The sequence below is a fragment of the Aquarana catesbeiana genome, linkage group LG04 (assembly GCF_042186555.1).
Source record: "Aquarana catesbeiana isolate 2022-GZ linkage group LG04, ASM4218655v1, whole genome shotgun sequence".
NCBI classification, from domain to species: Eukaryota; Metazoa; Chordata; class Amphibia; order Anura; family Ranidae; genus Aquarana; species Aquarana catesbeiana.
This window is the reverse complement of record NC_133327.1, coordinates 224,072,196-224,216,374: the sequence shown is the minus strand read 5'-3', so window position 1 is coordinate 224,216,374 and position 144,179 is coordinate 224,072,196.

Genomic DNA, 144,179 nt, shown 5'->3' with positions numbered 1-144,179 from the left:
GGTAGCACTCCCACTGACTGTGTTACAGAGACACAGGGAGTAACTATCTCAACCATAGGAGTCTGGTGTTTCACCATTTATGCAAATAACCCCAATAGTGCTAGGGTGGAACTTTGCAGGATTAACAAAAATCACCTTTAAGTAATATCACAACACTACCAGAGCCTAGCAGAGCAGTGACTGGCTTTCTATCAAATGAAATTACACACATTTGTTTTTCCATGCATCCCTGAGATGATTCAGTGTAGGTCAGACACAGTGTAGGGTATCAGATATGATTTATGCATATGGGAAGAGTAACACTATTAGAGCCATTTTACACACAGCTTTTGCCTCAATGCAACTCAGAGTCTGTATTTTAAAAATTACTGTTTACAAATGGTCCTACCCCAATTTTACAAAGCTAGAGCCATTTTGAAATTTGGTGAAGACTTAGCAGCTGTATTTGCAAGCAAAGATGATTCTAACAAGAAGTAAGAAGTAAGTCTTTTGCAATTCACAAATACCGGTATCTGCTTTTGTTTTAATTTACCTTTGTGTGTGTGTTTTGTAAATTACTATATGTGTTAAAAAAGCTTGGTTATCTAAGTTTTAAAGCCTGATTGTAACTATCAAAGAGCCTCAGGACAAATTGTACAAGGCACTATACTGTCAATTCAATGGATAAGCAAGAATTAACAAATGTCCACTAACATTTTAAGGCTTTTTGTTGGTGTTTAATTTTTTTTATTCTGCAAGCCACTTTACTGCTACTGTCTTTTTTCATTGATACTCTTTTTTTGTCTTGCAACAAAATATCTGGTGCATTTTACCAACTATTTTTACAAAATGGTGAGGGTTCTTGATGACACATATGTAGTTTACTCTTATGCCGCGTACACACGGTCGGACTTTTCGTCTACAAAAGTCCGACAGCCTGTCCGACAGACTTCCGGCGGACTTCCGGCGGACTTTCGGCGGACTTGCAGCAGACTTTCTAACGAACGGACTTGCCTACACACGACCACACAAAAGTCCGACGGATTCGTACGTGATGACGTACACCGGACTAAAATAAGGAAGTTCATAGCCAGTAGCCAATAGCTGCCCTAGCATGGGTTTTTGTCCGTCGGACTAGCACACAGACGAGCGGATTTCGGGGTCCGTCGTAGTTACGACGTAAAGATTTGAAGCATGTTTCAAATCTAAAGTCCGTCGGATTTGAGGCTGAAAAAGTCTGCTGAAAGTCCGGAGAAGCCCACACACGATCGGATTACCAGCCAGCTTTAGTCCGTCGGCGTCCGTTGGACTTTTGTAGATGAAAAGTCCGACCGTGTGTACGCGGCTTTAGCATTCACTGATTTAAACTCACTTTCAGTATTACACTTTTCTATGGTCTGAGCTGTATGTATGTATTTACTTTAGCGCCAATAAATGATCCTGCAGTCCTGGAAAATAGCGCCCAATTAAGGCCAACTAAAACATGCCTGTCAGATCACATATGCGAGAATAGTGGAAGTCAATGGGGCTCGAACCTGCAAAATCCAAAGTTCTCACTGAAAGCTTATATGCAAGTTCTTTGCCATAAAATGTGTATGGGGACCCGGGCCCTGCCCCAAGGGACATGTATCATTCAGAAAAAATGTTTTTAAAACAGCCGTTTTTCAGGAGCAGTGATTTTAATAATGCTTAACGTGAAACAATAAAAATTCAAAATTCCTTTAAATATCGTGCCTTGGGGGTGTCCTTAGTATGCCTGTAAAGTAGTGCATCTTTCCTGTGTTTATTACTGTACCGCAGAAAAATTGCATTTCTAAAGGAAAAAATGTAATTTAAAATTACTTGCGGCTGTAATGTATTGCCGGTTCCCGGCATTATAGAGTACAAATCAAAGAAAAAAATGGCATAGGTTCCCCCCACAAATCCATAACAGGTCCTTCGAATCTAGTATGGGTATTAAGGGGAACTCCATGCCAAATTTTTTTTTTTAAATGGCGTAGGGGTCCCCCCCAGAATCCATACCAGACCCTTATCTGAGCATGCAACCTGGCAGGTCAGAAAAGGGGGGGAACGAGCGAGCACCCCCTCCCCCCTTCTGAACCATACCAGGCCACATGCCCTCACATGCCCTCCAGCTTCCTCTTCCCCTGCTTCTTCCCCTATCTTCCTCCGGTCTTCTCCATCTTCCTCTGGCTTCTTCTTCCCCCGCTTCGTCCTCCGGTCTTTCTCCTCTGCCGCTCCCGCCGCCGCTTTCACTGAACATTCAAAATACGAACCTCCTCCGTTGCTTCGATGGGGCGTATGATGTCACTCAGAGACCCGCCCCTTGTGACTTCACCACCCAGGGCATGATGGGTCAGTGATGTCACAAGCAGGTGGGGTCTCCTGCTGACGTCATCCGGCAGCCACGACCCATAGTTATATATGAAATGTGCGCTATGGAAGTGGACAGATCGGCTGGCCGCAGCGTCGGAGGAGGTCCGTTGTTTGTTCAGCAGGTCGGTGGCGGGAGTGGCAGCAGAGAAAGACCGGAGGATGAAGCGGGGAAGAAGAAGCCAGAGGAAGAGGCAGAGGAAGATGAAGGAAGAAGTGGGGGAAGAAGAAGCTGGAGGATGAAGGAGAAAACCAAAGGAAGACCAGAGAAAGATGAAGGAAGAAGCGGGGGGAAGAAGGAGACATTTTTAATAAAGGAGTTGTCAAAAACCAGCTATTGTCTTTTGCCACATTTCACTGTTTTTTTAGGTGAATGAGTAGGGGTACAATGTACCTGATACGGGGGGTCGGGATCTGGGGGCCCCCTTGTTAAAGGGGACTTCCGGATTCCGATAATCCCCCCACCCGCAGACCCCCACAACCACCCAGCAAGGGTTGTGGTGATGAGGCCCTTTTCCTCATCAACATGGGGACCCCAAAGCACCCTTCCCATGTTGAGGGCATGTGGGCCTGGTATGGTTCAGGAGGGGGGCTGCTCGCTCATGCCCCCCTTTCCTGACCTGCCAGGTTGCTTGCTTGGATAAGGGTCTGGTATGGATTTTGGGGGGACCTCATGCCATTGTTTAAAAAAAATTGGCGCAGAGTTACCCTTAAAATCCATACCAGACCTGAAAGGCCTGGTATGGATTGGGGGGGACCCATGTCAATTTTTTATTTTAGGCGTGGTATGCTTGGTATGCACTGGGGGGGGACCCTACGCCATTTTTTTCTTGATTTTTAAATAGCTGGATTTTTGGAATTCCACACCATAATATTATTGAATAATTACAGACCATTGCATGCGTTTGAAGATTTAAAAAAGAATAAACCAAACTGATGTTCGCTAATTATGCTGCTGAGTACAATGTACATTTTCAGGAGGTGATACTATTGGTGGGATTCAAACCCACGGCTTGAACCTTTGAAAGTACTGGGGCATACCACTACGCTATGGAGCTGAACAGTCATGCATAGAAAATACTATTACTAATGTTTGATTCTTTTCATTCTATACAATAATGTTTTGCATTTGAGGCATTAATATTATCGTACCAACCATGTTCATGTTCCATTGGCTATTGGGTAGGGATGAGCCAAACACCCCTGGTTCGGTTCGCACCAGAAGAACTTGAACAGTGAAGAGGCAAATAATTGGTGCTAACATCGTTATAGTCTATGGGACACGAACATGAAAAATCAAAAATGCTAATTTTAAAGGCTTATATACAAGTTTTAGCCATAAAAAGTGTATGGGGACCTGGGTCCTGCCCCAGGGGACATGTATCAATGCAAAAAGTTTTAAAAATGAACGTTTTTTCAGGAGCAGTGATTTTAATAATGCTTAAAGTGAAACAATAAAAATGAAATATTCCTTTAAATACCGTGCCTGGGGGGGTGTCCTGAGTAGGGATGAGCCGAACACCCCCCCCCCCCCGGTTTGGTTCGCACCAGAATCTGCGAACGGACCAAAACTTTGCACGAACGTTGGAACCCCATTGAAGTCTATGGGACTCGAACGTTCAAAATCAAAAGTGCTAATTTTAAAGACTAATTTGCATGGTATTGTCCTAAAAAGGGTTTGGGGACCCGGGTCCTGCCCCAGGGGACATGCAAAAAAAGTTTTAAAAACGGCCGTTTTTTCAGGCGCAGTGATTTTAATGATGCTTAAGTGAAAAGAAAAAGTGAAATATTCCTATCCTTATCATACCTGGGGGGTGTCTATAGTATGCCTGTAAAGTGGCGCGTGTTTCCCGTGCTTAGAACAGTCCCTGCACAAAATGACATTTTTAAAGGAATAAAAGTCATTTAAAACTGCTTGCGGCTTTAATGTAATGTCGGGTCCCGACAATATGGATGAAAATCAGTGAGACAAATGGCATGGGTACCCCCCACCCCCCAGTCCATTACCAGGCCCTTTGGGTCTTGTATAGATATTAAGGGGAACCCCAGACCCAAATTAAAAAAAGGAAAGGTGTGGGGCCCCCAGGCCCTATATACTCTGAACAGCAGTATACAGGTGGTGCAAACAAGACAGGGACTGTAGGTTTGTTGTTAAGTAGAATATGTTTGTAATTTTGAACTAGTACATTTTTAAAGTGTAGCTCCAGCCAAAAAATCTATTTTTAAGCTTTTTGGAAAACATAGGGAAGAGTTATCACCCCTGTGACATTTGTTTTGCTGTCTGTGCTCCTCTTCAGAAGATTTCACCTCACTTTCTGTCACAATGACAAATGTTTTTTGAAAATTTGGGGTTTTTAGTAAAACAAGGATTGGTGATAAAGCATCAGTGGAAAGGAAAAACGTTTTTCCCATATTAACTCTTACAGGACAGAATTTCCCTGCCTAGGGGTAGATTTCATCTCACTTCCTGTTGTCTCCTTCCGTTTGCAAGTAGGAGTCGTTTGTAAGTTGGATGTTTGAAAGTAGGGGCCTGCCCTATATACTCTGCAGAAATTGTGGCCTTAGGTGTTGGTGTTGCCACAACACTGTAAGCCCTCACAGTGCCCTGCTGTGAAATATTAGATCAAGAATTGTAATTACATGCCCCTGTTGAACAGGGGCAGAAAAAGGGCCTTTGGTGATGGTGGTGGTGCTGGTGCCACAACACTGTAAGTCCTCACAGATACTCTTGGTGGGCGCTGGAACGGGCCCTGCTGTGAAATATTAGATCAAGAATTGTAATTACATGCACCTGTTGAACAGGGGAAGAAAAATTGGGCCTTTGGTGGTGGTGGTGGTGGTGGTGGTGCTGGTGCCACAACACTGTAAGACCACACAGTTACTCTTGGTGGGCGCTGGAACGGGCCCTGCTGTGAAATATTAGATCAAGAATTGTAATTACATGCACCTGTTGAACAGGGACAGAACAATTGGGCCTTTGGTGGTGGTGGTGGTGCCACAACACTGTAAGTCCTCACAGTTACTCTTGGTGGGAGCTGGAACGGGCCCTGCTGTGAAATATTAGATCAAGATTTGTAATTACATGCACCTGTTGAACAGGGGCAGAAAAATTGGTCCTTTGGTGGTGGTGGTGGTGGTTTTGCTGGTGCCACAACACTGTAAGTCCTCACAGTTACTCTTGGTGGGTGCTGGAACGGGCCCTGCTGTGAAATATTAGATCAAGAATTGTAATTACATGTCACTGTTGAACAGGGACAGAAAAATTGGGTCTTAGGCACTGGTGCCACAACACTGCAACCTCTCACAGATACTCTAGTTGGAGCGCAGGAACGAGCCCTGCTGCAAAGAATTGCATCAAAAATTGTAATTATACACCCCTGTTAAACAAGGGCTGAAAAATTGGGTGACGGCACCCAGAAGCAAAAATATTCTTACAAGCTATCAGCATGATCATTGAGGAGGAAGAAGATAGTCACTCAGCATAACAGGATAGTCACTCAGCATCAGCATAGGCAGTCTTGAAGGGATCTGACATTTCTTTTCATTTATTTGGTTACATCAGCATCAGGTGCTTGGTATCTGGTGGTGATCCAAGACTGATTCATTTTTATAAAGGTCAGTCGATCGATCGAGTCGGGGGACAGGCTGTCATGGATGTACTGCGCATGGCTCTGCAACTGGCTGCAGGCGCATGGGTCCATTGAGATCTGTTCCAGTCCATAGGCATTCAGCAGTGAATAGATGTGCGCCAGTGCGCATGCGCGTGCGCACATCGCGGACGCGCGCACAGTAACACAGCTTTGGCGCCCAGTGATCCTTAAAAGGGGCCTTTTCAGAATGCATCCTTGCTGTCTGATCTGCAGCTCATCCTGTACCTGATCCTGAACCTGCACCTGCTCCAGTGTTACCTGGCTTCTCCTGACCTTGCTGCTGTCTCCAGTCCTGACCCCTTGGCTTGCCTTTGACCTGCTCTGTGTTCCTGTTTGTTTGATCTCCTGTTGCCGAACCTGCCTGGACTTTGACCATTCTCTGCCTGCTGCTTCTGTCTGATTGATCCGCTGCTGTGACCTGGCTTGTCTGACCCTGCTCCTGCCTGCAGCCCTGCATCTGTGTGCATCTGCCTACAAGTCCTGCATCTGTGTGCATCTGCCTACAAGTCCTGCATCTGTGTGCATCTGCCTACAAGTCCTGCATCCGTGTGCATCTGCCTACAAGTCCTGTATCCGTGTGCATCTGCCTACAAGTCCTGCATCTGTGTGCACCTGCCTGCTACTTCTCAGCGTTCCTGCATCCGCAGCAATCAAGCCTGTTCCTGTCTCTGCCAAGCAGACTCCATCTTCAGTCAAGCGAAACCTGCAGGCTCTCCTACTCCGCTGTGCTCCGAGGGTCACTGTTTCCACTCCAGTGATCCCGGAACCAGAGCCGTATGAGAAGTTTCCCTCTGCACGTCAGGCTCACCTTCAAGGTACGTGACACAGGCGCACCCTGTAATCGGTTACAAAGCCTCCAGCAGCACTGAATGTGCGTTCCAAAAGAACGCTGGATGCAGGACAGGCCAGTAGCTCAATTACATACTGTGCAAGCTCTGGCCAGTGATCCATCCTCAAGACCCAGTAACCCAGAGGATTTTCGGTTGGAAAAGTTGTCCAAGTCAAATCTTGCCCCTAGGTATTCCTGCACCATGTAAAACAGACGCTGGCGATGGTTGCTGGAACCGATCATACCTTGGGGCTGCGGAAAATTGTCTGAACGCATCGGTCAGACGGCCACTTTCTCCATCACTCCTTCTTTGACTGACCGAAGCCGCAGCAACACGTTGTCCAGGAACAGGTGTTTGTAACATCCCAGTCTCTGGGAACGCGTTGCACAGACCTTTCTGCAAGGCCTCCCGAAGATGTTTCATCCTCTGCTCCCTCTGCAACAGCAAGATAAGGTCTGCAACCTTACTCTTGAAACGTGGATCAAGGAGGGTTGCCAGCCAGTATTGATCCCTCTCCTTGATACCACGAATATGAGGATCCTTCCGCAGGCTTTGCAGGATCAGGGAGGCCATGCAGCGTAGGTTTGCTGAGGCATTCGGTCCGGAGTTCTCTGGGTCACTAAGGATGACATGATCCTCAGCCACCTCCTCCCAGCCATGTACAAGTCCATGGGTTTCTTGGGACTGTAAATTATCCCTTAAAGACTGCTGCTGATGCTGAGTGCCAGGCTCCACCTCCATGCTGACACAATCCTCCTCCTCCTCCTCGTCCTCTTCCTGTGTGATCAGCGGGCACGCAGGAACACTGTCTGGATAAAGGGGGCCTTGAGAGCTAAGGAAGTCCTCCTCTTCCTGCCTCTGCTCTGCCTCAAGTGCCCTGTCCACTCAGCATGTGTTCCAACAGGTGGACAAGGGGGACAGTGTCACTGATGCATGCACTGTCACTGCTCACCATCCTCGTGGCCTCCTCAAATAGTGACAGGACAGTGCATGCATCCCTGATCATGGCCCACTGGCGCGGGGAAAAAAAACAAGCTCCCCTGACCCTGTCCTGGTGCCATAGTCACACAGGTACTCATTGATGGCCCTCTGCTGCGTGTGCAGCCGCTACAGCATGGCCAAAGTTGAGTTCAACCTGGTGGGCATGTCATAAATTAGGAGGTTCTTGGGCAGGTTAAATTCCTTTTGGAGGTCAGTCAGTCAAGCACTGGCATTATATGACCTGCGGAAATGCACACAGACTTTCCTGGCCTGCCTCAGGACATCCTGTAAGCCCGGGTACCTGCCCAAGAACCGCTGTACCACCAAGTTAAGGACATGAGCCAAACAGGACACATGGGTCAGTTGTCCCTGTCGGAGGGCGGAGAGGAGGTTGGTGCCATTGTCGCAAACCACCATTCCTGCCTTAAGTTGGCGTGGCGTCAACCACCTCTGAACCTACCCCTGCAGAGCTGACAGAATCTCTGCCCCAGTGTGGCTCCTGTCCCCCAAGCACACCAGCTCAAGCACCGCATGGCATCTTTCGGCCTGTGTACTTGCGTAGCCCCTTGAACGCCTACGGAGCACCGCTGGTTCCGAGGACAAAGCACAGGAAGAGGCCATGGAGGAAGAAGAAAAGGAGGGGGTGGAGGAGAGAGGTGTGTCAGAATCACCAGTAGTGGCATTTTGGAGGCGTGGTGGTGGAACAACCTCCAACACTACTGCACCTTGTCCTGAATCATTCCCAGCTGCCAGCAGAGTCACCCAATGCGCTGTGAAATTTAGGTAACGTCCCTGTCCATGCCTGCTGGACCATGAGTCAGCGGTAATATGCACCTTACCACTGACCGCCCTGTCCAGCAAGGCCAAGACATTGCCTTCCACATGCCGGTAGAATTTTCATTTCATTCCATTCCATGCTCCACAATCCGGTTTGTTGTCAGTTGCAATTGCTGCACACTGATTCTAGTTTCTGTCATAGCAATTGCCTTCCACATGCCGGTAGAATTTTCATTTTCATCTCATTCCATTCCATGCTCCACAATCCGGTTTGTTGTCAGTTGCAATTGCTGCACACTGATTTGAGTTTCTGTCATAGCAAATCATTTAATTTATTACATTTGCATACTCTTCACCCTGATTCAAATCCAGATGCATCTGCGACACACCGATTCGTGCCAGCTTGTTCTAGTCATTTCATCTCATTCCATTCCATGCTCCACAGTCCAGTTCATTGTCACTCGCAATTGCGGCACACCAATTTGTGCCTCTGTCATGGCAAATCATTTCATTTATTACATTTCGCATACCCTTTACCCTGATTCGAATCCAATCGCATCTGCAACACACCGATTCGTGTCGGCTCGTTCTAGTCATTCCATCTCATACAGTTCCATGCGCCACAGTCTGGTTCATTGTCAGTCGCAACTGCGGCACACCGATTCATGCTTCTGTCGTGGCAATCATTCCATTTGTCTCATATACCCGTCACTCCGATTCGAACCCAGTCGCATCTGTGACACATAGATTTGTGTCGACTCGTTCTAGTCATTCCATCGCATGCATTCCATGCTCCACAGTCCAGTTCATTATCAGTCGCAAATTGCGGCACACCGATTAATGCCTCTGTCATGGCAAATCATTTAATTCAGTACATTTCGCATACCCTTCACTCGGATTCCAACCAATCTCATCTGCGACGCATTGATTTGTGTCAGTTCATTCTAGTCATTCCATCTCATTCCATTCCATGCTCCACAGTCCGGTTCATTATCAGTTGCAAAATTGTGGCACACAGATTCATACCGCTGTCATGGCAAACATTTCATTTATTACATTTTACATACCCTTCACTCCGATTCGATTTCAGTCGCGTTGACTTGTGTTAGCCGTTGTTATTTCCTGTTCCTCAGACAGGTTCGCTGTCAGTAGCTCGACACACCGATTCATGCCTCTGTCATGGCAATCATTTTGGTCATTTCATTTCATATACCCCACACGCCGATCCAAGTCCAGTAGCTTTAGCAGCACTCCGATTCATGTCAGCTTCATTTCGCTCATTTCATTTCGCTCTCATTTTATTTCACCCTCATTTCACCCCATATTCCACAGTTCGGTTCACTGTCAAGACACAGTTATGGCACCCCGATTCGTGTCACCGTCACTTCAATCATTCAGTGGTCTTATTTCATATATTGTCTGTCATGTTCTCCTTAGGTTCGGCAGTCACTTCATGTCAGGTCATTCATGCATTTTTTGTTTCTTTTATCCCGTCATACACTCTACTGTTGTTCGATGTCGGTCGCTTCAGCGACTCAATGGTTCACTTTTAAATTCAGATCACTGTATGATTTGTCACGTAATTGACAGACACCCATTAGTATGGCTCACCTTACGGTCCAGTTCGAATCCAGTCACAACAAGTCACATTGGTCCACATAGCTTCAAACCCACTGTTCTCAAAGCTGTCTACCTTCAAATTCCATTCATGGTTTCAAATTCGTTAGTTTAACCATCGTTTGCCTCCTGATAAAGTTTCCCTTGCAGTCGCTATAAACGCATCTCAAAGTCGCACAACCCAGCCACTCATTCACCTCCTAATGGCATGTAATTAAGCCACTCACCGTTGTCCGTCTGTCATTTCTTCTCTAGGTCAGTCGAGTTCAGGCAGTTCCATCCTGCACCAGGTTGGACGTTATTCCCCCAGGTTCCGGTCGACTGAGCTTTCGACCTCAAAAACCAGGACTTTGCAACTAGGGCACAAGTCAGCCAGAGCCATGTCACAGGCTGGCAGCGAAGACCTCATATCTGCCCCTCTGTCACCCTCACCGGTTTCAGAGAGCGGCAGCGTGCAGTCCCTCAGGGGATGGACCATTCCCAAGTTACTCCTCAGCCTCTTCTTCCCACAACCAGCGACAGATGGGCCCAGCATCCAGCAGGCGTCTCTTCAGTCCGTGTCCTCGGCCATTTCTCAGCTTCACAAAAAATTTGTTTGGTGTACGAATTCCTTAATCCCTTCAGAGGAATTCTCCCTGAAATATGCTTCAGTCGACATGGCAATCCAGGCCATTATCAAAAGAGGCACAAGCACCTGGATCTCTAAAGCCAACATATCAGACACATTTAAGCTTCTACCCATCCAACCGTCCCTCTGGTGCTGGCATGGCATTAAATGGAAAGAGTCATATTACTTTGCCACTAAACTGACCTTTGACTCTAAAGCAGCCCGTGGCTCTTTGACACCTTTGCACAGTCTCTCAATTGGATCTTGTCGCACCAAGCCAGGTGCCAGATGGTCATTTATTATCTGGATGACTTCCTGCTAATCGAACAGCCCAACGTGCCCGATAGACCCAGATAGGTTAAGAGTGGTGTTTGGGTATCTCAATGTGCCCATATCAGAAAACAAAGTGGAAGGCCCAGCACACTCTATCACCTGCCTCGGGGTCAACCTTGACACTCACTCCATGCAGGCCAGCCTGCCCCCCGACAAACCGACCCGTATCAGGTCTGGGGCCATACCTGGACTGGACAAATGGTGGCCTCCCCCACGACAACCAGGCCACGGCCAATATCATTAACAAGGGCAGGTCCAAGTTTCTCCCTGTTATGTCGTTCCTACGTAGGCTGGTACAATTATACCTGCAGTATCAGTTCCATGTGCACTACACATACATTCCGGGCAAGTGCAACGTTGCAACAGACGCACTGTCCCATTTTAACTTCGTTTCATCTTTCCAGCAGAAACCTGGAGCCGACCCAACGTCATCTCTTATCCCACCTTGGTCTCAGCTGACATTGGATTAAAGCAGCACAGCGTGACACAGCTCATCAACCAATCCTTATCCCGTGACAAACTCAAGGCCTACAGCTTGAAACGCCTTCTGCAAGTTTCTGGCATCCTGCCCCGCAACAACATTAACAGACACTAAGCACATACTAGCTTTCATTTCATTTTGCTACACTCAATTGACTCTATCACACAACACCATCAGACTATACTTAGCCGGCATCCAACACTGCCTGGCCTTACAGGATCTTGCAAAGCCATCCTCCTTCGCAACCCATGTGATCCGAGCCATTTCCATGCGGCATTCAGAAGGAAGCAGAGGCATTCAGAAGCAGCAGCCCATAGCCAATTCCAAACGCTTGCCCATCACGAGTACCATCTTAAGAGATATGTCGTCCATCCTCTCTCGTTCCCCATTTGGCTTTCTTCCCAGCTTGGTCATTCAAGCGGCCATCTACCTGACCTACTACGGTTTCTGTGGCCTAAGCGAGTTTACCAGTAATAGCCCTGCCGGCCAGGTACTGTGTAGACGTCACCTAGCTCGCTTCCAAGATCCTTTCATTCTCCACCTCGCTGTATCCAAAACCCAGCAATCTGGCCCCAGGGTCGACATCCATCTTTTCAAGACAAACAACAGTAAATAACACTAAACCAATAAAGAGCTTTCAAACCTACCTGAATGTTTTTGCCCTTTTTTGGTATACCGACCAGCAGACCAGGGCACACTTCAGGTCCATTTCATGATGTAAGTCTTGTGGCGCGTTCAAGTGGTTCACATCCATCCCAGTTGAAGGGCTTCGACCATAAAACGGAAAGTCCGTATCGTGGCCTAAATTTAAGGGAGGAGTCTGGGGGGTATTTAAGCAGCTCACTCATCTGTGGTCTTTGTCGGTTCTGGTGCATGATACCCTCCCTCCCATTCCCCTTTTTAGGGCATTTCTCAAATTAATTTCTCTCCTCAAACATCTATTACTTATCTTGGGTATGCCCCCTTTTTTGGTATACTGACCAGCAGACCAGGGCACACTTCAGGTCCATTTCATGATGTAAGTCTGGTGGCACGTTCATGTGGTTCACATCCATCCCAGTTGAAGGGCTTCGACCATAATTACTGGATATCAAAACGATTTCTTCTTTCTATACCTCTCACTCTTTCTGTATCTCTCTCTCCATGCACTTCTCTATATCTCTCCCTGTCTGTACCTCTTTCCTCCTTTTCTCTCTATTTATCACCCCCATCCATCTTTTCAAGACAAACAACAGTAAATAACACTAAACCAATAAAGAGCTTTCAACCCTACCTGAATGTTTTTGCCCCCTTTTTTGGTATACCGACCAGCAGACCAGGGCACACTTCAGGTCCATTTCATGATGTTATTCTTGTGGCACGTTAATGTGGTTCACATCCATCCTGGTTGAAGGGCTTCGACCATAAATAAGAAGGTCAGTATGGTAGCCTGAATTTATGGGAGGAGTCTGGGGGGTATTTAAGCAGCTCACTCATCTGTGGTCTTTGTCAGTTCTGGTGCACGATACCCTCCCTCCCATTCCCCTTTTCAGGGCATTTCTCAAATTAATTTCTCTCCTCAAACATCTATTACTTATCTTGGGTATGCCCCCTTTTTATGGTATACCGACCAGCAGACCAGGGCACACTTCAGGTCCATTTCATGATGTGAGTCTTGTGGCACGTTCATGTGGTTCACATCCATCCCAGTTGAAGGGCTTCGACCATAATTACTGGATATCAAAACGATTTCTTCTTTCTATACTTCTCACTCTTTCTGTATCTCTCTCTCCATGCACTTCTCTATATCTCTCCCTGTCTGTACCTCTTTCCTCCTTTTCTCTCTATTTCTCACCCCGCCCCCCCCCCAATACACACCTGTGGGTGGCACAGTGGTATAGTGGATAGCACTTTCGCCTAGCAGTAAGAAGGGTCTCTGGTTCTGGTTCGCATCCCAACCATGACACTACCTTCTTGGAATTTGCATGTTCTCCCTGTGCCTGCGTGGGTTTCCTCCGGGTACTCCGGTTTCCTCCCACACTCCAAAGACATGCTGGTAGGTTAATTGGATCCTGTCTAAATTGTCCATAGTATGTATGAATGTGAGTTAGGGACCTTAGATTGTAAGCTCCTTGAGGGTAGGGACTGATGTGAATGTACAATGTATATGTAAAGCGCTGCGAAAATTTACAGCGCTATATAAGTACCTGAAATAAATAAATAAAATATATCTATATTTATAGAAACATGTGTTTTAATGAAAAACATACAAATCCCATGCATTTAAGTGTATACATATGTGAAATATCATCTAAACATAAATTGTGCAGCATTATGTGTGAGACTACCCAAAACAATTCCCTTTTTAACTCTTCAATTAGTCTGTGGAAAATAAATAACACCCACACAATATATACAGTAAACAATTTCCCAATAATCCTCCAAAAGTAAGTTGTGGAAAAAAAAAAAAGAAAATTAAAATCTAGTGTAATGCTGCTATATCCAGCAAAAAATCCCTCTCCAACACACCGCTTCCCACAACAATAGGGATATGCCCTCACCCCTCCACGTTATCAGCGTTACTAAACACTGAATTAAAATTTTCTCTTTTTTCACTAATCGCTTTTGGAGGATTATTGGGAAATTGTTTGCTGTATATGTTGTGTGTTATTTTTTTCCACATACTAATTGAAAAGGGAATTGTTTTGGGTAGTCTACCCCATAACGCTGCACAATTTATGTTTAGATGATATTTCATATATGTATACACTTAAACGCATGGGATTTGTATGTTTTTTAATAAAATGCATGTTGCTATAAAGGTTTTCTTTCTTTCTTTTTTTTTTTTTTCAGAATTAGGTAGTCTCTCTATCGCTCTTTCTCCCTACTTCTCTATGGCTGGGTTCACACTGATGCGCTGTACGACATTGCATGTGATTCGCACTGCACTGCAGTGCAAATCACATGCAATGTCTGTGTGATGCACATTCAGCCATACAGATTGTATGGCTGAATTAGCATCGCATTCGGACCAAAGTCGTGCAGGACCCTTTTTCTGGTCCGCACCAGAATCGGATCGCGTGGGTGTTCACACCCATGTGTTCCGATTCCTGTCCGAATCCACATGTGAACCAATCTGGGGGTGTCAAAAACTTTGTATTGACACTCCTAGCGGCTTCCATAGGGCAGTGTGAACTGCCTGCGAGTCGGGTGCAATGTGGGAACCCGCAGTGGGTTTGTAGGGCTTCCCTCAGCACACCAAGCCTCAATCCCCCTTTACATATACATATATATGTTTTTTTTCTCTCTCCTCTCTTTCTTCTCCCTTCCTTCTTTCCTTTCTCACCCCCTCTCCTCTCTCTCTCTACTCATTCACATTGTAAAATTACTCTGTAATTACTTTGTAGATAAGCAAGTTAGCAAACACACAAGCCTGGTCCTTTGGTCCTTTGGATGCTAAGGGGGGGCATCACGGAGAGGTGTAGTAGAGGAGAGAAACACACTGCTTTTAGCTGTTTGTGCAGGAGCTCTGCTAGTTCTGGTGAGGAGGGGGCGCCACAGACAAGTGCAGAGTGCGCAGGGAAAGAGAAAGTGAAGAGAGCAGCAAGGCATCATGGGACTCAGGAAGTCACACAGAGCACAATCTTATACGTACAGTGTGAGGAGGTATGTTTAAATGTAATTTAAATGCAGCTTTTCAAATACCTGCAACCGGAAGCAGCAGATTTACAGAGGCTAAAGGTAAGGAAAGGAGCTGCTTTTTTTTAATCTGCACAGTGCTTTTTGTTATTATGGGCCTCCTAACTGGAACATAGGACGTTTTTTAACGGGGAACTAACCCTTTAATTGCTTCTGTGGACAGGCGTCTTTTATACAGGTAACAAACTGAGATTAGGAGCACTCCATTTAAGAGAGTGCTCCTAATCTCAGTTCGTTCTCCGTATAGAAATCACCAGGGAGCCAAAAATCTTGCTGATTGATAGGGGATCAAATACTTATTTCACGCATTAAAATGCAAATCAATTTAGAACTTTTTTTAAATGCATTTTTCTGGATATTTTTGTTGCTATTCCATCTCTCACTGTTAAAATAAAGCTACCATTGAAATTATAGGTAAGAGAAAAGTGTAACAGAGCTCTCTGCAGGGACAACCCAATCCATACACCAGGTCCACTCACAGGTGCCTAGGCTCGATGTATCCCATCACACTCCAACATAACAAATAGTAAGAAGACTCAGAAAAACTGTAATCCTTGAAGTGTCGTTTATTGGTACATCAGGGTGACAGTAAAACAATAGCGCTGACGCATTTGGGCAATAGCCTTAGTCGTAGCTAGCTTGAAACAGATATGGCACGATATATATATACTCACATACACCTATACAGGTTCCACCTTTGCACAATTAGTATGTCAGGTTAGTAACACAGAAAATTTGCATATTTAATTGATACCACCAATCATTCAATGGTGACTACACCTGTTTTTGCCAAAGAGAAAAAGGGGGAGAAAGTGAGGAATATATGAAAAAAAATGTTGAGCCAAATGAAAAGCATGTAAAAAATTCTGCATACGGTGTTAAGACCTTATTCTTCCAGAAAAATGGAAGAAAGAAAAAATATATACAATTTGTTAAGTCAAAATACTTGGTAGTGGTAACACAATGCAAGATCAAAATACTGTAAGTGACAGAACCACTATAAAAAGATTATGTCAAAGATAAATGGTTAACTAGAAATAGCAGGAGGGAAAGATAAAAAGCAAAAAACAAACACAGAAGGAACTTACTGAGAGAAGGGGACAAGTCCTAAAACAAGTGAACAATGAAACTGGAGATGGAATAAGATGGTATCATTTGAGGAATAAATCCACATCTCATCTGTGATTCATGCCTGTAGGGATGCGTGTGCCCAACAGGAAAATCTACTTGACTTCTTGTTCTAGTAGCCTTCGGTGCATGTCTCCTCCACGTACTTTTGATAGCCTCTATTACTTTGTCGTTTTGAAATGTTAAAACATTCTTGCTGAAATCTTTCTGGGGTGGAGCAATTGCGCTTGGCTCTAATGAACTCACCCACTGGGATGGAACGAATAGTGTGAGGTGGATGACAGCTGGAGGCCAGAAATAAGGAATTTCCAGCAGTGGCTTTGCGGAAAATTCTAATATCTATAAGGCCAGTGCAGCAATCACCCCTGGGTGTGATATCTAGAAAGTCAATCCTGGTCTTATTACTCACATAAGAGAATTCAAGATTAAGGCTGTTTTTGTTGAGGAATGAAACAAAAGAAATTAGGGTAGAATTTGTATGATCCCATAGCATGTTGTCTATGTAACGCCAATACCAATGGCTATGGGGTGCATAAATATTGAGATATGAAAATCGAAAACATTCTTCCCACCATCCCATGTACAAATTTGCTAGTGATGGAGAAAATGTGCTCCCATGGAGGCTCCACAGCATTGTACATAGAAGGAATCATGGAAGAAAAAGTAATTTTATTGTAGTAAAAAAGTGACAGCCATAATGATGAATTCTTTGAGCTGAGGGTCATAGAAACTATATTTGGACAAGTGGAATTGTAAGGCATCTAGAGCAAGATGGTGTGGTATGCAGGAATAAAGAGACTTAACGTCTAAAGTAACCCACATAAAGTGCTCTGTCCATTATACTTCGTTCACATGTTTTAGGATTAATGCTGTGTCTTTTATGTAGCCTGGGAGTCTTGTCACTAGAGGTAGTAGGTACTGGTCTACTAATTCACCTAATCTCTCTGAGAGTGAACCAATACCTGCTACTATTGGGCAACCTTTAACAGGTCTCTCAGGTTTGTGTATCTTGGGAAGGTGGTGGAACACAGGGACAACTGGATGTTCCACTAGTAAGTGCTACACAACCTTTTTTGTGAGCGCTCCCATTTCCACTCCTGTGTCTAAGAGATGTTTGAGTTTGTTCTTGAAAACTAGAGTGAGATCAGATCTAAGGGTGTGGTACATGGAGGAATCATTAAATTGCCGTAAGGCTTCAGTTATGTAGTCACAATCATTGAGTACCACTATAGCACCCCCTTGTCGGCCTCTCGAATTACAATATCTTTACAATTTTTGAGATCTACAAGAGCCTGTCTTTCAGACGTGCTATCAGTTTTTTCAGGGCTATCAGGGTAAAAGAGTTTATTACCAATATAGGTAGCATCATTTGATAAACCATACATGCTCCCAGAAGATTCAGACTGCAAGCTCTCCAATATAGATTTAGCCTTAAGATTTTGAAAATCAAAGTTAGCCGGAGATTCAGCGCAGTCATGAACCTCAAAGAGGACAGGCACAGGTGTATCTATGGTAGTGGAAAAGTGTTTTTTTTAGCAAAATATTGCGAACAAACCTTTTGACATCTAAAATAGTAGAAAAGACATCAAAGTGGATAGTGGGGGCAAAAGAAAGTGCTTTGGAAAGCAGAGAAACTTCAGGGGGTAAGTGGGCTGTCTGATAAGTTTACAACATTAATAACATTGCAAGGTGTTTCATTATCTACCTGTCCTTGTATTATTTGTCCTGTGCTTTCCGTGGATAGCTTGTCCTGCTTGTTTTTGGAGCCACGGGTCCCCCTCCTTGTTTTCCTTTTCTGTCTCTGGGATCCTGGGTCACAGAGGAGTTTTTTGATAGAGCAGTGCTGGAATCCTCTTTAGAAAAATCAGAGGAAACGGAGGTGCGTGATGAGATCAAAGAGCCAACACCAGCCACGTCTGATAATTCTGATAATGAATCAGAGTGATCCGGTGAGCTGGAGCTCATGTGTCTGTGAGTGCTACGTCTGCCTCTCCGTCTGTTTTTCAGAATGGTATGTGGTCTCTTGGCTTTGTTGCATGTGTAAACCGCCCCCTGCTCATAATCTTGTAAATCACAGAGATATTTGTGTCTCTTAGTGTCCATGATTTCAGTTTCCAATTTGTCTGTGTGGGCTCTCAAAAACAAGCAGAACAAGCTATCCGAGGCTAAATCTATATTGGAGAGCTTGCAGTCTGAATCTTCTTGGGGCATGTACAGTATATCAAATGATGCTACCTATACTGGTAATAAACTCTTTTACCCTGTACACTCAAGAGGGAATGCAGTAGATATTTTTCAACAGGTTGTGGAAAAGGAACTCCTATTTTTGAAAGAAAAAACTGATAGTACTACATCTCAAATGTCTAATAATATCAGTACATCTGAAAGACAGGCTCTTGTAGATCTCAAAAATCATAAAACTATTGTAATTCAAGAGGCAGACAAGGGGGGGCGCTATAGTGGTACTCAATGATAGTGACTACATAACCGAAGCCATACGGCAACTTAATGATTCCTCAACGCACCGCACCCTTAGACCCGATCCCGCGATAGTTTTCAAAAACAAACTCAAACATCTCTTAGACACAGGAGTTGAAATGGGAGTGCTCACGAAAAAGGTGGCGGAGCACTTAGTAGTGGAACATCCAGTTGTGCCTGTGTTCCACCACCCACCCAAGATACAGAAACCTGAGAGACCTTTTAAAGGTCACCCAATAGTAGCAAGTATTATTTCTCTCTCAGAGAGATTAGGTGAATGGGTAAACCAGTACCTACAACCTCTAGTGACAAGACTCCCGGACTACATAAAAGACACAGCATCAATCCTAAAACAAAGTACAATGGACAGAGCGCTTTATGTGGGTTACTTTGTACATCAAGTCTCCTTATTCCTGCATACCACACCATCTTGCTCTAGACGCGTTACAATTTCACTTGTCCAAATATAGTTTCTATGATCCTCAGCTCAAAGAATTCATCATTATGGCTGTCACTTTTTTAGTACAACATAATTACTTTTTTCTTCCATGATTACTTCTATGTACAATGCTGTGGAACCACCATGGGAGCAAAATTTTCTCCCTCACTAGCAAATTTGTACATGGGATGGTGGGAAGAATGTTTTCTTTTTTCCCCTGATAGCCCCTTATTCCATCTCCAGTTTCATTGTTCACTTGTTTTAGGACTTGTCCCCTTCTCTCAGTAAGTTCCTTCTATGTTTGTTTTTTTTGGTTTTTATCTTTCCCTCCTGCTATTTCTGGTTAACCATTTAACTTTGACATATAAAAGAGGAAAACACTTATATGAGAAAAGAAAAATGCTGCACACCCCGAGTGATATCGAAAAGGGAATGTCCCTCACATGGGGTTTTCTAGGCAGCCAATAATGTAAAAAATATGTACTACATGAAATTAAAATTTCTAGGTTTTTATTAATGACATTAATGACACTGACAGTTAAAAATGTGAGCTGTGGTACAGGAGATGCATATGCAACACAAATGAGGCTAAACACAGTAGTGCACAACAATAAAAACAGGAATGTTGATGGTGCACGAAACTGACGCGTTTCAACTCCACTGGGTCTTCTTCAGAGGATTTGAGGAAAATGTTTTCATATATTGGAATTCATAGATATACATATAGAGATAATAGCAAACATCATAGTGTATAGTAGGGATGGGCTTTATGTTCGGGTTGAACATGAGTTCGACTCGAACATTGGCTGTTCGCCCGTTCGCCGAACAGCGAACAATTTAGGGTGTTTGCGGCAAATTTGAAAAGCCGCGGAACACCCTTTAAAAGTCTATGGGAGAAAGCAAAAGTGCAAATTTTAAAGGCAAATATGCATGGTATTGTCATAAAAAGTGTTTGGGGACCTGGGTCCTGCCCCAGAGGACATGTATCAATGCAAAAAAAAAGTTTTAAAAATGGCTGTTTTTTCGGGAGCAGTGATTTTAATAATGCTTAAAGTGAAACAATAAAAGTGTAATATTATTATTATTATGTAATAGTATGCCTGTAAAGGGACCCATGTTTCCCATGTTTAGAACAGTTTGACAGACAGCAAAATGGCATTTCTAAAGGGAAAAAAAGTAATTTAAAAGTGCTAGAGCTAGTGCCAGCTATAATGAATTGTTGGGAAAAAAAGTCATTTAAAAGTGCTAGAGCTAGTGCCGGCTATAATGAATTGTTGGTCCGGCAATACACATAAAGTTCATTGATAAAAACGGCATGGAATTTCCCCACAGGGGAACCCCGAACCAAAATTTAAAAAAAAAATGCGTGGTGTCCCCCTAAATTCCATACCAGGCCCTTCAGGTCTGGTATGGGTATTAAGGGGAACCCTGAGCCAAAATTTAAAATAAAATGGTGTGGGGTCCCCCCAAAAATCCATACCAAACCCTTATCCGAGCACGCAACCTGGCAGGCCACAGGAAAAGAGGGGGGGATGAGAGAGTGCGCCCCCCCTCCTGAACCGTACCAGGCCACATGCCGTCAACATTAGGAGGATGCTTTGGGGTAGCCCCCCAAAGCACCTTGTCCCCATGTTGATGGGGAGAAGGGCCTCATCCCCACAACCCTTTCCCGGTGGTTGTGGGGGTCTACGGGAAGGGGGCTTATCGGAATCTGGAAGCCCCTTTTAACAAGGGGACCCCAGATCCTGGCCCCCCTGTGTGAATTGGTAATGGAGTACAAATGTACCCCTACCATTTCAAAAAAAAGTTGTCAAAAAGGTTAAAAAACACAAGAGACGGTTTTTGACAAGTCCTTTATTAATTTCATCTTCTTTCCATTTCTTCTTCCATCTTCTTTCTTCTGATCTTCCTTCGGTGTTCTTCTTCTTCCTTCGGTGTTCTTCTTCCTTTATCTTTTTCTTCTCCATTTTCTTCTTCTCCATCTTCTTCTTCCTCCGCTCTTCTCGTCCCGCATCTTCCTCCGGCTTCTTCTTCTTCTGGGGGTCCCCTTGTTAAAGGGGGCTTCCAGATTCCGATAAGCTCCCCGCCCGCAGACCCCCACAACCACCGGGCAAGGGTTGTGGGGATGAGGCCCTTCTCTCCATCAACATGGGGACAAGGTGCTTTGGGGGCTACCCCAAAGCACCCTCCCAATGTTGAGGGTATGTGGCCTGGTACGGTTCAGGAGGGGGGGCGCTCTCTCATCCCCCCCTTTTCCTGTGGCCTGCCAAGTTGCGTGCTTGGATAAGGGTCTGGTATGGATTTTGAGGGGGACCCCCAGGCCATTTTTTTTTCAAATTTTGGAGCGGGGTTCCCCTTAATATCCATACCAGACCTGAAGGGCCTGGTATTGAATTTAGGGGGACCCCCATGCATTTTTTTTTTAATTTTGGTTTGGGGTTCCCCTGTGGGGAAATTCCATGCCATTTTTATCAATGAACTTTTATGTGCATTGCCGGACCGACAATTCATTATAGCCGCACTAGCTCTAGCACTTTTAAATTACTTTTTTTCCCCGACAATTCATTATAGCTGGCACTAGCTCTAGCACTTTTAAATGGCTTTTTTCCCTTTAGAAATGTCATTTTGCTGTCAGACTGTTCTAAACATGGGAAACATGCGCCCCTTTACAGGCATATTATAGAAACCCCCCCAGGTATGAAATTTGAAGGAATATTACACTTTTATTGTTTCACTTTAAACATTATTAAAATCACTGCTTCCAAAAAAACGGCCATTTTTAAAACTTCTTTTTGCATTGATACATGTCCCCTGGGGCAGGACCCGGGTCTCCAAACACTTTTTAAGACAATACCATGCATATAAGCCTTTAAAATTGGCACTTTTGATTGTTCATGTTTGTCTCCCATAGACGGTGTCCGCGTGTTCGAACAAATTGTTTGCCTGTTTACATGTTCTGGTGCGAACCGAACGGAGGGGTGTTCGGCTCATCCCTAGTGTATAGTTATCAATCACATTGTGTTGTACAGTATCTCCTGATCCTAGGGTTCTCTAGAACCCCTTAATTTGATCCCACCGGGAATCCCCTGTCGACCAGCATATCAGAGGGGGAGCCCAAGTTGCTCATGCGTGGCTTACGAGGAGTCGCACTAATGGAAAGTTCCCAGATGCCAGAGCAGGGCGCGGAGGCGGAGAAACAGCACCTGCGATTAAAGTGTCGAGGAACAATGCTATAAGTGCATTATAGTTAACACACACAAACAATTTCATAAATTTAATACAAGAGTATCAAATAAATACATAAAATTAGTGGACAGCTGGATATTGTTACAGGGCAAACTGCATATTGTAAGGATCAAATAGAATTGAATGTAAAAAATGAATTTATAATGATAAATAGATATGGAAAGTACCAAAAGTAGAATTGAGAATGCCTATGTGAAAGAAGTGGAAAGACATGAGTAAAAAGTGGGTGAAATTGAGAACATAATTATAAGAGTTGCAATGGATCGGATGATGGGGAGGAGGGGAGAGAAAGGAAAGACGGAAGAGAATGAAAACCTCCTGAAAGCAAGATGAACAGTTGGAGGGAAAAAGGAGTGGGCAGTGTCACTTATTTTGATCTTGCATTGTGTTACCACTACCAAGTATTTTGATATAAGCATTTGTATATATTTTTGCTTTCTTCCATTTTTCTGAAAGAATAAGGTCTTAACATCTTATGCAGCATTTTTTACACACTTTTCTCTTGGCTCAACATTTTTATATATATATATATATATATATATATATATATATATATATATATATATATATATATATATATTCTTCCTTTTCTCCCTCTTTTTCTCTTGGGCAAAAACAGGTGTAGGTACCATCCACTTGAATGATTGGTGGTATAAATTAAATATGCAAATTTTCTGTGGTACTAACCTGACATGCTAATTGTGCAAAGATGGAGCCTGTGTAGGTGTATGTGATTATATCCAGTTACCAACCGGCCCATAGCCAAATGACAGCTACAGGGCGGTTGGATAACTCTGGGAGCACCACTACTGTGACCTGATCCCCTGGGGCGCGCACACGGGAACATCCGTGACCGCCGGGTCCAGAGGTCTCGGTGCATCACGGATCACAGTAAACGGCCACTGATCGCGGCCATTTACCATGTGATTGCTCCGTCAAATGACAAATCACATGTCATGACGCCAGTTCCTCCCTCCCCTCTCTGTACCGATCGGGGAGGGGGAGGGATCGGATGGCAGCAGCGCTGTGGGCTGGATGTGTAGTGCCCACAGCGCTGCTCAGTGACATGTGCAGTCACAGCCATGGATCCATCCATCCATGCTTAGCCATCCCTCCATGCTCAGCATTACCCTGCACTACTCTGCAATTCCCTGTGCAATACTCTGCAATTCCCTGTGCAATACCCCGCAATACTCCGCAATACTCTGCAATACCCTGCAATACCCTGCAATACCCCGCAATACTCTGCAATACTCTGCAATACCCTGCAATACCCCGCAATACTCTGCAATACCCTGCAATACTCTGCAATACCCTGCAATACTCTGCAATACTCTGCAATACCCCGCAATACCCCGCAATACTCTGCAATACTCTGCAATACCCCTCAATACTCTGCAATACCCTGCAATACTCTGCAATACCCCGCAATACCCTGCAATACTCTGCAATACTCTGCAATACCCCGCAATACCCTGCAATACTCTGCAATACTCTGCAATACCCTGCAATACTCTGCAATACCTCACAATACTCTGCAATACCCCGCAATACTCCGCAATACCCAGCAATAGTCTGCAATACCCTGCAATGCCCTGCAATACCCTGCAATACTCCACAATACCCTGCAATACTCCGCAATACCTCGCAATACCCCGCAATACTCTGCAATACCCCACAATACCCAACCATACTCTGCAATACCCAGCCATACTCTGCCATACCCAGCCATACTCTGCAATACTCGGTGATACCCAGCCATACTCTGCAATACTCGGTGATACCCAGCCATACTTTGCCTACTCAGCCATGCTCAGCCATGCTCAGCCATACTCTGCCATGCTCAGCTGTACTCGGCCTATGTATGTGGCCAGGCTGGAAGTCTCACACATGTGATATCGTGGCCGTTTACCATGTGATCGCTCCGTCAAATGACAAATCACATGTCATGACGCTGGTTCCTCCCTCCCCTCTCTGTACCGATCGGTACAGAGGGGGAAGGATCGGATGGCAGCAGCGCTGTGGGCTAGATGTGTAGTGAGTGCTCACAGTGCTGCTCAGTGACATGTGCAGTCACAGCCATGGATCCATCCATCCATGCTCAGCCATCCCTCCATGCTCAGCATTACCCTGCACTACTCTGCAATTCCCTGTGCAATACTCTACAATTCCCTGTGCAATACTCTGCAATTCCCTGTGCAATACCCCGCAATACTCTGCAATACTCTGCAATACCCTGCAATACTCTGCAATACCCCGCAATACCCCGCAATAATCTGCAATACCCTGCAATACCCAGCAATACCCCGCAATACTCTGCAATACCCTGCAATACTCTGCAATACCCCGCAATACCCCGCAATACTCTGCAATACTCCGCAATACCCTGCAATACCCCACAATACTCTGCAATACTCTGCAATACCCTTCAATACTCTGCAATACTCTGCAATACCCCGCAATACCCTGCAATACCCCGCAATACTCTGAAATACTCTGCAATACCCCGCAATACTCTGCAATACCCTGCAATACTCTGCAATACCAAGCAAAACCCTACAATACCCTGCAATACTCTGCAATACTCCGCAATACCCCGCAATACCCTGCAATACTCTGCAATACTCTGCAATACCCTGCAATACTCTGCAATACCACACAATACTCTGCAATACCCCGCAATACTCTGCAATACCTTGCAATACTCTGCAATACCCCGCAATACCCAGCAATAGTCTGCAATACCCTGCAATGCCCTGCAATACCCTGCAATACTCCGCAATACCCTGCAATACTCCGCAATACCTCGCAATACCCCGCAATACTCTGCAATACCCCGCAATACCCAGCCATACTCTGCCATACCCAGCCATACTCTGCAATACTCAGTGATACCCAGCCATACTTTGCCATACTCATCCATGCTCAGCCATGCTCAGCCATACTCTGCGATGCTCAGCCGTACTCGGCCTCTGTATGTGGCCAGGCTGTGGAAGTCTCACACATGTGATATCGCCGTACTCAGGAGGAGTAGGAGAATCTATTTTGGGGTGTCATTTTTGGTATGTACATGCTACGTGTTAGAAATATTGTATATATGGACAACTTTGTGTTAAAAAAAAAGTGTTTTAACCACTTCCCGTCCGCCGGTCGTCATACGACGTCCTTGACTTTGTGCGGGGATATCTGAATGATGCCCGCAGCTACAGGCATCATTCAGATATCAGCTTTTTCAGCCAGCGATTCCCTACACCATAAGAATGATCATAGTGGCTGTTCCACTGCTTGATCGTTCTTACGGGAGGCAAGAGGGGACGTCCCCCCTCCCGCCGCCCTCAGGTGCTTCTACCGACTCACCGCTACGATCGAAGCAAGAATTTTTTTTTTTTTTCATTTCAGGCTTCCCAGCCTAGAGGTGAGATGTGGGGTCTTATTGACCCCATATCTCACTGTAAAGAGGACCTGTCATGCCACATTCCTGTTACAAGGATATTTACATTCCTTGTAATAGGAATAAAAGTGATCAAAAAATTTATTTTTTTGACAAAAGCATCAAACTAATATAATTAAAGTAAAATGAACAATAAAAAAAAAAAAAAAAATTTCCCCCCGTGTCCCTGTGTGCTCGTATGCAGAAGCGAATGCATACGTAAGTCCCGCCCAAATATGAAAATGGTGTTCAAACCACACATGTGAGGTATCGCTGCGATCGGTAGAGCAAGAGCAATAATTTTAGCCCTAGACCTCCTCTGTAACTAAAAACATGTAACCAGTAAAAAATTTTAAAGCGTCGCCTATGGGGATTCTTTTTTTTTTTTTTTTCAGATAATTTTTATTGGTAAACAATAAATGTTATAGTAACATATCATATAAAGTACATCTTATACAGCTGGTTCAGTCATAAGTACAGTTAACAGGACATTTTTCACAAATAAAGCCTGTATCGTATGCGTATTTTTAATGTAATACATGTAAGTGGGACATCATGCAATACAAGAGCAAATCAGAACCAGTAACTATAAACAGTAATGAATGAGGCTGTGAATGACAATTCGGGTCATGAGGCTGTGAGGTTTGTGTGTATCATGCAGGTGGATCAAAGAAAAAATGCCAGTGCTCTACCATTGCACCCCTAATGGGAACATGCTGTGCAAGGGAGATGGCAATGAAATTATCACGTGTAGTGGCAACTTTGATGATCCATGTTGGAATGTATCAGTGTACCTCGTGCCTCAGTAGAAAGGGTAGGAGGAGCCAAGTCTCCTGTCCTTCAATGGGCAGTGAGACGTATGGTAAGTAGTTAGTATGTTTTCTGGAGAGGAAATTGATACTTGATATCTTGAAAGAGGTCTATTCGCCCCTAATAATTAAATTTAAGACAATGGTTGTACAATATTTTTAGATTCGTACTCTGATGGAGGTACTGCTAGGACCGAGGAATGGTCGTGTCGATTCACTTTACTAATGCAGCAATGAAAACAAAATTGACATGGCAGCTACAGTGGACATTGGAGTCTGAACTTTAAAGTATTCCTAAATAAAGATTCTCGATTTTCCTTTACTGTAAGGTAAGATTACGAGTTGTGAAGGAGCTCCTGATACCTTGGAGAATCCCTGAAGTGTATCCAACAAGCCCAAATCTTCCCGTATTTAGAGGGGTTGTCATTGGCTTGATGAATTAGGTTTTCCAATTCAGATATTCTTTCAATACATTTGAACCACATTGCTATAGTAGGAGGATCAGTGTTTCTCCAAAGTACAGGAACGCATTGTTTAGCAGTGTTTACTAGATGGAGTGTGAGGGATTTCTTGATGAGTGGTGTAGTAGGTATTGGGACGGCGTGAAAGATAAGGTGTATGTTGTGATATATGTAATTAGCTTGTGCACTTTGTCCCAGAATGGTTTAGTTCGTGGGCAATTCCACTATATATGGAGCAAGGAGCCTATGTCAGTATTGCATCTCCAGCATAGAGGTGAAACAGATGAGTGGTACCAATGGATAATATCCGGTGTTCTGTGCCATCTCGAGTATAGTTTGTAAGAGTTTTCCTGTGCAGATACATTTGTGGATCCTTTATGTATGTATTCATATATATTTTCCCATTCTTCAGTAGTGATGTGTATCCCAAGTTCCGTTTCCCATTTTTGGTTGGTTGCATTGGTTTTGGGGTCGTACTGGCTGAATAGTAATGAGTAAACTTCTGAGATAAGATGTCGTTGTGGAAGAGTGCTAGTGCAGAGTGATTCAAAGGGCATCTGGTCTCTAAACCACTGCAATGTAGGTTTGGCTTTGTTCAGGAAGTGCCTAATTTGGAGAAATTTAAAGAATGGTATGTGGTAATCCGGGAAATGTGAGAGTAACGCAGTAAATGGAAGGAGGGTCCCATTTTGGAAAAATTGTGAGGCTCTAAGAGGATGTAGTATCTGGGTATGGGATTGGTTGTGAAATGGCACTCCAGGCGCAAAGTCAGGATTGTCAACTAAGGGGGTCAGCGGTCCTGGGGACGGGTACCATTGAAGAGTTTGGGATATGTTCTTAAAAGCGGTGAGTGTGGGTCCCGTCAGTGGGTGCGAGGCATATTCCTTAGGTGTAGCTGTCGTATCAATCCACGGCAGATGGGCAATGGGAACTGGTGCAATTGAATCTTCAAGGTCTACCCAATCTTTAGTGGATTTATGAATGTGCCAATCAATTATTCTTGTAAGGTGGCAAGCCGAATAATATTTATGAATGTCGGGAAGACTTAAACCTCCTTTCACTTTGGGGGTAGTCATTTTCTCCCAGCTCAATCTAGGGGATTTTGCGGCCCATATGAAGTTCCGGCATATTTTCTTGTATGTGGTGAAGAATGATGTGTGTGTAATTTAATAGGAACAGTTTGCAAAAGATACAATATACGGGGTAGAACATTCATCTTTATGATGGCAGTTCTTCCAAACCAGCAGAATTGGCCTGACGTTCATTTGAGGAGGTCTTTTGTATATTAGCGAGTATAGGTAGGTCGTTTCTATCATATAGTTCATCTAGATGAGTCGGTAATTGTATCCCCAAATAAGTAAGGGCCTGGGATTCCCATTTGAATGGGAAGTTCGTCTTACATTGCGTCACCAACCTCTGTGGGAGGGAAACATTGAGGGCCTTGGATTTTGTGAAATTAATTTTAAAGTTGGATAGGGTGTTGAAGGCGGCAAATTCTTTTAGCAGATTGGGCATGGTAATCAGGGGATCTGAGAGGAATAGTAAGATGTCGTCAGCATATGCTGCAATCTTGTATTGTTTGGTGTTGATATCTATTCCTTTTATATCGGGATTTGCCCTAATTTTACTTAGAAGGGGTTCTAAAGTGAGTATAAAAATAAGGGGCGATAATGGGCATCCCTGACGAGTGCCATTCGAAACGGAGAAGGCGTCCGACAGGCGACCATTGACTCTTTTTCTGGCCGTGGGTGAGGAGTACAGTGCTAGTATCATTTGTAGGAAATGTGTGGGAAATCCCATTGCCTGTAACGTTGCTGACATATAGTCCCATGCCACCCTGTCGAACGCCTTCTCCGCATCGAGCGACAAGAGAAAACCATGTTTTTTGGGGATGGTGGATGATGAAAGATGATGATGTATGTGGAGGGCTTTTATGGTGTTATCCCTAGCTTCTCTGCCAGGGACGAAACCGACTTGGTCAAGGGAGATAAGTTTAGGGAGGATGGGGAGTATTCGGTTAGCGAGAATTTTAGCGTATAGTTTTAAATCAACATTTAGGAGGGATATGGGCCTATAGTTGATCACTAGTGTATCGTCTTTGCCGGGTTTCGGTATTAGGGTGATATGAGCCTCTAGTAGGTCTTTATTGCCGTGGGGAGAGGAGGATAACGAGTTGAATGCTTTGGTAAACTGGGGGGCAAGTATATCCTGAAAAGTCTTATAGTAACCGACGTTTAGTCCATCCGGACCAGGGCTTTTTCTTGTTTTGAGTTGTTTCAATGCTGCCGTGGTTTCTTCAATATTAATGGGGCAATCAAGGGTCTTGAAATCTTCAGTAGAGATAGGTGGTACACCATATTGTGATAGGAAGGTAGATATTGCTTCCTGTCTGCTGCGAGTGTGATTAGTAATTTCTGTAGGGGGTAAATTGTAAAGTTTGGAAAAATAATTCACAAATTGGGTGGCGATGTCATCCGGGGATGTAAAAGATTTCCCGGAGGAGTTCTTAATTGCATGGATGGTAAATTCTGCTTTCTTATGTTGTAATGCTTTAGCTAATAACTTTCCAGATTTATTGCAGAATTCGTAGTATAATTTGTGATTTAAAATGTATTTGCGTCGTAGTGCTTTGTTCTTTTTGTCTCTGAGAGCTTCCCTAGCCTGTAAGAGCTCCTCGAGGGCTTTAGTGGCGAGGGACAATTTATGTGCCCTTTCTAATGCATGGATTTTAGATGAGAGAGCAGTGATATGGGCTCGTCTTTGTTTATTTCGGAACGCGGCTATGGAAATGAAATCCTCTCTCACCACACATTTATGTGCGGCCCATATGGTGGGAGGTCTGGGTTCATCTGTAGAATTATCTTGGAAGTAGTGGGTGAGTCGGGTGGAGATTTGTTTTGTGATTTCTGGATCTGTCAACAATGAGTTGTCTAATCGCCATATCGAGTGTGAGTGTGGAGACAATGTAAAGGTCAGTGTTATTGAAATGGGATTATGATCAGAGAGTATCATAGGGTCTATGGTCGCTTGCTTGAGGAGGGGTAAGTCATTTTGGGAAATGAAAAAATGGTCGATACTGGAATACTTGTCATGGGGGAGATGAGTAAAACGTAAAATCCCTATCGTTTGGGTGTAATGTGTGCCATGTGTCATGTAGGGTCAAGTCCTGTAACTGTTTCTTGATTGCTCTAAGCGCTCTGTAAGGTAGTGAGGTCGCACCCGTGGATGAGTCCTGCTGCGGGTTTAGTGCTACATTGAAGTCTCCACCCACCACAAGAACCCCAGAATAAAATTCGGTGAGTAAGTGTAGTGTGTCCCGAAAGAACGTGACTTGTTGTTTATTAGGAGCGTAGATATTTGCCAAGGTAATGGATTTGTTGTGTAACGTTCCTTTGAGAAATAAGTATCTGCCATTAGGGTCTTGTTTGTTTTCCAAAATTTGTAAGGGACAGTTTTTTGAAATGAATATAGCAACCCCCTTTGTTTTTGATGTGTCATTGGACGCATGGTACACAGTGGGGTAATGATAATTACCAAGTTTGGGCATACTGTCAGTGCGAAAGTGAGTTTCTTTGATGAATGCGATTTGCGTTTTGTTTTTTTGTAATGCATATAGGAGTTGGGACCTTTTTTCCGGGGTGTTCAATCCGCTAATATTTATTGAGCCTAGTTTTATCTGTAAATCTGCCTGTGGCCTACGAGAGCCATATGCCCCATGTTTATAGGGATCCGTAGCTGCCATGTTAGTGGGGAGTTGTGAGTGTCCTATTTAGGAGCGGATCAAGCAATACGGAGATTCCTACGAAAGGAATACAGTACCGATAGTGTGACTATTCAGCAAGGGAAAAGAAAGGAAAGGAGGGCGAGGAAGGAGGAAAGGAAAAGGGGAGTATTTAACTAACTTAATCTACAACGAGATAGGTCAGGCCTGTACAGTGCTTAATCCGTGGAATGCAGTCCAGAACCAAATCTGGATCTCCTCACTGCACTGTGTGGGGGTTGGGAAGTATCGAACGTAGGAGATAGTTTGTGATATATGTAGAGGAGATATATCCCGCCGTTGCGATCCATATAATCGCATGAGTGGAGGGTGTCATATGAAATGATTTAAATATGATTATATATAGGTATCAGCCTGAGTTATACTTGCAACCTCCTAGATAAATCAAGCAAATGAGGCAGTAGTGGGGGTAGAAAAGGTAGCGAGTCCCTTGGATGAGGGAAATAAGTGAAACCTCAGGTATCAGGTGTCGAAACCTTAGTATCAGTATTGGAAGCAGTGGAATGATATAACAATATACAGATTGGTGGTTGGTGTCAAACTTAGCCTCATGGGTTATATTATATATATTCAGCAGGTCGAACAGTGTCTCGTGAAACCTCCCCCTTAAGGGGAACAATGCAAATAGGGAGCCCGAAAGCATTTCGAGTCAGACAACAAAAACTTGGTTATATGCACCTACGGATGACCATATATTCCATATTGTAACCATGTCCCCCTATTAATTATTTTCTGTTGGGTTTTTTTTTTTTTTTTTCTTTTTTATTCGTCCCCCTGACCCTCCCCCCCATCTCCGCTCAACATTTAGTCTGTCAACTGCACCCCACCTCTTTAAGAAGTGTATGGACATTAACAATTGCATATGTAGAAATCTCTAGAGACCTTATAAATGTATCTTGGTTGATGGGAAGTGTGGTACTCTGCATGGGCCGAGTAGGATGGATGTGTCTGAAATTACAGCCAACCTCTTGGTACGAGTGTGATAAGATGTACTCCACCTGCCGTCATTATTGTGTGCATTTTCCATTCAGATTCTACTAAATCTCAAAATACCTATATGATTATGGCATGGCAGAATCTCAATCCTATGTTCAACTGTCACAATTGTCCTTCCTTTGATAGCTTGACTAAATAATGTGCGGACATATTGGAGGCTAGAGTCCTATGGTGAGAGGATATACATAGGAGCATCAGCGAGATGGAGGGTGGTTACTGTCTAAGGAGGGGGGGGGTGAACGTAAGACTGCTCAGAGTTGATTGCGTGCTACTCTCATGGCTAAAAGCAAGTCACAGTACGGGTCAAGTGATTTACGGAAATTTCACGCCATCTCTAAATAGGCAGTAGTGTTGTTTGTTACTCCCTGTGCCCATATATAAGCATTCTAATCATAACCCTGGTAGAACTATAACACATAACCATATTATGAACGTTAAAACATAGATCAATGAACATTACCTAAGCCAGTAAACGAAAGGGAAAAAACAAGGACGCCTATATTCGGATAGGTATTACTGGGGTTTGTAGCTTTCAGTTATATACTGATCCTTTGCAGTGCTGGCGAATTATGTGTGGATCCATTGTCGGTGGCTGGGATGATCAGTCTGTTCGGGGGGACCCAGTTTCTTTTCAGGGAAAAGTCTCATCCGTTGTCCAAAGAATATACACTGACCATCAGATATCCTTAATCGCTGAGTGTTGAATAGGAGACAGAACTAATACGGGGTAGTCGCATCCTGAAGGTAGCTAATGTGAGATCTATCTGCTGACCGGGAAATAAGTCAGTAACTGATAAAAACAGAGACCATTTCGTTTCTATGCACTAAGAGGAAATGTAGAGGCTGTGGAATAACAATGAAGCCTAACGTGGTAACTGGAGTTCTTGAACACTTGAAAAAGGCGACAAACCTCAGTAGTCCCTGCGGGCTCTCCGAGATCTCGGTGAGATCATGTGGCCATGACCGCGCTGGATACCTTGAGACGAGGCATGTGTCCGGTTGCCTGATAGGGACCTTCTCCGGCGGTGCTGTGATTCTTGTGCCTCCATCGGTTCTTCCTGGGGTGAATGTTTCCCGCTAGTGTAATGGCGGAATTCAGCATACCATGTCAAGAACATCCACTAGGGGTATGCCCAGACTGTCACAGAAATAAGGTAAGTCCTCCGGCACTTTTAGAAGGGCTGTGCGGCCTAAATGGGTAGCCGCTAAGCAGAACGGGAACTTCCATCTATATAAAATCCCATGAGCGCGTAAAACATCTAGTAGAGGTTTCAAATCCCTGCGATGCTGCAGGGTGATGCTAGATAGATCTTGGAAGATCTGAAGATGTACGCCATTGTATTGCAGTGGATGTTTGCTCCTCGCCTGCCTCAGGATATCTTCCTTCAGCTTGTAGTCCACTATACAGCAGATAATGTCTCTTGGCGGATCCGTTTCTCTGCCTTTGGGACGTAACGCCCTATGGATACTTTCCATTTCAATTTTGGTCTGGGGCGGTCTGTCAAGCAGGCCATTAAACATTTAAGTCTCACAGGAGAGGTTAGGTTCTCAGAATCAATGGCTTCCGGCATGCCTCGTATTCTGAGGTTGTGACGGCGACCGCGGTTATCGAGGTCTTCAATGCGGCGCTGAGCTTCTCTTAGTTGCATGGTATGAGTATCGTTTTTCCTTGTAGCTTTTCTGAGGACAATGTCATGTTTAGCAGTAGTTTTTTCAACTTCTAAAACCCTGTCAGTTAAGGCATGAATGTCTACTCTGAGCTCAGCAATGGCAACTGACAGAGTGTCTTTAATGTAATTTGCAATAGCCCTCAGATCATGTATGTTGAGACCGGGAGGTTGGGGGTTATTTGTCAGTCCCGATGACAGGGGTTGTGACCCATGAGGTGTAATCAATTGTCCCGGTATATGCAATCCTGTATCCTGTGAGGAGCTGTGACGGGACGACGCCATATTGCTCCTCTGTAGGGATGAGCTTCGAGTTCGAGTCGAACTCATGTTCGACTCGAACATTGGCTGTTCGCAAGTTCACCGAACAGCGAACAATTTGGGGTGTTCGCGGCAAATTCGAATGCCACGGAACACCCTTTAAAAGTCTATGGGAGAAATCAAAAGTGCTAATTTTAAAGGCTAATATGCAAGTTATTGTCATAAAAAGTGTTTGGGGACCTGGGTCCTGCCCCAGGGGACATGGATCAATGCAAAAAAAAGTTTTAAAAACGGCCGTTTTTTCAGGAGCAGTGATTTTAATAATGCTTAAAGTCAATCAATAAAAGTGTAATATCCCTTTAAATTTCGTACCTGGGGGGTGTCTATAGTGTGCCTGTAAAGGGGCGCATGTTTCCTGTGTTTAGAACAGTCTGACAGCAAAATGACATTTTGAAGGAAAAAACTCATTTAAAACTACCCCCGGCTATTAATGCATTGCCGACAATACACATAGAAGTTCATTGATAAAAACGGCATGGGAATTCCCCAAAGGGGAACCCCGAACCAAAATTAAAAAAAAAAAATGACGTGGGAGTCCCCCTAAATTCCATACCAGGCCCTTCAGGTCTGGTATGGATATTAAGGGGAACCCCGGCCAAAATTTAAAAAAAAAAATGACGTGGGGTTCCCCCTAAATTCCATACCAGACCCTTCAGGTCTGGTATGGATTTTAAGGGGAACCCCGCGCCAAAAAAAAAAAAAAAAACGGCGTGGGGTCCCCCCAAAAATCCATACCAGACCCTTATCCGAGCACGCAACCTGGCAGGCCGCAGGAAAAGAGGGGGGGACGAGAGTGCGGCCCCCCCTCCCTCCTGAACCGTACCAGGCCACATGCCCTCAACATTGGGAGGGTGCTTTGGGGTAGCCCCCCAAAACACCTTGTCCCCATGTTGATGAGGACAAGGGCCTCATCCCCACAACCCTGGCCGGTGGTTGTGGGGGTCTGCGGGCGGAGGGCTTATCGGAATCTGGAAGCCCCCTTTAACAAGGTGACCCCCAGATCCCGGCCCCCTCCCTGTGTGAAATGGTAAGGGGGTACATAAGTACCCCTACCATTTCACGAAGAAAGTGTCAAAAATGTTAAAAATGACAAGAGACAGTTTTTGACAATTCCTTTATTTAAATGCTTCTTCTTTCTTCTATCTTCCTTCATCTTCTGGTTCTTCTGGTTCTTCTGGCTCTTCTGGTTCTTCTGGTTCTTCCTCCGGCGTTCTCGTCCAGCATCTCCTCCGCGGCGTCTTCTATCTTCTTCTGCTCGGGCCGCTCCGCACCCATGGCATGGGGGGGAGGCTCCCGCTCTTCTCTTCTTCTTTTCTTCTCTTCTTCTCTTCTTCTTTTCTTCTTTTCTTCTCCGGGCCGCTCCACAATCCATGCTGGCATGGAGGGAGGCTCCCGCTGTGTGACGGCGCTCCTCGTCTGACAGTTCTTAAATAACGGGGGGCGGGGCCACCCGGTGACCCCGCCCCCCTCTGACGCACGGTGACTTGACGGGACTTCCCTGTGATGTCACGGGGAATGCCACAGGGAAGTCCCGTCAAGTCACCGTGCGTCAGAGGGGGGCGGGGTCACCGGGTGGCCCCGCCCCCCGTTATTTAAGAACTGTCAGACGAGGAGCGCCGTCACACAGCGGGAGCCTCCCTCCATGCAAGCATGGATTGCGGAGCGGCCCGGAGAAGAAAATGAAGAAGAGAAGAAGAGAAGAAAAGAAGAAGAGAAGAGCGAGAGCCTCCCCCCCATGCCATGGGTGCGGAGCGGCCCGAGGAGAAGAAGACAGAAGACGCCGCGGAGGAGATGCTGGACGAGAACGCCGGAGGAAGAACCAGAAGAGCCAGAAGAACCAGAAGAACCAGAAGATGAAGGAAGATAGAAGAAAGAAGAAGCATTTAAATAAAGGAATTGTCAAAAACTGTCTCTTGTCATTTTTAACATTTTTGACACTTTCTTCGTGAAATGGTAGGGGTACTTATGTACCCCCTTACCATTTCACACAGGGGGGGGCCAGGATCTGGGGGTCACCTTGTTAAAGGGGGCTTCCAGATTCCGATAAGCCCCCCGCCCGCAGACCCCCACAACCACCGGCCAGGGTTGTGGGGATGAGGCCCTTGTCCTCATCAACATGGGGAAAAGGTGTTTTGGGGGGCTACCCCAAAGCACCCTCCCAATGTTGAGGGCATGTGGCCTGGTACGGTTCAGGAGGGAGGGGGGCCGCACTCTCGTCCCCCCTCTTTTCCTGCGGCCTGCCAGGTTGCGTGCTCGGATAAGGGTCTGGTATGGATTTTTGGGGGGACCCCACGCCGTTTTTTTTTTTTTTTTGGCGCGGGGTTCCCCTTAAAATCCATACCAGACCTGAAGGGTCTGGTATGGAATTTAGGGGGAACCCCACGTCATTTTTTTTTTTAAATTTTGGTTCGGGGTTCCCCTTTGGGGAATTCCCATGCCGTTTTTATCAATGAACTTCTATGTGTATTGTCGGCAATGCAATAGCCGCGAGTAGTTTTAAATGAGTTTTTTCCTTCAAAATGTCATTTTGCTGTCAGACTGTTCTAAACACAGGAAACATGCGCCCCTTTACAGGCATACTATAGACACCCCCCAGGTACGAAATTTAAAGGGATATTACACTTTTATTGTTTGACTTTAAGCATTATTAAAATCACTGCTCCTGAAAAAACGGCCGTTTTTACAAACTTTTTTTTGCATTGATCCATGTCCCCTGGGGCAGGACCCAGGTCCCCAAACACTTTTTATGACAATAACTTTCATATAAGCCTTTAAAATTAGCACTTTTGATTATTCATGTTCGTGTCCCATAGACTTTAACGGTGTTCGCATGTTCGAACGAACTTTTTTCCTGTTCGCATGTTCTGGTGCGAACCGAACAGGGGGGTGTTCGGCTCATCCCTACTCCTCTGTGTCCTGAACATTTCAGGGATATTTTGGCTTGGGTTCCCAGGATTTTCGCGTGGCGCGCGGGACCGTGAGGCCGATGTGTGATGGGAAGCCGTTCCCATTGTGTCACGTAGAAAAAAGTGATAGTTACCTCCGGTAATATAGATAAAATGGAATGCAACGGCGGGAGTTGTTCTTTCAGGCAGCCATCTCCTAGCTCGTCCAGGTCACGCCCTCTATGGGGATTCTTTAAGTAGCGAAGTTTGGCGCCATTCCAAGAGCGCATGCAATTTTGAAGGGTGACATGTTAGGTATCTATTTACTCGGCATAACTTTATCTTTCACATTATGCAAAAACATTGGGCTAACTTTACTGTTTTGGTTTTTTTTTAAAGCGCAAAACTGTTTTTTTTCCAAAAAAAAAGTTTGAAAAATTGCTGCGCAAATACTGTGTGAGATAAAAAGTTGCAATGACCGCCGTTGTATTCTCTAGGGTCTTTGCTAAAAAAACATATATAATGTTTTGGGGTTCTATGTAATTTTCTAGCAAATAAATGATGATTTTTACATGTAGGAGAGAAATGTCAGAATTGGCCTGGGCACTCCAGAACGCCTGAAGGTGCTCCGTGCATGTTGGGCCCCTGTATGTGGCCAAGCTGTGTAAAAGTCTCACACATGTGGTATCGCCGTATTCGGGAGTAATAGCAGAATGTGTTTTGGGGTGTAATTTGTGGTATGCATATGCTGTGTGTGAGAAATAACCTGCTAATATTACAATTTTGTGAAAAAAAAAAGAAAAAAAAATCTTGATTTTGCAAAGAATTGTGGGAAAAAATGACAACTTCAAAAAACTCATCATGCATCTTTCTAAATACCTTGGAATGTCTTCTTTCCAAAAAGGGGTAATTTGGGGGGTATTTGTACTTTTCTGGCAAGTTAGGGTCTCAAGAAATTAGATAGGCCGTCAGTACTTCAGGTGTGATCAATTTTCAGATATTGGTCCCATAGCTTTTGGACTCTATAACTTTCACAAAGACCAAATAATATCCAACCCGATTTGGGTTATTTTTACCAAAGATATGTAGCGGTATAAATTTTGGCCAAAATATATGAAGAAAAATTACTAATTTGCAAAATTTTATAACAGAAGCTAAGAAAAATGCATTTTTTTACAGAATTTTCGGTCTTTTTTCTTTTATAGCACAAAAAATAAAGAACCCAGTGGTGATTAAATACCACCAAAAGAAAGCTCTATTTGTGTGAAAAAAAGGACAAAAATTTCATATAGGTACAGTGTTGCATGACTGAGTAATTGTCATTCAAAATGTGAGAGCACCGAAAGCTGAAAATTGGTCTGGTTATTAAGGGGGTTTAAGTGTCCAGTGGTCAAGTGGATATATATATCCTGCCATAATTGTTTCAAACTAGCTCCGACTAAGGCTATTGCCAAAAAGCATCAGAGCTATGGTTTTACTGTCACTCTGATGTACCAATAAACGACACTTCAAGGATTACAGTTTTGCCGGCTCTTCTTACTATTTATTAAAATTATAGACTCATCATTTCTTTATCAGTGGGCAAACGTACAAAATCAGCAGGGGATCAAATACTTTTTTCCCTCACTGTATATACTTTGTATTTAAGGGTTTATTTCCTCCAAATATATACTATATAGATATATCTCTATATATCTCTATATATAGATAGATAGATAGATTGTAAATTCCATAGCTGCTGACTACATCTACCTGCTGACAAGCGGGACAGGGAAGCACATCAGCTCAGTCATCAAACAATATTGGCAGGTAAAAATGGATAGGACAATAGGAGAGGAGGAGCTCTGAAGACCATTAGGTGGGAATGAGGGATTACTGTTTAAAAGACTGCTGAGGAAGACAGGATTCGCCATGCTAATCATTAACAAGCAGTATAGCACTGTCTAGCTGTTAAAAAAACACTGCTGCAGCAACATAATGATAGACTGTTATATGCTAGTTTTTCCTCGGTAATAAGTATATCTTTATGTGGGTAAAATATCTAACAATGAATATCACAGCCTCCGGATTTTAATGCTATTCAAAGAAGATCTTTTGGTAGACCTTAAACCTGCATGAAGACTGTATTTCTGAAATAGAAGCATTCACCAGAGAGGACAAAGCACAATTCCACAAGTAAAACTAGTAGCTGGCCACAGGAAGCATTTGGAAACTGTCATTTCTGCCAGCGGGGTAATTACTGACTTAGAGGGTGCACAGACTTATACAAATGCTACATTTTACCTTTTCTCAATTCAGAAAATAAATAAGAAATATGAATTTGCATTTACAAAAATCTGTTTTCTGCACATGTGGTGCTGCAGTCTTTTTAAAAAGCAAAATAATAAAATGTATAACTTTACCAGGGGTGTCCAAACATTTGAACACAGAATAATGTGTTAGGGTGTGCCAATAAGTATGTGTACGTGCGTGAATAAGCACATGTTTATTTTACAGAACAAACCCATCTACCTACGCTCAAACCTGTCTCTGAACTTGTATATATTCATTTTTACTTCCTTATTTATTGTTTATTTTTGAGCCAGTTATGGGGAAAAACTACAGAACATGGGGCCCCATAGCAAAATTTTGACGAGGTCTTTGGTGCCCTCCTTTTTGCTATTTATCTTCACATAAAGTATGTCCAAATCAAGAACATGTAGCAGGATTGCTGCCAGCATAGTCATTACACTACAAGGGAGCACTACTGTGGACAGAACGGGAAGAGAGGGGCATTAGTGCAGAGAATTAACTTTTAACATTCATTTTTCCACTCTTTATTCACAGGTGATTTTTCAGCATCTCAGACCTCAGAGCCTCAATGTAATTTCTAAGATCTTCATAGGTGTGCACACAGGGTGTGTCAGGTGTGCATGGGCATGCCCTAATCAACCTGTGTGGCACCGATTCCCCCTGTGTAGACCCCTGATTTTTCACTCCCTAACAGGGCTCTTAAAAAAAATTGTAAAAAAAATAATTTAAAAAATACAATTGTAAAAAATAAAATAATAAAAATAAAAACTACTGACAACGTCCACTGTCCTACTGACACCAATCGCTGCCCTAATGACACCATCCACTGCTCTACTCACACCGTCAGTATACTGCATATACACATGCACACCCACATATGTGTTTGAGCTTTGGGGTACACACCCTAATGCAATAGGCTGTGCACACCTGTGAAGCCCTCCCAGTCCTTCTAATGACACAGCATGCAAGTGTTGAAGGAGGTAGTCTAGTAATCAGTAAAAACGAATAAAGCAAGAGTTGTAAAAGCAATATTTTATTATTTTATATTCTAACATAATTAATAGTACTCCTGCACACTATGCAAACTTACCTAAACGTTTTTGGGGTTTTTTTGCTTCTTTTAACTACAAACAGCTATCGTGTGAGTTTATAACTGAAGCAACAGTATGGGATTTTTACCACCTGAGACTGTGTTAGGCATACAGCGTTCATTTTAGTGCTGATGCTGACTGGGATGACCAGAAGCTCTGATGTCAATAAATCTACACTACAGTACTTATGCCCTGTACACACGGTCGGACATTGATCGGACATTCCGCCAACAAAATCCATGGATTTTTTCTGACGGATGTTGGTTCAAACTTGTCTTGCATACACACGGTCACACAAAGTTGTCGGAAAATCTGATCATTCTGAACGCGGTGACGTATAAAACACGTACGTCGGGACTATAAACGGGGCAGTAGCCAATAGATTTCATCTCTTAATTTATTGTGAGCATGTGTGGCACTTTGTGCGTCGGATTTGTGTACACATGATCAGAATTTCCGACAAGGGATTTTGTTGTCGGAAAATTTTATAGCAAGCTCCCAAACTTTGTGTGTCAGAAATTCCAATGGAAAATGTGTGATGGAGCCCACACACAGTCGGAATTTCCGACAACAAGGTCCTATCACACATTTTCCGTTGGAAAATCCGACCGTGTATACAGGGCATAAGACAGTTAAACAAATGTTCCTTACTGCACAACCTACAAAGGGGATGTGACAAAGGTTCTGAAGTCTCTAAGTCTGACATCAGCTCTCCTTGATTGGAAATGTCACAGGAGGTATAAGTTCAGTATCAACAGCATACTTCTTCAACCCTTGATATTACAGGCCTGGATTTTTGTTGGGTGGGATAAATAGCTCAATCTCAGTTTTTGCTGACTACACAAAAAAAAGCAGAGCAATAACTTTACTTTAGGATATAGAAATTTTACAGTCTGCCTAAGATACAAGTCAGATTTCAGGCATCCCCTGCAACAAAAATTTCATTTTTAGAGAGATACTTTCAATAGGAACACGTCTAAACGGATGCAGGCCCAGCAAATTTCCTCATTAGTACTCTAAAGCTGCACAGATGACAGATAATTATGAAACCACTCCCATTAGACCCATTTAGAACAGAGGCACAGAGGAACAAACAGGGATTTCTTCAGAATAACAAAAGGTAGGAATCTTCATCAAAGGTTGTTATAATCCTTGCAATGTACATAGAGCACCCGGGGGGGGAATGTTTTTTTCTCAACAAAAGTAGAGTTACGCTTTAAGCGAAGAGAATAAAGGTCTAAGTGCTGAAAGGTATATTTGGGGGAGTGAAGATTTGTGCTGGGAGGGGAGATTTCAGCACTGGGGGAGGTTTGAACTGGAAGGAGGGGGTAATTTTTGCCTTTTTTATTGGAGTATTGGAGAGAATTTTGGCTTGCGGAGGGAATTTGTGCTGGGAGGGGTGAGCTTGCAGATTAGTGCTGGATTTACTTGGGGTGGGAGGGTATATTTTTTGCTAAGAGGGAAAGGAGAGGGAGAGTATTACTTGCAGGGGACTTTTGAACTTCCCTGAGCCCTGCACTCTGTACGTACCTCTGACTCCTGAATTCTCTGTGTTATGTGCTCCTGATTCCTGAATTCTGTGCATTACATACTCCTGACCCCTGCACTCTGTGCATGACATGTCCCTGAACTTTGCACTCTGCGCATGACATGCCCCCAATCCCCAAACTGTTTGTATTATGCAATCCTGACTGCTGCACTCTGCACATTACACACCTCTTGCCCCTGCAATTTGTGCTTTATGCACTCCTGACCCCATGCACAATGTGCACTAAATGCTCCTGACCCAGGCACACTGTGCATTATGCACTCCTGACACCTGCACTCTGTGTGCTATACACTCCTGACCCCTACACATGGTGCATTAGGCACTCATGACCCCTGCACTCTGTCCATTACATACTCCTGACCGCTGCACACTGTGCTTTATGTACATCTGATCCCTAAATGATGTGCCTTACACACTCCTAACCCTTGTATTCTGAGTATTGCAGACTTCTGAACTATATACACTATATTGTACAGCAAGTAGTTATGGGTTTTATTTGACCATACCCCTTTAAGCCCCATTCCACTATTACCACAATTTGGCCATTGTTTGCAGTGACACTATGGGCACCCTATTTTTGCTCTTCTTGTGGTGGTCAAAGGTGACCCAAGTCTTTTTAAATCCTAGTAATTCTGCCTGGTGGTTTCCTTTTAATTTAGTGTAAATGGAGCTGCAAAATCTCTCCCTCTCTGATGTCTCTCTCTCTCTCTCTCTCTCTCCCCCTCTCCCTCTCTCTCCCTCTTTCTCTCTATCTAATCTAGTTTTAATTATCCGACTAATTTATTAGCTGGGCAGAAATTAGTGAAAATGATAACCAGTGCCAAATAAGTTATTGGGAAAAAAATGTAATTGTTTGAAAGTGCGTGTGTGGGTTTTTTTTTGTGTTTTTTTTTTTTTGCAGTTTTCTTTTACAGCATTGTCACTGAAGCTAGAATAGAGTTCCATATTGTGCCCTGATAGATGTCATTACAAATGATAGAAAACATTTGAAATCTCATGCACATGTCACAATGTGTGAGAGTTTATGAAGGTTCTTTACTGACACCGTTCATTGAGCAGACAACAGAATCAATCTGATATCAGAAAAGTGTGCACTTTACACTGATAGTATTATTTCCCATGATGTACTGGAGTCAGGAAACAGAAAACATTTGCCAGACAATTTCCGTTAAGGATGACTTGTTTAATTTTAGTGGCAGAGGTGTAAGTGAACATAATTTTCGTACACAAGTAACTTGAACTATGGTACCCAGACATACATTACTTTATTTTTATGGTTTATAATAGTGACAGGAGCAAGGAAAACATTTTCTCATGTGTCTTTCAATTCCACCAGAGTGTTAGGTAAGAGGGAAAACAGATGTATTTTGAAGATAGTAAAGAAAACTGTCCAAAGGCCTGAAGTACAAGTAGTAGCATTTGTCTTGATATTACCCTGTTGCAATCCCCTGTACAAAAACACTCAGGCTACAGAGGGAGGGGACAATCAGATTCTACTGAAGTGCACATGTGCAAAATGAACAGAGGGATGACCTTATTAGTGTGGCTCTGCGTCTTCATTGCCCAATCAGAAAGTTGTTTCTTTGATTTAACCCACTGTTCTTGACCAAGCTACTGCTGCTGCAATGATATCAAGGGTAGGGGATTTGCTACCTGAATCTCAAGATTGGCTAGGCAAAATTGCAAATCCATTGCCAAGTAAACCATTACCCATATAGTTATTTTAATTGTATATTCAAATGCTTATTTTGCTTTAAGAGCCCCATTGTAACCCTTTCTAAATAAAAAAAATCACGTTATTGTCTTTATTTTTAATTAAAACTACTGAAAAGATCACAGCATTTTACCTAACCTGCTGAAAACTGAAACACATAGGACACCTGTACAGTGTTAATTTTGGCAGCAAATTTTGATTCAGTTTTAGTTTTAGTCTTAGGTCTAAAATGGCATTTTAGTCCCATTTTAGTCTTCTACAATTGTTTTAGTTTTAGTCATATTTAGTCGACTAAATCTCCAGGACATTTTACTCGACTAAAATGTCCTACATTTTAGTCAACTAAAATATCCAGTACATTTTAGTCGACTAAAATAATTTTAGTCAACTAAAACTCATTTTAGTCACCTAAAATCTAATGGGTTATACTGCTGAAGTGAAAAATCTAATATGTTATTATTTATGGTATTGAGGTATGAACATTCACTACAGACCAGTATTAATTTTGACATCAAATTTCTATGTAGTTTCAGTCTTAGTCTTTTGACTAAAATGGCATTTTAGTTTTAGTTGTATATTAGTCATCTCAATTGTTTTAGTTTTAGTCGTATTTTAGTCGACTAAAATGGTATTAAGTTAGTCGACTAAAATTTTTTAGTCGGTTTTAGTCGACAAAATTAACACTGCACCTGCAACTATTTATACTCGTTCAGAGTTTGAACAATCAGGTTGGAAAGGCCATTTGTATTTATACCTACTTCCTTTAAATTGGAATTACAGTCATGTTTTTAAATAAATACATTAAATAAATGAATGCCTGGGTCCTCATTGCAAAGTTTTGAAATTACTTACGATATAATATGTTCATGGAGGCAAGAAGTGAATAGGATTTCTCATGTAAAGTCCCCTTACCAATAAACACTTTTTTGAGTTAATAGAAGGGGTATTACCTCATTCATTTATTTGTGTGCTGTCTATCAGTTATTTCAATTCCTCATCCTCCCTGTGGTGTAATTGGCACAAGTAACAAGAGGAATTTGGGGAGCAGCATAAAAAAGCAGAGAAATTCTAAACCTGAGTAATACTACCAATACTAAAACAGTTACATTGTGACCTAAACATGGCCTAAACATGAACACTTCTGATTTCTCCACTAGGAGTGATTATACCCTGCATTTACATCTGTCAAACACATTATGGTACAGCACGTCAGCAGAGATCCCCTCTGATAAAATGGAAATCATACTGAATTTTCTGAGATTTCGAGGTACCGTCTGTTCTCGTCTTTTTATATAACTTTTTCTTCATATATGGTCTGACTGAAATGTTTATTAAATCATGATACAATTAGATTGCACGTATGTACGATACATATGAGGACACTGGCTGCTACCACAGGATGTGGTTACACATGGCCAGTAGAACATTTTTGCCACTGATTAGTATACTGTGGCAGTGTTGGGAGAATGTATGAACATTTGAACTGGTGTTTTTTAAAGCAGATTTAAAGTTAAATGGTAACTGCAGGTTTGTGGGGAAAAAAAATAGCAAATAAAAAAATAATTATATAGCATATACAATTGCGACACTGCCTTACAGGGTCTCAAAGCAGCTGCTGATATACACTATGCTTTATTACTCAGTTGGTCAAAATACCATATGTATATTGTATCCTCAATCAAGTCTGTATACTTGCTTCCTTTGCATAAGCCCTGATGAAGGGGGTAAGTCTTGACTCCTGAAACACACTGGCCTTGTTGTATAGTCTTTCACCTAATTTTACAATGGAATGAATGTGTACCAGGTCTAATAATTAGTGGTGGAATACTACAATCTAAGACCCATTTATTTACATTGCAAACCAAGGAAACTGTGTAAATCCTTCGGTATATAGAAGCTGCCAGCCTGGAATCCATACAGCCTGTATAAACACCAGCATAATACTATTGGATAATAATATTTGGGCGGCACAGTGGTGTAGTGGGTAGCACTCTCGCCTAGCAGTAAGAAGGGTCGCTGGTTCGAATCCCAACCACGACACTACCTGCCTGGAGTTTGCATGTTCTCCTTGTGCCTGCGTGGGTTTCCTCCGGGTACTCTGGTTTCCTCCCACACGCCAAAGACATGCTGGTAGGTTAATTGGATCCTGTCTAAATTGTCCCTAGTATGTATGAATGTGAGTTAGGGACCTTAGATTGTAAGCTCCTTGAGGGTAGGGACTGATGTGAATGTACAATATATGTAAAGCACTGCATAAATTGACAGCGCCATATAAGTACCTGAAATAAATAAATACGACGGCAGTGAATGTTTCATTGTAATCTTCTCCAAATTACTGGAAGTATTCCTTGGCGGCTAATATGGCCTTATATTTGTAGATATTTCCTTCAGAATCAAGCTTCACTTTAAAATTGCACTTGCTTTCTATAGTTTTGCGGTTAGAGTTGAGTTCTGTGAGTATTCAGGTTTTGTCTACCTTAAGTGATTTCATTTCTTCTTCCACTGCCTTATTCCATTTATTGGCTTCACTATTTGGTCATTTTTTTATGTCTATGGATGTTGGTTCACGTATGGTATGTATCTTAGCACCATATGATTGCTCGCAGGGTGGTATTCCCATTGTTGCTTCTGTGGATCTTCTAATTTCAGGCTGTTCAGCAGGATCTAGTAGGGAACTTAACTTATTTATTAAGAGCTCCACTTCTTGCTCTGACTCCTTTGTGGCCTCATTTTGGCCAGATTCTCTTGCTAGTTCAGTGGGCAGATTCACCTCACAGTTTTCAGAGATCATTGTTTTTGATGATGAGCTCTCGTCTAAATAAACACTGTTGCTTATTGACATGTAGTCAGTCCTTGGGTAGATGATTCTATACCAGTTACTTTGTTGTAGCCCAACAAAATTCCCTTTCTGCCTGTGTTCTCCAACTTCTCTTCTTGCTTGGGATATAAGCATATGATTTACATCCAAACACTTTAATGTGCCCTATGCTCGGCTTTGATCAATGCCACATTTCAAATGATTTGCTTTTAATGGCTTTTGATGGTAATATATTCTGAAGGTATGTTTCAGTCATGATTGCTTCTCTCCAGTACTTGTTAGGTAGGTTGGCTTCTAACAGCATGCACCTGGCCATTTCTATAAGACGGTAATTTTTTCTTCCAGCTACACCGTTTTGTTCAGGAATGTATGGTGTGGCTGTCTGGTGCCCTATACCTTAAAGCTTCAAGTATGTTTCCATTTCAATTGCCATTCCTAAAATTCAGCATTAAGCATTTAATAAACACCCCTAATATCATTCTCATTATGGGCACCTAGGTGGACACGTTCAGGCTAATAACATACATGAGTGCAGTATTATTATGCCTGATTGCTTACTCTGTTTTATTTATTTATTTATTTTTTTTGTTATTTGTTTAATGTAAGTTCTTCCTTCCTGTTTGATTTTTCTGATTGTGCATATACGTGGATGTACCTATTTGTTGCTCTGGTATGTACAAAATTTACAAGCTTTGATACACTAGTGCTGTCACAATTCCCTTGGTATATGCTATTTGTTGGACAGTACTTCGCCTCTGTATTGGTTTGACAAGTGTAATTATTATGTGCATTGTTTTCAATAAACTAAGTTTAAAAAAAGTATATACTTCTCAAAGAAAACAAGATATCTAATGTAGCCAACAGGCTTTATAACTGAAACATATCCAATAAAGGTATTTTCTGTAATTATGAGATGACAGGGGATCAAAATATTGTCCAGTCCCATCAAAATTGCAACCACCATTTAATTCAGTGTACAGGTTATCCAGATTGTCTATGTATTATGGAGTTGTGTAAATTCCTATAAACTATGGTTGTTTTTGTGGCTACCCCAGCTATAATGCTTACAGTCTGGCTGATTTACTAAAGGACTTGAGAGTGTTTACACAAAAAAGAGTGAAGATTTACTTCAATCTTCAAATCATATGAAGAGCAAATTCCTGCTTATTTGCAATCAGATAATTGAAATGAATCTTTTTTCTTTTTTGTGAACATTCTCTTTAGCAAATCGACCTCAGTATCTCTCACCTGTAGTTATAAAAATTTTTTAACACTACATCCCATTAGTGTGCTATCTATGGCTCGGCCTGGATGTAGTAAAGTTTTATTTAATACATGTGTATAACCAGAGAAACTTACGGCACATGTCACTGTCTGGGATAAAATCCAATAATAATAAGATCTCCTTTTTTCAGCTAATTTTAGATGTGCAAATAACTGGGATTTTAAAAAAATGACAACACTGCTTATGGTGAAAGTGAAATACAGAACTGAGAACTAGAATAAACTGCAGATATGATTATGCAGGAAATGTCATTGCAATATAATTGTTCTAATTATAATTCCTAGTAGCTAGGCAGGGTGAGTTACTACAAACCAAATCACATCAATTTCAATTGCACTACTTTAGGTCATATGGTAAGAAGAGTACAGTAAAAGCTAGCTACTTGCCCGTGTCACTACCAGGGCTTTTTTTCAGGGGGAACGTGGGGGAACGCAGTTCCGGCACCCCCAGCACTAAATTTATGTAATGGCAAGGGGTGCTGGGGATGTGCTGGAGGGTCTATTGATGATCGCTGCTGGGGGATCTAAAGTCTATAGCGACTACACTGGTGGGGTTCTATTTTTGCGTGGGGGTCTATTGTTGCTGGTGGAGGATCTATTGTTGCTGGGAGGGGGTTTTATATTCCTGGGGGTAAGTTGTTGCTGAGAGGAATCTACTGTTGAGAGAGATGTCTATTGTTGCTGGCTGCTGGAGGGTCTATTAATGCTGGGGTGAATTTTAGTTGTGGGGGGCTGGGTTGTGTGAGGGAACTATTGTTGCTGGGGTATCTATTGTTGCTGGCTGCAGGGAATCTATTTTGCTGCTAACAAATTCTATACAAATCATTTAGCGCCACAAAATGATACTTGGTTCTGTATTCTCTACAAGGGGTGGTACTGGGAGGTGGGTAGGGAGGGTGGAACCAAGGGACGGTGCTCGGAGGTGGGTAGGGGGCGGAGACAAGGGGTGACCTAGAAGGGGAGGGTTCCTGCACTTATTCTCTGAGAAAAAAAGCCCTGGTCACTACTATGTGTTATGACAGAATAACATAATGGGCTCAGACTTTTTATCTTGTTGCACTACATATCTCAGCATTTTTTGCAAGTAAAAGAGAACTTTAGCAATAGAAGCACATCACGGACTAAAGAGTCAAGTCTCTTGCTGACTGCAGTCCTAATGCAGAAATTATTTTGATTATTTATCCAATTGTTTGGGCTTATTTTTGGCAAAGTAAAAGGAGACACTAAAACTGGCATAGAACAAATTTTTCATCACATATGGTGAAAGACTCCCAAATACTGAATTTTATTATACTGTCATATTCTGTATACAGAAGATGAGCACCAACCAATGACTCAATGGGACATCAATCTAATGAGCTGAAAATAGAGATGAACAAAGTCATGCACAAGGACCAAGATCTGCTTAAGATCTGATCAATTCATAGCAGATGTTGGTGAATATTGGATGATCTAATGCATTTTAAATTATAAAAATATATTTTTTTAATGAATCTTTTATTTCCATAAGAGTTTTATTAACAATGAACTAGTTTTATATGAGTAAAGGATCTAAAGCAGGTCATACAAGTATTAGCCAAGTCCCTCATCCCTCTTTCTGAGTACCAGATGTACATAGGAGCCATATGCTTTTTATAGCCTTCTCCTCTTATTATTATAGCCTGAAGCTGATGGAAATATAGAATAGTATCAGCAAAATAGTGCATGTGGTATTTTTCTCATGTAGCTATGTGCATCCAAAATCTAGTTATAAAGTCTGGCTTGTTCCCCTCCACGGCAAATCTGACAACAGCTTGGAAGGGGAGGGATTCATTGAACTGTAGCTTATCTTGGCTCAGAGCACCTTTCCGAGACAAACTGAGCAAGAGGAATACAGAGAGGAAAAGGGGCTGACACACCACTCTCTCCCTCTATATTCCTCTTGTACTTTGCATGCTCCTTATACTTTGTGATATTGGGTGCAGAACAATATATAAAACTGTTACATACAGTATTTCACAAAAGTATTTCACCCCTCACATTTTTGTAAATATTTTATTATATGTTTTCATGTGACAACACTAAGGAAATTACACTTTGCTACAATGTAAAGTAGTACGTTTACAGTTTGTATAACAGTGTAAATTTGCTTTCCCCTCAAAATAACTCAACACACAGCAATTAATGTACGCTGGCAACAAAAGTGAGTACACCCCTAAGTGAAAATGTCCAAATTGGGCCCAAAGTGTCAATATTTTGTGTGACCACCATTGTTTACCAGTGCTGCCTTACCCCTCTTGGGCATGGAGTTCACCAGAGCTTCACAGGTTGCCACTGGAGTCCTCTTCCACTCCTCCATAACGACATCACAGAGCTGGTGGATGTTAGAGACCTTGCGCTCCTCCACCTTCTGTTTGAGGATGCCCCACAGATGCTCAATATTGTTTAGGTCTGGGGACATGTTTGGCCAGTCCATCCCCTTTACCCTCAGTTTCTTTAGCAAGGCAGTGGTCATCTTGGAGGTGTGTTTGGGGTCATTATTATGTTGGTATACTGCCCTGCGGCCCTGTCTCCGAATGGAGGGGATCATGCTCGGCTTCAATATGTCACAGTACATGTTGGCATTCATGGTTCCCACAATGAACTGTAGCTCCCCAGTGCCGGAAGCACTCATGCAGCCCCAGACCATGACACTCCTACCACCATGCTTGACTGTAGGCAAGACATACTTGTCTTTGTACTCCTCACCTGGTTGCCGCCACACACGCTTGACACCATCTGAACCAAATACGTTTATCTGGGTCTCATCAGACCCCAGGACATGGTTCCAGTAATCCATGTCCTTAGTCTGCTTGTCTGCTGGGCTTTCTTGTTACATAGTTACATAGTTAGTCAGGTTGAAAAAAGACTATCAAGTTCAACCAAAAAAATAAAAAATACAATCCTATATACACAAACCTACACCCACAATTGATCCAGAGGAAGGCAAAGACCCCAGCAAAGCATGCTCCAATTTGCTATAGCAAGGAAAAAATTCCTTCCTGATCCCCCGAGAAGCAATCGGATTTTCTGTGGATCAACTTTACCTATAAATGTTAGTACCCAGTTATCTTCTGTACATTAAGGAAAGAATACAGGCCTTTTTAAAGCAATCGACTGAGCTTGCCAGAACTACCTCTGGAGGGAGACTATTGCACATTTTCACAGCTCTAATGCCCTGTACACACGACCGGTTTTGCTGTTGGAATAAACTCTGAAGGTTTTTCCAACGGAATTCCACTCAAGCTGTCTTGCATACATACGGTCGCACCAAATTCGGACCGTCAAGAACGTGGTGACGTACAACACGTACGACGGGACAACACGTACGACGTCTCGTACTTGCTTCAGAGCATGTGTCATTTTTGGTAGTTGGAACAGCATACAGACGAGCGGTTTTCCTGATAGGAATTTGTTCCATCGGAAAAATATAGAACATGTTCTCTATCTAAGTCTGTCTGAATTTTGAACATAAAAAGTCCGATGGGGCATACACACGGTCGGAATATATAATGAAAAGCTCCCATCGGACTTTGTCTGTCGGAAATTCCAACCGTGTGTACAGGGCATTACTGTGAAGTAACCTTTCTGTATTTGGAGATGAAATCTTTTTTCCTCTAGACGTAAAGAGTGCCCCCTAGTCCTCTGTGATGACCTTAAAGTGAATAACTCAACACCAAGTTCACGATATGGACCATTTATGTCTTTGTACATGTTGATCATATCCCCCCTTAATCTCCTCTTCTCAAGAGGGAATTGATACAGTTCCTCTAATCTTTCCTCATAGCTGAGCTCCTCCATGGCTCTTATCAGTTTGGTTGCCCTTCTCAGCAGCACTTTCTCCAGTTCCCCGATATCCTTTTTGAGAACTGGTGCCCAAAACTGAACTACATATTCCAGATGAGGTCTTACTAATGATTTGTACAGGGGTAAAATGATATCTCTCTCTCTCTGGAGTCCCTATCTCTCTTAATACATGAAAGGACTTTGCTCCAAACTGCAGCTTGGCATTGCATGCTATTATTGAGCTTATGATCTACCAAAACCCCCAGATCCTTCTCCACTATTGATTCCCCCAGTTGTACTCCCCCTAGTATGTATGATGCATGCATATTCTTAGCCCCAAGTGCATAACTTAGTTGCCCAATTAGAAAGTGCATTGAAGTTGGCTTGTAAATTGGAGACATCCTGTAAGGACGCTATTCCACTGCATAGCTTAGTGTCATCTGCAAAGACAGAAATGTTACTTTTAATTCCAGACCCAACATCATTTATAAAGTTATTAAAAAGTAAGGGTCCCAGCACTGAACCTTGGGTTACACCACTGATAACCTTAGACCATTCAGAGTTCGAGTCTTTACCCACCACTCTCTGAATTCTGTCTTTTAGCCAGTTTTCTATCCATTTACAAATTGATCTTTCCAAGCCTGTAGACTTTACCTTACACATGAGACGTGTGTGGAGAACTGTGTCTAACACTTTTGCAAAGTCCAGGTATACCATGTCCACAGCCACCCCTCTGTCCAAGGTTTTACTTACCTCCTCATAAACAGAAGACTTCTGTCTTTCATAAATACATGCTGTCTGTTGCTTAAAATATTTTTTTCCAAAAGAACTCGTCTATGTGGTCTTTTATTAAACTCTCCAGTATCCAGTATGATTCTTGTGCATCATCTTTAGAAGAGGCTTTAGAAGAGGGTATGGTCTGAGCACTGACAGGCTGACCCCCCACCCCTTCAAACTCAACCAGAATCCCAGAGGACTTGGGGGGTGGGGACAGTACTGCAAGGTAATGGCACAGTGGACTATATAGTCAAAAACAAAGGTGGTGAGTGTAACAGGGGTTATAGAGCTGCTGCATCCCTTGACAAATTGGAAACAAACAAAGGTATCTCCCATGGGATTTTGTTGCAGCAATTATATACAACCCAAAAGGTTTTATAAAAATACAAAAGTTTATTTAAACGATAAGATAAAATTGTCCTGGTCTATACAGTCCATTGCCCAATCTGTTTTGCAATAAAAATAAAAATTATACAAAAACAAGAATGACATATGCTGAGTCTATTTTGTAACCACCAATTATTACCCAGCGCGTTTTGACTAAGAAGTCTTCATCAGGAAATAATATGGTGAGAACAGACATAAATGACCAGGTATAAGACCAAAAAAAGCTATGATGCATCTCAAGAGTCCCGGCATGGAGGTCAACTCATAGGCCCACAGAAGACCAAGAGTAGTCAGGTGGGGCAATTGCAAAAAGTCCACCACTCTTATATCTAGTCAAAGGGTAACAGTAACTATCAGCACAAATACAGGTGGATATGAATAAGAAAAATCACAGTTCATCAGTCATAGTCCATGATAAGGTCAGGGATTCGGGGGTTAAAAGTATCCAGATAAGGGGATTAGAAGAATTAAAAAATAATAATAATGGAAGGGCATCAGCGGCTGCTATCCTCAGAAAGATGATTCTGTATAGAGGAAGATAAAGAGGAGAAAGCGCCAGGAAGCACCACCTGAGTGTAGTATTAAAAGCTGCTTTAATGGCAAGGTAACAGAGATTCACTTACAAGAGGTAAAAACATAGAAGGCCCATCTGTACAAATGTGTGAAGTCCGTCTGGAGGTCCCTGGATCCGGGTCTGGTCACTGTGTGTGGCTGTGTGTTAATTCCAGTCGCTCTGCATGTCCTGTGGCCACCAGGGGGAGCCAAAACCAGCGTCAGACACTCATGGATGACATCACAGGTCACAGGAGTACATCCAGGGGAACGTCCACAGAGAGGGAGAGAAGAAGACTAGCAGGCTACATGCTCGGAGCTACGGCTCCTTCTATTGGCCTGGGGTGGGAGTGCCCGGATGATGCTATTTATATGGTAGTGCCGTGGGACAACAGGTCCCAGAGCGGCCATACATATGGAATAATAGTGAATGGGGGACAAATATAAGGCTATTGACAAATGGCAGCAGGGCTGGGACAAGGGGTGGGCAGGAGGGACGGCTGCCATGGGTACTGTGGTATCATGTGAGGTAAGGGGGCACCACAGGGATGCTGGGGGGAGGGGATTTGTGTTGAGAAGGGGAGTTTGGGGGGGGGCATCAGGGGTAAGAATTGTTCTAGTAGGGTAAATTTGGGAGGTGTGCTAGGAGTGGTGATTTGGGGGGGATTTGTGTTGGGAAGAAAAGGGGTGGGAGAAGAAGGAGGATTCTGGGGGTTTGTGCTGTAAAAGTAATATGGTAGAGGGGCAATATTTTTTTTGGGAGGGGTGGGGGTGGCAGGCTTGCCCTGGGCTTTGGATGAACTTGTCCCACCACTGACTGGCAGAAATGGTTGAAACAAATAAAATCATAAAAACAAATAGCCAGACATAACATAAAGTGTAATGGAATAAAAAAAATGAAAATAAAAATAAAATTAGAAATAAAAATGTCTTACTCTTATATCTAGTGATTGGTAAGAGCTCATATATAAGGAATATGCTATTCCAAGATGGATGAGTATATAAGATTGAATATATTATATTTTTTAGAAATAAATGGATTCCATGAGGTCCTTCAAAGAGGAGATCATCCAAGTGTGGGCCCCTGACCCGGACTATATATGACATGTATACCACTCCACAATGTTCCCTGGGCTGTATATGACTTACTGATAACTGCTACACTCAGTATTCCAAGCTGTAAATAACAAGCTCATGACCCTGGGCTGTATGTGTAATGGTGCTGGCCACTGTCTAAAAGCCTCTGTAAATAAAAGGAATGCAGTCAAGGAGTATATTCATAGACAATATCCTGTATATAGCCATAGAATACTATGTGGTGGCCATGGAGGCCAGAAGTCATAAAGAGACATGGGAAATTGGGAGAGTGCACCATAGGTAAAGTGTGAGTGGCCTGGATATTCAAGGTAGGGGAAAGTGAGATGATGCCTTCCGATTTCAAAATTTAGCATATATACAGAGTTTCAGTGATAACCCAATGACAACTGCCTCACTCTCTGTGTAAGTGTAAAGCTGCAAGACTCACTGTGAATTAGATAGATAGAAAGAAAAAATACACTATATTACCAAAAGTATTGGGACGCTTGCCTTTACACACACATGAACTTTACTGGCATCCCAGTCTTAGTCAAGACTATTGAGTTGGCCCACCCTTTGCAACTTGAACAGCTTCAACTCTTCTGGCAAGGCTTTCCACAAGGTTTAGGAGTGTGTCTATGGGAATGTTTGTCCATTCTTCCAGAAGCACATTTGTGAGGTCAGGCACTGATGTGGATGAGAAGACCTGGCTAGCAGTCTCCTCTGTAATTCATCCCAAAGGTGTTCTATCAGGTTGAGCTCAGGACTCCGTGCATGCCAGTCAAGTTCCCTCACCCCAAATTCACTCATCCATGTCTTTATGGACCTTGCTTGTGCACTGATATGCAGTCATGTTGGAAAAGGAAGGGGCCATCCCCAAATTGTTCTCACAAAATTGGGAGCATGAAATTGTCCAAAATGTGTATGCTGACACCTTAGTTCCCCTTCACTGGAACTAAGGGGCCAAGCCCAACCCCTTAAAAACAACACCACACCATAATCCCCCCTCCTCCAAATGATTCAGACCAGTGCACAAAGCAAGGTCCATAAAGACATGGATGAGCGAGTTTGGGGTGGGGAAACGTGACTGGCCTGCACAGAGTCCTGATCTCAACCTGATAGAACACCTTTGGGATGAATTAGAGTGGATACTGCAAGCCAGACCTTCTTGTCCAACATCAGTGCCTGACCTTACAAATGCGCTTCTGTGGAATGGGCAAACATTCCCATAGACACGCTCCTAACCCTTGTGGAGTAGTAACTATGGAGTAGCTGTTATAGCTGTAAAGGGTAGACCAACTCAATATTGAACCCTACAGACTAAGACTGGGATGCCATTAAAGTTCATGTGCGTGTAAAGCAGGCATCCCAATACTTTTGGTAATATAGCGTACATATATAAAAAGCAAAGTAAGGAAGGTACTAGATAAAAAAATCTAACTAAAAGTGAAAAAGAAAACTGGGAATGATTTCAGTTTTATACAAAACAAATTAAAGTTGTTGTAAACCCTGTTACACCACTTGTGCCTACAGGTAAGCCTATAATAAGGCTTACCTGTAGGTACTAAAAATACCTCCTAAACCTGCACGGTTTAGGAAATACTTACCATATACGCTTGCTCCAACATCATCGGCGCATGCGTACTGAAGAAACGACTAGCTCATGCCGTTTTATCAGCAGCGTGCCGTGACCGGTGACCCACATGCATGCGCGGAAGTGACGTCATCACAGCTCCAGCCAGTCACAGTGCCGGAGCCGGCAAACCTGGAAATAATTCCGGGAGACATGTCGCCGGTCACAGCAGTATGTATACGATGCATACTTGCTCATTCTGCCTTTATCTTACAGGGTTTGTTTTGTTTTTTGGGTTTTTTTTCAGGTTTATAACCACTTTAAGATGGGCTTTAGTAGTGGACATAAAAAATAGAAACAGAACCAGAGGCTGTTTTATATATCATGTAGCCTTCTTAGCTTGATGATGTTTTGTAGGATCTACATCAAGCATGTCATTTATTATATGAATGAGTCTGAGCATGAAAATACTGGGTTAAATGTGCACATAGATGCATATGTGCTAATTACCCCAAATGTGGTTTCTTCCAGCTGTATAGATAAGCCCTACTGTGTTATACACAGTATGTTGATTATGCATTCTTAGTAATATCCTAAACCTATTACACTGTGAGCCAAGTATTAGAAAAACGCTTGCCTCTCTTATGGAGCAAGTGCAATATGTTTCTTAATGTTCTATTTTGTCATAGTTGGTAGTTTGGTTTTGACAATTTATATGAGAAATCCGACATTACTCCAGGTAGGCCTGTAAAATATGACCACAGTGACAAATTGACACTCTTGGAACGCTGGGATAGGCGGAGATGACAAAGTGACAGAATAACCTTTGAAAGGTTTGCAGCATGTGGAGAGAGGCGTGCTGGGATTAAGTCCTTCTCTACCACACAGGTCAGCAGTGCCACATGACCTCCTCAAACAGAACTGGGAGAAGCAAAAAAAAAAAATTATTCCTGCCTAAAAATAATGGAATGTCTAGTCTGTACCAATGTTTAAACAGACAGGTGATGTTAATCTGCTGAAATTACAGTCTCTTATTAATAATACATGTTTTAATGAAAAGAATTGTAAAATATATCCTTCTCCTGAACCCTACAAGCTGCTGGTAGAGTGAGTAATGAGGAGAAGATGGACCAGATTCTAAATTTGCATTTCATGGCCTAGTTTCATCAAAGGTTGATTCATTTTTAACTCGTACCTATGTGTCATAAAAAACAGAATATTTTATTGCTGGCCTTATTGCTCACATAATGCACATTGCTAAGAACGCATTGTGGCGAATCTATAGGGAATATATAACATATTTTACTCGACTTTTCATGACTAGAAAAAGGCCATTTTTACATGCACTAGCAAAAGTGTGCCAATTCTGGATATGATAGGCGAGAAGGAGAGCAGAGACAAACAACTATCCATAAATAGTGAAGGAGAGCAGAAAAAGGCAGCTACCTGTAAGCATAGACAGTCAAAGAGAGAAAGGACATGGGATCTGAGAGTAAATAAAAGGAGACCAGAGACATGAGGTCTGAATGTAAACCAGGGCTGGTGCAAGGATTTTTGACAACCTAGGCGAAACCCCATTTTGCTGCCACCCCCCCCTGGCTCCACCCCTGACTCTACTCCCTTTGCCCTGCCCATGTATACCCCACCTTTTTAATGAAGCACCCATCAAATGCAGCCTCACCAGCGCCCATCAAATGCAGCCTCACCAGCGCCCATCAAATGCAGCCTCACCAGTAGGGATGAGCCGAACACCCCCCCGGTTTGGTTTGCACCAGAACTTGCGAACAGACCATAACTTCGCACGAACGTTAGAACCCCATTGAAGTCTATGGGACTCGAACGTTCGAAATCAAAAGTGCTCATTTTAAAGGCTAATTTGCATGGTATTGTCCTAAAAAGGGTTTGGGGACCCGGGTCCTGCTCCAGGGGACATGTATTAATGCAAAAAAAAGTTTTTAAAACGGCTGTTTTTTTGGGAGCAGTGATTTTAATAACGCTTAAAGTCAAACAATAAAAGTGTAATATTCCTTTAAATTTCGTACCTGGGGGGTGTTTATAGTATGCCTGTAAAGGGGCGCATGTTTCCCGTGTTTAGAACAGTCTGACAGCAAAATAAAATTTCAAAGGAACAAAAGTCATTTAAAACTACTCGCGGCTATTAATGAATTGCCGGTCCGACAATACACATAAAAGTTCACTGATAAAAACTGCATGGGATTTCCCTACAGGGGAACCCCGAACCAATATTAAAAAAAAAACTGGCGTGGGGGTCCCCCTAAATTCCATACCAGGCCCTTCAGGTCTGGTATGGATATTAAGGGGAACCCAGCCAAAATTTTTTTAAAAATTGGCGTGGGGTCCCCCCAAAAATCCATACCAGACCCTTATCCAAGCACGCAACCTGGCAGGCTGCAGGAAAAGAGGGGGGGATGCCGCGGAGGGCTACCCCAAAGCACCCTCTCAATGTTGAGGGCATGTGGCCTGGTACGGTTCAGGAGGGGGGGCGCTCTCTCATCCCCCCCTCTTTTCCTGCGGCCTGCCAGGTTGCGTGCTTGGATAAGGGTCTGGTATGGATTTTTGGGGGGACCCCACGCCAATTTTTTTTTTAATTTTGGCGCGGGGTTCCCCTTAAAATCCATACCAGACCTGAAGGGTCTGGTATGAATTTTGAGGGGGACCCCTACGTCATTTTTTTTTAATTTTGGCGCGGGGTTCCCCTTAATATCCATACCAGACCTGAAGGGCCTGGTATGGAATTTAGGGGGACCCCCATGCCAGTTTTTTTTTCAATTTTGGTTTGGGGTTCCCTTGTGGGGAAATCCTATGCCGTTTTTATCAATGAACTTTTATGCTTATTGTCGGACTGGCAATTCATTAATAGCCGCGAGTAGTTTTAAATGACTTTTTTTCCTTTGAAATGTCAGACTTTTGTCCAAAGGCGTGTGCCTGGATTTTATCTTGCGTATAAACGGTACACAGTTGTCGGCCAACAAACACGAACACGAACGTAGTGACGTACTAGATGTACTACGAGCCAAAAAAGAGGAAGTTCAATTGTCAGGTGCCACCCTTTGTGCTCCTTCTGCTAATTTCATTTCGCACTTTTCAGTTAGTTTCTGAATGGTCGTTCATCAACCAGCCATGTTGCGGAATCAGAGGAGATAACATGTTATTTATTATTGGCCTTGGAGTTCTTGCTTTGACCCAAGTCGAGTTAAGGAACAGGAGGAGGAGGATTTCTTGGACCAAAAATTGGTTGCTTTATTAATCGTGACCAATTATGTCATATGCCTTTGCTGCAGGAGCTCCAGGAGAATAATCCAGATGATTTTTGGAATTATGGACCCCGGCTTTCAACAACTCCTGGCATTGTTGACCCAATATACTAACCGGTTCTGGACCAGCCGCCGCAGTTATACTGCGGCAGGTTGGTACGTCTGTGCGAAACGTCGTAGCTATACGTTGCACGCGGGTGGCTGGGGGGCGAGCGCATGCGCCCCCCCCCCGCTGGTCACGACGATCGGATTCGATCAGGAACCGATCAATCTCCAGGCCCAGGCCTATGAAATCTGGCCTGGACTTGGTGATTGATCCTGGCATATGAGATCCTTTCCCTGTCGTATAACTGTAAACACTGACAGGGGAAGTGATGTCATCTCTCCTTGTGTCGGTCTTTTCTGTTCCAGACAGAGGAGAGATAACATCTCATAGTAAGTGCACAACACTACACTGACACCAGGTCACATAGGCACACAATTCACCCCCGATCACCCCCCCAGTTAACCCCTTCACCACCTGTCACTCTGTCACCCAGTACAGCATTCAGATTTTTTTTTTGATCGCTGTACTGGTGTCATTAGTGACAAAAATCAGTGTTAGGCTAATTAGTCTTAGACCAAGATAGGTCTAGGGACCCCTCCTAACCCCCCTAATAAAGCTTTAACCCCTTGATTAGGGATGAGCCGAACACCCCCCTGTTCGGTTTGCACCAGAACATGCGAACAGGAAAAAAGTTCGTTCGAACACGCGAACACCGTTAAAGTCTATGGGACACGAACATGAATAATCAAAAGTGCTAATTTTAAAGGCTAATATGCAAGTTATTGTCATAAAAAGTGTTTGGGGACCTGGGTCCTGCCCCAGGGGACATGGATCAATGCAAAAAAAAGTTTTAAAAACGGCCGTTTTTTCAGGAGCAGTGATTTTAATAATGCTTAAAGTCAAACAATAAAAGTGTAATATCCCTTTAAATTTCGTACCTGGGGGGTGTCTATAGTATGCCTGTAAAGGGGCGCATGTTTCCTGTGTTTAGAACAGTCTGACAGCAAAATGACATTTTGAAGGAAAAAACTCATTTAAAACTACCCGCGGCTATTGCATTGCCGACAATACACATAGAAGTTCATTGATAAAAACGGCATGGGAATTCCCCAAAGGGGAACCCCGAACCAAAATTAAAAAAAAAAAATGACGTGGGATTCCCCCTAAATTCCATACCAGGCCCTTAAAGGTCTGGTATGGATATTAAGGGGAACCCCGGCCAAAATAAAAAAAAAAAATGACGTGGGGTTCCCCCTAAATTCCATACCAGACCCTTCAGGTCTGGTATGGATTTTAAGGGGAACCCCGCGCCAAAAAAAAAAAAAAAAAACGGCGTGGGGTCCCCCCAAAAATACATACCAGACCCTTATCCGAGCACGCAACCTGGCAGGCCGCAGGAAAAGAGGGGGGGACGAGAGTGCGGCCCCCCCCTCCTGAACCGTACCAGGCCACATGCCCTCAACATTGGGAGGGTGCTTTGGGGTAGCCCCCCAAAACACCTTGTCCCCATGTTGATGAGGACAAGGGCCTCATCCCCACAACCCTGGCCGGTGGTTGTGGGGGTCTGCGGGCGGGGGGCTTATCGGAATCTGGAACCCCCTTTAACAAGGGGAGCCCCAGATCCTGCCACCCTATGTGAATGGGTATAGGGTACATCGTACCCCTACCTGTTCACCAAAAAAAGCAGTGAAATGTAAAAAAACCAATAGCCGGTTTTTGACAAGTCCTTTATAGGTAAAAAATCACTGAGCCGTCTACTTCTCTGAGCCGTCTTCTCCTGCCGCTGTCTCTCCCACCGCCATCTTCTCCCTGAGCTGTCTTCTCACAGAGCCGTCTCTCCTACCGCCGCCATCTTCTCCAGCTGCTGTGTTCCGACCCCCCCTGTGTGAAATGGTAAGGGGGTACAAAAGTACCCCTACCATTTCACTAAAAAACTGTCAAAAATGTTAAAAATGACAAGAGACAGTTTTTGACAATTCCTTTATTTAAATACTTCTTCTTTCTTCTATCTTCCTTCATCTTCTGGTTCTTCTGGCTCTTCTGGTTCTTCCTCCGGCGTTCTCATCCAGCATCTCCTCTGCGGCGTCTTCTATCTTCTTCTCCTCGGGCCGCTCCGCACCCATGGCATGGGGGGGGAGGCTCCCGCTCTTCTCTTCATCTTCTTCATCTTCTTCTCTTCTTCTTTTCTTCTCTTCTTCTCTTCTTCTCTTCTTCATTTTCTTCTCCGGGCCGCTCCGCAACCCATGCTGGCATGGAGGGAGGCTCCCGCTGTGTGACGGCTCTCCTCGTCTGACAGTTCTTAAATAACGGGGGGCGGGGCCACCCGGTGACCCCGCCCCCCTCTGACGCACGGGACATGACGGGACTTCCCTGTGGCATTCCCCGTGACGTCACATATATACTATACTAATATACTAACCGGTTCTGGACCAGCCGCCGCAGTTATACTGCGGCAGGTTGGTACGTCTGTGCGAAACGTCGTAGCTATACGTTGCACGCGGGTGGCTGGGGGGCGAGCGCATGCGCCCCCCCCCCGCTGGTCACGACGATCGGATTTGATCAGGAACCGATCAATCTCCAGGCCCAGGCCTATGAAATCTGGCCTGGACTTGGTGATTGATCCTGGCATATGAGATCCTTTCCCTGTCGTATAACTGTAAACACTGACAGGGGAAGTGATGTCATCTCTCCTTGTGTCGGTCTTTTCTGTTCCAGACAGAGGAGAGATAACATCTCATAGTAAGTGCACAACACTACACTGACACCAGGTCACATAGGCACACAATTCACCCCCGATCACCCCCCCAGTTAACCCCTTCACCACCTGTCACTCTGTCACCCAGTACAGCATTCAGATTTTTTTTTGATCGCTGTACTGGTGTCATTAGTGACAAAAATCAGTGTTAGGCTAATTAGTCTTAGACCAAGATAGGTCTAGGGACCCCTCCTAACCCCCCTAATAAAGCTTTAACCCCTTGATTAGGGATGAGCCGAACACCCCCCTGTTCGGTTTGCACCAGAACATGCGAACAGGAAAAAAGTTCGTTCGAACACGCGAACACCGTTAAAGTCTATGGGACACGAACATGAATAATCAAAAGTGCTAATTTTAAAGGCTAATATGCAAGTTATTGTCATAAAAAGTGTTTGGGGACCTGGGTCCTGCCCCAGGGGACATGGATCAATGCAAAAAAAAGTTTTAAAAAAGGCCGTTTTTTCAGGAGCAGTGATTTTAATAATGCTTAAAGTCAAACAATAAAAGTGTAATATCCCTTTAAATTTCGTACCTGGGGGGTGTCTATAGTATGCCTGTAAAGGGGCGCATGTTTCCTGTGTTTAGAACAGTCTGACAGCAAAATGACATTTTGAAGGAAAAAACTCATTTAAAACTACCCGCGGCTATTGCATTGCCGACAATACACATAGAAGTTCATTGATAAAAACGGCATGGGAATTCCCCAAAGGGGAACCCCGAACCAAAATTAAAAAAAAAAAATGACGTGGGAGTCCCCCTAAATTCCATACCAGGCCCTTCAGGTCTGGTATGGATATTAAGGGGAACCCCGGCCAAAATAAAAAAAAAAAAATGACGTGGGGTTCCCCCTAAATTCCATACCAGACCCTTCAGGTCTGGTATGGATTTTAAGGGGAACCCCGCGCCAAAAAAAAAAAAAAAAAACGGCGTGGGGTCCCCCCAAAAATACATACCAGACCCTTATCCGAGCACGCAACCTGGCAGGCCGCAGGAAAAGAGGGGGGGACGAGAGTGCGGCCCCCCCCTCCTGAACCGTACCAGGCCACATGCCCTCAACATTGGGAGGGTGCTTTGGGGTAGCCCCCCAAAACACCTTGTCCCCATGTTGATGAGGACAAGGGCCTCATCCCCACAACCCTGGCCGGTGGTTGTGGGGGTCTGCGGGCGGGGGGCTTATCGGAATCTGGAACCCCCTTTAACAAGGGGAGCCCCAGATCCTGCCACCCTATGTGAATGGGTATAGGGTACATCGTACCCCTACCTGTTCACCAAAAAAAGCAGTGAAATGTAAAAAAACCAATAGCCGGTTTTTGACAAGTCCTTTATAGGTAAAAAATCACTGAGCCGTCTACTTCTCTGAGCCGTCTTCTCCTGCCGCTGTCTCTCCCACCGCCATCTTCTCCCTGAGCTGTCTTCTCACAGAGCCGTCTCTCCTACCGCCGCCATCTTCTCCAGCTGCTGTGTTCCGACCCCCCCCTGTGTGAAATGGTAAGGGGGTACAAAAGTACCCCTACCATTTCACTAAAAAACTGTCAAAAATGTTAAAAATGACAAGAGACAGTTTTTGACAATTCCTTTATTTAAATACTTCTTCTTTCTTCTATCTTCCTTCATCTTCTGGTTCTTCTGGCTCTTCTGGTTCTTCCTCCGGCGTTCTCATCCAGCATCTCCTCTGCGGCGTCTTCTTTCTTCTTCTCCTCGGGCCGCTCCGCACCCATGGCATGGGGGGGGAGGCTCCCGAACCAGAAGAGCCAGAAGAACCAGAAGAACCAGAAGATGAAGGAAGATAGAAGACAGAAGAAGTATTTAAATAAAGGAATTGTCAAAAACTGTCTCTTGTCATTTTTAACATTTTTGACAGTTTTTTAGTGAAATGGTAGGGGTACTTTTGTACCCCCTTACCATTTCACACAGGGGGGGGGGCGAGATCTGGGGGTCCCCTTGTTAAAGGGGGCTTCCAGATTCCGATAAGCCCCCCGCCCGCAGACCCCCACAACCACCGGCCAGGGTTGTGGGGATGAGGCCCTTGTCCTCATCAACATGGGGACAAGGTGTTTTGGGGGGCTACCCCAAAGCACCCTCCCAATGTTGAGGGCATGTGGCCTGGTACGGTTCAGGAGGGGGGGGCCGCACTCTCGTCCCCCCCTCTTTTCCTGCGGCCTGCCAGGTTGCGTGCTCGGATAAGGGTCTGGTATGGATTTTTGGGGGGACCCCACGCCGTTTTTTTTTTGTTTTTTTTGGTGCGGGGTTCCCCTTAAAATCCATACCAGACCTGAAGGGTCTGGTATGGAATTTAGGGGGAACCCCACGTCATTTTTTTTTTTTTAATTTTGGCCGGGGTTCCCCTTAATATCCATACCAGACCTGAAGGGCCTGGTATGGAATTTAGGGGGACTCCCACGTCATTTTTTTTTTTAATTTTGGTTCGGGGTTCCCCTTTGGGGAATTCCCATGCCGTTTTTATCAATGAACTTCTATGTGTATTGTCGGCAATGCATTAATAGCCGGGGGTAGTTTTAAATGAGTTTTTTCCTTCAAAATGTCATTTTGCTGTCAGACTGTTCTAAACACAGGAAACATGCGCCCCTTTACAGGCATACTATAGACACCCCCAGGTACGAAATTTAAAGGGATATTACACTTTTGTTGGTTGACTTTAAGCATTATTAAAATCACTGCTCCTGAAAAAACGGCCGTTTTTAAAACTTTTTTTTGCATTGATCCATGTCCCCTGGGGCAGGACCTGGGTCCCCAAACACTTTTTATGACAATAACTTGCATATTAGCCTTTAAAATTAGCACTTTTGATTTCTCACATAGACTTTTAAAGGGTGTTCCGCGGCATTCGAATTTGCCGCGAACACCCCAAATTGTTCTCTGTTCCACTAACTTGCGAACAGCCAATGTTCGAGTCGAACATGAGTTCGACTCAAACTCGAAGCTCATCCCTACCCTTGATCACCCCCTGTCACCAGTGATCACTGTATAAGTGATTCGTTTAGTTCGTTTATTTTTTATAGTGTCAGGGCACCCACCGTATTTTACCCAATAAAGGTTTAACCCCCTGATCATCGGGTGACCGGGTGATCAAAGTTAGGTTTTAGCATCAGATAGGGTCTGCGTCGTCCCAGGCAGAGTAAGATTAGTGCCAGTAGCACTAACACCCACGCAGGCACCATACGTCTCCCTTAGTAGTATAGTGTCTGAATGGATCAATATCTGATCTAATCAGATCTATACTAGCGTCCCAAGCAGTTTAGGGTTTCCAAAAATGCAGTGTTAGCGGGATCAGCCCAGGTACTTGCTAGCAGCTGCCTTTAGCCCCTCCGTCCAGCCCAGTCCAGCCCACCCAAGTGTAGTATCAATCGATCACTGCCACTTGCAAAAACACAAAACACATAACTGCAGGGTTTGCGGAGTCAGGCCTGATCCCTGCGAACGCTAAGAGTTTTTTTGCAGTATTTGAAGCAGCTGACAGTCAGGTGCTTTTTTTCTTGTGAGTCTCACTAGTGTACCAGTAAATTTAGAGACCAAAATGTCAAATCGAAGGTACACTAGTGAAGAGGCCTACACATTTCTGACCATGACAGATAGTGAAGAGGAAGTCACTCATCTGTCAGATTCAGGCTCAGAATACGAACCTATAGACAGCAGCAGCAACCTGACAGATAACTCTGACGATGGAGTTGTGGCCCCTGCCAAGGTCAGGCGTACCAGACCCCATTCTTCTTCTGCTGTCGTTGAGGTGCAAGAACCGCAGGTCCCTCATGTGGAGCAGAGAGCCAGTTCTAGCGCCGCTCACACTTCTGGTGAACTGACAAGCACCAGCAGCCTGGTACATCCTGGTCATACATCCAGCACTGCAGTAACACTTGGTGACATGGTGAGTCCCATAAGTGCAGTTCAAGCTGGCGAGGTGACAAGCATGAGTAGTGTCCCGCTGCCACCAAGAAGAAGACAAACACAGGCCCATCAAGCCCATAGTGCCCTTCCTGCTGCATTCGCCAATACTAATTGGGAACCCACCACTTCTGCAGCACCCGTACTTCCCCCATTCACTGGCCAACCCAGAATTCAGGTGAAAACAGTTGATCTTACGTCACTTGATTTTTATTTGCTGTTTTTCACTGAAGATCTCTATAGATCTATTGTGGACCAAAGCAAATTGTATGCTGGTCAATTCATCACCGCTAATCCCCAGCTGACCCTTGCCAGAGATTGGAAACCAATTACGGTTTCCGATTTAAGACCTTTCTAGGCCTATCCCTCCTCATAGGCATAACTAAAAAGAGTGAGTTGCGGTCATATTGGTCCACTGACCCAATTCACCATATGCCTCTGCCGTGTTCTCTGCCTCCATGAGCAGGACACGATACGAGCAGATCTTGCGGTTCATGCACTTCAGCGACAATGAACTCTGTCATCCTCAGGGTGACCCTGGATTTGATTGGCTCTACAAAATTCGACCCCTTGTAAACCACTTCAACCAACGCTTTGCAGCCTTGTTTACTCCTGATCAAGTTGCTGCGTTGATGAGTGCCTGATTAAGTTTTCTGCCCACTTGTCATTCAAACAGTATCTTCCCAGCAAGCTTGCCAGATATGGGGTCAAGATGTATAAGCTTTGTGACAGGGCCATAGGCTATACATATAGTTGTATGGTTTACGAGGGAAGAGATAGTTACGTAGAGCCGGAGAACTGCTCAGACTACATAGGGAGCGCTGGTAAGATTGTGTGGGACTTAGTGTCACCCTTAATCGGAAAGGAGTACCACTTGTATGTGGACAATTATTACACAAGCATGCCACTTTTTAGTCACTTGTGTGATCATCAAATTGGCGCATGTGGCACCGTGCAATCTAATCGCCAGGGCTTTCCCCAGCGGCTTGTAGATTCCAGTCTTATGCTGGGGAAGAGAGCCTGCTTGAGATGTAATAAATTGCTTGCTGTGAAGTGGAGGGATAATAAGAATGTTTTCGTTCTGTCCTCGCTTCATGCAGACACGCCAGTCCAAATTCCTACGGCGACTGGTGTTGTGGAGAAACCCCTCTGTGTCCACGAATACCACCTTAACATGGGGGGGTGGACCTCAACGACCAGTTGTTTGCGCCGTACCTAATTGCCTGTAAGACCAAATGCTGGTACAAAAAAGTGTCTATGTATTTATTTCAATTGGCTCTGCTGAACGCTCATGTGCTATACAAAGCTTCAGGATGGACAGGATCCTTCTTTAAATTCCAAGAAGAGATCGTCACAGCCCTTCTGTTTCCAGACGGTGCTTTGGCCCAACTTCCCAACGCAAACGCAGTGAGCCGGCATGAGAGGCATTTTCCTTATGTCCTCCCTAGTACACCTACCCAAAAAACACCCCAAAGAAGATGTTGTGTCTGCAGTAAACGCGGATTTATTCGTGACACCCGCTTTTATTGTCCTTCCTGTCCTGACCAACCTGGTCTCTGCATCGGTGACTGTTTCAAACACTACCACACACTAGTTGAGTATTAGCGTAGGGTACAGCACCACACAGTCCTAGGCACACGTACACAGGGTCTTGAAAGATGTGATGGCCATCACATTTTGAGAGTCCCTAATCTGCTTACAGTTTTTTTACAGTTTTTATAAAAGTGAAAAAAGTGAAAAAAAAAAACATACAAAAACACAAAAAAAAAAATAAAAAAAAATCCAAAAATAGTTCTGGTTGTATTTTTCTTCTCTCTCTCTCTATTGTTCTCTCTTTTATGTTCGCGCTCTACTGTTCGCTCTACTGTTGTTCTATATCTATCGTTCTCTCTCTGTTTTATTTGTTTTATTGTATTTGCTTTGCAGGTATGGTATGTTATACTGTTATGTTTGTTTTATTGTTAACCATCATTTGCTTAGCAGGTACGCCATTCAGCTGCAGCACGGGTTTATTTATCTTGACAGCAACAGCGTTTGCTCCACGATACATAAAGCCGCAAATCCATGGTTGTCTGAGGTGAGTTCACCACCACAGTTAAATAAAAGAGCATTTATGCCGAAGCATGGGGGCAGAGGTGGTTTGCTCCTAACATTAGGGCGGATTGCCCCCATACTTCGGCATATATTTTTTTAGGCACAGATTGCAATGTTTTATTTTTACTATGTTTTATTGTATTTGCTTTGCAGGTATGGTAAGTCTAATGCCCCATACACATGATCAGAAATTCCGTCAGAAAAACTTGGATGTTTTTTCCGACGGAATTCCGCTCAAGCTTGGCTTGCATACACACGGTCACACAAAAGTTCTCTGTACTTTCGACCGTCAAGAACGTGGTGACGTACAACACTACGACGAGCTGAGAAAATGAAGTTCAATGCTTCCGAGCATGCATCGAATTGTTTCCAAACATGCGTGATTTTTTGCACGTCCGAATTGCATACAGACTAATGCATTTTCGGATAGGAACTTTTTCCAACTGAAAAATAGAGAACCTGCTCTCAATCTTTTGCTGGCTGGAATTCTGCCAGCAAAAGTCTGATGGAGCATACACATGGTTGGAATTTCTGACCAAAAGCTCACATCCGACTTTTGCTGGCGGAAATTCTGATTGTGTGTACAGGGCAATACTGTTATACTGTAATGTTACTTTGTTTTATTGTTAACCATCATTTGCTTAACATGTACGCCATTCAGCTGCAGCACGGGTTTATTTATTTTGACAGCAACAGCATTTGCTCCCACAATACATAAAGCCGTGACTCCAGTGCTGTCAAAGGTGATTTCACCACCACAGTTAAAAAAAAAAATGATGCATGTATGCCCATCATTAAAGTGGGTGGATGAAGGGCGGTATTCTAATGGTGGGCATACCCACCAATCAATCTCTTTTTTTTCGTTTAGCCCACAGGCTGCATGAAAAAAGAACATTACAATGCCCAAAAAGGATCAGCAACATACTGGTATGTTGCTGGACTTTGAGTGGTTATACCAGACTGATTCCTGCAGGTTTAGGTATCATCTTGGTATCATTCTTTTCAGCCAGCGGTCAGATTTCATATAAAGGCAATCCCAGCAGCTAATTAGCCTCTAGACTGTTTTTTAAGCAGTGGAAAGGAATGTCCCCCCCTCCCAACATCTTCCATGGTTTTCTCGTGTTCTCCTGTCCCAACAGGGAGCCCAAGAATGCAGCCGGTGGTTCCACCAGCTGACCATAGAGCTGATCAGAGACCAGAATGGCTCCAATCATCTCCATGGCCTAAGAAACTGGAAGCTACGAGCACTTCATGACTTCCGGTTTCGCCGGATATAAACAGCACCATTGGGAAATTGGCAAAGCATTTTATCACACCGATCTTGGTGTGGTCAGATGCTTTCAGGGCAGAGGAGAGAGCTAGGGACTAATAGACCCCAATTTTTTCAAAAAGAGTACCTGTCACTACCTATTGTTATCATAGGGGATATTTACATTCCCTGAGATAAAAATAAAAATGATAAAAAAATGAAAGGAACAGTTTAATAATATAATAAAAAAGAAAAAAAAAAGCACTCCTGTCCCCCCTGTGCTCATGCGCAAAGGCGAACGCAAGCGTCGGTCTGGTGTCATATGTAAACAGCAATTGCACCATGCATGTGAGGTATCACCGCGAGGGTCAGATTGAGGGCAGTAATTCTAGCAGTAGACCTCCTCTGTAAATCTAAAATGGTAACCCGTTTAAAGGCTTTTAAAAATTTATGTAGTTTGTCATCGCTGCACATTTGTGCGCAATTTTAAAGCATGTCGTGTTTGGTATCCATGTGCTTGGCATAAGATCATCTTTTTTATTTCATCAAACATTTGGGCAATATAGTGTGTTTTAGTGCTCAATAATCTGAGGACGTCATATGAGGCCCAGTCAGGATATTGAAATCACTTTGCCACCGTCATTCTGCTATATGTGGCAAGTGGTTAAAAAAAGTGTGTTTTTTCCCAAAAAATTGCATTTGAAAAATCGCTGCGCAAATACTGTGTGAAAAAGGAAAATGCAACGCCCACCAATTTAATCTGTAGGGCCTTTGCTTTAAAAAATATATAATGTTTGGGGGTTCAAAGTAATTTTCTTGCAAAAAAAAATATTTTTTCATGTAAACAAAAAGTGTCAGAAAGAGCTTTGTCTTCAAGTGGTTAGAAGAGTGGGTGATGTGTGACATAAGCTTCTAAATGTTCTGCATAAAATGCCAGGACAGTTCAACCCCCCCCCCCCCCCCCAATGACCCCTTTGTGGAAAGTAGACACCCCAAGCTATTTGCTGATAGGCATGTTGAGTCCATGGAATATTTTATATTTTGCCACAAGTTTCTGGAAAATTACACTTTTTTTTTGCACAAAGTTGTCACTAAATGATCTATTGCTCAAACATGCCATGGGCATATGTGAATTTACATCCCAAAATACATTCTGCTGCTTCTCCTGAGTACGGGGCTACCACATGTGTGAGACTTTTATGAAGCCGTGTACAGGACCCCGAAAACCAATCATCGCCTTCAGGCTTTCTAAGGGCGTAAAATGGTGATTTCACTTCCTCACTACCTATAGCAGTTTTGGAGGCCTTGATATGTCAAGATAGCATTTTGGAAAGAAGACAATTCAAGCTTTTTACTGAGAGGCATGTTGTGTCCATGGAATACTTCATATTTTGCCACAAGTTTCGGGAAAATTATTTATTTATTTATTTTTTTTTACACAAAGTTGTCATTAAATGATATATTGTTCAAACATGGCATGGTTATATGTGGAATTACACACCAAAATACATTCTGCCACTTCTTCTGTGTACGGGGATACTTCATGTGTGAGACTTTTTGGGAGCCTAGCCACGTACAGGACCCCAAAAACCAAGCACCGCCTTCAGGCTTTCTAAAGGCGTAAAATTGTGATTTTACTCCTCACTACCTATCACAGTTAGGGAGGCCCTGAAATGTCCAGATAGCACAACCCCCCCCCCCATTTTGTAAAGTAGACACCCCAAGGTATTTGCTAAGAGACATGGTGAGTATTTTGCAGATCTAATTTATTTTTGAAAATAAAGAAAGAAAACAAAATTTTTTTTTTTTCTTTTTTCAATTTTCAAAACTTTGTGACAAAAAGTGAGATCTGCAAAATAGTCATCATGCCTCTCAGCAGATAGCTTGGGTTGTCTACTTTCCAAAATGGGGTCATTTGGGGGGGTTTGTGCTATCTGGGCATTTCATGGCCTCCGAAACTGTGATAGCTAGGTAGAGAGGAGTGAAATCAAAAATGTACACCCTTAGAAAGCCTGAAGGCGGTGACTGGTTTTCAGGGTTCTGTACACGGTTAGACTGCAGCAGATTTTTTTTTCCGGGTGTAATTCCATATTCCATAACCATGCCATGTTTGAACAATATATCATTTAGTGACAACGTTGTGTAAAATAAAATAAAAAATAATTTTCCTGAAACTTGTGGCAAAATATAAAATATTTCATGGACTCAACATGCCTCTCAGCGAATAGCTTGAAGTGTCTTCTTTCCAAAATGGGGTAATTTGGGGGGGTTGTGCTATCTTGTCATTTCATGGCCTCCGAAACTGTGATAGGTAGTGAGGAAGTGAAATCACCATTTTACGCCCTTAGAAAGCCTGAAGGCTGGGCTTGGTTTTCGGGATCCTGTACACGGCTAGGCTCCCAAAAAGTCTCAGACATGTGGTATCCCCGTACTCAGGAGAAGCAGCAGAATGTATTTTGGGGTGTAATTTCACATATGCCCATGGCATGTTTGAGCAATAAATCATTTAGTGACAATTTTGTGCAAAAAAAGAAAAATTTCATTTTCCCGCAACTTGTGGCAAAATATAAAATATTCTATGGACTCAACATGCCTATCAGCAAATAGCTTGGGGTGTCTACTTTCCAAAATGGGGTCATTTGGGGGGTTTTGTGCTATCTTGGCATTTTATGGCCTTCGAAACTGTGATAGGTAGTGAGGAGTGAAATCAAAAATTTACACACTTAGAAATTCTGAAGGCAGTGCTTGGTTTTCGGGGTCCTGTACGCAGCTAGGCTCCCATAAAGTCTCACACATGAGGTATCCCCACACTCAGGAAAAGCAGCAGAATGTATTTTGGGGTGTAATTCCACATATAACCATGGCATGTGTGAGCAATATATCATTTAGTGACAACTTTGTGTAATTTTTTTTTTGGTTTTTCAATCACTTGTGACAAAAAAATAAAATATTCAATGGACTCAACATGCCTCTCAGCAATTTCCTTGGGGTGTCTAATTTCCAAAATGGGGTCATTTGGGGGGGTTTGTACTGCCCTGCCATTTTAGCACCTCAAGAAATGAGGTAGGCAGTCATAAATTAAAGGCTGTGTAAATTCCAGAAAATGTACCATAGTTTGTAGACGCTATAACTTTAGCGCAAACCAATAAATATACGCTTATTAACATTTTAACAAAATGTAGACAATATAATTTATTTTCAAAATTGTCGGTCTTTTTTCGTTTATATCGCAAAAAGTAAAAATCACAGAGGCAATCAAATACCATCAACACAAAGCTCTATCTGTGGGAAAAAAGGACACAAATTTTGTTTGGGTACAACATTGCATGACCGCGCAATTACCAGTTAAAGCAGCGCAGTGGTCACTGAGTCCTCCGGTCACTGAGCTGCCAAATCCTCCGGGGGTGAAGTGGTTAAGAAGCAGGAAAGGCTTTTGAGATTTTTTTTTTTTTTTTTTGAGGCTTTTATTTTATTTTTTGGTTGAATAATGATTTGATTTGGTATATTTTCTATATTTTTGGATGCATAGAATGCACTTTTTGGTTAAGTTCTTTTGGCAGATAGCATCTCTAATTTTATTTGTTTTCTTTTTTTAATGCACAATAAAAAAAAATTAATACTTGGCTATGTGTTTTACTTCAAATGATAGTTTGGGAGTGGCAGTTACATTTTAAAAAATACAATGTAAAATTAACAAGGGACATCAACATAGCTGTACCTTTGATCTTAAAAACTACAGGATAATGATGTTGTGGTAACTTGCACCAAAAAAATAAATAAATAAATAACAAGCATGATAATATTACTCTTGATATCACTAGAAAAAAAAGCCTTTGAAAATTCGTTTGCAATAACTCCATCAGTATCACCAGCAATGCAGCTTCATTATTATCCCATTAGAGAAGAAGAGAATGCGCGCTGCATTTTGAGATTTCATAATTTACCACGTCACGAATGTCAATTCTCCATTACGAATGCTAGTTTACAAGGTCGACCGCTTCTGGCTCATCCTTGCTTCCGAGCATGCGTGTTTGTACTTTTGTCTGATGGACTTGTGTACACACGCTTGGAAAATCTGACAACATACATTTGTCTGTGGAAAATTTTAAAGCCTGCCATCCAACATTTGTCCACGAAAAATCCTACAACAATTGTCCAATGGAACATACAAAGGGTTGGATTTTCCGGCAACAGCCTGTCATCACACATTTCCCTTCGAAAAATCTGATCGTTTGTATGCGGCTTAAGTGACACTTTTTGGGGACCAGTGACACCAATACAGTGATCAATGCTAAAAAAAATGCACTGATCAATGTATAAAAGACAATGGCAGGGAAGGGGTTAACACTAGGGGGTGATCAAGGGGTTAACTGTGTTCCCTGGGTGTGTTCTAACTGTGTGAGGGATGGGCTCACTGGGACAACACAAAGATCACTTTTCCTGATTAATAGGAACAGCTGATCTCAGAGTTGTCCCCTGTCAGAACGGGGATCTGCCTTGTTTACATAGATCCCTGTTCTGCCTCTCTATACCACAATCATGAGTGGCCAGCGGACAATGAGTCCGCTGGACCCGCGCGCGCTCCCTTGGCATGCTGCGCGCGTGTGGCTGGCGGCGTGTGCGCGCTTACATTATCTCATGCACGTACCGACGTACAGGTCCGTCGATTTGCGCAGCTGAGCCGCATTGCTGAGGCAATATCTGTGGAAGGCGGTCAGCAAGTGGTTAAGCAAGTATTGGACTGTGTCCTTCGTACCCAAACACAGTTTTGTGTCAGCACATAGACAATTTGCTTATTTGTTCTGACACAGAGGACATATGTAACAGCAAAACAGTAAGCCTTCTCATGTTTCTCTACATCAATAACTGCAAAGTTAGCAAAGATAATCTCCAATACTGCCAAGAGAAAGTGATCTTCCAGAGTCACTGAATTGCATATGGAATCCATCACCTAACCCTAGATTGAATTAAAACTCTGCCAAAATTTGAAAACCAAGAAATGTACAGCAATTACATACCTTCCTGGGGTTAGTGGGATATTGTAGGCACTGGATTCCAAATGCATCAGAACTTATGGCTTCTCTTAATGAGGCTACCATTTCAAACCCTTTCAAACTCGCATGGGGCAATGAATTGCTTAATAAAATAAGCTCATTAAAATTTTATCAGAAGCCCTTCTCATTGTTTTGTCATGAAGTCAATGGTTTTACTACAGGTGTACTCACCTCAGCTACATAGAGACAAACAGAGGCCTGGGATATATGTATCAGCCTCATTAGACCCTGTGATCAAAGGCCCCCCCAGTTCTATGCGGGCCATAGCAGTCTGTACATTGCTGCTAAACAAAGTAACTGAGCTTGTACTAGACTCTGCTCTAACCCTGTATTTGCCACATGCAGTACAGGAAATTCTAAAAAAAAAAAAAAAAAAGTAAATGCCAGACATGTGTCTGCCAGTAGATTTGGCAAGTACCAGTCTGCTCTTTTTGCTCCATCAAATTTGACAATCAAACAATGTGTTACTTTAAATCTGGCTACTCTTCTTTCTGTTATTGATGAGCAAGATGCAACAAATAGTACTGATGCAGAAGCTGAGAGTTTTTCTCATGATTGTATGGCTCTAATGGAGTTGGAAAGAACATCTGTCAAACCAGCAAAAGATGAGCCTTTATTAGATTGTGACACAAACCTATTTGTAGATGGTTTCAGATTTTATGGTCAGCTACACAGGGTTTGCCGTAACCACTACATCAGGAAGCATTGACACCCCAGACATCAGCACAGGAAGCTGAGTTGTGTGCATTGTTCAAAGCATGTAAACTACTAGAAAATCAAAGGGGAAACATTTACACAGACAGCAGATATGCTTTTGGAATAGCTCATGATTTTGGAAAGCACAGAACTTGCTGACTAGTGCAGGGAAGCCAGTGAGACATGCAAAACTTACAGAGCGGATATATGGGGCCTTTTAAAAAAAACAGCAGAAGTTGCCATCTTGAAGGTAAAATGGCATGCAAGGGGAAATTACATGACAGCCAGAGGAAATGCTTTAGCAGACCAAACGGCTAAGGATGCTGCCCTTATGGCACTTGGAGTCCCATCCACTGTAGGGGTCGTCCAGGTAACGGGGAAAGATTCCCTTAATCAGGAGCAGTGGGTTATAGAAACTTTAATTCAGTTGGAGAACCAGATATCTGTCCAAGAGAAAGATAAGTGGATTAAATGTAATTCTACCCAAAATGAGCAGGGCCTGGGAGCACTGAGAACAGGTGGTGTGTAGCGCACCTAATTAAGGCTGCAAGTAACTGGGATTCCCCACCCTGCACAGCCAGGCACACCAAATCTTCACAGTCACCTCAGAGTCAAAAACCAGTCCAGTACTTTGTTTTTGTTATTTATTGAGGGATTAGAACTTGGATAGGGGTTGGATGCCCACTTGACTTCAAACCAACTTCAGGGACAACTTTTCCTATACACAGCCTATATACACTCCAATGCTTCCTCCAGCACTCACTTGCTTGTAGAACGCCAGCTGTGTCACCTTGTTGCAATTTGGTAGCAAACGCCCATTACAGGCAGGGAATCACAGCTCCTACACTTGAAGATAGGATGACACAGCTTGCACTTTCCCAGCACTTCCTCTCTGTGGTCACTGATCCCAGCACCACCTCTTCAGGACTGCCAGCCTGCCTGGCTGCAACTGCTTCTTTCACTAGCCCTCCTGGCTAACTTCTCCACAGTCCTTCCAGACTGACATTCTCTACACAGTCCTCCCAGACTGAAGACTCACCAGCCCACCTGGCTGATTTCTCAGGAGATCTCACGGATGTGCTGACCCGTTCTTGCTGTCCTTTCACTTGCTCCCAGGCCTCCATGAAGGGTTTCCTCCATGTGTTGTGGAGGATCCTTCCAGCACCCGAGCCTCAGGCCCGAGGTTACCCTCCCAGACTAGGGGGCACCTCATGGGCCATGACAGCCTCCTCAGCACTCTATCTACATCTTCCACCTGACTGCTCCTGCTGGCATGACTCATGCCTATTTATGAGGTGCCCCTACCCCTTTCCAGACCCTTTTTTGCTGAGGATGGGTTGAGGAACTCATAAAAATGCCAAACAGCTCTTCCAAACCTCCCACTCTTCCAAACCTCCTCCCGCTACATCTGGAATCTTTTCCAAGGTTCCAAAAAACGTGGAGGCACCAGGGATGCTGCTTGCTGAGTCATCTAGCTTCCTTGAGTCATTCAACCCTGACTGAGATTCAACCTAGGCCTGGCTCTCAGCCAAACCAATTTACCTACACTATCAGTTAACTATATACACTAGCTAGAGGGTGCTACAGGTGTTTACCCAGGAGTTTGTACCCAGTTTTGGCACAACTGGCACATGGTTTCTGTCATCTTGCTAAGGGCATAATTGTGGTACTTACTGACTGCTATTGGATAGCACCTGGATTTAGTGTATTTGCAGCCAGGTTTGTGTGCTCCATTTCTCACTTGTGCTCTGTACAATGCAGGGAGGCCTATCCATGTTCCCCAAAACCATTCTCCTAAGCCAGATTTCCCTTTCCAAAGAATTTAAAAAGACTACATTCAGATGCTCAGAATAGGTACCTATGAGTATGCTCTAATGTGCGTGGACATGTTCTCAGTTTGGTCTAAGGCCTGGCCAGTGGTTAAGGCAAACACAAAAACAACCGCAATTTTTTTTTTTAATGAAATAGTTTACAGATATGGAGTTCTTGAATCTATTAAGAGTGACAGAGGAACCAATTTTCCTGGAGAAGTGATAAAAGAGGTAATGGAAGCATTAACATACAGCAAGCTTTCCATACACCTTCTCATCCACAAAGTAGTGGTAAAGTTGAGAGACTAAATTAAATTTAAAAAAATAGATGTTCTAAAAATTAAAGGGGTTGTAAAGGTAATTTTTTTTTTTTTTAAAATAACAAACATGTTATACTTACCTTCACTGTGCAGCTCGTTCTGCACAGAGTGGCCCCGAACCTGGTCTTCTGGGGTCCCTCGGCGGCTGTTTCAGCTCCTCCCCGCAAGCATTTACCACCTTAATGCGAGCTCCCTCGCATGGTGGTGAGTGCTTGCGGGCGTGCTCCCGTGATACAGCCGGCGGCTATAGCCGCTCGATGTATCACTCGGCCCCGCCCCCCGGCGCGCCGCATCATCGGATGTGATTGACAGCAGCGCGAGCCAATGGCTGCGCTGCTTTCAATCCATCCACTGCAGCCAATCAGCGACCAGGCTGAGCTGCAATGAAGATGACGAGGAAGAGCAGCGAAGATTCGAGGCGTCAGGTAAGTAAAACGGGGGGCCTGGGGGCGGCGGTACTGTCAAAAGTTTTTTCACCTTAATGCATAGAATGCATTAAGGTGAAAAAATTTTTACCTTTACAACCCCTTTAAAGCAGATACAGGAAAAGGATGGGTGGAAGCTTTACCAATAGCCCTTTCTTCTGTACAAACTACCCCTAAACACCCACATGGGCTGTCCCCCTATGAGATTTTATTTGGAGGGCCACCCAAAACTGGGCTATAATTTCTCCAACAGTTACAGGCTTCTCACTCTAGTCTGTTAGAATATATTCAGATTTTGCATGAACATTGAATACAGTACATGAAGGTGTTTATAACGCTATCCCAATCCAGATTCTGTTTCAGGTGTTCACAGAATCCAATTAAGTGATTGGTTGGTAGTCAAGTGACACATTAGAAAGCCGCCAGAACCAAAATTTGATGGGCAACGTTTAGTGCTTTTGACAACAGGTTCCGCTATCAAATTGGAAGGAAAGCCCACACCAGTCATTGCAAGAAAATCCTGAAGTGATGATATCCTTTAAAATTAAAATTATGTTTCTTTTTTCCATGTTTGTGAGAATTGAGGCATGGAAAAATAATCCTTTTATCCCAACGTGAAAATTGTAACCCAAAGCAACACTAGTAACTGTTGGGTGTGTTCTCACTTACATCTCCAGCCGGAAACAACACCAATACCCTTAGTACCTCTCAACTGATCTAAACAAGACCAGAATAAATGGCTCATACATAGTCTCCACATCTAATGAACACAGATCAGAAATTTTGAAGGTTTCACAACACATAGACACTCCACAGATTTGTCTAAACATGACATGCCCATTTAACACTAACAGACAGACACTAACACACAGCTCAGCAATTTAGATTGCACTGGAGCAAGGATAACAATTTAGTCAATAATAGTCAATATTATTATATCCCAGATCCAAGGCTAAATAGAACCCTTTATAGTACAAATTGCTCACAGTTCTTTTCATGTGGAAAGATTGGTTACTAGGGATGAGCCCGCAGTTCAAGTCGAACGTAAGTTCGACTCGAACATCAGGTGTTCATTTGTTCTAAAACCAACCTAACATATGGGCCGTTCGTGGGAAATTTGAGTGCCACAGAACGCCCCATATCTCGCAGTGCATTGCTGTATGATGATTGGCCAAACATGCACCTGACCTGCATGTTTGGCCAATCACAACGCGCTCTGCTGAGAGAGCCATACTTGGACAAAAGCAGGATGCCTTTGGCCAGTCATGGATCAGGGGGACTAAGTCCACACTCAACACTATACAAGGCTGCTTACATAGCGGCCATGTATAGTGTGTGGATGGAGATAGATTGAGCTAGATTACGCAGGCAGGTTAGTTAGTTACATAGTAGGTGAGGTTGAAAAAAGATACAAGTCCATCCAGTCCAACCTATGTGTGAGATTTTATGTCAGTACTACATTGTATATCCCTGTATGTTGTGGTCGTTCAGGTGCTTATCTAATAGTTTTTTGAAATTATCGATGCTCCCCGCTTAAACCACTGCCCGTGGAAGGGAATTTCATATCCTTACCGCACTTACAGTAAAGAACCCTTTATGCCATTTAAGGTTGAACCGCTTTTCTTTTCATTTTAGTGAATGGCCGTGTGTCTTATCAAATTCCCTTATGCGGAAAAGTTTTATCCCTATTGTGGGATCACCAGTACGGTATTTGTACATTGAAATCATATCCCCTCTCAAGTGTTTCATCTCCAGAGAGAACAAGTTCAGTACTTGTAACCTTTCCTCATACCTAATGTCCTCCAGACCCTTTATTAGTTTTGTTGCCCTTCTCTGGACTCTCTCCAGTTCCAGTACATCCTTCCTGAGGACTGGTGCCCAGAACTGGAGAAAAGTGGAGTAAAGTGGGAGAATTATCGTTTTATCTCTGGAGTTAATTCCCTTTTAATGCATGCCAATATTTTGTTTGCTTTGCTTGCAGCATCTTGGCATTGCATGCCATTGCTGAGCCTGTCATCTACTAGGACCCCCAGGTCCTTTACCATCCTAAATTCCCCAGAGGTTCTCCCCCCGTTGAGTAGATTGCATTCCTATTTTTGCCACCCAAATGCATTATTTTACATTTTTCCACATTAAACCTCATTTGCCATGTAGTTGCCCACCCCATTAATTTGTTCAGATCTTCTTGCAAGGTTTCCACAGAAGTTATTGCCCTGCTTAGCTTAGTATCATCCACAAATACAGAGATTGAACTGTTTATCCCTTCCTCCAGGTCGTTTATGAATAAATTAAATAGGATTGGTCCCAGGACAGAACCCTGGGGGACCCACTTTCCACCTGGGACCATTCCGAGTACTCCCCATGTATCACCACCCTCTGAACTCACCCCTGTAGCCAGTTTTCAATCCATGTACTCACCCTATGGTCCATGCCAACTGACCTTACTTTGTACAGTAAACGTTTATGGGGAAATCAAATGCTATTTGATGCTTTTGCAAAATTCAGATACACCATGTCTACGGGCCTTCCTTTATCTAGATGGCAGCTCAGCTCCTCATAGAAGGTTGATAGATTGGTTTGACAAGAACGAATCTTCACGAATCCATGCTGATTACTGCTAATGATACTGTTGTCATTACTATAATCTTGTACATAGTCCTTTATCATCCCCTCCAAGAGCTTGCATACAATTGATGTTAGGCTAACCGGTCTGCAATTCCCAGGTATGTATCTTGGCCCTTTTTTAAATATTGGTGCTGCATTGTCTTTTCTCCAATCAGCTGGTACATTCCAGTGAGTAGACTGTTCGTAAAAATTAGGTACAATGATCTGGCAATTACATGACTGAGTTCCTTAAGGACCCTCGGGTGCAAGCCATCTGGTCCCGGTGACTTATTAACGTTACATTTTTTAAGTCTATTTCTAATTCTGTCCTCTGTTAGCCATAACGGTGCTTCCTGTGACGTGTCATGAGGATTAGCATTGCAGTTTTCGTTACTGAAGCCCCCTGATTCCCTCGTGAAGACTGAGGAGAAGAATAAATTCAATACCTTCACCATCTCTCCATCCTTAGTAACCAGATTCCCTTCATCATTCTTTATGAGACGAATATGATCTGACCTCCCTTTCTTACTATTTATGTACTTAAAGAATTTCTTGGGATTTTTATTACTCTCCTCCGCTATGTGCCTTTCGTGTTCTATCTTAGCTGCCCTGATTGAACACTTACATTTTTTGTTGCATTCTTTTTAAAGTTGGAATGCTAATGATGATTGTAACGAGCCCCTACTCGCTCGGTTCCACTCTCCCGACACTCCTCTGTGGCTATTGAATCAGATTGCAGATCGCAACATCTGTTGGTTCGGTCATCTGATGCTCCGGGAATCGAACTACAGCTATGTGCCGTTCGAATCCAGTTGTGATAGCTCAGAACAAACACCAGGCAGGCTGTATGTAAGTTCAAACAGGAATCTCACTTTTATTGGATGCACACAACACACCTTTATACACAGCAGTTTGAACACCCCGCCCCCAACAATCACTTTCCTACTGGTCAATTGTAAAGTACACTTTAGTCCCAATTAGGTCCTCTTGGCCATGCAAATGAGGACTTGAAACAGGGTCAGCAGGGATTGGTCCAATAGCTTGAATAGGAGGACTGATTGTGTAATGACACAGAGAGGCCCCAGTGGGTATTTAAAGTACATAAACAAACAAACAGTCAAACACAGAACAATGCCTTCCTTCCAGACCATGGAGCCGTCTGGAGGGGGTTAGCCTTAAAACAGGGCAGAAGACCCCCCCACTGTATATGTAGAATCAAAGGAGAAATACTTCAGTATTCCAAGCTTCATGACAATGATCAGCCTTGTATTTTTGAAAGCCTTCACCTTTGCTTTTGCACCTTTTTTATATGCATTTTTACATTGGAGTTAAACCACCCAGGACTTTTATTAGCTCTTTTAAATGTATTTCCCATTGGGATGCACTGGCTAATGCCTTTATTTAATATGCTCTTAAAGCATACCCATTTCTCCTCTGTGTTCTTTGTTCCTAAGATTTTATTCCAATTTGTATCTTCTAGCAAGGCTCGTAGTTTAGGGAAGTTGGCTCTTTTGAAATTCAGTGTCTTTGTATTCCCCTTATGTTTCTTATTAGTGTGATTTATACTGAAACTAATTGGCCTGTGATCGGTGCTTCCTAAATTGCCCCGTATTTCCATATACGTAATCAGGTCTGTATTGTTGGTAATCTGTAGGTCTAGTAACGTTTTGTTTTTAGTTGGTACGTCTACCATCTGACCCATGAAATTGTCCTACAAGACATTTTGGAACTGGCGAGCCTTAGATAAATGAGCGGTTCCTTCCACCCAGTCTATGTCTGGACAATTAAAATCCCCCATTATGATGACACTTCCCAACCTTGTCGCTAATCCAAATTGTGATAGGAGGTCCTCCTCTCTCTGGTTGGGGGCCTATAACATACTCCCAGTATTACTTTCCCCTTAGTTTCATCCCTTTGCAGCTCTACCCATAAGAATTCCACCTCCTCCCTTGCTCCTTTAGTGATGTCATCTCTCATATTCACATCATTTATGATATACAGGCATACCCCTCCCCCCTTTTTACCCTCTCTATCCCTGCGATATAGGGAATACCCTTGAATGGTTGCCAGCCAATAATGGGAGCTGTTGAACCAAGTCTCTGAGATTCCTACAAAATCTAAATCAACAGTAGCTCTAGTTCTCCGATCTTGTCCGCCAGACTCCTTGCATTGGTGAGCATGCCACGTAGTTTAGACCGGTCGCATACTGTCCCCTTATTGGGTGTTCTGAGGTTGCAAATAGGACTTGTCACTATACTTACCTCGGGTTTAGGTGCTTTAGTCAACCTACCACTAATGCCCCCAATACTACCCTCTGGAATATGTTCCGCGCTGACTATCTCTACCTCTGGACCCTCCCCCCCATCGCCTAGTTTAAAACAGAGAGGTAATCAGGGCGTTCTGGTGGAGGTGGGTAGCTGGTCAGAGGGATGATAGTGATGAGATGGCACTTCTGGCAGCACTTTGGTTAGAGGAGAAGCAACTCTGAAGATATAAAAAAGGAAAAGAAAGGCGCCTCTAAGTGCAGTATGTAAAATTTAATAGAGTGCACAAAGGGTTAAAAGCACTTACAAGATTGTTGAGTGTTAAAAGACATGATAAAATCAGGAGTCCTCATCTGTGGCATGTGTCCATCCTCAGCACGGTGGTAGAGAGCAGTGTAGAGCCGTCCAGCAGCTGTAAAGCGTTCTCATGCGTGTTGGAAAGAGGAGGCAGCAGGGAAGCCTGTATTCACTGCGGACACTTAAGGCTGATGGTGTCAGTGTAGAGAAGGGGGCGGTAACGCATTTCGGAGCATGTGCGGCTCCTTCGTCAGACCTACGCCCACACTCCTCAAGCTGGCTTATAAATGGTGAGGGGGAGGAGCAAGGGGAGGAGTGTGGGCAGATACTAAATACACAATGATAAGGGAAGTGACAGATGTATTATGAGGACGGCCAAGACGACCGTGCACTCGCAAAATGGATTATTAACGTCAGTGCTATATACAATGAAGTCCTGAAGGAATTTGACACAGGGGTACAGGGCACAGATGGCAGTGGTTAAATTAACAATAATAAATAAATAAATATACAAACATAAGGTTGACATTGAATTAATATACAGGTGTGTTACATGGTCGGCCGGGTGTCTATATGAATGTGTTATAAAGGCGGCCGGACGTTTGTACACATGCAAATAGGGTCGTAAGTCTAATGTTGAGTTGACAATGAATAAATCTACAGCCGTGTTACAAGGGCGGCCAGGCGTATATACACATGTGTTACCGGGGCAGCCAGGCATCTATGTGCACGTGTTACAAAGGCAGCCGGGCGTTTGTACACATGCAAATAAGGTCATAAGTCTAATGTTGAATTAACAATGAATAAATAATAAATAAATATGTAGCCGTGTTACAAGGGCAGCTGGGGAGCTATACACCTGTGTTACACAGGCGGCCAGGCATCTGTACACATGCAAATAAATTAATAAATCTGTTGTAAGGGGATAAAAAAAAAAAAAAGGAATAAACGATTACTAATTATGTCTGTAACAATGATAAAACAGTGATGAATATTACTTTACTATGAATAAGTGTATAGGTGTGTCTTACAAGGGCGGCCGGGCGTCTATACACTAAAGACAGATAGAGGAAAATAGTGGATGCTTATACAAGTTGTACGAATTGTACAGATTATGCCTGTAGCAATAATCTCACGGTGAGAGGTATTACTCAACTGTGTACTAGAATATAGAAGTGTTACAGGGGCGGCTGGGCGTCTATAAACTACAGAAGGATAATAGGAGGTGGTGGATACTTATACAAATAGTGCAGATTATGCCTGTAGCAATACTCTGACAAAAATAGATAATAATAGATAATAATAGACTGTAAATAAGTATGCGAGTGTGTTACAGGGGCGGCCGGGCATTTACACACCCGCAAATAAGGTCACAAATCTACTATAAGGAATTAACTTATAGGAATAGGTAATAAGATGTAATGGATGCTCTACAAATAGTATTTGATTGTGACAGATGGCAGATATGTACATGTATAACAGGCAAACACCATGACGTATGGATATGATAATAAGGAGGGATGAATGATAAATGAACCATAATATTACAGTCTGTATGTTAAATGTGGTATCATCTAGAGTAAGGTGCTAATTTCCAATTCTTCATTGATACCTCCAGGCGAAAGTATGTCAAGAGCGTATATCCAATAAGTCTCCCGTTGGCAGAGACGTTTAAATCTCTCTGCAGCAGGGAGAGTGGCTGGTATGGATTCGATGATCCATACTTTTAGGCCTACAGTAGATTTAGGGTGATGTTGAGTGAAATGTCGTGGGACGCTATGATGGTCTTTACAAGCCTCGATGAATCGGCAGTGCTCTCCAAAACGCTGGCGTAGGGGGCGTATAGTTCGACCTACATAGTGGAGGCCGCAGGGGCAGGTCAGGCAGTATACTACATGGTCTGTAGAACAGGTGTAGAATTCTGAAATTTTGTATGTTTTATTTTTAATCGTGAATGTTTTTTGACCATGTTGTACAAAACTGCATGTAAGGCAAAGGGGTTTGCGGCATTGATACATCCCAATCATAAAAAAGAGTTGGAGTGAAGATGACGTATTTGTTTTCTTTTTGAGTTTGCTTGGGGCAATCTTTCCCTTAATGTTAGGTGCTTTCCTATATGAAAATTTAGGTTTATTTGGTATACTGTCTTTGAGATGGGGATCCTGCAGTAGTATTGGCCAATGTTTATGAACTATGTGTTCCATATTTTTGTATTTGTTATGAAATTGAGTCGTGAACCGAATGTCCTTTGATGAATTCATTTTATGGGTATGAGTATCAGGATTGACGTATGTGGTGTAGGCTTGTTCGATGAGTGATGGAGGGTAGCCTTTTTCAATAAATTTTTGTTTGAGATTTATGCTTTGTGTCTGATAGTCTGACTGCATGGTGCAATTATGTCTGAGACGGCAGAATTGACTTTTTGGAATGTTTTTTAATCAACGAGGGTGATGGCAACTATTGTAGTGCAGATAGGAATTCCCAGCAGTGGGTTTGCAATCATTTTTTGCATGGATGTGACCAGTATCATGAAATAGATCAAGGTCTAAGAATGCTAGATGTGTTTTATCGTGAACAGATGTAAAGGATAAGCCCATGTTGTTATTATTACAATGGGAAACAAAAGATTCAATATCATCGGTATTACCGTCCCAGATAATAATGATGTCATCAATATAACGACCGTAAAATATAATTTTGGCCATGAAAGGGTTATTCGCCCATACGTATTGCGTTTCCCAAAGACCCATAGTTAAGTTGGCATATGAAGGTGCAAAATTGGTGCCCGTGGCAGTGCCATGGGTTTGAAGGTAGTAATGGTCTTCAAATATGAAATAATTGTGAGTCAGGCAGAAGAATGTGGCATCTAGAATGAATTTAGCTTGGTTTGGATGAATAGATGGGTCTTCTGACAGAAAGTGTTGTATGGCCTGCATGCCGACATTATGGGGGATGGATGTGTATAATGATTGGACATCCAGTGAGAGCCAGATGTAGTTGGGCTCCCATTGGTACGGACCTAATAATTCAAGCAGGTGTATTCCATCTTTGATATGGGATTGTAAATTGGAAACAAAAGGTTGTAGAAAAAGGTCTACATACTGGGAAAAAACACTAGTAATACTGTTCATAGAGGCAACTATGGGTCTGCCAGGGGGGTTGGTAGTGCTTTTATGTACTTTTGGTAAATGATAGAAATACAGAGTTTGATGATATTTTTTAACCAAGAATGAAGCTTCGTTTTTGGTAATTACATTATCTTTGGTGGCTTGGTTAACTAAAATTGTGAAACTAGGTAGGGGGCCCTCTTGCAATTTTGTATAGGTTTGTGAGTCTCCGAGTAGTCTAATGGCCTCTTTGATGTAGTCTACCCGGTTTTGCAACACAATGCTACCGCCCTTATCTGCTGATTTAATGATAACATTCTCATTGGTTTTCAATAAATTGAGGGCTAATCTTTCTGGGTATGTTAAATTGTGATTTTTATAGGGGTTATGTTGCTGTTGGCACATCATCAATAATTCAGAGTATACCATGCGGTAAAATGTTTCAAGGCATGGGCCTTTAGATTGTGTGGGATAAAAATTAGACAGGGGATGAAAATTGGTGTGTTTAACTGCAGGAGAACAATTTAGATGTTGGGTATATAAAAGGGCATCTGATTCAGGATTATCAGGGTTAAGGAACGGTCCAGTTCCTTCGTGATATAATTCTTCTAATATATCCAAGGCTATTTTTTCGTCTAGGATGTTGCTATAGGCTGAAGAGGGGGAGGTTGTGTCGATTGAAATGATAGATGCATCTTTAGCTGCTTTTATATTATAAAATCTTTTGAGGGTAAGGTCTCGGATAAACTTGTTCAAATCTTTGAATAACTGGAAGGCGTTAGGCAAATTAGTTGGTGCGAAAGTTAGTCCTCATGTGAGTAAGATAGTTTCCTGCGTTGTGAGTGTGTGTGAAGATAAGTTGAAAATCTTCACCGTAGGCGTTGTTTTCTGCTGTGTGGGCTTGGGTTTATGTTTTCCTATATATACTCTGCATTTAGCGTAGACTAGATACTCTATGTAGACTCTAGTGTAGACTCTATATTCAGTCAGTGTAGACAGTGTATTTGATATATACAGTATCTCACAGAAGTGAGTACATCCCTCACATTTTTGTAAATATTTTATTATGTCTTTTCATGTGACAACACTGAAGAAATGACACTTTGCTACAATGTAAAGTAGTGAGTGTATAGCTTGTATAACAGCGTAAATTTGCTGTCCCCTCAAAATAACTCAACACACAGCTATTAATGTCTAAACTGCTGGCAACAAAAGTGAGTACACCCCTAAGTGAAAATGTCCAAATTGGGCCCAAAGTGTCAATATTTTGTGTGGCCACCATTATTTTCCAACACTGCCTTAACTCTCTTGGGCATGGAGTTCACCAGAGCTTCACAGGTTGCCACTTGAGTCCTCTTCCACCCCTCCATGACGACATCACAGAGCTGGTGGATGTTAGAGACATTGTGCTCCTCCACCTTCCATTTGAGGATGCCCCACAGATGCTCAATAGGGTTTAAGTCTGGAGACATGCTTGGCCAGTCCATCACCTTTACCCTCAGCTTCTTTAGCAAGGCAGTGGTCGTCTTGGAGGTGAGTTTGGGATCGTTATCATGTTGGAATACTGCCCTTCGGTCCAGTCTCCCAAGGGGGGATCATGCTCTGCTTCAGTATGTCACAGTATATGTTGTTCCCTCAATAAACTGTAGCCCCCCAGTGCCAGCAGCACTCATGCAGCCCCAGACCATGACACTCCCACCACCATGCTTGACTGTAGGCAAGACACACTTGTCTTTGTACTTCTCACCTGGTTGCCGCCACACACGCTTGACACCATCTGAACCAAATAAGTTTATCTTGGTCCCATCAGACCACAGGACGTGGTTCCAGTAATCCATGTCCTTAGTCTGCTTGTCTTCAGCAAATTGTTTACAGGCTTTCTTGTGCATCATCTTTAGAAGAGACTTCCTTCTGGGACAACAGCCATGCAGACCAATTTGATGCAGTGTGCGGCGTATGGTCTGAGCACTGACAGGCTGACTCCCCACCCCTTCGACCTCTGCAGCAATCCTGGCAGCACTCATATGTCTATTTCCCAAAGACAACCTCTGGATATGACTCTGAGCACGTGCACTCAACTTCTTTGGTTGACCATGGTGAGGCCATGTTCTGGTGGAACCTGTTCTGGTAAACCACTGTATGGTCTAGCCCACCATGCTGTAGCGCATTATAAGGGTCTTCTTATAGCCTAGGCCATCTTTATGTAGAGCAACAATTCTTTTTTTCAGATCCTCAGAGAGTTCTTTGCCATGAGGTGGCATGTTGAACTTCCAGTGACCAGTATGAGAGAGTGAGAGTGATAACACCAAATTTAACACACCTGCTCCCCATTCACACCTGAGACCTTGTAACACTAATGAGTCAAATGACATGGGAGGGAAAATGGCTAATTGGGCCCAATTTGGACATTTTCACTTAGGGGTGTACTCACTTTTGTTGCCAGCGGTTTAGACATTAATGGCTGTGTGTTTAGTTATTTTGAGGGGACAGCAAATTTAAACTGTTATACAAGCTGTACACTAACTACTTTACATTGTAACAAAGTGTCATTTTTTCAGTATTGTCACACGAAAAGATATGATAAAATATTTACAAAAATGTGAGGGGTGTACTCACTGTTGTGAGATACTGTAGATATACTCTGCATTCAGTGTAGCCTATATATTCAGTGTATACTCTATATTCAGTCAATGCTGGCAGTGTAGTTTAAATAACACAGTGGAGGTTATTTACGAAAGGCAAATCCACTTTGCACTGCAAGTGCACTTGAAAGTACACTTGGAAGTGCAGTCACTCTAAGCCCGGGTTCACACCTATGCGAATTAGAGGTGCGTTTCCGCACCTCTAATTCGCATAGCAGGAGAATGTGACTGGCTCCCTATGGAGCCAGTTCACATATCTCCGGGGCGGCTGTGGTGCGCACTGCACAAAAACGCTGTGCGTCTTTGGCTGCGTTTCAGGGCCGAATTCAGGCATAGAATCGGCCCTGATTCGTCCCTGAAACGGTGAACAGGGACGCACAGCGCTCCTGTGCGATCCGCAGCCCGTTGTGGTGTGAACCCGGGCTAAATCTAAGGTGTAGATCTAAAATGAGTGGAAGCTCTGCTGATTCCATCCAATCATGTGCAAGCTAAAATGCTATTTTTTATTTTTCTTGCATGTTCCGCTCGGATCTACAGCGACTTTACTTCCAAGTGCACTTTCAGTGCACTTGCAGTGCAAAGTGGATTTGCCTTTAGTAAATAACCCCCAGTGTATTGAAGTGGTTAAGGGGAAACATGGAAAAGATGCGTTACTTTACAGGCAGACTAAGGGGACCCCCAGGCACGATATTTAGAGGAATATTTATTTTTTATTGTTTTACTTTAAGCATTATTAAAATCACTGCTTCTGAAAAAATGTCCGCTTAAAAAAAAAAAATTTGCATTGATACATGTCCCCTGGATCAGTACCCTGGTCCCCAAACACTTTTTATGGCAATAATTTGCATATAAGCCTTTACACGTTTGTGTCCTATAGAGTTTAATGGTGTTCGCACAAATTTTTTGTCTGTTCGCATGTTCTGGTGTGAACCGGGGGATTTTCGGCTCATCCCTATTGGTTACCTGAGTTTCTATGTTATTGCATCTAGTTTTTTTAGGAGCAGAAATACCATCCATACGTAGAGGGTTATATTTTATGTGTGGAGATAAAGCTTACGCCTAGTTTCCTACTAATGTTACAGGAATATGTTATATTGGGAAGTTATTATCTGCTTTTCTTTCCTGCTGTTCATGGCTACAGAAATTAGACGCTTATATTGTGATGTTTCTTTTTCTCATACTTGTTATTTACTCCCTCAATCCTCATCAGGACTGTTGTGATTACCTGCTGTAACAGCAGGAGGTCCACCTCCACTGATGAACCTATCATTCTGAAAAAACTACGAGAGAGCTAAACAGGACACCGTCTCTGTGCACCAATGTAGCAGGAGCTACCAGCAATCAGCTGAATGGAACAAGAAGAATGGTTTTAAATAAACAAAATGACATGGACTTTCACTTCATTGTTCATTTAAGCACAAAAGACTGCATCTTGCTTGCAATGTTGAAATGTGCTCTGTAGCCTTCACCTAACACAGACACAACTTTGCTTGTTCTCTCTAGTTTCCTAACTGTTAGACAAAGCTTGTGATATATGAAATGTGACATTATTCTATTAGGGCTAGTTTACACTTGCTTCAAAACATAGTTTTGGACAGACTTTGTTAAAGCTCTCTGAATGCCAGTCAAAGCCCCTGTCACTAAATAAAATGGTTAGCTTACAATCCTGTTTACACCTTGTGTTTGCTTTGCTTTTGATTTGCTTCGGTTTCGCTTCAAAAACTATACCCCATGTCGCTTTAGTGGAGCTTCAAATCGTCTTCAAAGCCTCCATAGAACCCTATGACACCTGCACCTTTTGAGAGGCTTTAATTCAGCTTTAGCTTCGCTTTGTTTTGGAGAAATTGCAGGTATGAGATATCCACAGACACACAGTACATCTGTCAAGCTTCAACAAAGCTTCAAAAGAGCATTACGCTAGCATCACTGACACTTCGCCAAAGCATCACCAAAGGTTCATTGAATCACCACCGAAGCTTCATCGAAGCACCATGGAAGAATCAAAAACACATCATAAACGCATGTTGATGTGGTAGGGGCTTTAATGTGTGTTGAAGCCAAAGCAAGTGTAAATGAGCCCTTAGCTAGTTTTTAATAATATCTAACACCATTCCCTTTCTTATCTTCTATATAAAATAGACTGTAATAATACATTTTGTCAGAACGGATACTTTAAACACAGTGATTGTGCCCTGTGAATATGTTCCTGCAATTGCAGAGTTAACATGTATTGGTGTCTCGACCAGACATTTCCATGACAATCCACACATGCCTGAGCTCATCCCTACTCACAGGTAGCTTCTGTGTGCCAGGACAAAGAGAGGGCTCTGCTACAAACCTCCTTCATATCTCTGAACACAGCTTTAGAAGCAATCAGAGGCAAATAGAAGCAAAAACCTGGCCTGGATCAGAATCAAACATAAATGACACGATACACAAAGTAAAATCTCACATTAATTTACAAACCTTGATCTCTCATATTTGATATGGTACAGAAATAGACCAAGGTAAAGAATAAAAACTCAATAGCGCAAATAGAGTAATGGGTAAGAATAACTCAAAAAAGCCATAAGTGTCTATGTGTTAGGAAAATCCAGGTGCAACAAAGTACACTATAGCAGTGGTTCTCAACCCTGTCCTCAAGTACCCCAAACAGGCCAGGTTTGCAGGTATTCCTTTATCTTGCACAGGTGCTTTTAATTAGAGTCAATGGCTTGGTATTTTGGACAGCTATTTTTTCTAAGAGAAATTCCCAAAACATGAACTGTTGGGGGGGGGTTCTCGAGGACAGGGTTGAGAACCACTGCACTATAGTGATGGCTGCAGATCTTCTTATCAGGATATTGGATCTTCTGTTTGCACTAGAACAACAAATAAACAGAAGGCGCCACCATCTAAGTGTATCAACTAATTAAAATTCATTAGTTAAATCAAGAGTTAAAATGCACTCGCAGAGGTAGAAGGGAAACGGACATGTCATCAGTCCTAGTTCAATGGCCAGCCTCAGGAAGCTGTTTATGTGCGCCTCTGTATATCCCACTGTGGATGGAATGAAGCGTGGCTGCGTGGTTGCAAAAGGGAGTTCCACAGGGATCCCTTTCCCTGCCCGCCAGTCCTGCAGAACCCCCTTTCTCAACCACGCAGCGAAAATTCATTCCATCCACAGTGGGATATACAGAGGCGCACATAAGCAGCTTCCTGAGGATGGCCATGGAATTAGGACTGATGACATGTCCGTTTTCCTTCTACCGCTTTGGGTGCACTACAACTCTTTCTTTTACTAATGAATTTTAACCCCTTGGTGTCGGCTGCCGCCAGCCCTTTATAGGGTTTGCTATGCCGGGGGGGCAAAGCAGGGCTTATGGCCCTGTGACCGCCGTGATTGGCTGTCACAGCGGTCACATGATCAGAAAAGTCTTGATAGCAAATGTGATCAGGAACTTATTGTTAGCCACCGGTCACTGTGCTGGGAGCGCGCTTGTTATGCACGCAAATACGCGGGTGCTCGGCACCAAGGCCCGGTGGCTGAGAGGCTGCATATTTGTGTGCGCTCTCTCCATGAAGAAGTTAATAAATACTTAGATGGCAGCGCCTTCTGTTTATTTGTTGTTCTAGAGAAATATAACTCCTTTCAATGATCTCTCCTTTATCATACAATGTTTACACTGACCTGACCCTGTGAAAAGGCAAAGGTAACAGCTTATATTTTCAAATTGTTTCACATCCCCAGATATATTAAGTGTTAATGTGTTTTACAAGTACAAGTTTTTTAAGAGTCTTCTCTAAGCAAGAAGCAAACTCTGGAAGTATTTTCTAACATGTGAACAGCCTTCAAGTGCTCACTGGTACCAGATGCGATTGAAAATGCATTTAGTATCATATGGACTAATCAAGACCTATGGCTACCTGTATAGAATCGCATCAAGAGTAAATGAGTTGTAACCGTTTTAATGACAAATGTCTGTAATCTCCAGTAGTTTTTCATAACTTGTTAGCAGACTGTGTTGGGTACATAGGAGAAGTCTCTAATAGCTTCTGATAACATGACAGTTTCTTGTAGCCTGCATTACCCTTGTAACATGTCACTCTTTTTTAGTGCAGGTACTTTTTTTTTTACACTAAACGAAATCCATATTTTAAAAAAAATATTCCATAGACATTTACTACTTAAAGAGGTATTAAGAGAGAAATTTAGGATTAAGGAAAAAAACAAATATTGGATTGCATTGTTCCTGTGTAGCGCTACCCCCGTAGGAGCCGCTGGTGAATAGGGGTATCTCCCACCCTGCACAACCAGGCACACACATTTCCCACACAGGAAATCAGTCCTTGTGTTTTGGATTCAGAACAAAAGTTCCGATTTTTTTATATCTACCCCAGATCAGATTGTTGAATACAAAAGCATGCATGCTTCAAGTAAGCTCACACTGAGACTGCTTAGTTCAGAGTCAAATTACTTTCTGTTTAATATTTCCGCTTCTCAAGACTTTTGTACAATTCCATTGAAGATTGAGATACATCAACAAGACTGGCGCATACAAACCACAAATATAAAAATACAAATATGTGACAAAATTTTGGCTTTCAGCTGATGCACATTTGCAGAAGTGAATAATTGTTCTTGCAGCATTCTCTTGCTCCATTGTGTTATGCTGTTAGATTCTGAATGTATTCTGGGAAGCAGGCGCAAACTTTTTGAATAACTCTTTGCAGTCAGTCCAGTTCCTAAGCAAGCTTTGAGCTTTGCAGAATATCTGTAAATGTCTTAAGGCTTAATAAGCATAGAAGCTGAATTTATACATGTTAGGTATATAAAGCAGGTGTTGGAATAGACAGTTCACCATGATCACATCCATTACAGTCCCCCCTTGAAGCTGTCTATTTCAAACTGTCTCTCATACTAAAAAGTCCTACACCCAGCCCATCCCCCTCTGCAACTCTTTTAAGCCGTATGTAGAGAAAGAGCAGCGACTAGTTCACTACCCCCCTCGATACAGCTGGAGGAGTGCGGCCAGGTGCTATCTGTCCCTATAGCCCTACGGTGTTGCATCCCGGGGGAGGGTGACTGTAACGGAGTGTAACACATAATTTTCATCATAATTTTCATCAAGCCTTACATAGACATCGTCATCATCATCTGGTATCTCTTGGTTCATGAACGTGGGGGTATGTTGGTCAACAGCCTTTTCCACACACTTCCTGATGCAGGGGAGAATGCAGCAGATTATAGCTGCCATTACCAGGATAGCTATTCCTATCTGGGTCAACAATCCCTGCCATCCTCCCTTTATCCAGGTAAAATACTGATCCCAGGGGTTGGTGAGCCCTGAATTCTGTTTTAATTCTTTGGACAGGTCCTCTAGTTTCTGGATGGATAAAGTCACTTTACCATTTGGGCCGGTGTTGTCTGGGATTTAAGTGCAACATGTGCTTGTTTCGGGGATCATTTTACATACACCCCCCTTTTCAGCTAGGAGCATGTCTAAGACCATACGGTTTTGGAAAGTCATGTGTGAAGCTGCTTCCAACTGTTCGGCTAAACCCTGGAGTGCATCTCTGGTGTAATTGACAAATCTTTGTTGGTTGTAGTAGATGTAATTTATCCAGTCTACAGTCTTGTTTACAGTGATGATGGGGATCAGGGACTCAAACCCTTCTGCTACTTGGTCTCTTGCTTTGAACTCTTCTGGGACCCCTCTAGGGACCCCTATGGCGTCTATGTATACATGTGGGTCGAAGCTTCCTGCTGGGGCACTCCTACGCCTCCTGTTAGGACTTGGTGTGTTGTTTGTATTTGGCTTTGGGAAGAGAATATGTAGAGGCATTATGGCCTTGGCCAGTGCACATTCTAATGTTCACTGTCCTGTCAATCTGCTCCTATTTTTCATGACTCTGCAAATTCAGTACACGTCTCCCAAAGACTGGACTTGATTTTGCACTAGATCTGAAGACACCACACTGTAAGATCCACAGTAACCCTTAGTGAAATTCCCAAGAGGTTTTCCCACTCCCTGATACCGTCCATAACATGTGTAATTGCCAGGATATATGGTGATACCTTCTCCTGGCTTGGGGGTCTTGGTAACTATGGGATATTCCTTCTTCCAATGTTCACACAGGGAGTGGTTAGTGGTTGTGTTGGTAAACAGGCTGAGGAAACATGTTTCATGTTAAGGGGATATGTTCAGGGGTACCGTTCCTAAGTGTGGTCTAGCCCCCCCACACACATAACAATTGGTCTTATTGTATTTCCCTGCACTGTGCCTCATCAACTCGAGCCACAAGTTGACATCTGAGTGAGAACCCGGTTTCTGCAGCCATGGTATCCTCAAAGGTAGGGTCTGCTATGGCTACCATGTCCTTCAATGTCTGTATATGGGGCCACAGGGGGTTTGAGCTAAATGTGGATTGGGGAACTCCCCACTCTGGGTTATTGAACATATCTTTCAGTTGGAAAGGCTTTCTAAAACCGGGATATCCACTTCCCACCATAGGCCCAAAACATAGGTCCCACTGTCTTCTGGGCTAGGATTCTCAATGGTCAGCCTGAACTCTTTGATGTAAGGCTGATCTGTGTGTTTGTTGATTGTCATTCTATCTGAGAGCCCATTCACACAGGGGCAACTTTGGATCCGACTTCAAGTCGCCCCAAGTCGCCCCTAGTCGCCTCAAGTCGCGCTACACGAAAAAATCAATGTAAGTGAATGGATCTGTCTTAATGCACACTACTGCAGTCGCTCCGACTTCAGAAAAGGTTCCTGTACTACTTCAATCCGACTTGAAGGCAACTTGTACCCATTGATTTCAATGGAAGTTGCCTCCAAGTCTGATCACTGTTCATACTGAGGCAACTTTACAGGAAGCAGAAAAGAAACAGAAAGTAATTTCCTCCACTAAACAGCCAGCCCCCTCCTTCTCACACACAGCTGATAAGCTCTGATTGGCCACTTGTAAAGTTCCCTGTCCTGGAGGCGACTTCAAGTTGTGTTGTAAGTTGCCCCAAGTCGTGCTGTGATTCATACTCAAGTCGTGTCCAAGTTGCCTCCCAAAGTCGTGCTGGAAGTCGTGTTGCCCCTGTGTGAATGGGCTCTCAGAGTGACTTCCCATTTTTGTCTTTTCTATTTTGGGCGTTTTCAGGTTTGTACCCCCAGTTTGTACCCCCAGTGTTCCCACCCACTACTCCCCAGGCAGTTGTTACCCCAATAGGTGTCAGTGACGCATACATACACAGTCATGGGTCTTACTGCTCCATCCCAGGACTGGATCTTGTACATAGTACCTGGAATTATCTGTTCATAAGAGGATATAAAAGTGCCAACATGTGTATTGGATGAGTTATACCAGAACTGGGTTATACCATATTTTTGTTTGATGGCTACCTCTTGCGCCTGGGCAATGATTATTATGAAAAGGATATACAGAATCATTTGGTCCCCCCCGGCCTCTTCCTCAGGTACAGGGAATTTCTTGCAGTGCGAGGCGTGTGTCCACGTGTTCAAACTTCTTTATCAGGACCCAATCACTGGGAACCAGCTTGTGTGTGGCTGTATCTAGCTCAGGATCTGGAATGGAAAAAACACTTCCGAATGGATGTGGGTTAATTCTCGAGATAAAGCAGTCACATAATCAGTCAATACATCAGATTGGAGCTGCAACTGTTGTGGGAAATAACAACCTAGTCTGAGGGCTGAACCAAACAATATCCCATAGGATGACAGACCATGGTTTCCCCTTGGAGTGTACCTAACACTGAATAAGGCAATGGGTAGGCTGTCTGAGGCCAACTCATTCCCGTTTCCTGAGACATTCTCAGCATTCTAGATTTTATTGTGCCATTTAATATTTCCACCTTCCCACTGCTCTGAGGATGGGTCATCTGGTGTGGAAAGCTAGTGTGACCCCTACCTAAAGCTGTCCATATCTCCTTGGTTACTGAGGCCGTGAAAGCCGACCTCTGAACACTCTCTATGACCTCTGGGACACCATATCTGCACACTATTTCTGTTAAAAGTCTTTTAGCTGTAGTCTTTGCCGTCATATTGGTAGGCTTCCGGCCCATATGGCAGACACGGTCTCTTGTTTAATTACATGATTCCTTCAACTTCTGTGGCTCCTTTTTTGATCCACACTTCTTTTTCTTCTTTGTCAGCTGTCTCTTGTTGCTCCTTGAGGTGGGAACTGTTTACAGAAGGGTTTTGTAGAATCATAGTGGTTTCTACAGTATCATCCAGGATAGGTGCATTCACTCTGCTGACCACTTCTCACGTTCAATCTGCAGCTTGTTTCGCAGCGGTATCTGCCAGGTGATTGCCTTGTGCTTCTTGGGAAACCAGCTTGCCATGTGTCTTTACCTTAAGTATAGCCACTTGTGCTGGGAGGAGTAGGGCATCCATTAAGTCCTTGATTGCTGCACTGTGTTTTACAGGTGTTTCTGCTGCTGTCAGGAACCCTCTGGTTTTCCGGATGATCCCAAAATTTCCTTCTGCCAATTTGCATGCCATAGTTGGGGCCTGGAGTTCTTCTGCTTCCTGGGCAGACATGGAGGAGGGTAAAGTTGAAGCTTGAAGAACTGTATCTTCGGTGGTGACTGTGTATCCTGTGTGGTACAGTCCAGTACTGTCTGCATACCTGGAACCTTCCACAAAAATTGTCAAGTCAGGATTCTCAAGTGCTGTCATCACTTCGAAGCAGTCATAAACAGTGAGATGAGGATTATTCTCCAAAGAGGTTCCCCCCTCGAGAAGAGGAAGCAGAGTGGATGGGTTAAGGGTATCACATGGGAGAACGGTGATGTTATCAGGGAGAAGCAAGGCACACTGGAGTCTGAGGAGGTGTCTTGCTGGGGACAGGGCTGTACTTGGTACTCTCTGAGACAAACAGTTTGAAAGTCTTTTAGTCTGGGAGGCCCAAAGGGCTGTTGAGAGGATCTCCTTCAGAGTTTTAAAATTGTAAACAGCTTCTGGTGAAAGCAGGAAAGGGTCAGATTTCAGGGCATCATAAAGGGATTGCATCAAAAGGGAGGCTTCTGGAACTGGGATCCAAGAACGGCAGTAGGAGATTAATCCTAGAAAGGTGTGAAGGGGCTTTTGACCTTGAGGTAAAGGGATGCCCTTGATTGCAGCAACTCTTTCTTCAGTGAGATATCGGGTGCCTTGGGAGATGCAGTGGCCTAGGAAAATCACCTTCTCTCTGGACTTTTTGCTTTAAGGCCTTGCATCCTTGCTCAGCCAGGTAGTGTAGGAGGCTTTCGGAGAAGATTGAGGCATCACCAAGGGTATCTGCACAAGCAGGAAGTTATCTACATACTGAAGGAGTACAATGTCTGAGTGTAACTTCATCCAGGCGTCCAGAACGAGGGCCATTGCCTTGGCGAATTGGGAGGGGGGGTTCTAGGCACCTTGTGGCATAACAGGCCAGGTGTAGCTGGCAGGTGAAACAGGCTTGCCTGAATCCTTGTGGAGAAGGTGGGTGAGGTGGGGTGTCATGTCCCTGGTACTGGGCGTTTTCATGTGGACCACGGTTGGGGCTCGGTTGACTATGGGTGAATTTCCGGATGATTTGGTATTCCCTTCTGGAGTGACCGGGTCTTCTGCAGTTGTAGCAGGCACGTGGAGTTGGTACTGGTGGGCGCAGATAGGGTGTGTCAGAGGCCATCATGAGAGGAGCTACTCTCTACTGCTCTGTGAGGATTCTGGACCTAATAACTACTAATAACAATGTCTCAAGCTCCATTACTCTATACTCATACCCTTTCGGATTGACTCTTTAAGACCTGAAATAAATGCGGCAGCTAACATGTGTCTATGCGCTCTGTTCAGCACGCTAAAACCCAAATCAGTAAATTTCTTTGCTATTTCTCAACAGATTCTCCTTTTCTTGTGTGAACTCTTGTACACATATTGACTTCAGGCGTTTTAGAGTGGAGATGTGAACCATCTCCATACAGAATAATTGTTTTTTTTTTTTTCAGAATACAAAACGCTCAGATGTGAATGGGGCCTAAATCTAGCACATAGATTTAAGCAAGGAAAGCACTTCCTCTTTCATTCTTCTGGCATAACGCCCAGAATACATAAACTTCCTCTTTATTTATAATACTGTTAAATATTGAAATTGAACATTTTAAACTCCCCAACTAAATTCAGACTCTGACTGAAATATTCAGAAATATTCAAGACATCCTATACATAAATTATTTATTTAATTAAAATGCTACATTGATTGCTACTATGTTCCATCTCTGGAAACATGTGGGTGGGTTTCAGCGTGGGCGGTTCAGGGGGCGATGGCATAGGGCGTGTTGCCACAGGGGGAGGTGTCACTTAGAACCGAGGGGTGGTAGATGAAGGGCAGTGTCTACTTCCTGGGGTCCAGACGCCATTATAGGGCAGTGGCTGACTACTTGGCTTCCTCTTTTCTAGTTTTCTATACACATATACAATACGACCATTTTGATTAATTTCATGTTCTGTCCACCCCCTTCTTCATAAATAGTGTTTGCAACAAGAGAGAAGGAGTACAGCAGTTAATATTCAATAATGTACCACTTCAAATGTTATTTACATGTTCCAACTCAAAACCCAAACTTCTCACTCTGTCTTCTTCCCTTTCTTCTAACCCTTCCGGTTGTTCAGGTTGCAAGGGTCAACTTTCGGCTGCGTGTTCCCTCCTTCTAACTTCACTTTCTATAGCCTGTTGTGACTTGCCAACCTCAAGTTTGACTGGGTAATGCACATTTAATCTGAATACCAATAAATGCACAGTATGTGGCAGTAGGGGTTTGTAACCAAGAAACTCAGCCCTATATCCTGGCTCTACCACTTTAACCAACCCACAGCACTGTTCTTGTATGGAAAATAACAGACCACAAGCACACTTAGGACACGACATCACCACCAACAACAAAAATGTGACCAACAACACAATGTGTGACAACCGTAAAGGAATACAGGATTGCTCAGATGCCACGGGATCCCCGCGCCACCGCTTGACGCATTATTCCTGACGCCCTCTCCTGGTTACGCTACCCGTGCACTTCCTTGCACCCGTGCTTTACCGCATAATTATTTCCCCCAGGAGAAGTTTAACCACGTCAACTATTTTCATCCATGACTATATAAGCAATCCCTCATTCCCAACAGCCAACACAAAACACAAGATCGATCAACAAAACAGAACAGAACAAAACAGGCGGTAGATATAATTGCAGGTTCCTTAATTTATCAACAGACTCGAGGCAAGATATATACCTGTCTTTTGAGGGCCGCAGGAAGCCCATATGGGCACAGGGGTTGACCAGCCACAGGGGTACAGGATAAACAGTAGATTAGATATACGAGATATCAAAAGTGTCTTACCGTTTTTTAGAGGTGATTGGTTTCCTTATCCTGTCTCTCCGTGTTGGCTTGTCCCTTCTCCCTTCTGGATCGGCTATCCCTTGGGATCCTAGCCTCGAGCCCCACGTTGGGGCCAAAATGTTTTGAATTCAGAACAAAAGTTCCGATATTATTATATCTACCCCCGATCAGATTGTTGAATACAAAAGCATGCATGCTTCAAGTAAGCTCACACTGAGACTGCTTAGTTCAGAGTCAAATTACTTTCTGTTTAATATTTCCGCTTCTCAAGACTTTTGTACAATTCCATTGAAGATTGAGATACGTCAACAAGACTGGCGCATACAAACCACAAATATAAAAATACAAATATGTGACAAAATTTTGGCTTTCAGCTGATGCACATTTGCAGAAGTGAATAAGTGAATAATTGTTCTTGCAGCATTCTCTTGCTCCATTGTGTTATGCTGTTAGATTCTGAATGTATTCTGGGAAGCAGGCGCAAACTTTTTGATTAACTCTTTGCAGTCAGTCCAGTTCCTAAGCAAGCTTTGAGCTTTGCAGAATATCTGTAAATGTCTTAAGGCTTAATAAGCATAGAAGCTGAGTTTATATATGTTAGGTATATAAAGCAGGTGTTGGAATAGACAGTTCACCATGATCACATCCATTACACTTGCAGCTTTGATTTGTATTTTATTAGGGGAGTTGAACTTGGATAGGAAATAGAGTTACTATGGGATGCCCCTTTGATCAACACAGAATCCTTCAGGGACACAACTATATACACACATCTCCCATACACAACCAGCTAGCACTGAAAAAAAATATCCAACACAGACTCAGTCAGATCCAGATCAATTGCCACTTGCAGGCAGGGGCCGCAGGCAGGGGCCGCAGGCCCCTTTGGCAGTGTAGCAGAAAAGAGGTCTTAGTGCTTAGCTGTACTATTCCTGTGGCTACTGATTCCAGTACCACCTCTTTAGGCACTGCCAGCCTGCCTGGCTGCAGCTGCCCCTTTCACTAGCCCTCCTGGCTACTTCTCCACAGTCACCCCAGACTGACTCTGATTCCATCCCAGATTGCTTGCACCCAGTCCTTTCAAGCATGCCTCTCATTCTCCTGACTGCAACACTCACCAGCCCTCCTGGCTGTCTTCCTCCCTGGAGGTTTGCCTGGCAGTATTCTCCTGATGTTCTCTTCTTGCTCCAATGCCTCCTGGTCAGGATACCGCTGTGTGCCACAAAGAGGGGTCCCTTCCGCACCCGATCCCAGGCCTAAATTCAACCCCCCTCCAGACTAGGGGGTTACTCTCAAAGGCCTCCGATAGCCTAACACTCCAACTTCCACCTGAACTCCACTGCCCCAGCTGAGCTGACCCTGAGTATTTCAGAGGGCCTGCCCCCTGCTAACCCATCTGTTGGTGATTGGTCAGGGCCCTCTGAATACTCCAGGAAGCTACTCCTCCCCACCACTCCCATCCTTCTAAAACCTTCTACATGTTTCTAGAAGTAGGGGGAGGTCTCAGAGATGCTGCAGTGAGTCATACCAGCCTCCCTGAGTCACTCAACCCAGACCCAGAAAAACAACACAGGCTTGGCTGCCAGCCAGGCCAGAACAATTTACCTACTCTGTACAAAAACTAACTCTAGCACTCTAGTAGTACTAGGGGGTGCTGCACCTGTATGACTTAAAATTCATAAATAAAGAATATAAAAAAAAAACATTCATACGTACCATCAGCCTGATGCTGCTTCTGTTCCCCTTTGCCTTTACACTGAGAACTGAGCAATCAAAGACCTCTGATTGCTCAGTTCTTGGTCTTCAATAAGCAGAAAGCTGGTGACTGTCAGTCACTGACTTTCTGCTATGCCCCTCCAGCACTCACTGGAGTGCCAGGCTGTGGAGGGGCAAAATGGCTGGCTCAGGCTCAGCAGCTTGCTGGGAGGCTGAGTCAGCTGCCAGTCCAGGCATCTGGGTGGATCTTGACATTATCATCAGGATTTATCCAGTCTGGACTGGCTGAATGACCTGTGTTTACTATGCTTCAGTTTGTGAATGAACAGCAGCGTCTTTCCCCTGTTCATTCATCTTCAGCACAACTGAAGCTACAGAGAAAGGGACTAAGGAATGTTTCCTCAGTCCCATCCTCTATCTCAAAAGTGAGACTTCAGGGGTCTGTTTAGATGAATGATATTTCACCAACCCCCCCCCCCCCCCCAACAGGGCTGTTAAAAAAAATAAAAAAAATTAAACAATTGTAAAAAATAAAATTGTAAAGAAGAATTAAAAAATAAATTGTAAAAAATAATAAAAAATAAAATAATAAAAATGAAATATTACAGACGCTGCCCACTGATCTACTGTGAGAAAATGTAAAAAAATAACAAAATCTGCAATAATAATAATAATTAAAAAATGTAAATAATTAAATAAACGTAAACAAAAATTTAAAAAGGAAAGGCTAATTTACATGGGTTCTCTTGCACATACAATACATAGCCGCAAGTGAGTGGCCCCGAATGCACACTGTTATGTCCTGTACACACGGTTGGATTTTCTGATGGAAAAAGTGCGATCGGATTGTGAAATTCCGACCGTGTGTGTTTTCCATCTGACTTTTTTTTTTGAATTTTCGACACACAAAGTTTGAGAGCAGAATATAAAATCTTTCGACAACAAAATACGATCGTTTAAATTCCAATAGTGTGTACACAAATCCGACGCATACTCAGAATAAATTAAGAGATGAAAGCTATTGGCTACTACCCTGTTTATAGTCCCAACGTACATGTTTTACGTCACCGCGTTCAGAACGATCAAATTTTCTGACAACTTTGTGCGACCGTGTGTATGCAAGACAAGTTTGGCCCAAAATCCGTCAGAAAAAATCAGATGGATTTTGTTGTCGGAATGTCCGATCAATGTCTGATCGTGTGTACAGGGCATTAGTGTTTGGGGCCAAAGACATGCATACACACACTGCACAAATTAGGACCTGCGGCTGTCTTCATACAGTTGCTGCATCCCCATAGGCTCCCTGCACACAGCTCCAGTCGCAGTAAAAAAAAAACAGGTTCTCACTGTACAGGCCACAGCACCCTTGTGAATGAGCCCTAAAGCCTCATACACACGATCTGACTTTCCTACGGGAAATGTGTGATGACAGGCTGTTGGCGGTAAATCCAACCTTGTGTACGAGGCTTAAGACCTCATTCACATACAGAGCTTAATTTATTAACTTAATTCAGTTTTATCTTTTAGATTTAGCAGGAATTTTGCAAATTATGTTGTGTTTGCATCCGCTAATAATTATTTTATTGTGAAAAGGAAATGATAACACAGGAAATAGAAAACTCACAAAAAAAAGCAGCTAAATGCAAAATGAGTTTAAAAGCATACATAAAAATTCAGGTAAACATGCATGAAAATGTAGGCAAACACAAGTGCTTCTGTATAAGTTTTTACCTGCATTTTTTTTTTTTTTGCACAAATGTGAATTAGCCCACAAACCCAAAACCAAAAATGTAATATATTGCAGCTTACCAATCCTAATGCCCCATACACACGATCGGACTTTCCAACAACAAAACCGTGGATTTTTGTTCAAAGGTTGTTGGCTCCAACTTGTCTTGCATACACACAGTCACACAAATGTTGGCCAGCAATTACGAACGTAGTGACTACAAGACGTACGTGATATCCCCATTATGAATGCTAGTTTTACAAGACTTGATTCCGAGCATGCATGAACTTTTGTGCGACTGACTTGTGTACACACGATTGGAAAGTCCGACAAAAACGTTTTGTTAGCGGAAATTTGAGAACCTGCTGGCCAACATTTGTTGGCGGAAAGTCTGACAACAAATGTTTGATGGAGCATACACACGGTCGGACTTTCCGCCAACAAGCTCACCTCCAACATTTGTTGTCTGAAAATCCGATCATGTGTACAGGGCATTAGGTGTGGTGGCTTTATTAGTTTTCTTTTTTTAGGTTTTTTTCCCTTTTTTACTTGGGGATCTCACCAGTAATACATTTCCTGTGCCCCCACTCTGTATGAAGGAGCACAGGGACACCTTTGGACAGCAGCATTGTCAGTCTGGAGGAGTGTTAGTACTAGCAGATTTAAGATGGCCATTCATGGATCAAATTTCAGTCAGTTCAGCAGGGACTAGACAAATTTTGATCCATGTATGGGCACCCTGGTTGTACAGAAGTCAATCTACCAATTGACTTCTGTACAACCAGCCTGTCTGGTTTTACCTGGTCAATCAGTGTTTCTGGCTATAGACAAAAGCACTGATCATTTTTTTCTGATGGCGGGGAAGGCCCAGCGTGAGGATCACCCCAGCGGGAGGATTACCCCATCCACACATTCATGTAAATCTGATCATCCTTTTTTGGTCCGACCCACTGATGGAATGAAAAAAAATGATCAATGTATGGGCTGCTTTAGGTACACTAAAATATTGAAGTTAAACTCCAGCTCGCACTGCAGTCACACAAGCAATTACGGCAATAGTTTTTTTTCTTTTTGGGTAAAGTTTTTTTTCCATAAATAAATAAAAGCTGACTATTGTAAGCACACCTGTCTTGTCCCTTTAACCGCTACATCTGCAGGACAGCTTGTTCTTTTGAAAAACAATAGACATAGTGGCTGGATCACCAGGCAAAAATAAAGAAAGAAAGCCTACAAAAATAAATGAATGGGGCCATCTAATCTAATCTAATGATTGGTAAGCTGCAGTACAATACATGTCTGCTTTTGGCTTTAATATCACTTTAATCGTCCCGTAATCTAATTTTCATGAAATTGTTTTTACTGTGTTTTTCTGCCTGCTTGTAACATCCTCCATGAGCTCCTGGACCGCTTTTTTTCACTTTCACTTCCATTTGTTTGAAACATGCAGTGTGTGTTGGTTGTGGTCATGTGCACTGCTCTAGCACACTACAATTCTCATAGTTCCTAGTCCATCTGAAGAGTGATAAAGAGAGGGTTGCTACACTCTTACTTACTTACAGTGGTCCCATGGAGAAGGAACATAACCAGCCTCTATTAGGTCGAATAAGAGCAGCAAAAGTAAAATAATTTGGAGATTTGGAGGAGGCTGTGAGCAAAAGAAGTTACTTTTCAGAGTTAAAAATACATATTTTCTCTAGTTTAGTGTCACTTTAACAGTGATGACATGTTTACCTAGGGCTCTGGGTACAAACTTGTTGAGTTGAAAATCCTGCTGCTACCCAACCACTGGTATTGAATTAGAAATAATTGACATTCTTGTCTTCGAAAGTACCCAGATATCAATATATAATTCATTTTTACTAAGTTTTGTAGCATGTCATTTTTCTATTTTAAGTTGTGTTTAGGACATAGTATGAGGAATATATTCTTATAATAAGTGAAGCAACCAGCATCCGTGATTTATCTAAACTGGTAGCTGAGTTAATACAGAGTTCAGCACTTGTACTTTTACAAGATACGCTCTGTTCTGTATAGACATACCGGCATCTTAGGTATCATAAATGCATTTATAACTTATTTTTACAGTGCTTTTTTTGCAGCAGCTATTCCCTCCACAGTCATACAAGTTTCATCCCAAGTAAATTCCAAAAGGATTTAGTATAAGTCAAATGAAAAAAATCTTAGCACAAAAATTCTATCCAAAAGATAAGAATAAGCCATATAAAAGAAAATGAAGGTTATACAATTATCTAGGGCATGGGCAGCATTGGACTTCTGATGGAGCAAAAAGTATAAATCTGGCATTGATAAGGCAGCACCAGTGGATATGATGGACTAAATCTATCTGTCTACTCCTCACCTCACTCCTTCAGTTTCCTCTCGCATGAATAACTTACTGATATATCAGCATGGATGGCGCACCACTTCCTTAAACGAAATCTCTCTAAAACTGAGCTCATAATATTCCCCCCTGCTCATCCCCCCCTCCATGAATTTTCCATCAAGGTCAATAATGCAACCATCAATCCCTCCCCCCCTCACGCCAGGGTACTAGGTGTAATCCTAGACTCTGACCTGTCCTTTCAGCCCCAAATCTAATCATTATCAAAAGCTTGTAGACTTCACCTCCATAACATCTCTAAAATGTGACCCTTTTTAACTAATGAAACCGCCAAGCTACTGATTCACCCCCTTGTTATCTCTCGCCTTTATTATTGCAACTACCTTCTCATAGGCCAACCTCTCCATAGACTATCCTCTCTTCAGTCTATCATGAACACTGCTGCCAGACTCATCTACCTTACCAACCGCTCAGTGTCTGCCACCTCTCTCCGCCAATCCCTACACTGGCTTCTGATCTCCCAGCCCTGTAATCCAAATGCCAAAGTGCATTCTTAAGGAAGTGAGAGAGAGGGAAGCAATTTCTAAAATTGCATTTAAGGGTTTCCTGCTCTTGTTTATTCTTCATTATTGCATCAAGCACAAAGCAAAAGAGTTTCCCTCCCAGAGGGTCTGTGTCATCACAGTCTAGTATACAACATATACTGTCTCCTGGCTAGTTATGAGACATTTGTGGGTCAGCTTAGACCTTAAAGCTGTTCCAGCACATACTGTTGCAATCTCCCTTTCTAACAGATACCACCACTGCTCATCCCACAGAGAACTTAGACTATGTCACAGATGGGAAAAAGGGTGTGGCCAAACAGTGGGCTCTAGAGAGGGCATCTGCATTTCAATATTTCAAGAACCTGCCTCACGCTCAACCTTAAAAGAGAAATCTTGGAAAGCCAGGAACCACAGTGTGACTTTCAGGTTTTGTTCTTTGGCATGGGCCATGCATTGTGAAGGAGCATGGACCATGGTTAGTCTAAAGTTATGTCCCTATCACAAAGCCGTAATCATAATATCACAAAGCCTCTAGTACCCACTCATTCTTCAATGCTATAGTTCTTTTCTGATGATATCAGTTTTAACTCAGATATACTACTGGATTCTCCACTTAGCGCTTCTGACAAAACAGCCCCCGTTCTACACCATAGGCATCAGTCTGGACCAAGAATTCTGTATTAACGTTTGGTGCTACAGCACCAGCTCTCAACAAAAAACCTGATAAGCTTTTTCTGCATCGGGACACCAGTTATTCAATGTAACGTTTTTCCCTTTGGTCAGATCAGTTAAAGGTGCTGCTAAGATGGCAAAATTTGGAATGAAGCTTCTATAGTATCCTACCATGCCCAGGGAGGTTCTAACCTGGTTCTTGTTCATGGTACTGGGCCATTTCATAATTGCCTCTACCTTCAGTGTTTGGGTTTTTACCAGGCCTCACTCAATGGTGTAACAAACGTCAGTCCTAACCTCTGCACTGTAAACTGGTGACCTATTCCGTCGCATTGTTGCCTGCAGTTCACTTATTTGCTCCACTACTAGCTCCATAGCGTTATGAGGAAGACCCAGGGGGATGGCTTTGGATTCCGCTTCCTGGATGATCTTGCATAACCTGCTCTCATGTGAGACCAAACCAACTAGTGAGTCCTGGTTGAATCCAGTGTGAACCTGTTCCTAGGTCTTACCTCTTCTAATGTAGTTTCAGGACAAATCCATCATCATAAAGCAAAAGACATTTTCCATTGGTGGAAAGAGGCTCAGCTGTGCCTGTGACTCTGCAAGTTAAACAGCTGTGAATGCATTGCAATAGATAAAATGCCATGTGTTTATTTCACACATTGGCATCAGCTGTTAGTATGGTTAACTGTGTGTGTGTGGTGTGTGTGTGTGTGTATTTGTAGGATTTTTTGTGCCAGATTGAAAGTACTGGTCCTGTACTGTGTGCTTCCCACAGACGTAATTTTTGGTTGTACACTGCCCAGTGTGTTACCTGCTGTATTTTTAAGCCTTGTGACCTTTGTGATACGCACTCCAGAACCCTGCAAAATACACATTCCTGAGCCCTACACCCTGTGTGATATGCACTCCAAATTAATGCAATTTGGCTACGCCCACTATTTGGTGCAGTTCACAATATGTGTTCATTTTGAGTGCAGACCTTCATTGATGCCATTGTATCGTGCCTAGCTGTTCAGCATTGTATCAGCTGCAAAAATGCAGTAAATGAAAAAACATCAACACAGTATTTGAAAAGGGCATATTAACAAAACATGATAGTCGTCAACCACTGAAAAACGAAACATATGCCCAAAAAGATTCACCTGCCATGAATGTTTGATGAATTCATATTTCTTAGTTTATACAGTAAATATGACCCTAGTGGGTCTATTCTTAAAAACAAATGATTAACTATTCATCCAGTGAAACTGCATGTGCATTCATTCTATGTGAATTAACCAGCATTCTCTCATTGGTTTTAGGGATTTTTCTCACAATGTATAAAGCTGTAGCCACAATCACAAACAGAAAAATTAGCACAAGGAACACAAGTTAGGATTTGGCCCAAAACAACTAACAGACTGTCACAGGCTCACATCAAGAGTCCAACTATGATGTCCTTGTGACCGCCCGTTGGTTATATTAACCTCCACTGCACCGGAAGTTAACAGTAGCATGGGTATGGGGGTGGGGGGATGGGATGAAAGAGGATTTTCACTAACAGAAGAGGAATCAATCAGCACAAGGGACACATCCTACTGACTTGTAAGTAGTGCTGTTTTTTTTGTCTTTGATTTTGGCTGCATTAAGGCTTCAAGGTATTTTCTCTTCTAAATGCATGTTCTTAGGCTTTTTTTCTCTTGGGATCAAATTCTTCTTATTATTAGTATTATTATTATTTTTATTATTATTATTATTCGCTCTTCTGATTGGAGGTCCTTTAGGGTTTTTTTACTCTTAATATTAAGGCTGGGTTCACACTATTGCAAATTGGATGCCCTTTTCGGGCACTGGGCCCTGAATTACAGCAGCGGGGGGGGGGGTGTTTATAGGCTCTAATAGGTGTGAAAAAAAGCGACCTGCGAGCGCCATGCTGGGCGAATGAATATTCGCTTTCCTAACACTAAACCACCTCTCCGCCAATAAGGTGCTCAGGTCTGTTACCTGTCACCTTATTGGCAGAAACGCCAGGCGCCACTATTGAATGCCTATCAGCAGGAGAGGGTGGGAGATGCGGATGGCAGGAGATGCACGAAGGACCCTGCTCATCGCTGTCACCCAATGCCCCACCAAGACAGGGTAAGTGCTGGGCAGACGGCGAGGGGGCGTAGGGGGTAACACGGGGGGGCATTCAAGGGGCACGCTGGCAGCATATGATGGGCACACTGGCAGCATTTGATGGGCACACTGGCAGCATATGATGGGCATATATATAAATATATTTACATACTGTCCAGAGCAAGTGCAGTGTCATTATAGTGGCATTGTACCACAGTGGCAGTAATCATGTCCAATAGCTGACTGCTTCACTAAGCTATATTCCCTGGTCACTCATATAGAGGTGGCCATTACAGTACAGTACAGTTTTGATTCAATAGGTTGATTTGTGTGATACACAAGATTCAATAGCCGGTATATAATCAGTCCAGACAGTGAAAAACTCTCATGCATGCTTCCTTGGTTCCATTTTTCCATCCAAGATGCTTCTTTGGATTTTGGATGGCTAGACTGTGAAAAAGTCTCACACGTGTGGTATCCCCGAACTGAGGAGGAGTAGCAGAATGTGTTTTGAGGTGTAATTCTAAGTATTCCCATGATATGTTAGAAATATCTTATTAACTGACAACTTTGTATAAAAAAAATGCATATTCATTTTCCTTCCCGCATTTCCAAAAACTTGAAGCCAAAAATTACTTTTTTTTAAAGACTCACTATGCCTTTCAGAAAATATCTTGGAGTGTTTGCTTTCCAAAATGGGTTTATTTTGTGGGTGTTTCCACTTTCCTGGTGCTCCAGCATCTCTATAATTTTAATAGGTAGGTAGGTCATTTATACTCCTTGAAAATCCAAAGGTGCTTCTTGAACGTTAAGCCCCTGTATGCATCTGGGCTGCATCCGAATGTCCGAAGAAAAAAAATAACGAATTTCAACTAATAGAAAAGGAATTATAATGAAAATAATGAATGAATTTGGCATGATTTGTTAATTCGTTAAAGGTCTAATGAAACAAAACTTTAACTCAGAGTAAATCTTACAGACCAAACAGCTGATTAATTTTGTGCTGGAAGTTGGATTATTGGCAAAGTGCATTCCTGAGAACTGAGTGAGAAGGGTGTTGTATTGTATTTGAGCAGAGGAGAAGAGATATTGTCATTGTGTGTGTTAATGGACTCAATAAACAAACGACTTTCTGAACTACGAATCGTAATCACGAATATATATATATATATATATATATATATATAAATAACGAATTATCCGAAAACAGAACAATTAAACAATTAAAACGAATATCTATACGCTACAGAAATAACAAATTATCTGAAAACGAATTAACGTAACATAACGAATATAACAGAACAAAATTATGTATTTTACGATTGAAAACTAAACGGCAAAAAAAATTTCCATTGTGCACAAGTTTAGAAATAACTTGTTGAAATGGCAACTTTGTGAAAAAAACTTATTTCATTTCTTAATTTTCCAAAAAATCATGACAAAAAATTACAACTTCAAAAAACTCACCATGCCTTCTACTAAATACCTTAGACTTTACTTTCCAAAATATATATACCATAGTTTGTAGACACTGTAACTTTCACATAGATTAACCGGTTCAATACCGGGCATTTTCACCCCCTTCCTTCCCAGACCAATTTTTAGTTTTCAGCGCTGTTGCACTTTAAACGACAATTGCGCGGTCGTGCGACATTGTACCCAAACAAAATTGACGTCCTTTTTTCCCCAAAAATAGAGCTTTCTTTTGGTGGTATTTGATCACCTCTGCGGTTTTTATTTTTTGCACTATAAACAAAAGAAGAGCGACAATTTTGAAAAAAACACAATATTTTTTACTTTTTGCTATAATAAATATCCCAATTTAAAAAAAAAAAAAAAAATTTCCTCAGTTTCGGCCGATACGTATTCTTCTACATATTTTTGGTAAAAAAAATCACAATAAGCGTATATTGATTGGTTTGCGCAAAAGTTATAGCATCTGTAAAATACAGGATAGATTTATGGCATTTTTTAAAAAAAAAATATTTATTTATCTTTTTTACTAGTAATAGCGGCGATCGCGATTTTTTTTTCGTGACTGCGACATTATGGCGGACACATCGGACACTTTTGACACATTTTTGGGACCATTCACTTTTATACAGCGATCAATGCTATAAAATTGCATTGATTACTGTGTAAATGTGACAGGCAGTGAAGGGGTTAACCACTAGGGGGCGGGGAGGGGTTAAATGTGTTTCCTAGGGAATGCTTCTAACTGTAGGGGGAGAAGGGGCACAAGGGGAGGAGACCGATCAGTGTTCTGCTGTTCTGGGAACACAGATCGGTCTCCTCTGAGCTGACAGGACGTGGATCTGTGTGTTTACACACACAGATCCATGGTCCGGCCCGGTTAACGGGCAATCGCGGGTGCCCGGCGGACATCGCGGCCGCCGGGCACACGCACGGGTCCCGAGCAACGCGTCGGGCACGCGCGCGCCCCCTAGGCGGCCGGGAACCCGAGGCCGTGATATGACGTCCACCCAGGATGGGAGATCCCATCTGTGGACGTCATATGCCTATACGCGGGTAGGGAAGTGGTTAAATAATATACACTGATTTGGGATATTTTTGCCAAAGAAATGTAGCAAAATACGTTTAGGGCTAGTATTTATTTGCAAAATTTTATAACAGACACTAAGAAAAATGTGGGGAGGTTTTGTCAACATTTTATATATTTTTTTGTTTATATAGCAAAAAATTAAAAACCCAGTGGTGATAAAATACCATTTTGTTGTCATGAATTCAAAAAATGGCCAGTGGCAAGAAGGATGTGAAAGTGTCTTGTATTGAGGTGGTTAATATTACATTTGCGGTGTGAAAGACAAGTCAAACATTGCACATTTAAAAGACATTCGCAAGGGTATTATTTGTAACTTTTTGTGCAACTGCTGATACATTCGTACAACATTTTTTTTTATAAATAGATCCCTATGTGTTTTGCATTGCCATACCCTTTAAACAAAAAATCATACAGCATGAATACATTGGGTGTCTCAAGAGGACTCCACGGTACTGTTAACATAAATTAAATGAGCTCCATAAATAAGCAAGGCCATGCAGCAGTGCTGTGCAGTAAGTAAACTAAAGGAAGGCATATTTAACAACAAACTGCACAACTGTTAATAACCTGTGTGTCATTAATGAGCCATTTGTTTGCTGCACCCTGGATAGATGGCTAACATTAAGTTCATCCACTATAACATACAGTATAGCAAAAGACAAGCCCTAATTACTTGCTGTAATAAGTGTGCACATTGTGTAAGTGGGGAAGCTCCTGACTGGAAAATGTGTGCTGTGGATGTGTTAGTACTCTCCTAAACGACAAACAAATATGTATTACTTCTAGAGAAATGCCACAATATTGAGTAGTGAGAGAGACCAAAAAGCCATAGACAGTCTTTTATCCCATGGACCCATCACTGAATGACATTTTACATTTGTTCAATAACAATAAAAACTGCAGCAACCTCAAATGTTTCCCAGTGAGAAAGCATAAATCACAAGCTAATGATAAAGGTGTTATGGAAACTAAGGATGAAGGTCAGATGGGATGATATCAATCACCCGCCACATTTATGTGGTCATTGCAGCCCTACTGCTTAGCTACCCTTTTTGTAATTAGTGAGATGGGTCTTCTAAATAACCTTGCAGAGAACATGGAATTTAGCTGCATGTTTAAAAATCGTTTTACTCCAAGTTTGCTTATACTATACCTATTTGCATTTGTTTGTCTTTTTTTTAAAACTCATCACTACTTTGAGCTAATAAAGCTGACTATAATACAAATACAAATTACTTATTAATCCAAGTATATTTATAAAAAAAACAAAAAAACAAACACTATACACATTTTCTAATGCAGCTAGTAGAAGTACCCTAAATATGTTTTCATACCAGCTTCATGCAAAGCAGCACTTACACCATGGCAATCTGTCAGGATCTACTGTATTGTACATTGCTGTCATTGTACATCCTGTAAACAATCAGCCAACTGGATCAGAAAGACAACCATACCTTCCAACCTTTTGAGATGGAAATGAGAGACACCTATCAGCAAAAGTATGCAGGCATAGGACTTGTCCCTTGCCACGCCCCCTTAAAGGAGAATTGTACAAAAAAAACCAAGATTGGTTAAAACCACAAGCGCTTTTTATACCAACACTATTCCTTTATATTGGCTTTTGGAATTTACAAATGCAGCAATTTAGAAATCAGATGAAAGGTATAGCACTGGAAAACACTTTTTGATAGATAAAAATTGCATTTTATATACATCTATATAGATCAGACCAAAATGAGGGACAAATGAGGAGGAATGAGGGACAGAGGGACATTGCTCCAAATCAGGGAAAGTCCCTCGAAATCAGGGACAGTTGGGAGCTATGGATAACTCCACTGTGTTCCTTTAAAGGGACACCTAACAATATCCCCTTGATGGCTTTGTAAATAATTTTTTGTTAAATAATTTCCTACTGTGTTTTCTACCTCCTTGCAACATCCCCCATGACCTCATGAATTTCTTCTTTTACCCACCCCCCCCCCTACTTCCATATGTTTGGAATTAGGAGTGCACATTAGTATCTATTAAGTGCACTGCTCTAAGTGCACTACAAATTCCATAAGCCATATTCCATAGTCCCCAGTCCATCTCAGAAGCAAGCAATTAAGGAATGCTATGTTCAGACATACCGTGGGACCATGGAGAAGGAATGTTGTCACCCTCTAATATGAAATCAGATCTCAGCAGCAAAAGAAAAAATAAATTTGGATGTTTTGAGAAGACTGTGAGAGATAGAATGTGCTTTTATGAGTAAAGAAAAAATAATTGAATTTAAATTGAACTGAATTGAGTTTAGTAATTTCAGCTGTAAAAAAACTAAGAAGTGCCACACATCTGACTATTATGGCAGTGGTGAGTAAATCACAAAAGTGGCATGTAGGTGGGGTGCCGATGACCGCCGGGCACCCGCGATCACTCCACACAGAGACAGAACAGAGATCTGTCAACAGACAGATCTTCGTGCTGTCAGGGGTGAGGAGAGCGATCTGTTGTTCATACTAAGTATACTAAGTATGAACAACGATCGCTCTCCTCACCCAGTCAGATCCATCCCCCCCACAGTTAGAATCACTCACTAGGGAGCACAGTTAACCCCTTTATCGCCCCCTAGTGTTAACCCTTTCCCTGCCAGCGACATTTACACAGTAATCAGTGCATTTTTATAGCACTGATCGCTGTATGAATGCCAATGGTCCCAAAATGTGTCAAAAGTGTCCGATCTGTCCGCCATAATGTCGCAGTCACGATAAAAATCACTGATCACCACCATTACTAGTAAAAAAAAAATAATAATAAAAATGTCATAAATCTTTCCCCTATTTTGTAAATGCTATAACTTTTGTGCAAATCATTCAATATACGCTTATTGCAATTTAGCAAAAATATGTAGAAGAATACATATCACTCTAAACTGAGGAAAAAAATTGCTTATTTTTTTAAAAAATTGGGAGATATTTATTACAGCAAAAAGGACAAAATATTGTGTTTTTTTCAAAATTTTCACTCTTTTTTTGTTGCAAAAAATAAAAACTGCAGAAATTATCAAATACCACCAAAAGAAAGCTCTATTTGTGGGAAAAAAAGGAGGTCAATTTTGTTTGGGTACAACATCGCACGACCGCGCAATTGTCAGTTAAAGTGATGCAGTGCCGTATCGCATAAAATGGCCTGGTCATTGAACAGCCAAATCTTCCGGGGCTGAAGTGGTTAAGAGAGCAGAATGCAGCCTGGCCATTTTGTTCCCAAGCAGGATGATGCCCAGAGGAGTTGTAACCCTATGCTTTCCATCCTCGTCAGGAACCTTTACATGCCCTGGTGGATGACGTCACAAGGGTCGGGGTCACTTCCTAGTTTATCTAGCAGTGGTAGTCAGCAGATCTGTCAAATGGCAGGAGCCTTCATCTGGTGCGGACCTTTTTTTTTTCTTTTTTTTCATGTCGGCGGCCGGCGTTCCTCATGATTGATGGTGGATCCAGGGGGCATTTTTTTTTTTTAATAAAGGACACTTTTTTGGTGAATGAGTAGGGTACCCCTTATTCATTCACATGAGGGCGGAGCAGGATCTGGGGGTTTACACGGTGGCCTCTGTAAAAGGAAGTCCCCTCTCTGGCGCTGCCATTGGATGACTGTTCTGTCCATCAAAGGAGGTGGGACTTTCTATTAAAGAGGCAGCCAAGAAAAGAGAAGTTTCTTCTGTATCTAATCTATTGGCGCTCATACCACCCCCTCCCTGTCCCTTCCGAGGCTGCAGATGGAGTCAGGCTGCACTGATTGCAATGGTGAGTCTGCATTTCTGGTAATGATGGGGGCTGCATTCCTGACAATGATGGGGGCTGCATTCCTGGCAATGATGGGGGGCTGCATTCCTGGCAATGATGGGGGGCTGCATTCCTGACAGTGATGGGGCTGCATTCCTGGCAATGATGGGGGCTGCATTCCTGACAATGATGGGGGCTGCATTCCTGGCAATGATGGGGGCTGTATTCCTGGCAATGATGGGGGCTCCATTCCTGACAATGATGGGGCTGCATTGCTGGCAATGATGGGGACTGCATTCCAGACAATGATGGGGCTGCATTCCTGGCAATGATGGGGCTGCATTCCTGGCAATGATGGGGGCTGCATTCCTGACAATGATGGGGGCTGCATTCCTGACAATGATGAGAGCTCCATTCCTGACAATGATGGGGGCTGCATTCCTGGTGATGATGGGGGCTGCATTCCTGGCAATGATGGGGGCTGCATTTCCTGACAATGATGGGGGCTGCATTCCTGGCAATTATGGGGTCTGCATTCCTGACAGTGATGGGGCTGCATTCCTGGCAATGATGGGGGCTCCATTCCTGAAAATGGTGGGGCTGCACTCCTGGCAATGATGGGGACTGCATTCCTGACAATGATGGGGGCTGCATTCCTGGAAATGATGGGGGCTGCATTCCTGGCAGTGATGGGGCTGCATTCCTGACAATAATGGGGGCTGCATTCCTGGCAATTTTGGGGTCTGCATTCCTGGCCATACTGGTTGCTGCATTCCTGGCAATGGTGGGTGCTGCACTGATGGCAATGGTGGTGCTGCATTCATAGCAATGGTGGGGCTGCAGATGGGCACTGACCCTTATTTTGCTTCATAGTTCTTTATTAAAATTTAAGTTTTTTTCCTGAAACTTCCCTCTTAAAGTGAAGGTGCGTGTTATATGCCAATAAATACGGTATATCCAAATAACACGCCTGAGATCATCTCTTTACTCACACACAGCCACAAAGGCAAGAGAATTCTTGTTGGGCAATGTATTAGTGCTTGAACTAACACACAGACCGAATTTTAATGGTTCAAAGAATGTCAGGGAAAATGGTTGGCCCTCACGCACGTTCACTTCATCAAATCTGGCCCTCTTTGAAAAAGGTTTGGTCACCCCTAGCTTAAACTAACCAAAACAAAATCACAGGGAAATTAGTATTAGAAAGGCTCATGCTTTTTTTTTTAAATAACAAAAATTTTATTTTTGTTTTGCTTTGCTTCTGACCCCTCCCCCTTGCCAAGTGCCCACATACCAAGCCACTTACTATGATGGCACTCGTGTATACTCGCTCCAGAGCCGCCTCTGTGTGTCCATATGAATTTGAGATACAGGAAAGGAGGACGCCCACCTTGCCAACATCCAAATATTATGAATAAGCATTGAGAACATGTACTAGACTTTCTCAAAAAATCGCGGATTTTATGGGCACAACATGAGGCAGTACATGTAAAACCAAAATAAACTTTATTACAATCATTATTAAAAACTACACACTAATAAAAGTACTAAAACACCCGCTACTCTGCAGTACTTTAACAGATACCCAATAAAAAACATGGCAGCATGAATCAATCATATACATGTAGAAGGTCCATCGATATACAAGAAAATGAGTGTAGATATAAAAAAAGTCAGGTCCATAACTCCTCCATGTGTGCTTGTCAATGCATTTTGCAAAAGATTTGGTTCCCCAGGACAGATTGGGTAAGTGCTGCTAAAAATTTTAAATTATACAAAAACAAAGAAGTAAAGTATCATATATCAAAACTGTGCATATACATATTTGAAATGTATTTGCGTATCTTGGGGGGGGGGGGATTTTATATAATATTAATCATTTAAATTATTATATATAGATGAGGTAAATATGAAAGTAGAAAATGTAATTTGCTTGCCTGATTGATCTCAAAAAGACAAACAGCGGGCAGGAACAGATCCAAGGAAAGGACTGATGGGCCTCCAAGTGGGGACCCTAAATTGCCAGATGATATACGGCATCCAAAACCCAATGTTGGGACGACAGGGGAACACCTCCCAGGGTGGTCAATGAATATTATATCATCTAGCCACTCTATAAAAATAGAAAAATGTATAAATCTTGTATATTTTTATTAAATGAAGTGTGTATGGAAGGGAAACATTTAAGATATCTTACCTATTAGGGCACGGATATAGATATGGATTCAAGAATACATTTAAAATATGTATATACAGTTTTGTTATATGATACTTATGTACTTCTTTGTTTTTGTATTTTACATTTTTAGCAGCACCTACCCAATCTGTCTTGAGGAAGCATATCTTTTGCGAAATGCGTTGACAAACACGCATGGAGGAGTTATGGACCTGACTTTTTTTATATCTACACTAATTTTCTTCTACATTTATATGATTGATCCATGCCTCCATTGTAATTGGGTATCTATTGAACTACTGCTGAGTAGCGGGTGTTGTAGTCATTTTTTTAGTGTTTCGTTTTTAATAGTGATTGTAATAAAGTTTATTTTTTTACATGTACTGCTTCATGTTGTGCCCATAAAATCCGCTATTTTTCAGAAGGTCTAGCTCACTTTCTCAATCCTTTTTCAAAACACTAGGAGATTTCAAAAACTGCATCTACTGAAATGGTATCAAGCTCTAAGGCTTTTAATGAGGAATTTTAATGGGGTTGAATCAGAAGTAATATTGCAATTTTGGAAGTAAGGTAATTTTGGTAGCTGCTATACATCCCAACCATGAAATTTGGTATTTTTTCCATGAATCTATAGGCTATGTACATTGTTTTATTAGTGTAGGATAATTTACCTGATACAAAGTATTGTAAAATAGTGTGATTTAAATCTCTAAATATGGTAAGTGATTTTGTTTCCAGAAAAAGGAAATGTGGTTTGTAGCAAAATGGAGTGATTGTTCTAAGGACAAAGATATATTCAAAGCCATACATTTATCTTTATTAACCACTTCAGCCCTGGAAGATTTTACCCCCTTGCTGACCAGAGCACTTTTTGCGTTGCTTTAACTGACAATTGCACGGTTGTGCAACATTATGACCAAACAAAATTGGCGTCCTTTTTTTCTCACAAATAGAGATTTTTTTTGGTGGTATTTGATCACCTCTGTGATTTTTATTTGTTTCGCTATAAACAAAAAAAGAGTGACAATTTAAAAAAAAACACAATATTTTTTACTTTTTGCTATAATAAATATCCCCAAAAATATATAAAAAAGACAATTTTTTTCCTTAGTTTAGGCCGATATGTATTCTTCTACATATTTTTGGTAAAAAAAATCACAATAAGCGTATATTGATTGGTTTGCGCAAAAGTTATAGCGTCTACAAAATATGGGATAGTTTTATGGCATTTTTATTATTAATTTTTTTTTTAATTAGTAATGGCGGTGATCTGCGTTTTTTATCGGAACTGCAACATTATGGCAGACACATCAGACACTGTATGCGGCGTGCACACGTGCTTGCTATCCCCGCCTCAGGTACGCTCATTTGCCCACCGCTGACATTTTGCTGATGTATATCAGCATGCAGCGGTCGGCAAGTGGTTAATCTGTAGGCTTAAGAAGCCTTGAAATGTATCTATTGTTGAAATTAAACCTCAAAACAAAGAGCAAACAATCCCAAAATACAATGCAAATTTCTAAAATGCAAGTGCTGTGCATAAAATGACAAACAAAACTATACAAGTGAAAAAAATCAAATAAAATCTGACAAGCATGTAGCCAGTGTTGAAATTTTTTTAGACAGTCCCCAACACAAATTTTTCTTCAAAGGTGCTCCTGTGCAAACAATATTCAAAAGTGCTGTAGTGCTCCGAAAAAAATCATAAGTTATCAGTACCTTACATACCCCCTCTGTGCTTAACTTGCCGACCGGGCCATAGCCGAAAGACGGCTACAGCGCGGTCGGCTTATTCTGGGTGCACGTCTGTGGGACGTCATTCCAGAATGTTGCTCCCGCCGCTTACCACGTGATCGTTCCGTCAAATGACTGAGCGATCACTTGTAAACAAACCGGCATCACGTCATAACGCCCGTTCCTCCCTCCCCTCTCTGTACCGATGGGTACAGTGCAAGGAGAGAGAGGGAGAGGGGGAGAGATTGCAGCAGCACTGTGGGCTGTATGTTTAGTGTCAACAGCGCTGCTCAGTGTCAATAATCTGCAATACGCTGCAACACTGTGCAATACTGTCCCAATACTCTGCAACACTGTGCAATACTCTGCAACATTGTGCAATACTCTGCCAATACTCTGCAAAACTCTGCCAATACTCGCCAATACTCTACCAATACTCGCCAATACTCTGCAATAAATTTTTACAGAAACAAAGAATTTTTTAATTTTTTTTTTATAGAATTTTCAGTCTTTTTTGATTTATAGCGCAAAAAATAAAAAAACCCAGCAGTGATTAAATACCACCAAAAGAAAGCTCTATTTGTGTGAAAAAAAGGACAAAAATTTCATATGGGTACAGTGTTGCATGACTGAGTAATTGTCATTCAAAGTGTGAGAGCACCGAAAGCTGAAAGTTGGTCTGGTTAGGAAGGGGGTTTAAGTGCCCAGTGGTCAAGTGGTTAAACTCACCATATGGAATGGACCCTTTAGCAATACTGCATGTGGGTCAATCAGGCTGGTGAGCGTCAAGCCTATCAATGTCATCATGTTCCCAACACATAGCTGGACCTTAACTGTGATTCATTTGCATCCTATAACCTACTTGTATCCATTACTCAATAAGCATTGGCTTTTTATACTAGTTACTTCCATGGGAAACTATGCGATTTCAGATGCGTGCATGTACATACATGAATTCTTCTTTTTTGTATGCCATTGCCTTGTGTATATGGATAAAAATACCCATGTTCAACGCTTTTTTTATTAACTTTGCATTGACACCCGCAGCGGTTCGCATAGGGCAGTGTGAACTGCCTGCGAGTCACATGCAGGAACCCGCACAGAATTGCACTGGTTACTGCATCGCATATGTGTGAACCCAGTCTTAGATCTACTTAACCCATACCACCATGCCAGAAAAAAGGGACATTAAAACAAACAGAAGCCCTCAAATCAGTTTATCAGCTCTCTAAATAGATAACAATAAACCCTGAGTTCAGCATCTTAAATTCTAGCATTGTCAGTGGCTCCATTGTAGCATTTAGTGTTGTTACCTAAACCCTGAATGCTTTGATATACACCTAAGGCAACATCCAAGGCTTAACATAATATTTCATTAAAAATATTTAGGCCAACCTAATTGAAATGAACCACACCATATCAAAAGTAGGTCAGTCCTTTCACTAATAAATTATCAAGTGCAAACATCTCAGACAATTCTTAAATAGGTTTTATTGATTTTTATCCTTGTTCTGTTCAAAGTAACTGGGAAAACTGGTAGACACCACTGAGCCCAGAGAACAGTTTATAACCATATAGTTACTACGTGACCTAACATGTACTTCATGTAGGGACGCTTTTTTCAAATATTTTTACATTTCTTTCCCCTTATCTCACAGACATAGAGAAACTACCTAAAATGAGAATATTTAATATTTTATTGCTCTACTATTTATTATATTTGTTTTGATTCCATAAATGAGATCACAACTGTTTTCATACATGCATACTGTCATCTGCATATCCAAAAATTCCTTTTCTCTCTGCCATCCTTAATGATGCTTCCCATGAAATGGATGCAAATCTTACTAAATTTGTCAATATAGTTTTTGATGTTTTATACACACATTTGTTAAAGTGGAGTTCCACCCAAAAATGTAACTTCTGCTTCAAGTTTGGGGGGGGGGTACCCAGTTTTGACAGGCACCCAGTTCCCACTTCCTCCCCTGGAGCCATGGCACCAGAAGGAAGTTCATCTCCCCCCCCTCCCTCCTTGCAATCTTCTGGGACACGTCACAGGTCCCAGAAGATTGCACGGCCATTCACAACATGCAACGCAGCTCGCGCGTGCCCGGCTGTGAAGCCACAGACAGGCGCCCACAGTTACAATGTCGGCGCTGCGGAGAGGAGGGGGGAGAGAAGCGCCCACATCGCTGGACTGTGTGACAGGTGATTGTCTGTTTATTAAAAGTCAGCAGCTAAACTTTTTGTAGAACTCTGCTTTAATTTGGTATACAGCTTGGGCATTTTTGCATTCATTTTCACTTTTTCTTTTTCTTCATATTTATCCCAGTCATTGAATATGGTTTTTACTTTAAAACCAATGTTCCCTTTATAAGTGAGCAAGTATGAGTTAAGTTTTGGGATTCTGGTGAACAGTATCCTAATATGGGGGGCCCAGCTGTTATTCTTTCATTAATCCTCATTAATCTTTATTTTACTCACACCTGTCACAGGTTCTGTTATTTAGCGGCTGATGATGCATAAATATTTGGAGTCTTGCTCCACAATCCCATCTCTATGACTAAGTCCCTGGTGGGCAGGGAGAAATGCATCAGTGGGCTGAGTATGCTTCTCACATTATGTACATTTGGGATTGTTGGTATGTGCGGTGTTTTTTTTTTTTACCTTAGGTCATAGTTTTTATGTTCAAAAACCAATTCCACAACCTGATACATAAGTTAAAACCCACATCACTGCCTCTGGCATGGACAATTAATAAGAGGCATACTGCAATCCAACAAGTCAGATAGCTGTTGCAAAATCAAATCCTATGCCCTCTATTCTGCTCCTGTAAAGGACACGAGGAAAGAAACAGCATATCTTCAAGCTGCCTTTAAAGTGATTGTAAAGAAAAAAAATGTATTAAAAAAAATATGTTATACTTACCTGCTCTGTGTAATGGTTTTGCACAGCGCAGCACCAATCCTCCTCTTTTTGGGTCCCCGGCTGGTACTCTGGGCCCTTCCCCCTTGCTGAGTGCCCCATAGCAACCCGTTTGCTGTGGGGGCACTCATGCTTGCTCGCTCCCGAGCCAGCTCTCTGCGCCCATAAGGCACAGAGAATGTAGCTTAGCCCAGCCCCCTGCTCCTGCCTCACTGGCTCCTGCATCTCAGCCAATCAGGAAGGAGAGACCGGGGAGAGCCTTGGGTCTCACGCACATCACTGGATCGAGATCAGACTTAGGTAAGTATTTCGGGGGTTGAGGGGGGAGCTGCACACTGAAGGTTTTTACCTTCATGTATAGAATGCATGAAGGTAAAAAAACTTCTGCCTTTACAACCACTTAAATGCTGTTAGGAGATGTTAGTCTTCATCAAGTCTTAACACAGGTCCCCTAGTGCATTCTGTCATGACTGCTCAAGTTCTGACGAAGAGGGAGTCATTTTCTCCCAAAATGCATTTGTTGTATTCAATGCTCTTAACCATTAAATGTTTCAAAAAGTCCATCAAGTGAGACAAACGTTTATACCATGCTATCCTCTATACACATCCATTGTTTTTAGCTGTGAAATTTTAGGAGTTTTCTGTGAAATCCCATCATGATAAATTTACAAATCCAAGAAAAACATTTAATTATGAAACATCACAGGATGACATCAAGAAATTGCTAGTAGAGAGGGTCCATTTCAATCTATGAATGTGTGTAGGTGCTTTTTTTTTAAGCCTTAGACAGATGTGTTGTCATGCCTCAACATGTGTTTTCTTTGTGTGTAGATATGCATTGTTTCCATTATGTATTTCCATTGTGTTTTTCACTCTAGGATTTGGTGTGAATAGAGATACCAGCCATTGACTGAGGCTTATTAATACCTGTTTCCAGTACATCAAAACATACATAAAAGACATTTTGATGCATTACCATTAACTTCTATGGCTCTTCCGAGCACTAAAATGCAGAAAAAATGGACAGGTCATATTTTTTAAAAATGACATGGGAACAGACACTATTTTTATAATTCACAAACATGTGAATGTTTTGCAAAGACCCATTAGCAATGTTACTTTTTCCTATAAAGAAATTAAAGTGTGTGAATGTTGGTAAAATAAAGAGCCTAGGCAATATCATTATATCAGCAAAAACCTTTAGAACACTGTAACATGAATTTTGCTAATATGGAAATACAGAGGGGCAATCGTTCAGCATCTAAACACACTTTGGGTTCAGCCCAGGGGTGGATCCAAGGGGGGCAATGGGGCAATTGCCCCCCCCCCCCCGAAATTAGTTGCAGGTGAGCGGTGGGCCAGTCAGCGGGTGAGTGAGTGGGCAGCTCGGCGGGTGGGCAGCTCAGTGGGTGGGTGAGTGACCGGGCGGCTCGGCGGGTGGGCAGCTCAGCGGTTGGGTGAGTGAGCAGGCGGCTCAGTGGGCGGGCAGCTTGGCAGGTGGGTGAGTGAGTAGCTCAGCGGGGGGCGGGCATCTAGGCGGGCGGGTCGGTTGGTTTGCAGGTGGGCCAGTCAGCAGGTGAGCAAGCGGCTAACCAATCAGCAGACCGGCGGGTGGGGGAGCAGATAGATGTATCTCTTGTATAGATAGATGACATCATCTCTCAACGCCTGCCTCCCTGCATCCCTGCAGTTCCACCCTCACCGTGCAGGCAGCCGCGGGCAGCAGAGAGATTACATCATCTCTCTGCTGCTGACTTCACTCTGGGACAAAGGAAGTGACAATCCCCACCTTAGCAGGAAAGTGACAATTGTAGCAGGCAAGTGACAATCCGCAATGTGTGGCAGGTGATGTGGCAAGTGACAATCTGCAACATGTGGCAGATGATGTGGCAAGTGACAATCTGCATCTGGTGACAGGTGATGTGGCAAGTGATAATCCGCAACTTGTGGCAGGTGACATTGCAAGTGAAAATGCAACCTGTGGCAGGTAACGTGGCAAGTGACAATCCACAACATGTGGCAGGTGACGTGGCAAGTAACAATCCGCAATTTTTGGCAGGTGACATGGCAAGTGACAATCCTCAACGTCTGGCAGGTGACGTGGCAAGTGAAAATCTGCATCTGGTGGCAGGCGATGGTGGCACGTGACACACCCAGGGATCCCACTGATTCGGTGAGTTGAACTATTTCATTTTATGACAATGTAATAATAGAAATAATGAGCTTTGATCATCCTGACACCATAACAACCATGGTGCCAGGATGATTGAAGCGCCAACACCAGCCATTCCTCAGATAAATTGCCCGCAAAAAAAATTATTTTCTGGCAGTGCCCATCCCGAGACAAGACTCTAGATCTGCCCCTGGTTCAGCCTGCCTTATTCAAAAGCAGTAGTACATGATACAAACTGTGATGACATGCCCCCAGGGCTTTTTTTCTGCCGGAACTCGGCGGAACGCTGTTCCGGCACCTATGACAGGCAGCCCTCTCTGCTCTGACCTGTTATAACACACACACTAGCGCTGCGCACACAGGGCTGCTGCCTTCGAGATCTCCGGGTCCCAGCATGGCAACATATAGCTGCCTGTTTTGATCTAGAAGGCAGCTTCCGTCCCCGCCTCTTCTCACATTGTAGCACGGAGGAGAGGAGCCCTGAAACTCTACCCCAGCTACAGTTCTGACAGCTTCGCGATTGTCTGAAAAGCCTGCACACAACACATGGACTGGACCACTGATTTGCAGTGGAAGAGGTGAGGGAGTTCTGAATGAAAAAAGAGGGAGGAGGGAGAGAGCCCTCCAGAGACTGAGTTCACAGAGAGAGGATAACTGTGAAAGAAGGGAAGGGGGGGTGATAGTGCAATGAGGAGGGGGTGGAAATTTGTCCAGAGGGCAGAAGGCAGGTTGTGTAAAATGAGAGCTGTAGAGGGTTGGGGAGGTTGTGGAGAGGTGAGAGCTGTAGGGGAAGCTGGTGGTGCAGAGGAGGGTGGCAAAGGTGAGAGCTGTGGATTAGGGTGAGCTTTAGATGGGGGTGCAGAAGGGGAGCAGAGATAATATGGATGGAGGCGCAGAGGTGGGTTGTGGACTGGGGGTGTAAGCTGTATTTAGAGGGGTGCAGGGGGACCAAAGGTGGGTTGTGGATAGGGGTGCAGAGTGGAGCTGTGGACAGAGAAAGAAGAAGTGAGCTGTGGATGAGGGTTGCAGAGGTTAGGTGTGGATGACCAAGGGTATGTAATGTATGGCACAGCATGCAGGGTCCAGTGGTGAGAATTTTGTAACCTTGTACATTACATACTCAGTACCGCTATACTCTATGTGCTGTGCTGTATGTTACATATTAGAGGCCTCAGTATGGTACTCCTGAATGCTGTACTCTGTACAATGGGTTTTGCATTACATACCCCTGAGCCCTGCACTCTGTATGCTGGACTGCATATTACATATGCTTTACCACTGCTCTCTGTGTGCTGGGCTCTATGTTACATATTCCTGACCCCTGCACTCTGTACACAGGGCTATATGCTCCATATTTCTGAGAACAAGGGGCGCTTCGCATTGAATGTAAGTACTATCCTGTTTGCTGATTTTTTTTTTTTTTCTGCACCCTATGTGATATGCACTGCTCACAATTGCACACTCCTGAGCCCTGTGTGTTATAAAGTGCTGTACTTTGTGTGTTACACATTCCTGAACCATGTGTGATACGCAGTTCTTAGGCCTCACTTATTACAGTTATTTGGCGCCACTGTACTGCTCTCCTCTAGGGAAGGTGTGTCTAGGGGTGGGGTTTGGGGGTGGTTGTGGGTAGGGATTTGGGCGGGGAGGGTAAGTTCCTGCACCTATTTTCTGAGAAAAAAAACCCTACATGCCCCAATCTATACAAAGTTCAGGGACAAACCTCAGTGAGGGGAAGTTCTGCTTTTCACGGCTGAGTGACAGTAGTAGCATTGAAAAGAAATATATAGCCCTTCCTTAAATTTCTAGTCACTCCTTATGTATAATAAAATGGATTTCAAGGCAGGAATAGGTATTTTCAGACACCAGAAGCTAGCTTATACACTTTAGCCAACCTGAGAAGTTCACTAGAAGTTATTAACAGCCCACCGCTCTTTATCAAATTAAGACCAAAAGCTTTTTTTTTCATGAACTACTCCTTCAAAGAAACAAATCATCAGTGAATAGATTTACTGCAATAGGAGTCACCAGTAAATACTTTTACATCTACAGGACCATGACAAAACTGTCATTTTATGAAATCGCTAAGAAAAATTGATTTTTGCTAATGCATATCAAAGTGGGAACAGGTCCTTGTAGCACTTCTAAGCTGTCAAATTGACTCTAACAAAATACCAATTCACAGAAAGTGTAGTCCAGTTGTGCCAAATGCAGTAACTGAACTGCAAGGTTATTTTTATGTCTTTTCTGCTCTTAATGTGGTATAAACAACATTTCATTTTACATAGTCCACATTTCTCTAAGGTTTATATAATAATGTGCCTGCTGTGAAATGAGACTGCTTTCTCTGCTATTGTTCCCTACTAATTTTAGACTTAGGTGCATGCTTATATTGGAAACTGTCTGAAATTGTTGAACACTTGCTCACCCATCCTAGTTTCTGGAACTGCCTTTTTATCCTGGATGAAAATAGGTATGATGTCATTTAAAAGCAACATTTTACTAAAGAATCTCGAATGCTGCTAACGCAAACTTCTCATTTAAAAATTGTAGTTGCAGTCCAAAGAAATGAGCCACTGCCACATGCCAAATCCAGTGCTAACAGTCCATTGTATGAAACAGGATGGTAAAAACACATTCCCACCTAAATCCTTTGATGCCCTTTGCCCAAAAAAAGGGCTTAATTATGGCGCACTGTCCAATTAAGCCCTGTCTATGCATGAAACACATTAAAGTATATAGACAGTATTTTTACCATCTTCAATAACAAAATGGACTGTTAAGCAGACCTTTCCCATCCTTTCCCTAAATTTCACATCAGCATGAATCTCTCGCAGTTTATTTTTATAATTTTCCACTTTACCTACCTTTATTTGTCTTGCACTTTCTAGTTTCCCTGAAGGCAGTGCTGATGTAGCCCTGGCCTCACAGATGCTCCCTGGGAAGGCAACATCACCAATGCCTTCAGGGAAATTCTGTACCTAAAATTGTCATGATCAAGATGCGCAGTATGAAATTTGCTGGGAAAAAAAAGCTTCTCCTTGAGATTTGTTTTCCCTCCAACAGAAATAACTAACACAATATATACTCATACTAAGGTAAGAAACAGTCATTGTGTTGATGTATAATCCAAAATTGTACTAATAAAGTGGCCTAGTGCTCCAAAAAACTTCAAACACTGTATAAAATTACAAAAACACAACGCTTGAAATAGTGAAAAATTTATAAATGAACAAGAAATTTTAATTATGTTGCAATAATGTCCCAATACAAGTGCTCTTGTGCTCCAATCCATTGAAAAGTGCAAAGTGCTTCAAACTTCCACTCTGTGATGTGACACACTCCCCTTCAGTATACCTGCTCACCAGATAAAATGGACTCCTAGCTTTTCAGTCTAAGGGTTAAGTAGACTGAAAATCTGTCTGGACATGATGATTTGAACAGGTCCACAAGAGATCTCTCCCAGCATGATTAAAGTTGAGATATTTACCAGGAAAAAAAAGGAAAGGGAACTAATAGTGAAGTTCTGTATGATAGGTGTTTATTGCGCAAACAAAAAGTTCCTGCTTACAAAACTCCAAATTACAATAGGCGTGTAATCAAGTAAGGGATACAATCCAGGAACGCCGCATCCAGCGTGCGTTCCACCAAAACTGGAAGTGACATTGTCTGGACTCAGCACAAGAAATTACATCAACACGTTTCGCCCTCCCACAAGACGTCATCAAGGACCTCCTTTTTTGTTCGGTTATCAATTTTGCACTGTTTCGAACGTTGTGTTTTTGTCATTTTATACAGTGATTGAAGTTTTTTGGAGCACTAGAGCACTTTAATAGTACAATTTTAGATTATACATAAAAAAAAAATGTGATAAGATTTTTTATGGTTATTTGATTCATTTGTTGCAAGTGCTGTAATTTATTTATTGCATAAATTAAAATAAACTTACCATTACTGAAATTGACTACTTAGAGTATAGTCCTAAGGCTGCAAGAAGAAGTTCTGAAATGGTTGTAAAAGGTCAAATTTACAACCTATTTATACATTCAAAGTATATCTCTAAGAAGCAGAGCTCCCATGGGAAAACTGAAATCCTGGAAACATATCATGTACTTTGTGCTTTCAAAGTAATACATTTAATAATTTTCTATTTAAAAATGACATAGCTACATAGTTGGTGAGGTTGAATAAAGACACTAGTCCATCCAGTTCAACGTGTGTGTACTTGAGGTTGTGTCAATAATAATTCCCATATCCCTGTATATTGCGCTTGTTAAGATGTCCATCTAATAGTTTTTTTGAAACTATCGACACTTACCCCTGACACCACCGCTTGTGGAAGGGGTTCCACACCTTTATCACTCTGACAGTAAAGGGGTATTTGTATATTGATATCATATACAGTGTCTTGCAAAAGTATTCACCCCCTTGGCTTTTTACATATTTTGTTACATTACAGCCTTTAGTTCAATGTTTTTTTTAATCTGAATTATATGTGATTAATCAGAACACAATAGTCTAAGTTGGTGAAGTAAAATTAGAAAAATATACACATAAAACTATTTTTCCGAAAAAATCATAATTGGCATGTGCGTATGTATTCACCACCTTTGTTATGAAGCCCATAAAAAGCTCTAGTGCAACCAATTACCTTCAGAAGTCACATAATTAGTGAAATGATGTCCACCTGTGTGCAATCTAAGTGTCACATGATCTGTCATTACATATACACACCTTTTTGAAAGGCCCCGGAGGCTGCAACACCTAAGCAAGAGGCACCACTAACCAAACACTGCCATGAAGACCAAGGAACTCTCCAAACAAGTAAGGGACAATGTTGCTGAGAAGTACAAGTCAGGGTTAGGTTATTAAAAAAAATCCAAATCTTTGATGATCCCTAGGAGCACCATCACATCTATCATAACCAAATGGAAAGAACATGGCACAACAGCAAACCTGCCAAGAGAAGGCTGCACACCAAAACTCACAGACCGGGCAAGGAGGGCATTAATCAGAGAGGTGGCTCAGAGACCTAAGGTAACCCTGGAGGAGCTGCAGAGTTCCACAGCAGAGACTGGAGTATCTGTAAATAGGACAACAATAAGCCGTACGCTCCATAGAGTTGGGCTTTATGGCAGAGTGTCCAGAAGAAAGCCATTACTTTCAGCAAAAAAACAAAATGGCACATTTTGAGTTTGCGAAAAGGCATGTGGGAGACTCCCAAAATGTATGGAGGAAGGTGCTCTGGTCTGATGAGATTAAAATTTAACTTTTTTGCCATCAAAGAAAGTGAAACATGGTGGTGGCAGCATCATGCCGTGTGGATGTTTTTCAGCAGTCGGGACTGGGAAACTGGTCAGAGTTGAGGGAAAGATGGATGGTGCTAAATACAGGGATATTCTTGAGCAAAACCTGTACCACTCTGTGTGTGATTTGAGGCTAGGACGGAGGTTCACCTTCCAGCAGGACAATGACTCCAAACACACTGCTAAAGCAACACTTGAATGGTTTAAGGGGAGACATGTAAATATGTTGGAATGGCCTAGTCAAAGCCCAGACCTCAATCCAATAGAAAATCTGTGGTCAGACTTAAAGATTTCTGTTCGCAAGCGCAAATCATCCAACTTGAAGGAGCTGGAGCAGTTTTGCCAGGTGGAATAGGCAAAAATCCCAGTGGTAAGAAGTGACAAGCTCATAGAGACTTATCCAAAGCGATGTTCTGTAAATTAAATGATGCAAATCCTCAAACAATCCATGCTAATTCCAGGTAGTGAGGCAACAAAACACGAAAAATGCTAAGGGGGTGAATACTTCTGAAAGGCACTGTATCCTTTCAAGTGTCTCTTCTCCGGGGAGATGATGTTTAATTTTGTAGTTGTTCCTCATAACTGATGTCCTCCAGTCCCTTTTTAGCTATGTTGCCCTACTGGACTCTTTCCTATTCCAGCACACTCTTCCTGAGGATTGGTGATCAGAACTGGGTGGCATACTCAAGATGCGACCGGACCAGAGTTTTATCTATTGAGTAAATCCCCCTTTTCATGCATGCTAATATTCTGCTTGCAGTAGCTTGGCATTGCATGCCATTGCTGCCAGGATACACAGATCTATTTTCATCCTAGATTCCCCCAATGGTTCTCCCCCTAAAGAGTAACTTGCATTCATATTTTTAGCCCCACCTTTTTCAACATTAATCCTTGTTTTCCATGTAGTTGCCCTCCCCATTACTTTATTGAGGTCTTCCTGTACAGTTTCTACATCTTCCTGTGACATTATTACCCTGCTTAGCTTTGTATTTTCAGCAAACAATTAGATTGAACTATTTATGCCAACCTCTATATCATTCATGAATAAATTAAACAGAATTTGTCCCAGGTAGATCCTTGGGGGACCCCACTTACCACTCCAGACCATTCTAATTATTAGCTATTTATCACCACTATTTGAAAGAGCCCCTGTAACCAGCTTTTTATCCAGGTACATACCCTATAGTCCATGCCAACAGACATCAGTTTGTACAGTAAAGTTTATAGGGAACTGTATCGAATGCTTTTGCAAAATCCAGATACATCACATTCACAGCCTTCAGTTTTCTAGACGACAGCTCACTTACTCGTAGAATGTTAACACATTGGTCTGCTAAGAATGATATTTCATAAACCAATGCTGCTTACTACTACTAATGATACTGTTTTCATCAGCAAATTCTTGGCTATAGTCCCTTATCATGCCCTCCAATAATTTACAAACCATTGATATTAGACTGACTGACCTGTAGTTTTTAGGTATGTACCTTTTTTTAAATATCGGTACCATGTTTGCTTTTCTCCACTCAGCTGGTACCATTCCAATCAGTAAGTTATCCATAAAAATTAGGAACAATGGTCTGATTATAACCTGACTAAGGTCTTTAGCTGCTCCCCCCCCCCCACCGGCCTATAGTAAAATGATGGATGGGCAGGAGCTCTTTAGTTCTGGGTGGACGTCATATAACATGCTGCCCAGAACGCGCCTTGTGCATACCCCACAGGCCATGCTGTGGGGTGATCTGTCACCCGCAGTGTCCACTGCACACAGCAGATGACAGATCAGTGTATAGGCCTGCTACTGGTACCATGTGATCATTGTGACCAATCACAGCAGATGGAATGGTACCAGCTGATTGGAGAAAAGCCAATGTAGCACCAATATTTAAAAAGGGCCCAAAAAACATCCCTGGGAATTACAGACCAGTTAGCCTAACATCAATAGTATGTAAACTCTTGGAGGGGATGATAAGGGACTATATACAAGATTTTAGTAATAAGAATAATATCATTAGCAGTAATCAGCATGGATTCATGAAGAATCGTTCTTGCCAAACCAATCTATTAACCTTCTATGAGGAGGTGAGTTGCCATCTAGATAAAGGAAGGCCCGTAGACGTGGTGTATCTGGATTTTGCAAAAGCATTTGACACAGTTCCCCATAAACGTTTACTGTACAAAATGAGGTGCGTTGGCATAGACCATAGGGTGAGTACATGGATTGAAAACTGGCTACAAGGGCGTGTTCAGAGGGTGGTGATAAATGGGGAGTACTCAGAATGGTCAGGGGTGGGTAGTGGGGTCCCCCAGGGGTCTGTGCTGGGACCAATCCTATTTAATTTGTTCATAAACGACCTGGAGGATGGGATAAACAGTTCAATCTCGGTATTTGCAGACGATACTAAGCTAAGCAGGGCAATAACTTCTCCGCAGGATGTGGAAATCTTGCAAAAAGACCTGAACAAATTAATGGGGTGGGCGACTACATGGCAAATGAGGTTCAATGTAGAAAAATGTAAAATAATGCATTTGGGTGGCAAAAATATGAATGCAATCTATACACTGGGGGGAGAACCTCTGGGGGAATCTAGGATGGAAAAGGACTTGGGGGTCCTAGTGGATGACAGGCTCAGCAATGGCATGCAATGCCAAGCTGCTGCTAATAAAGCAAACAGAATATTGGCATGCATTAAAAGGGGGATCAACTGCAGAGATAAAACGATAATTCTCCCGCTCTACAAGACTCTGGTCCGGCCGCACCTGGAGTATGCTGTCCAGTTCTGGGCACCAGTCCTCAGGAGGGATGTACTGGAAATGGAGCGAGTACAAAGAAGGGCAACAAAGCTAATAAAGGGTCTGGAGGATCTTAGTTATGAGGAAAGGTTGCGAGCACTGAACTTATTCTCTCTGGAGAAGAGACGCTTGAGAGGGGATATGATTTCAATTTACAAATACTGTACTGGTGACCCCACAATAGGGAAAAAACTTTTTCGCAGAAGAGAGTTTAATAAGACTCGTGGCCACTCATTACAATTAGAAGAAAAGAGGTTTAACCTTAAACTACGTAGAGGGTTCTTTACTGTAAGAGCGGCAAGGATGTGGAATTCCCTTCCACAGGCAGTGGTCTCAGCGGGGAGCATTGAAAGCTTCAAGAAACTATTAGATAATCACCTGAATGACCGCAATATACAGGGATATGTAATGTAATACTGACACATAATCACACACATAGGTTGGACTTGATGGACTTGTGTCTTTTTTCAACCTCCCCTACTATGTAACTATGTAACTATGTAACATGACAATTGTACACAATGGATGGCTTCCATTCATGCCATTCATTACGTACTAATGTGTTGAGCTCTATGACTGGTCACAGTGATCACATGATGCAGACAGGGCCAATCAAAGCCCATCTGTACCATGTGATTAGCTGTGGCCAAAAGTACACACTAAATGCATAGATTTAATGGTGGTTATAACAGTGAAATTCACTTTAATAAGCAACCATAGTGTTTAAAAAAAAATCCTGATCACCTCCCCAGAGCAGTACAGTATTACTATGGCAACACCAGCCCTCAAAAAATCCACTCGCCTGTTCACATTTTGCGAGTGGATTTTGAGGGCTGGTGAGCTATATGGCTGCCTGGGAGTGGGGGGCGAGCACCGTCGGCAGCCTGGGTGGAATGGGAGTCCTTCTCCCAGCGATCGCGGAGGGGAAGAGAGAGAGTGCCACCCAGGTGATCAGAGCACAGAGCAGGGAACACAGCGATAACAGTTTTCATTTCAATTGCCGTGTTCCCCACTGCTCGCTGTCAGATACAGCCCCTTCTCCTGGTCCCAGAACTTTGATAGACAGATCACTCGTCCAATCTCGGTGACGGGTGATCTGTCAATCAAAGTTCCCCGGCTAGGGGGCGGGGCTGTATATGATGTTGAGCAGCAGGAACATGGCAATTGAAATGAAAGCTGTTATCGCTGTGTTCACTGTGCTGCGCTCTGATCACCTGGTCGGCTCTCCTGTTCCTCTCCTCCCCCTCTCCTCCCCTGCACAGGTAGGCTGCATAGTGGACACAGACTGAATGGTGGGCACAAGGCTGCAGGGTGGGTACACGGCTGCATGGTTGGCACATGGATGCATGGTGGGCACATGTCTGCATGGTGGACACACGGCTGCATGGGGGGCACATGGCTGCATGGTGGGCACAAGGCTGCATGGTGGGTACAAGGCTGCATGGTGAACACAAGGCTGCATTGGTGGGCACACGACTGCATGGTGGGCAAAAGGCTGCATAGGTGGACACAAGGCTGCAATGGTGGACACAAGGCTGCATTGGTGGGCACAAGGCTGCATTGGTGGGCACGAGGCTGCATTGGTGGACACAAGGCTGCATGGTTGGCACACGACTGCATGGTGGGCATACGGCTAATTTTTTTTTGTTTTTTACATACTGTTACCAGTCAGTGTACCTGATCACCACCACACAAGTTATATGATGATGCTGTACTGCACTGATGACAGTATGTAAAAAAAAATGTGAAATTGTTTTTATATTAATTTCTTCATTTTCCAAAAAAAGTAACAAAAAAATGACAACTTCACAAAACTCACCATGTCTCTTACTAAAAACATTGGACTGTCTAGTTTCAAAAAAGGGGTCATTTGGGGGATATTTGTACTTTCCTGGCATTTTCTGCCCTCATAGTTTGTGGACTCTATAACTTTCATACAGACTTAATAATATACAATGATTTGGCATATTTTCACCAAAGAAATGTAGCAGGATACATTTTAGCCTAAATTTCTGAAGAATGATTATTTATTTGCAAAATTTTATAACAGAAACTAAGAAAAACAAGTTTTTTTTAAATTTTTTTTTTATTTAGCAAAAAATAAAAACTCAGTGGTGAGTAAATACCACCAAAAGAAAGCTCTATTTGTGTAAAAAAAAAATGCTATATGGGTACAGTGCTGCATGACCACGCAATTGTCATTCAAAGTGTGACAGCGCTGAAAGCTGAGAATTGGCCTGGACAGGAAGGGGGTGAATGTGCCTGGTATTTAAGTGGTTAAGGACTCTCAGGTGTACGCCATCTGGTCCTGATGATTTATTTGTGTTTTTCAAGTATCTTTCTGACACTGGCTTCTGTTAGTCACAAGGGTACATTCTGTGATGTGTTTTTAACAATACACTCTTGGTTACTATACCCCTCCTTTTCTTTTATAAAAACTGTTGCAAAAGACAAAGAGAAAGCATCTGTACTAAATGCATTCTTCTCCTCCTCAAACTTCCCCTGATCATCCCTTATAGAGCCAATATGCGCTGACCTTGTGTTCTTACTGTTAATATACAGTATTTTAAACATTTTGTGGGATTCTTTTTACTCTCCGCTATGTGCCTTTTCGTGGTCTATTTTAGCTGCCCTGATTGCGCTCTTACACTTTCTATTTCAATCCTTGTAGTGTTGAAATGCTGACAATGACCCTTCAGCCTTATATTTTTTTAAGGTAGTTTTTTTCTCTTTTATATGCATTTTTTACATTATAGTTTAGCTATCAAGGTTTAACCTTAACTTTTTTATATTTGTTGCCCATTGGAATGCACTGGCCAATACCTTTATTTAATATGTTCTTAAATCATTTCCCTTTTTCCTTAGGGTTCATTGTTCCTAGGATTTTATCCCATTTAATATGTTTGTAGTATGGAGCACAGTTTAGAGAAGTTGGCTCTTTTTAAATTCAGCGTTCTTGTGCTACTTTCGTGCTTCCTTTTCCTGTGGTTTGTATTGAATGTAATTACCTTGTGATCGCTGTTTCCTAATGGGCTAAATGTAGCCCATTTGCAGTTTGCAGTCCTGACAAACAAATGTGTGATTTTGCTGCCATATCACACAACTATCAATAATGCACAGTTCTTTAGTCAGTTGATTTCGAGCAGGTGTGTCAAACTAATTTCATTGCAGGCAGCATCAGCATTAAGGTTGCCCTAAAAGGGCCATAGAATTGTATAATTCTTATAATAATTATAAGCAAATGTCCACCATCAGAAGTCAAGAGTCCCCCACCCTCCATGACATCACAGTGCTCCCCCCTCACCTTTTGCAGCTGGCGGGAAGATGAGGACAGAGCTGGGAAACAGATAGTGCAGGGTCTAGAGAAGGACCAGAGAAGTCTTGGAGTCAGCTGCCAGAGTTGGTGAATGCTGAGACCAGGGAACAAGGAGATGGAGCGTGGGGGGGGGGGTATGCTGCACAAAGAGGCACAGAACTGTAGGAGGAGTTCTATCCTATTCTCAGCTGCTGAATGCTGTGTATCTTGGGGAATTTTGGGGTGGATGGAGGGAAGTATTTTCACATTTTAATGTCTCATATGTTTATCTTGCAGCTTCTTTACAGCCTGTCCACATTGTCCACTACAGTTATGCATGCATTTTTTCATCTTTCCTAATATCTCTGACTGAAAATGATTTTTCCCCAGGGCATCCATTTACACATAGTTTATTCAGGGTGATTTATGGGCAGGAGATTGTGGGAAACAATGTCAGCCAATGACAGAAATGTCCAAACAAAGACCATAATATCAGTATAATCAGCTATTGAAGCTTACATGGAATTATAGTTGTTGGGTTTACATCTACTTTAACAAGTAGTGCATTGTTTTCAGTAAATTTAAGCCCAAAATTGCTTTTTACGTTGTCCTACTGCTGGACAGTTTTACACTGCCGTGTCATCTGCTCCCACTAAGGTGCTGCTCCCACCAAGCTCTATAGTGCAGAGTCATGTATTTTCTGATTCAAGTGGTACCCAAATGGCTGGGGCTTTTACCATGGCTGATACACTGTGGTTGTGTGGACACTGCTGTTGACAGCATGGTCCAGCAGAACAGACACGCTGATTGAGGTCAGACATGGCCTCCTGGGCATCTGTGTACGTGCCTCTGTGGTGCAGCAAAGGCCAAAAACTAGTGAAAGGGGATGCAAAGGGTGCAAAAGGTATAGGGCCTAAAACCTATGGTATTGAACTAGTTCACAAATAGTGAATGCACTTTGGCCTTTTCACTTTAGGTTCTTAAGGACCTTGACCCAACAAGAAGTGTGGGCCTTTTCCCATTCAGGTGCTACCCCTACACAGGTCTTTTATGCAAAGGCTTGTTTCCTCGTGCATGCAGTACCCAAATAAGGTGGTACTTTTACCACAGCTGATATGCTGAGGGCAGAAGCTACAGATCCCAAGTCTGCTGTAATCAGCAGATACATTAAAAAAAGCCCATACTGCAGGTTTCTTTTTACTTGCTGCCAATTTAACCAATTTAGCCCCAGAAGGATTTACCCCCTTCCTGACCAGAGCACTTTTTGCAATTCGGCACTCCGTCCGAATACAAAGGCATCTCCCCGTTCTTCCGCTCCATGACACGATCGTGGGCCCCCTGCGGACATCGAGTCCACGGGACCCAATGTCACGGAGCATGCGGCGGGCGCGCACAGGTTCCCACAGGGCCGCTTCTTAAAGGGGACGTACTTGTCCCAGCCGTGCCATTGTGCCGACGTATATCATCATGCGCTGGTCGGCATGTGGCTAAGCACTCACATACTGCCCTGATGCTAGCCAATTTCTACTAGACACATACTTGAAGTCTATATTTGGAGAAAAAATATGAATACTGGGCTAGGAGGTGGTTCAGGAATGTGGGGTTGTGCTTTTGAAGTGTTTTTGTGCACTCTTTTTTTAACAAAAATGCAGTGTGGTACAGCAAAAAGTAAGCTCACAAATTATACTTTTAAATGGTTCTTCCACTGGCCAATTTTAGGAAGTTGAGGGCTTTAGCTTCTTTTTTTAAGAGTAAACTTTCCTATACCTTGTATGTTGCATGATGTTTAATTCATTGGAATCAAAAGTAGGTGTTGTACCCATACCCTCTGCCCACTGTACAGTATTTAAAAAAAATTGCATTGGTACATGTCCCCAGTGGCAGTGTCCACTTCCCAATACCCTTTCTTGACAACCACATGCCTATTAGCCTTGAAAATGTATTTCCAAAATTTGACACCACCCCTTCTGAAGTCACATGGCAGAATTATTTGGGATCTCTGTAGTCTACAGCTTGGTTTAGGACAACTTGAAGCATCCCTTTCTAGCTACTTCTGAAATTAGAGAATATTTTAGGTGGATTTGGCATTGAAAGAAGTAAAGGATGCCATGGGGTAGGTTTGGGAACATACTGAAATCAGACAGAATTGAGGCTCTGGAGGCTAAAGGCCCTTGCAAATAGATTCAGGTGAGCTAAACTTAGAATCTGAGGCCTGTGCACACTGATCACTGCCTTAAAGGAAACCATCCTAATTTATTCTTTTTACTGTTTCCTCAAATATATCAAAGCATGTTATGATTCTGCTTTATACTGCACCACCTGACTCAGAGAGAAACATCACTGTTATGAAAAACTCTATTGTTTTTCACTCTATGAACCTATTTTCCATACAACACCATTCTAGCAAGCTCTCTGCTTTCTACCCCATCCTTCAGGTCCTCAGGATTGACTCCAAACCCACAGGGTGGCTCTATTTGCAAGATGGAGGATGATTTTAAGAGATCCTCTAATGGCAATTTTGATATATACAGTAGATCCATCCCATCCATTTCCTTCAAGCCCTTGAGGATTAAAACCTCCTAATATAAGAGAACTCATGCTCAGCCCTATTTAGCAGGCTATAAGAATAATGGATTCAATTTGTAATCCTAAGGCTGTACCCCTCACTCTGTGGGTTGACTACCACTTCACAAATTATTCTTATACACTTTGCAGCACAGCCTTGTCATTTGTACTATAATGTGCTTCTTGGTTGCCATATTTTGATTCTACACAATGTATTTGGATATGTGATGATTACATCTATGCTGTCACATGTAGAGTGCCTTGAAAAAGTATTCACACCCCTTGAAATTTTCCACATTTTGTCATGTTACAACCAAAAACGTAAATGTATTTTACTGGGATTTTATGTGATAGACCAGCACAAAGTAGCACATAATTGTGAAGTGGAAGAAACATGATAAATTATTTTCAAAATTGTTTACAAATAAATATCTAAAAAGTGTGGCATGCATTTGTATTTAGCACCCTTTACTTCATTTATCATTTTCCTTCCACTTTCCTTCAAGGCACTGTAAGTTATTTAATGGGAAGACTGCCCTGTTCCATCCCACAATCTTGTTGTCCAAACTGACTTCATGCCATGGATCAAATGTTACTAGTTTTCTGGTCTTTATTATTCTATGGACATTTTGAATTTGTATTTTGATCAATTTTAGCAGAAGCTTCCTTTATCTTATTATTGTCTTGCCTGCATTTATAAAATATTGAAGTAATTTAATACACATGTATTATCATACATAATCCCTTCCATTGTATTTTCTTCTTCTGTTTGTGTTTATATGCACAGTAACTCTGTCCTTTAACTCCCCTGCCTTGAAAAATCTATGTTTGTATGATTTTTTTTCCCCAATTAAACATTTGTGACAAAATGTATCAAGATATATATTTCAGCACAAAACAGTGTTTTCCTAGTCCTGAAAAATGTATTGTGTCAGCAAAGTTGCCAATGCATTACTTTTGCTGTAAGAATATACCTACAAGTATAAACAAATATAAACTGTAGCCATTTATGTGCCAGGATTGCCTTCTACTTTTCAGTGTTAGCACAGATATATACAAAATTAAACATTGCAGATTGCAGAGAATACTTTTACACCAAGACGGCATCCACTGTACAAAAAACTAACATAAAAACAAAGTTTTTTCCTAATTCAAAATAAATGCCAAAAGTAACAAGCAAAAATAACATATCAGTATGCAAATATATATGTGCCATGTAATGACCTGGAGTGAGAAAAGACCCTGAAACCTTATGAAAGATAAGGCCCTGTTCCTTGAAGGTTGCTAGAATTAGACTCAGTTATTTTTGCTTTATCTAAACTATATAACGACTCTCAAAAGTGAAGATTAAGGTTTTTTCTCATCCTTGAGTTTCTACAGCAGCACTATATATCTTTTTATAAACTCCTAATTGTGCCACTCAGGCTATTTGAAATGACCAAAGTTAAGTTAGCAAACTAAGCAATTAGTCAATGCATGCTGAGTAGCATTGGTTTTATAACCTTTTACTTGCTATAAATTATTTTATAACGCATCCAAGATTCTCAGTTTTTCATAGATGTCTTTTATTTGCACTTGCCCGACATTTGTCTTTTTCACAACCCACAGAAGTTTTCAGCTAGAGTTTATTAAATTTCATGATAAATTTTCAAATGCCAATTTTTAAGGTAGTGAAACTCAGCATTTTTGCGCAAATGTCATCCTATTCACATTGTTAGATTATACAACTTTGAGCAGATGCAATCAAGGCAGTTCTTATATTTGTATTCAGCAAATGGTGTTCACATAACAAGGAAGACAAGACAACACAGCTGCAAAGAACCACAGATATTGTCTTTAGAAGTATAAAGCACCCATAGATTTTAAATACTATTGTATTTGTTGTCATAGTTTTGTATTTGAATGATACAATGTGAGTCATTACTGAATCCAAAACTAAGTTAAATAGCAAGTCTAGGTAACACGTGAAGCCTAGATGCATAGAATGCATTAAGATAACAAAAAAAAGTGAATAAGATAAGAAAAAAACATTTGCCTTTACAATCACTTTAAATCTTCATCTTTATTTTGTGTGTTTGTGCAGCAAGGGTGCCTCACAATATAACTAAGAGTAAACATCCTAAAATCAGTGCTCTGTAACTTACTTAATGTCTGTTTCTTACATTTAACAGCGGCCTTCATACTTCCAAGGTAAGTTTAAATACTACTGGTGCTTGTCAATTACTTTTTTACCCATTCAATATAACATGCTGGGGCAACAAATGGTAAAATTATGTTACACAGTAGCACACCAAGCTTGGTACAATGCTATCACTTTGAACGATTACTCAATGTATCTATAGTATGCACTTGCACCTACATAAACTATTGGTAGTGAAGAACAGATTTCTTATAACCAGAAAAAGACTTCTGAATATTGTAGTAACCCTTCTTTCCTGGTAACATAGCTAAGATAAATTGCAGCCTGAATGGAATGTAGACACATAGCTACAGTACATAGTTACATAGTTGGTGAGGTTGAATAAAGACACCATTCAGTCCAGTGTATGTGTTTGTGTATGTATGTGTGTTTACATCACTACCATTTCCCATATCCCTGTATATTGTGTTCACTGAGATGCCCATCTGAAAGTTTTTTAATTTATCCACACTCCCGCTAACACAACCTACTGTGAGAGGGAGTTGCACATCCTTACCGCTCTAACAGTAAAAAAAGTTCCTTATACATTTGAAGGTTATACCGCTTCTCGTCCAACTTTATTGAGTGGCCACATGTCTTCTTAAGAGATCTGAGGCTGAATAATTTCCTCCCTATGTTAGAATTACCTTTTAGATATTTATATATTGCTATCATATCTCCCCTTAAGGGTTTCTTTTCCAGGGAGAATAAGTTTAATGTTTGCAGTCATTCCTTGTAACTGAGATCTTCCAGCCACCTTTTAAGCTTTGTTGCTCTTCTCTGGACTCTACCCAGCTCCAACACATCCTTCCTGTGGATAGGTGACCAGAACTGGAAAGCATACTCAAGATGTGGCCAGAACCAGAGTTTTGTAAAGTGGTAGACTTGTTGTTTTAATCTCTTGAGTAAATATCCTTTTTAATGCATGCCAATAGTCTGCTGGCTTTACTTGCTGCAGCTAGGCATTGCATGCTATTGCTAAGTATGATACACCAAGACCCCCCAGATTCTTTTCCATCCTTGATTCCCCCAAAGGCCCTCCCCCAAGCAAATAACTTGCATTCATATTTTAGCCCCAAGTGCATTACTTTACATTTTTCAATACTAACCACTTGCCCACTGGGCACTTAAACCCCCTTCCCAACTAGACCGATGTTTAGCTTTTGGTGCTCTCACATTTTGAATGAGAATTACACAGTCATGCAACACTGTACTCATATGAAATTTTTGTCTTTTTTTCACACAAATAGAGCTTTCTTTTGGGGGTATATGATCACCTCTGGGTTTTTTATTTTTTGCACTATAAATAAAAAAAGACCACATTTTTTTTTTAAAATTCAGTTTTCTTAGTTTGTTATAAAATTTTGCAAATTAGTAATTTGTCTTCATGAATTTTGCCCATCATTTATACTGCTACATATCTTTGGTAAAAATAACCCAAATCAGTGTAAATTATTTGGTCTTTTTGAAAGTTATAGCGTCTACAAGCTATGGTGCCAATCATTGAAAATTGATCACACCTGATGTATTGAAGCCCTACCTCATTTCTTGAGACCCTAACAAGCCAGGAAAGTACAAATACCCCCCAAATGACCTCTTTTTTGGAAAGTAGACATTCCAAGGTATTTAGTAAGAGGTATGGGTAGTTTTTTGAATCTATCCTTTTTTCCCACAATTCTTTGCAAAATTAATATTTTTTTTTCACAAAATTTTCATATTAACAGGTTATTTCTCTCACATGGCATGTGCATACCACAAATTACACCCCAAAATACATTCTGCTACTCCTCCTGAGTATGGCAATACCACATGTGTGAGATTTTAACACAGCCTGGCCACATACAGAGGCCCAACATTAAAGTAACACCTTTAGGTGTTCTAGGAGCATATATTACACGTCTAATTTCTCAACCACCTATATTACGCGTCTAATTTCTAAACCACCTATTATACTTTTGAAGGCCCTGGAGCACAAGGATAATGGAAATGCCCACAAAATTACGCCATTTTGGAAAGTAAACATCCCAACATATAATCTATGAGGCGTAATGAGTCTTTTGAATGGTTCATTTATTTTTTCAGAAGTTTTTGGAATGTGGAAAAAAAATGATAAGCGCTGTAGTGGCACAGATGAGAACTGATGGCACTGTAATGGCGCAGATGAGCACTGTAGTGGTGCTGATGTGACACTGTAGAGCACTGCAGTGGCACTGATGAGCACTGTAGTGGCACTAATGTGGCACTGGTGAGCACTGTAATGGCACTGTAGGGCACAGATGAGCACTGTAGTGGCACTGATGTGGCACTGACATGGCACTGATGGGCACTGTAGTGGCACCGATGGCATAGATGAGCACTGTAGTGGCACTAATGGCACAGTAGTAGCACTGATAGGCACTGTGGTGGCACAGGTGGCACTGATTTGGCACTCATGGGCACTGGTGGCACCAATGTGACACTGATGGCACAGATGAGCACTGTAGTGGAACTGATGGCACAAATGAGCACTGTAGCAGCACTGATGAGCACTGTAGTGGGACTGATCGGTATTGTAGTGGCACTGGTGGCACTGTAGGACACAGATTAGCACTGTAGTGGCACTGATGTGGTACTGTAGGGCACTGTTGGGCACTGCTGGAGTCTACAAAAATCAATCAGAGCACAGCACACTGTATCGGTGTGAGGAGGGAAGAGAGCTGAATCTCTGCATGACCCCAGTTTGTTTACATTGTGATCGCTCCCTCATTGGAGGGAGCGATCACATAGTAAAAGGGCCACTGTCATTGGCCCTTTACCGAGATTCATGATGTGCCGGGTCTTGTGAACCCGGTGAGCACAGACACCTCCGTGCGCACACCCCCTGGGGAAGAGCGAGTTTGGGAGGATGTCCATGGACCCCCTCCCAGAACAAGCCGACCACGCTGTAGCCGTCTTTCGGCTATGGTCCGGTCAGCATGTGGTTAAACCTAATTTGCCAGGTAGTAGCCCATCCCTTTAATTTATCGAGGTCTTACTGCAAAGTTGCTCCTGCTGTGAAGTTTTTACCCTGCTTAGCTTTGTATCATCAGAAAACCAGAGATTGAACTATTTATTACAACCTCTTTATCATTTATGAACAAGTTGAACAGAATTGGTCCCAGGACAGAGCCTTGGTGTACCCCACTCCAGGCCATTTAGAAAATATGCCGTATATCAAACCCAGGGATGCTCTCCTGTAACCAGTTTTTTATGCAAGTACATATAATATCATCACCTGACCTACATTTTTATTTTAAGTGTTTTTGGGTTCTGTATCAAATGCTTTTGCAAAACCCAGATATGTCTCAGGCCTTCCTCTATCCCGGTTACAACTCAATTCCTCATAAAATGTTAACAGGTCTGTCTGACAAGTACGAGCATTCATAAATCCATGCTGGTTATTACTAATGAAACTATATTCCTTATCAAATTCTTATCATATCCTCCAATAGTTTACATACTATTGATGTTAGGCTGACTGGTCTGTCATTTCCAGGTGTATATCTTGGTCCATTTTTGAATATTGGTACTATGTTGGCTTTACGCCAATTAGCAGGTACCGTTCCAGTCAGTGAGCTGTCCTTAACTACTTGCGGATCACGCTATTACCAAATGATGGCTACAGTACAGTCGTCGAGTTCTGGGAGGGCGTCTATTGACGACATCCTCCCAGAACCATGCCCCCCCATGCGCCTGCTGCCGCATGCATTCAGAGTGCTCTGTGTTCGGGGTAAAGGGCCAATCACAGTGGCCCTTTACCATGTGATCAGCTGTGTCCAATAATAGCTAATCACAATGTTAACACACTTGGCGGTTATCAGTATTCC